The sequence below is a fragment of the Lepidochelys olivacea genome (assembly GCF_965140295.1).
Source record: "Lepidochelys olivacea isolate rLepOli2 genome assembly, chromosome: 2".
Taxonomy (NCBI): Eukaryota; Metazoa; Chordata; order Testudines; family Cheloniidae; genus Lepidochelys; species Lepidochelys olivacea.
Genome location: NC_140412.1, coordinates 195,215,134 through 195,359,312, shown reverse-complemented (window position 1 = coordinate 195,359,312; position 144,179 = coordinate 195,215,134). Strand labels below are relative to the sequence as shown.

General features: G+C 42.3%; 2 protein-coding genes across 4 annotated transcripts in view; one reads left to right on the top strand and one right to left on the bottom strand.

The window, feature by feature from the left end:
- Positions 1-38,268, top strand: part of CNOT10 (CCR4-NOT transcription complex subunit 10) — a 63,251-nt gene extending 24,983 nt beyond the window's left edge. Inside the window, exons 11-19 of one of the 3 annotated variants that reach the window (XM_084621209.1) lie at positions 3,265-3,386; positions 4,331-4,507; positions 7,245-7,322; positions 19,357-19,470; positions 22,046-22,176; positions 22,912-22,947; positions 23,052-23,179; positions 26,044-26,119; positions 32,360-38,268. In XM_084621209.1, the coding sequence (XP_084477335.1) occupies positions 3,265-3,386; positions 4,331-4,507; positions 7,245-7,322; positions 19,357-19,470; positions 22,046-22,176; positions 22,912-22,947; positions 23,052-23,179; positions 26,044-26,119; positions 32,360-32,514 (1,017 nt within the window). In that variant the 3' untranslated portion in view covers positions 32,515-38,268. Of the gene's footprint in view, positions 1-3,264; positions 3,387-4,330; positions 4,508-7,196; positions 7,323-19,356; positions 19,471-22,045; positions 22,177-22,911; positions 22,948-23,051; positions 23,180-26,043; positions 26,120-32,359 lie in introns of all 3 variants that reach the window. The other 2 variants (XM_084621208.1, XM_084621207.1) reach the window with 2 other exon arrangements.
- An 11,491-nt stretch (positions 38,269-49,759) lies between these two features.
- TRIM71 (tripartite motif containing 71) lies at positions 49,760-143,956 on the bottom strand. Its single transcript, XM_084621206.1, has 4 exons — positions 141,643-143,956; positions 73,114-73,281; positions 54,354-54,488; positions 49,760-51,286 (listed from the first exon to the last, which is right to left on the bottom strand). Exons 1-4 carry the CDS (start codon positions 142,507-142,509, stop codon positions 49,835-49,837), a joined length of 2,622 nt encoding a protein of 873 aa, XP_084477332.1. The 5' UTR covers positions 142,510-143,956; the 3' UTR covers positions 49,760-49,834.
- Between the last annotated feature and the right edge of the window lie 223 nt (positions 143,957-144,179).

Sequence of the window (144,179 nt, the reverse complement as noted above, 5' to 3'; positions counted from 1 at the left end):
TGCATCATCTCTGCTCTTCGTTCTGATCCCATCCTCCTCTCTTTGAATCCCTCCACTGGAAACTCTTCTCTCACAGTATCAAGTTGAAATTTCTTGTTCTTTTTGACTTTCAGTGGCTTACACAATTCTTCCCATCCCTGTTTTTATGTAGTTTTGTTCTCTTTATTGCATGCACTTCTGCTCATGTATTTGCTCCTACAAACACTTTCATGTTTTCACCAATGCTATCCTTGAATTGTTCTGTAAGGTTCCTCTACTCCAGTGATTTTCAAACTTTTGTACTTGTGACCCATTTTACACAGCAAGCCTCTGAATGTGACCCCCTTTATAAATTAAAAACACTACTTTTATGTTTAACATTTATTATAAATGCTGGAGGCGAAGCAGGGTTTGGGGGTGGAGTTTGACTGCTCAGGACCCCCCCATGCAATAACCTTACGACCCCCAGTTTGAGAACCCCTGCTCTACTCTCTTTCCTCCTTTAATTCCCTCTCAAGACCTGCTTGTCTCATGTTGCCTACAAGAAACCAGCCAGTACTTAATAGCGAGGCTTACAAATATAGAAAATGTTATGTATGGTGCCTCTCCCCCACATTTTATGTTTCTGCCTTTGGATTGTAAGACTTTTGGGATTGGGACCATATTTACATCAGACTGTAAAGCTCCTAGCCCAGTGGGGTCCTAATCCTGATACAGGACTTGGACATTACCATGAAAGAAATATTTAATAACAGTGATGTCACAAGAAATTCTCAGGTCCATGGCCTGCCTTAATCTGGCCCTGATTCTATGCACACCACATCATGGGACATGGCTCTGCCCCTGTGCTGTGGCCTTGCATCCCACTTGAAATGGTAGCAGCAGGGCCTTCCGTTCTCAGAGAGGCAGGGGCAGCGGATCGTCTTCTCTTCTCCTGGAGTGCACCAGCAGCCCACGGGATGGTCTCCCGCAGCTTTCTCCAAGAAAAGCAAGGGTGGCAGTAGGAGGGCCCCCAGTTCTTTCTCCAGAACCTGTAGTATTTATTTTAGTGGGTGGGCTAAGCCCACTGCATTATTCTCCTTCTGCTACACAGACCCATGTTGGGATGATGTCAAGTTTGGTGGGGGGATGTTTGCCGAGATTGGGAGTTAACACCCCATTGAGATACAGGGGCAGTTCATATCTGTTAAAGCTACTGCTTTATGCTCTCTGGAAGCTCAGGCAGATGTCATTGCGTTGGATCACGTTTTCATGCTTTTCTTCACAATTGTTGAGGGCTAGAAACGTACTTTTATTTTATCATAGATGGAGCTGGTAACTGCTGCTATAATTGGGATTTCCTGGCTCTTCTCAGTAGAAGACTTTGTTTGGCATATAACTTTGCCAGACTTAAACTGTGTAGGCTGAAATTGTCCATGCTGGGTGTCTACCTCACAATGAATCTTTTTGAAACTTTCAGCAAAAATGGTTCAGCTGTTTAAGGGAAAATGTCCTTTTGCCTATGTTAAAAATCTTACAACCATTTTGTTGAAAAGCTGTAATGCCTGCTTTGGAGCCCGGTCTTGAAATTTGGCCAGGGGAGTTGCATTCGTGTCAGGGATGTGGCTTTTGCTTTTCCCATGGAAGTCTTCCCAAATTTGGCCAAAGTATAAGACTGAAAAAAATCTGCTAGCAAATGCTCCATAAAAATATTGTTAGTATGTGGCAGCCAAATTTTCCAGATTCTGTCTGCACTGAGCATACTCCAGCCTGGGATTGCAGAGGCTGACCTCGACTTTCCCTGCAGTTGCTGCTTCTGGCTGCTGTGGCACTAGGCACTGGAATTAAGCAGGGAGACTCTCTTGTGCTCTCAATATTTCCCCTGCTGGTGACCAGGCAGTGTGAAGCAGGAGCAGCAGCTTGACTGAAATGCAGAAGGGACAAGAGCTGGAAGGGAGAAGATACTGGCACTGGCTGGGCAAGGAGACTAGGGAAAAGGAGCTTGGGAAGGAAGACTGGCACTGGGAGCCTTAGATTTTACAGGGGACATGGAGAGAAAGATTGGGATTTGGACATGGAAAGGAGGAGACTAGGACTGGAACTGGGATTAGAAACTGGGTTTGGGGAAGAAACTTGTATGCGACTGACACAGGGACAGGTCAGAGGGGACACAGGTAGAAGGAGTCTGGCTTGAGGGGATCAGGAAGTGAAGGGTCTGTACCTAGAAGAGCACACTTCTCTCCCCTCCCCCCGAACCTGGAATTGAACCCAAGGTTGCTGAGTCTTGACGTTCCTCTGCTGTCAGCAAATACTTGTGAAACGCACTGCAAAAGCATATGTCACATCTTCTTGATGACCCCTGAAACATCAAGATGCTTTCACATGATGGACTTTCTGGGTTTTGGGTTTTTTGGTTTTTTTAATACCTGGGAAATTAAACATACAAAAAACTACATAAAGTTAAGGTTGCAAAGTCAAACACTTAAAAGTTACAAAATGGTGAGGATTGAGATTGTCTGTAGAATCTTAATTCAGATCCCTTGTGCATATATGTTATAATACAGTCTTTAATTACACGATGATATCCTAAATTTTGCCCAGGATCCCTGCCTCATTCAGGGCACAGGATAGACCTGATCTGGGATACATTAGGGTTGTGTAGCGAAAGAGACGTGTCTGTAAGACCCCACCTTTGTTTGTTGCAGAAGTTGGAAAGTTTGTACTATTTGAAGTACTTGGGATGGGTGGCTGTAGGCCCACCCAAAACTAAAGGCCTGAGTTCAGGGAGAAGAACCACTGGACCCATGCATCTATTGAATATGGGGGACAACAAATGAAAAAAATAGGGTGAGGGTGAGGTCAGAATATAAATATTGGTAGTTTAGATTATTTAGCTTCATATTATGTAAAAAATTTTAATGTCCTAGCAATTCTAAATTTGACTATTTTTGAAAATGACTTGGTTCATTGTCTTTTTTTTTTTTTTTTTTTTTATATAACAGGAAAGACTAGGTCAATAGACTATTGAACAAATTATCAAAAATAATTCCTGAAGCTTCAAGTTAGTTGGGGTATAGTAAAACTGCATTGTGAGGACAAATTAAAAGTTCCTTATCCTTCATGATATTTGGATGACAGTAAAACTTTCTGGGGTGTTCTACCATCTCCAGGCGAATTCCAAATCAATGCAGGTTAGCTGGGTTCAGTAATGTACGTGTAATGTTCTGTTTTCTCAGCCCTGCAGCTTTTATGTCAAGAAGATCACCTGTTCAGCCTCACTGATATTTTCAATCCTTCTTCTTTTAGACATCAGAACAAGAAACTAAAGGTCTTCCAAGCAAAAAAGGAATTGTACAATCTATTGTAGGTCAAGGCTATCACCGTAAAATAGTCCTTGCCTCACAGTCAATACAGAATGTTGTTTATAAGTAAGTATGCAATATTTCTGTACTCTGTTACTTTCTACTCATCTCTGTAAAGGGTGTATGGCTGTTTAGAATATTTTTTTCTGGTAAACTTCCCTGTCTTTAAATGTGAATAACTTTATTCATGTGAATATTCCCATTGATTTATATGGGACTAAACATATGGTTAAAGTTACTCATGTGTTGAAATGTTTACAGGCTTGGGGTCTTAGTGGGTGTCTAGTGTTGGATGGGCAACAGAAGGCTTATTTATGTGTTTAATGAAGCTCAAATTTTGGTTGGCCATTTCCTAATTTAATCTCTGTCTAGAATTCATGTTTTCCACCTAGTTGCATGTTAAATTGTTTATAGAAAGGGAAATTATCACAAAAACCCTATCCTAGAAAGTAGCCTAGAGTAGCTTAATAGATAAGATGTACAAAGTTTTATTATTTGTTAGCTAAAGTATCTCATCTTGTAAGAGCCATAACACTTGAAGTAAGATTATATGTGAATTCCCTGTACTTCTAAGTGGTAGAATGTATTAGCTTTGTCTTCAGGCTTCACAACATAATGTGTGCACATATTCTGTTGTTCCTGCACATCTTGTTTTCTTGTATGTGCACTGATGCTGTGTTTAGTTCTCTACAAGCCGAAGTGTACAAACAAAAAAGAAAAAGTGCCCCAGGATTTTGTATCCAAAGGATCTGATTTTACCAGCACTCTATTTAGGGAGTTCCTGTTGGAATATATGGGACTTCCATGGATGGAGCTCTAAATTAGGATATAATCATTTTGTTGAGTGCATAAAGTAAATATTTAAATGTAACTTATTAAAGCATGAAATTAGTCTTCCACTGGTCCATAGGACAAAGTCGTCCTGAACTCACTTTTTCTAGAGCATTATATTTTGTGAATGAAGTAGCAATAATATTAGTATAGTTACTAGTTAACCTCCATCTTTCAAGTGATGGGCAGTCCTCGGCTATCCCTGTAGCCAGTATGGAGTTTGCAGCGATTTGTCTAAGAAATGCCTTGCTGTTGCTGCCGGAAGATCAGCAGGAGCCAAAGCAGGAAAATGGATCTAAAACTAATAACCAGTTGGGAGGAAACGCAGAGAACAATGAAAGCAGTGAAGCATGCAGGTAAATACAATAGTAGATATTTCAGTTATTTAAAAAACTTTTTTTTTTCATCCACAGCATCTGAGTGAGATTTCTGTACCTATTGCCTGTCCTGTAGTTTGACAGGCAGAAAAATAGAAAACGTAAAAGGTGATCTCAAACACATGCAAAGTCATTCTGTTACACTGGTAGCAGTTTTAAGTACTGCTAAGCAAACCTGAGTTAAAATTAGTGATTGGACTTCCACCATCAAACACTTACTTATTTTCTTTCAAAACGAAACAAAAACTACCCTTCAGCAATTTAAATTGATTTTTACGAATGTTTTCACTGTCTTTTTACTTACGTTTTACAACTACTAAATGTGTTGATGGTGGTTTTTGTTTTCCCAGTTACCTCGGGGGTGCACATACTTCTGTAATGCTCAGGACTGGTCTATGCTGAACACTCACATTAGAATAGCTACGTCTCTCGGGGGTGTGAAAAATTCACACTGGTGACAGGTGTAGCTATGCTGACCTAACCCCCAGTGTAAAGAGCACTAGGTCAATGGGAGAGTTTGTCGACCTAGCTACCACCTCTCAGGGAGGTGGACTAACTACAGTGATGACTAACTACAAACTAACAGTGCCGCTGTGGCACTGAAGTGCTTCAGTGTAGACACTCACTAGAGCAACTAACTACAGAACCCCTTCCAACACTGCAGAGACTCTCCACTGGCACACTACAGCAGCACAGCTGCAGCAGAGGCAGCTATGCTGTTGTAGCATTTTAAGTGTAGACAAGCCCTTAGTGTCTTATACTTCAGTTCTAAACAACTGCCCTGGCCTCTGATTTGGTACATAGACAAATCACTCTTGGGTGCTGTATGCGATGATATGCTTATTTCTGAGGTGGGGGATGGAGGTTGGATTTCCATATAAAATCAGGGGTGTTGGAGAAGAGCATTAACAAAATTATGTAGAGAACTTTTCTTGGTTCCTGCCTGCACTGTGCCTGGTGTAATGCCGGTGAGTCCTTCACTTTCATGGACACAGTCCTCGGAGAAAATGTTTAGAACACCAGCTTTGGGGGAAAAAAACAGGTAATACTGGAGGCCTTAGTTCGTTTAAGAAAAATAATAGAAAGTTGCATTTTGTTATACCCAAGTTCCAATATACAGTACTGAAAGTGCAGAAACCCCATTTATCCCTTTAACAGTTAAGGAATTCAGTCTATGTCGGGTATTTAAAGGAAACTTCTTTTCATTTTCTTTTTTCTTGCTATTGGGAGTATTTTTTCCCCACCATCTTTCCTTAGAAATCCTTCATGATCACAGTCCACAACTTGTGATTTTTCTTAGTGAATCGTTCCTAGTGTGTCCCTTTTCCTTAACAGGAGTGAGGAAGAGAAAATGTGCATTGTAGAAGAGGATTTCTTACTGTCATATGATTTCAAAAGCATAGGCTTCTATAACTAACATTTTCACTATACCTCCCAAGGAACATTGTTGCCCCCCAAAAGTCCAATAACTAAGTATTCTCTTCCTGAATTCATGCTGCCAAGTTCTGAAAGGATTTTCATCCATTCCTCTCAGCTAGGAACCTTGTCTGTTTGGAGGTAGGGGGTAGGGACAATAGAAGAACCAAGATGGTGACATTCTCCTGAAAATATTGTACATGCTGGCCCTTGTAACAGACATTCCCCTGGTGAAAAGGGGGTGGTTTTGTGTGTGTGTTCTACAACTTTAGGTAAGGTTTCTTTTACTTCTATACTTCTCTTGATGTTTGGTCTGAAGTTTGCACTGGAATAACGTCATTCATCTATACATGTATGAGGTAGTGCTTGTGGTAAGCAGAGATGAAGCAGTACTACTAGACTTGGGTGAAAAATTTCTCACTGTTTGTGAAGTGGGCGAAAATAAAAAAAAATCCAAACCAAAAACTTGGTCTGTCGTATCCAAATTGTGTTGTTTTTTCTGCCGAAATGCAAGTGTAGTCTTTCCCCACCTCAGAAGGAAGCTGTTTTTCAGCTTATTGTAAACTGCAGTTCCACGTTTGCCAGTGCAGAAATTAGTGTTTGCTGCCAAAGATGGAAGGAAAGCTTTCAAAATTTGTCTTCAAGAAAAAGAAATGGTGAAAATACAAGTTTTGAGAGAGAAGTACGTCTTGAATTGTCCAAATATATGTGTATATTTCAGGTTTCACATTAGAATATTACTAACTGAAAAATAAGTGGATTCTTGGTGTGGTTTGTGGGTGTGTGTGTATATATATATATATTTATGATAAAGAATTCCTCTAATTGGACCATACATTGCTAAAAATTTCAAATTATACTGGGCCTCTTCCTGTCCTTCCCCTAAGTTAGAGATAGCTTCCTTCCTTTTAATACAAACCCAACATAATCTGCATCTACCAGATTTAGTCGTTTCTCCTATAGAATTCTAAAAATAGCTTAAAGCTGCATAAGGTAGTGTTGGTGTTTTTTTTTTTTTTCTTTTGTTGGTAAAAGGTTGTCACTGCCTCCCCCCAAAATTGGAATTGTTAATGATACCAGTGCTTGAAGTATTGCCAGCCCTCACTTTTGCTTCTTTGTCCAGCTTTTTCCATTTCAACATGTAGGATTCTTGCTGTTGTTTTTTTTAAAAAAAAAAAAAAAAAGGCGGGGGAGATGGGGGGGATTAGTGTCCGTGGTTATTGCATTTACATTCCTTTTTTTTTTGTTAAAGGCTTGAAGGTCACTGCTCGCAATTAACAGGCTGTCTTCATTTCAGCAGTAAAAGTCATGAAGGAGATAAATTCATTCCAGCTCCACCTTCTTCACCTCTGAGAAAACAGGAATTAGAAAATTTAAGGTAAATACTTCTATTGCTTGGGAACTTGAAACTGACAAAAACAAGCAGAATGTCAGACTGTAGTTTAAAAGTGTTTTTAAAAAAGTCACATTGAACCCAAAAACTACATCACAGCTGCTAGGCATGGAATGAACTATCAGCAGATTACAAGGAAATTAGATTAATATTTATCTAAGAGGAAGGCACTTTCCTTCCTTAAGGCTACATTTTTAATTAAAAGAGTAAAACTCAATAAAGAGCAGGGTACAGGTAAAAAAACTGTAGCTTTGAGGTTTGTACACAAATCTAATGTCCCTTTTACTACATGGAAAAAAAAGCATGCTCACTTTACACTCAAGAATCTGTGATTTCTGCTGCCATAAATGGAAATGATTGAGATTTCATTATGTTGCCTTTTCCTTCTAGAGCACTCGTAAGGCTAGCTTTCATGCCACCCTATAATATCCCATCTTTCTCGGACAGATCGAAAATCAAAGTAATGTTAGTGCATATCACGCTTCCACATCACGACTCTCCTAACAAAGGTGACAGGGTAGTGAACTGAGGTTTTGAACCACATGTGATAGCCACCATATCGGTTTTAAGAAACTAGCATATTCCACAGAAGGATGTTAAGACAACTAAAAGCTATTAAAGTAATCTTAATGCAAATTTAGAGGTTTTTTTCATATATAAGTATAATCAAGTTTTCTAAAGACTTGTCTAGACTAGGATTTAAAGATGTGATTTGAGCATGTGTTATCTAAATTGGGCTAACTAGTACGTTTTAAAAGTCTGGCCAATACAAGGGAATGCCTTTAACATTGCTCAAGTGGTTGATTTTAAAGCTTACACCCTAGCATGTCTTCATGTTCCAGGGCTACAAGTAACTGACTAGTTTTCCATTAGCAAATTCTTCAGACCTATGGTGCTTGGACATCAAGGTGATAGGTGCTTATACGTTGAATGTTAAGCGAATAGTAGGTAGTGGCAGCTGCTGGTGATTTTCTTTTTACATGGGTGAGTATAGAATGTGGCAAATTGGCAGACCAAACTAAGTATGATTGTTTGTCATGGATTCTATAATTTTATTTTTAAAAATCATGACTTCACATTTTGAGATGTATATGAGATAGTAAGCAAGTATGCATGTTAAAGCTTTATTAATTTAATCATACTTAGCCTTTGACTGTACATAATTTTTTCAAACTCAGTTTCATATTATCTTTGTCCCATGTTGTTTTTGACCTTTTAAAAAGTACAGTTTTTCACCTCAAATTCCTCCAATCACTTCACTTTAGTTCTGCACAAGTTACTGAAATCTCAGGCTGTACCACATATGACCTTATGCTAAGTGCAAAAAAAAAAAAATCTGAAGTGCACACATCTGCTATGTGTGGCAAAACCAAGCCGTTGGTGGAAACCCCATGTCAACTAATACCATGTTCTAGTGTATTAAAACATCAGGCTGGAAGGTTCCAGAAAAAAGCCATTTCCACCAATCTGGAACCATTACATCTCCATTCCTTGGTCATCCCTGCCCATTACCTCAGAACTGGATTGGAGCAGTACCAGCCAGTGAAATCTGGCTGCATTAAAAACTGAAATGCATGTGACCTTAAAATCCAATGCTTTGTTGAACTGAATTCCTCAAGTGGATGTAGTGCTGTAATTTTGCTTTCTGTCTATATGCTGCTGCTTGTCCTTTAAGTGCTACCATTTGGTAAAGTGGAATGTGAAAATCATCAGAAGACGGTGATGATGGTGATGGTGTGTTTTGGGTTTGTGTGTGGGATTTTTTTTTAATAGAAACTGGAAGCCCAGACTAAGAGCTTAATAGTTCTGCTTGTATTTGTTGTGCTCCGTTTTAATACAGAAGCCCTGATCTCTGGTCCATGCACAAGCAAACAGTGGTTTATACTTTTTCAGTCCAGTAAAGATGTGCAAAGAAACGGTTTGACATTTCAGCCTTCCAAAACTAGAAATCACCACTCTGGCATAGAAGTAAATTGGACAAATTAAACAGATGGGCTCTGTGGGGAGAAGGGGTGCAGGTGCTTGGGCTCTGAGGAGAAGGGGTGCGGGTGTCTGGGCTTGGGGATGCTCTGGGGGGAGAGGGGGTGTGGGTGTCTTGGCTCTGGGGATGCCTTGTGGCTGGACTCTGGGGGAAGAGGGGTGCGGGTGTCTGAGCTCTGGTGCACGGGGCAGGTGTCTGGGTTGGGGGGGTTCCCTCTGGCTGGGCTCTAGGGGGAAGGGGTTGCCCTACTGCTGGGCTGGGCAGTGCCCACGGCTTGGCCCTGAGGGGAGGCGGTGCAGGTGACTAGGCTCTGGCGGCACACACAGTGGGCTCTGGGGGAAGAGGGGTGTGGGTGTCTGCACTCTGGGCGGGAGGGAGCAGGTGTCTGGGCTCTGGGGGCCCCATGCAGCCATCTTCAGTACTCCCCAACTGGAACTGGGTTGTAAGGGCTTCTTTAACTCTCTCTTCCTGGGGAATCTTTTTTGCTGTTGTCTATATTGTTGACATACTTGTTGACAGATGTTTTGAGATAAATTACCAAAATAATTGAAACTAGAGTGATTATATTGTGATATTTTGATAATAAAATATGCAGAATTTTTCAGAATTTTAAAATATTGTGTGCAGAATTTTTAATTTTTTGGTGCACAATTCCCCCAGAATTATTAAATGCAGTTTCTTGTATAACTGGTTCTTTTGGGGACAGTGATGGCGAAAGGAACAGGTGTTATTTCTAGTCTGTTCTAAAACAGTCTGCGCATTATGTAGAGTCAGATTCAACCCCTTATTGGAGTTTGGTGTTCTTAACCAAAATCAAATCTCAGCTCTAGCCTTTTATGTTCACAAGGTACTTCTTCAAGGAGTGTCCCTGTACATGCTCCCCTTTAGGTGAATCTGTGCCCCAGCGCTTGTAATCAGAGGTTTCTAGTAGCAGAGCGTGGGTGGTTCGCATATGCGCTGTCCTTGTCTCATGCCACCTATGGCGGTTACATAGTGCTGTGCGACCAACCCCCCCTCAGTGCCTTTTCTACTGCCTTCGGCTTGAGATGGAGCACTTAGAAGTGCCTCTGTACTTTGTCTTTCTCTAGTTTTAACTTTAGAATGCTAGTTAGTTAATCAATAGTTTAATTGCTCTTCCTTGTTTTTGTTTGTTGTTTTTTAAGAAAAAATAAAAAACCTTTGTTTTCACTTAGGCATTTAAGTTTCAGTTACCCCTTAGTGTAGTATAGCTACCTTCTTCACAGGAGAAACCCTACTCTGAGGGGTATGCCCGGCTCCCCGGGTTTTAAACATTACCTCACTTGCTGCTCCTCAGTCATGGTGTGTGACGGACACTTGGTGTGTCCGCTGCCTCAGTGAGACAGACATACCTCAAAAGTGCTCCCACTGCCACAGCTTGAAAGTCTGTGCCAGGAGGGCGGGAGACATACAGCTATAACTTCTCATGGTGGAGAAGTCTTTGTGCCCCGCATCCGATCTGGGATCACAGGCCCCTCCTGTGCAACAGTTTCCCACAGTGGCATCTGACAGAGATTCCCCTTCACCCTCTCAGTGGAAGGATCACAGAAGCAGGCTCTGACCTCCCTTCCTTGGGAATCAGCCAAAATGTGGAATTCCCTGACTTGGCAGACCCCATTGCTAAGGCTAAGATGATGTCACAGAGGTCGCGGAAGCCACGGAATCCATGACTTCCAGTGACCTCAGTGACATTGGGGACCCCGCAGCAGCCCAGCCTCTGTGGGTGGTGGGGGATCCTCCCGCAGCTGCCCGGCAACTGACCCCGGAACTGCTCAGAAGGTAGGGGGTCAGCTGCAGCTCTCCAGACTCTGCTGCTGGCAGAGGCCCCTCCCTGCTTCCCGGCCGCTGCAGGTGGCGGGGGATCCCCCTCCAGCTGCAGCCCCACAGGACGGTAGCGGGACACACACACCCAGCTCCAGCCATGCAGGTACCCCTCCCAACCACTGAGCAATGGGGTCCCTGCAGCTGCCAGTTGCTGCAGGGTGGGGCAGGTTGCTGGACCCTCCTCCCTCCCCATTTTGTGAGGGATGTTTTTAGTAAAAGTCAGGGACCGGTCACGGCTTCTGTGATTTTTTTTGTTTTGTTTTGTTTGTTTAGTGCCAGTGACCTGTCCCTGACTTTTACTACAAATATCCAAGACAAAAATCATAGCCTTAGCCATTGGTACCGACCACACCAAGACCTTCCACCTCTGAGTTAGTGGGATCATTCGGTATCATGGGTACTATGCGAGCAAAAGACCCTAAATGGGCTGGCTTGGAAAAAGGCACGATAGGAAGACCTACAGTCCCTCCCTCAGTACTGCTGGAGCAGCTCAAATATGCAGCACTGTGGCGCTTCCTGCTGCCTCTATAGCGCATCGCGTATGACCCCTGGCACCATCAACCGCAGCAAAGGCACCGGTACTGCTGACAACACCCTCGGTACTGATGCTCTCGATACCGCAGCAGTTTCTCTGCCACAAAGATCTTCTAGTCTCCTCAGCACCGGAATCTCCACTCCTCAGTACCGACTTCACTCCAGGACACTCGGTACTAAGCCAACTTACCACATCCCCAGATCAACTCCTCCTTTATCTAGCAATGAAGACGGTGAGGGTGAAGGGGAAATCTACTCCTCACCTATCCACGCAGCTACTAGAACCTACTCAAGACAGTAGCTCTCTTCACACATCTAGGTCTACAAATAAATGAACAAAAATCAACACTCTCACCTGTGCAGAAACTGGAGTTCGTTGGGGCCTACCTTGACTCTCTGGAGGCTACAGCCTCACTGCCCTGACAGAGGTTTAGCACTTGAGTAAATCTAATCACCACAACGCAAGCCAGTCCACAGACATCGGCCAGGACCTGCCTCCAACTGTTAGGCCACATGTCAGCAATGACATTTGTGTCAAATATGCCAGACTGCACATATGATGCCTGCAAGGCTGGCTCAGGACAGTATATATTCCACACAGACACAGCATTAACAAATGTTTTATAATGCCAACTGAAGTAAAAAAAAAAAAAAAAAAAACACCTTTACATTAGTGGACGCAACCAAACAATGTTTGTGCAGGAATTCTCTTTGCACAGAGCCTTCCATTGATGATACTTCCAACTGATGCTTCTCTGCTAGGTTGGGAGGCACACCTGCACAACCACACAATGCACGGCCTCTGGTCCCCATTGGAATCCACATTAGACATGAATAGGCTGACCTGCAGCTCTAACAGGTTTATCTCCCATCATTCTTCCCAAAACCTCACAGGAATAAACGAGAAGCAACACTGCATACTCTAGATGTCCAAAGAGCGCTAACATTTTATATTGAGAGGACAAAGACTTTCAGAAAATCACCAAAGTTATTTCTTTGCATCACCGAACAATCTAAGGGAAACACCATATCTAAACAGAGGCTATTTAAAAGGCTCTCAAACTGCATAGACCTTTGTTATCACCAACAGCTACAACCCTGCTGGGGACCTGCACATGCTCCACTTGAGCACTCTGTGCTTTGATAGCTTTCCTCAACAATATGCCCATTATGGACATCTGTAAAGCAGCAACCTGGGCATCAGCCCATACGTTCACACAGCACTATGCCACAGAGCAGCACTCATCATCAGACTCTCTATTCAGACTTATGGTTTTATCATCCGCTAAGACTGCAACTCCAAAGACCCTCCCTTCCACCAAAGGCCATTTCTCTACAGTCACCTAAAGTGGAGCACCCACAGGGACACTCCTCAAAGAAGAGGAAAAGGCTACTTCCCCCTGTGCAGCAACTGAGGTTCTTTGAGATTAGTTGCCCCTGTGTGTGCTCTCCTCCCCACTACTTTGGAGTTGATTTTTTTTCACCCTAGAGACTGCGGTAGAGAGGGAACTGAGGGGAGGTTGGTCACAAAGCGCTATGTAACCCGCAGAGGCAGCAGGAGATGGGGACTGTGCATGTGCAACCCAACCAGGCACTGCTATTAAAAATCTCCAATTACAGACACAGGGGCGCAGATTCACCTAAAGGAGAGCACCCACAGAGACCAAAATCTCGAAGAAACTCACCCTGTGCAGTAACTGAGGAACTTTGTCTTTCTTAAGACTACTTGGCACACAGTCTAGGTGCTCTTTCTACAGACCCATTCTGTCTCCCAGATATCCAGATAGGGTAACAAGCCACATGGAACCCTCATATTTTTTTCCCAGCAGGATCAACCAACACCTGCTAATGTTGTAAGTAGTTTCCGGCAGATGAAAGTTTTAGGGATTTTTTTTAAAATGGGGTAATGAATGCAGTACTTGAGTTTCTTCTCTCTGTTAGTACATGTTTATGAACAGGAATTTCTATAAAAACAAAAGGTATCTGCTCTAACTGTATTTTTATTTTCTGTTAAAGCATACAGTAATTTCTTACTTAAGTTATGAGGTATACACTGTCTTCTAGGCTAACTTCTGGCTTACCTGTTGTCATAATATCAAGCTTAACATTTGCTTTGCTCCAGTTATGTGCAGAAAATCTAGCTTTAGTCAATTAAAGAAAATTTTCGTTTGAATGAGTGAGGAGTCGTTACTGATATTTTGATTGTTTTTAAACAGTAGAGGAATATAATACTTGAGATGGAAGGTATTGGGTTAAAAAATAAACAAATAGTATGGCTCTTTTGTCTGTTGTGTAAAATATGACTATTATATGTCAAAATTATTACATGGTGTCATGTTGTAAGAAAATGAATGTATGTAATCCTTTCTTTCACAATCAACCATTGTTATCTATTGATGTAACCTGACAGCATGTCAGGAAAAGCTTGTCAGTACAAGAATTATTTTACTGCTTCTGGTAAGGAACATCATATCAGAAAAGGAAAAGAGAAGAAAAACATTGATTTAGTTCTTGTCATATTTGCTTTAACTAATAGTTAAAACCGTGGGACTTGGTATCCTTAGGGCGTGAGTCAATATAAACAATTTCTGGGCTTTTGCATGTGGCTGTGTAAAACTCCATTCTGTACAGAATCAAATGTTAACTAACTGCCTTCAGTTTTGCTGGAAGAGGAGCTGTTAAAAGAAAAACTAAAAAGATTAAAACTCTTATCTTGTTGGTCAGTTAAAATTAATAGAAAATTCCAAAAGCCAGCAAAGATTTTCTCTAAGGGGGGAAAAAAGTTGTATATCTTTAGATTTACCATGATGTCAGCTAGTTGGACTCGAAAACTTCATCTTTCCCAATTCTTGAATGTGCTTTTAAATAGCTTTGAATGTGTTTTGTACATAATTGCTTATATCATCATAGTTTTAAAACAAAACAAAAAATCTTGTGTCATTTTAGAGGGATTTGTGCGGACAGTTAGAGTTAATATGTAATTTACCATACATACTGAACTTGGTAGTTGTCTGAGTCTTTTACATTCCAGTTATTTGGCAATTGCACAAAGTAACTAAGCGGAAGGTTTGGGTTTTTTTTTTTTTTTTTTTTTTTGGGTAACATGTAAAAACCCTTACCCACACCCACATACCATGTAGGGAAGAAGAAACTTTGAGTTTCGACTTCTGGTTTTTCTATGAGTTCTTCTGTTGTAATAGTTTCTTCAGCCTCCTAGCTTCTGCATACTTAGCATACTTTGAATAGGAAGTCAATCCCTTTACCTTTCTACTGCCCAGTAGAATTCCTTACAATGTTTTAATATGCTAAAACAACCCAATTCTGTTAGGCTTCACTGAACCTGATGTATCCTCTCTGGGCCACAGATTACAAGTGAAAGTGCTGTAAAAACTATTGTAGGGATCAAGAGAATTGTTGGTGTCTCTTTTGATGGACAAACATACTTTATTTACCTAATCTTCCTCTTTTTAGGCCTAGTACAGCTAAAAAAATCTCTTATTTTACTAATCTTTTATATTGATCACTAAATCATGGTCTCAAATAATAGTGAATTTTCTGCTTTAGGAAAGCCCTTCAGAAGTTTTATTGCTCCTCTGATGGCTGGCTGTGGACATGTGTGGTGCTAAAAGTGTTACAGATTGGGAGGGAAAACAATGTAGCTATAGGTGAATGAATAAAGGGGAGAAACTATGACAAGTAGAAACACAGTTACTGGACAAAGCACTAGAAGATATACTGTAGAGAATAATCCTGTGTTGTCTTTTCTCTCTCTAATTCTGACTTGTAGTGTTAAAATACTATTTCTACTGTCTCTATTCACTGCGGTATTGTAGAAAGTTTCAGGCCTGTGTTTCAAAGGATTCCTAGATTAATCTGAGTTTAAGGCCAGAAGGGACCATTTTTATCGTATAGTCTGATCTCCTGCATAACACAAGTCATAGAAAAACATCAGACCTTGATTTTAAAATCTCCAGTGTTTGGATAATCTACCACAAGCCTAGGTAAATTGTGTCAGTGGTTAGTTACCTTCTCTGTTTAAAAACTTGCATCTAATTTCTAGCCTGAATTTGTCTGTTTTCAGCTTCCAGCGATTGAATCTTGTTATATTTTGTCTTCTAGATTGAAGGGAACAGAAATGTGATAAAGAGGGCTCTAGGTAGACTGTGATCAAGTCACCCTGTAACTTTCTCTTTTTGTTAAGCTAAATAGTTTGAGCTGAAGTATCTGGCACTGACCACTGTTGGAAGACAGGATATTGGTCTAGATGGACTATTGGTCTGACCCAGTATGGCCATTCTTATGTTTTTATGAGCTCTTTAAGTCTGTTAAGGCTTATTCTCCAATCCTTAAATCTTTCTCATGGCTCTTCTCTGCCCCTCTCTAGTTTATCTGTCTTTCTTGAAGCGTGACCACCAGATCTGGACACAGTACTGTAGTAGCAGTTGCACAAGGGCTAAATATAGAGGTATTATAATCTCTTTACTTCTGCTCAGTACTCCCCTTTCATATGATCAAGGGTTCCATTAGCCCTTCTGGCCACTGCATTGCACTAGGAGCTCAAGTTCAGCTGATTTATCCACTGTGACCCTCAAGTCTCTGTTAGGGTTAGTCTACGTTGGAAAATTAGGTTGATTTAACTGCCTTGGTTAAGAGTATGAAAAATCTACACGCCTGAGTGGTGGTGTTAAATCGACCTAAGTCTCTGTGTAGACGAAGCCTAAACTTGTTCCATCGACATAGCTACCGCCTGTTGAGGAGGTAGATTACGAGAGTACCGCACCTGTCAGCGTAGGTAGTGTCTACACTGAAGAGACACAGTAGCGCAGCTGTACCGCTGTAGCATTTAAATGTGGAAAACCTTAGAATCACTGCTTTCCAGAATAGAGTTCCCCCATCCTGCAAGTAGGCCTTGCATTCTGTGTTCCTAGATGTGACCTTGCATTTGGCCATATTGAAATGTGACTAGAGTATAGATAGGCAATGTTGTGTTTAATTTGGTATTTTATATTTATTTCAGTTTGCAGATTTTCTCCATATTATTCTGGAAATTCCATTGTTTGCTATTTGATTTGGGTATCAATTCATATCTTTAAAGAGTTGCACTGTATGTCATTGTAGTTCTCCCCTTTAATGAGTTTTGAATGACTGGATTTATCCTGGTTAGCCTTTTTACATGGATTAAACTAATTCTAGTAGCTAGTTGAGGCTCAATAACCTGAGTCTATGCGGGCTGACGTATCTTATTGTCAAGTCCTGCATAACAGGTTGTTTGACATAATCTGGCAGTTTAAAAAATCATCTTTTTTTCCAATGCAAACGAAACTTTAGGGAACAGAGAAGCAGACTAATGCTGGGACTCTCCAGTGCTTAAAGACAGCCTGTGGAGTTTTCTCAGAATCCTCATCCGGGGGGAAAAACTAGTTTGTCTTTTCCCTTGTGATGCAATTTTTCCACTCTGATTAACTGTCAGATCTCTTGACTGTTTGGTTTAACAGGTTTTGACAATGAATCCGAGTGTAAGAGGAACAATACTGCAAGCAAGAAAATTTGATATAAATGTCTTGCTCTTCTCTAGTTGCCTGTTGCTGTGCAGTGTCTTTCCTAAAATACTAATGAATATAGGGGGTTTCCAGATCGACAGCATTTTCACTGGAGGGTAACTTGTGATGGCGAATGAGTGTCCGTTTTTGTTTCTTTTTTTTTTTATTTTGGGTTTTTTTCATTGAATGTATAGAAAGATGTGGAAGGGAGAGAGCAAATTTTTTGCTTGGGACAGATGTTGTAACAACCCTGTGTCAGTACAGGCTTGGCCTTTTTATACAGATTAGTTTTATCAGCTAAATACTTTTACCATTCTCCTTGTTAAAAGTAGTGCTCCCTTGAGACAGAAGAAAACACGCCAGTTAGGACTTTCTCTCATACTGAATTCTATTTTTTTTATTTATTGGAAACCTTTCAAGAATATTTTAGGGAGCTGAGGTGGAAGCCTTCTCCCTTTCTTGAAAGCTTTTGTGAGGCTTCAGATTTCATGTGACAAATAAGCATGATAAAGAGGAATAGAGGGTGGTGGGGAAAACAGTGGAGAAGTTTCTTACAGTGTTTGTGTATAATTAAAGAGCAGGCCTCCTGGGAAACAGGAATAAAGATATAACTTACTGCTGGACCAAAAGTAGGCTTGACAGTTGCCAGAAAATTGATGCTATAATAGCCCACCTACTGGCAGGAGAATCAAATGCACTCTTCTCTCAACTCCCAACATGAGACCTGTCTGAGGATCCATTTTTCCTCCCTGCAGAAGGATAGAATCTGTTCTTGCAGCAAGGAGTTCCAAGGCAAGGAAGGTGAAGGCTCATGCCCTGAAGACAAAGCAAGCCTACATTGAACTGTGTCTTATGAAGTGGAAAATATTCCAAAGTGCTGTGTTTAAGGGGTAGAGAAGGAAAAAAATTACAAGCTATAAAAGCTTGACCTAATGCTGACATCCTAATGTGGGACTATTGTTTGAACATGGGGAATGTGTGATTCAGATTTTATTACAAGAATTTCAGGAAATCTTGTGCTTTAGAAATGCATGAAACTGTACAAGTAACATCTAAAAGACTGTGTAGTTAAATATCTCTGGCACTTTTATCTCATAGACTCTTCCGATACAGCACTGCAATTTGTGTTTAAAATCAGAGTTATCAGTTTTAAAATAGTGGAATCAGTGTAGAAAACTTCAAACTGTTACTCTTAATACTTTAAGGTTTTATGGTCACATTCATACAGTACAAATACTATAAAGTATCAATATGATAGACCCAAGTGGCTGTTAATTTTTGAATAAAAGGCTTATTACAATAAATCTGTGATGCAAGGAGATTACCTATCAAGTTACATGATGCAGTATCACTTTATTGCTTCATAAAATGGGAACATATCAACTGAAGTTCAAGGCTAAAAGAATCCAGAACACAAGTAATAAAATCAAAGTATAATTTGTGTGGATTTTCTGAATATTATAAAGTGTTGATAAAGTGAGAATTTTGAATTTGATTTTACTGGACAAATTTTATTCCATCCAGTGAATACTTCTAGACAAAATATTTTGAGCCTAAATGTGCAGAGCATTTTAACAGGTTTCCTGTTGCAGGTTCATGGACTATCGTACAGTTGCTTTTGAGAAAACAGTATAACTTAGCTCTTAAAAGCTCACATTTTCTGGAGATTAAAATAGGACTTTTCTTAGACCGCTAAATGTTCATGTACTGTTGCTACATAGGAATCCTGAATTTACACACGGTTATTCCAGCCATTCAGCCTCTTCACAGATTTGAAGTTTGGCATGCAAATCACTGTTGACAGCCAACAGGCCCTCTTGGACTGTTTAAAACTATGAAAGCCAACCCCTTGCACGATGTTACAGATTACGTTTGTTGTAATATATGCCATATAGAAGTCAGGCCTGAAATAGTGTGATCTGAAAAAAGGATTCAGGCCTTCTTATATGTATATCAAATAATCAGCTATCCCAACATCTTAGCTCTTCTTTCTGCCCAAATCCGCTTAGAAGGACCCAGCATGTCTTTGAGAATTTTCTATATGTATTTATTAATACAAGAATTGGACAATAACATTTGGATTTGAAACTACAGAATTTTTCTTTTTCTTCTCCTCTTCCAGGTGTTCAATACTTGCCTGCAGTGCTTATGTTGCTCTGGCTTTGGGTGATAACCTTATGGCTTTGAATCATGCAGATAAACTTCTTCAGCAGCCAAAGCTGTCAGGATCTCTTAAGTAAGTCTGGATTGACCATTCTTTTGCCCCTGGTATCTGGAAGAATCTGAGTTGAAGTGCCAACATTTTTAACTTGTTGCCAGTGCTGTCTTTAAGTCTAAGAACGCAAATATTAGATCTGACTCTTTTCCCCTTGAAGTCTGTGGCAAAATAATCACTGACCAGCAGGAATGGGGCCTAACTTTTTATATATGAAATCTGTATAATTGGAATGGTCAGATTCTATAACTACTTTTGGTGCTTCTTGTTAATCTTGAAAAGGCAGTTTGGTCCAGTGACTAAAGTAGCAGACTAGATATTTTAGGCCTGGGTTCTGTTCCTGGCTCTGCCATTGACTGACTTTGTGAGACATAGATTCTGTGCTTCAGTGTCTCCATCTGCAAAATGAGGATAACAATGCTTACTATTTCTGTAAAGTTTATTTAGCCCTACCGGTAAAAAGTGCTATGGAAGTGCTAGTTACTTCTTTGTATATGTATTTAATGTTAAACTGCTGTGAATGGGCAGTAACTGCTCTCCACAAAGACAAATTTCAGAGTAGCAGCCGTGTTAGTCTGTATTCGCAAAAAGAAAAGGAGTACTTGTGGCACCTTAGAGACGAACCAATTTATTTGAGCATAAGCTTTCGTGAGCTTCATCCAATGAAGTGAGCTGTATCTCATGAAAGCTTATGCTCAAATAAATTGGTTCATCTCTAAGGTGCCACAAGTACTCCTTTTCTTTTTGCTCTCCACAAAGACTGCTACTTTGAGTATTCAGTGTGTAAATTAGCTTCAAAGGGGCTTTTAACTTCCAGAAGATAAGCAAGATACTTTGAAAGAAATCCAGCTACGTTTACAGAAGAGATTGCACGTGTGTAATATTCCTGTTGGACTCAGTCATGTTGATTGTCATACAATTCTGAAGGCTTTTTGTTTAAAAAAAAAAACAAACAAACAAGTGAGCTTGAACCCTTATCCTTCACTCCCTGGCTATAAGTGGTATTTCATGGTGGGGTTCACAAATCTGTTGCCATACATACATATGAGGAAGTGAGTTAATCCATTCATGTTTGTAGTACTTTGCCGGCAATATACATGCTAAACCCACCCATGTCAAGAAATTAACTGATCTTAATTTTGTTTTTGTTACATGCCTAATGTTACTTCATTGTAGCTTTTGTGCAATCCTTTTATGACCCAAATATTCTTAAATTTGAAAGTCCGCCACAAACTGCTTTGTGATGGTATGCCCCAAATGGAGAAATAACTGATCAGAGTCATATTTGGGAGCAAAAGACAGCCATTTACATTCTTTGCCTTGCAGAATTAGCTGTTCTCTGTGTTAATTATGCGTGTTTTCTTCATGTTACTGAATGGGGTAAATTACATGGAGGGAGCTGACTGTCTGTTGCGGTGACTCTGTCTTTTTAGATTATATGCTTCAGATTAAAACGCTTCAGTTTATGGATAGTTGTTTATATAATAATTGCTTTGCCTTTTAATACAAATTGTCAATAAATTCCTTGTGCGTGCTAATCATTAACTCAAAACAAAGCAATTTTGCTGTAATTTGAGATGGATTCTATATTGTGATGTCTTATACATATGTATATCATTTTTTTTCAACTTTTGTTTTAAATTTAATATTTGCTTGTAAATTTGTATATTGTGGTAATATCTAATATGCAATCTTAATTAGAACATTTTAATTTAATTTTAAAAAATGCAGATTACCTGTGCTAAGCTAAAAATGGAGAACATCATAAACATCTCTGTGTTGTTAATTGTATCACAGTAGCTCCCAGGAGCTCCAGCTGGGAATGGTTTCAGAGTAGCAGCCGTGTTAGTCTGTATCCACAAAAAGAAAAGGAGGACCTGTGGCATCTTAAAGACCAACAAATTTATTTGAGCATAAGCTTTCGTGTGAGCTGTAGCTCACGAAAGCTTATGCTCAAATAAATTTTGTTAGTCTCTAAGGTGCCACAAGTCCTCCTTTTCTAGTTGGGAATGGGTGTCCCATTATGCTAGGTGCTGTACAGACACGTAGGACAGCGCAAGAATGTACAGCCTGTATTCCCTCACTGGGATATAAATTTATGCCTGCAATTTTGTTTGTTTTTAGTAACAGACTCTAGTAGCAGGTTGGTGTTTTTTCTTTTGGGTATGAAATCACTTAGCCTTAGTTTCTCCATCTGCCAAATGGGAATAGAGACAAATACCCAACCTCCCAAGGATGTTGTGAGAATTAAATGATGTTTTTTGTATAGCAATCTGAAAGTGTAAAGTGCTACATAAGTGCTATTTATTTATTATTATTAAATGACAACTGGATACTTTGGAGAGTAGCCGTGATCCCACAAACTTTTGTGCACGACTGATTTCCTGGGACTACTCACATGCACAAGTGTTTGTAGTATTGGAGTCTAAAATGGCAAAAAGTCAAATGACTCACTTATAAAAGTATCTCCATAATAATTTCAGTGCAGCAAACTGTCACTCAGGTAAAGAAATACATCCAGTTTCTCTTCTGAAACAGTAATATGGTAATGAAACTTGTCCAAGTGGAATTTGTATCTGAATGTTTGCTGTTGTAGGTTTCTTGGCCATTTGTATGCAGCAGAGGCTCTCATCTCTCTAGACAGAATATCTGATGCCATTACTCACTTGAACCCTGAGAACGTCACTGATGTTTCCCTGGGGATCTCTTCAAACGAACAGGATCAAGGTTAATGAGTCTACACTTGATTAGAACCGGTCGTGCTTTCAGCTGCCTTCCTTCTGTAACTTGCAACATATATAAGTTTGCAGCAGTTTTTGTGAGGTGGATGGTCTGTTCTTTAGTCCTTAGTTTTTGGTTTACCTTGTGTATATTTGTAATTTAGTTCAAAATAACTAATGTATTGCTCATCAGTTTGTCTAAACATTATTTATTGGAAGTTTGTTATTAAATATGTAATTACAGTTAATGCTTGGGCTTCTTACCTGCTAACACTTCACCCTTTTTCACCCTCCATGCTTGTTTTCAGAGTTTAATACCCTGTATATACACTGTGGGGATATGAGAGGGGAGATGGTTAAATCTATATCTTAAAACTTCCAACGCTTTTGGGGGGTGGGGTAGGGAATGTAACAAAACCAGCTACTTTTAGATCCCATCTATACAGTTCAGCCTTCAGAAGCAGTTCTGATTTGAATGGCACATTTGCAGTTTAAACTTTATTGCCCATCATTATACTGCAGATTTAAAAGATGTTTGTAGATAAGCAAAACCCTAACATGAAAATTGAAAGCTTTCTAAATGGTCCACGATTTCTAACAAGCTGATAGATTTTTCTGGTTTACCATAGTCAATCCATGAAGAGAAAGTCTAGCTTGAATCTGCTGTCATAAAACGATAGGGTTTTCTTTTAAAAGCCTTAAGAAGGCTCACAGGACATTCTGGCTTTTCTTGTCTCTACAGGGTCAGACAAAGGAGAAAATGAGGTGATGGAATCTTGTAAGTAATAGCTCCAGAATCCAGAAGTAATGCAGGCATTTGTCTTGCCACAGTGTGGAATGAAATCAAAAGTGTGAAATAATTTTGATTATTTTTTCTTTCAGCTGGCAAGCAGACACCCCAGTGTTATCCCAGTTCAGTCACTTCTGCACGAACAATGATGTTGTTTAACCTTGGCAGTGCTTACTGCTTGCGAAGTGAATATGATAAAGCTCGCAAGTGTCTCCACCAGGTGAAAAAACAAACCTCAAGACAGCTTTATGTACTGTTCCCTTATATAGGAGCCATCTTCGTCGTTATGCTGGAAATATTTATGTTCACACTTTAAAATGAAACTTCAAAATAACTTCAGGAAGGGAAATGTTTTTTAAAGAAAACATTATAACCTTTCTTCCCCCCTCATCTTTCTCCTTTATCCTTCAGAAACTTGCTCAGTTGAAACTTGCTATATGTTTTCAACCAGAAGATAAGCCTGAAAAATGTTTTCAGTAATAATATTTTAATTACATCTTTACATATTCACCTGATTTCAAAGACATTTGTCTGCTTAGGTGAATTTCTCTTGGGAGTTTTATCTAAATGAATATTGATACAATGGTCTAGAACTACTTTAAATGAGCTCTTCTGGAAATAAGAGCTGTTCTGGATTAGTTCTAATGAAGTTGTTCTCAATTATGTCAACCATCACGCCAACATCCCTTCTAGCTTCTTTGTTTTAAAAAACATTGGGGTGGCTAAAGGGAAGCCAAAGGCGTCAAACTCTCTGAAGCAGTGAATTAAGCCTGTAATTTTAGTCTTTGTCTTCATATTTGCCTTAAACTGTTGGTAGGTGGGCTTAAAATTAATCTGACACTTAATTGTTCCTAAAACCAGTGATAGTTATTGCCCTTAAAAGCAGAACTTTTGTGGTGTTTTGGTATTCCAAACACTGGACTGCTAAAACTTGATTTTAGTTTACTTTTAAGACTGTAAAGCTGCTCAACTGCCTTGGTGGGAAGTTAGGATGCTTTATAGCTGTTATCCATCATATCACAATCGAAACACAAACATCCCATTTCTGTTGCCTGAATACAAGAATTTCACTTGTGGAGTACTTACAAAAAATGTGCAAATACTTGTGCTGAAAGGTTAGGGGTTTCCTGAGGCTGAGGGAGTTGATTGTCCTTGGCGTTCAGTTTCCTCTAGTTTTTCTAGCTTTTACTCCCTCTTCCTTTCTTCCCTTGGTGTAGCAGCTCTCCGTTCTGTACAACTAAAAAGGGTTCTCTGCAGAATAACTTAGGCTGTCATAATTTAATCACTGTCCACAACAGGATACTACTCTGAAGTTGAAGCTATTCAAAGCTGTTCATTTCCTTCCTTTCAATAGAGCAGATCCATGTCACTGGGTACTACATGTAACTATCACCATGTGTGAAAGAGAGGGGACACAGAATGACTTCACTGTGCATATTTAAATGGATGGATAGGTGGTGTTCAACACTGAGTGAAACCAACTAGAAAAACAATGGGCAGGGACACCACTGGATTTTATATCTTGCAGAGAGAAATAGGGCAAATTAAATGGTGAAATAGCATTTTGGTACCAAGTTACGCAAATTACCGTTCAGTCTTTTAACTGTACTGCTTGGACCAGGGCTTTTTATACAGAATCATCTTGTCCCATATTTTTAGTGTTCACAAATATGGTCCCAGTCCTTTTCAGGAATGTTTGTATATGTGTTTGGGGCGGGCGGGGTATTAAACCAAATACACTTGTACAGGTTCAGTTAATATAATTTCAGTGTGCTCACTTCTTAGTGAAGTAATAGCTGTATTTTGGGCTGAACAAACTGTAAGGCTAAGGGGTTTATAGCAAATAAACTTGGAGGCCCCTGAGTCTACTAATTGGTGATTAGCGAGTTAATGGGAAGCATCTTCGTTGTACTGGAAATATTTAATTGTTCACACTTTAAAATGAAATTCAAAGTAACTTCAGGAAGGGAAATGATTTTTTTTAAAAAAATCATAGCCTCTCCTCCCCCATCATCGTTCTTTCATCCTTCATGTCTTCCTTCTTGCTAAGCTATGAGGAAAGGAAATAAGGCTTTTGTATGAATAGTTGCAATATATTTGTTTACATGTTTCAAAATTGACTAGGAGAAGGGCTGTTTTCTTCCAGTGTAAACAAGACTAACACAGATACGACAATGATGCTTGCTCAGCTGTAGAGGGAAGGAAGTTGAGGTTGAAGGATGAAGAGGAGGGAAATGAGTCAAATATTTAATAACATTTGCCCTTTCAGAGGCTTGACAACCCTTGCTGTTTTTCTTTGCATGTTAATCTCGAGAATTTTTCTGTTTTGACTGAAAGGAATGACGCTGTGCGTGAGCTTTCTGAGTATAGGAGCCAGTCAGAGCACAGAGATTAGAGTGACTGATCGGAGACCTGCATATTTACCACACGGTTTTGAGAAATAATTGTACTGTGATCATGAAATCCTTTTATGCTGCCTGTCAGCTGATCAGAGTATGGGGAATCAAATACTATATGATTTATTAAGAAATAAACATCTGTACAAATCATTGGCAGCCAATCTGAGCACAGGGAAGTAAGTAACTATATAGTATTCCTGCACTCTGATTGGCTGAGACAATGACATTTCACTGCATTCTCAAACTGCCGCAGGTTGGGAATAGAGAGAGAGAGAGATCCCTAGCTGGTGCACATCTGAATAGGTTCATTAGCTTTATAACGGAGGATCTGGTCATGTGACCGTAGGGAGATTTTTTGAATGAATTGCTCATCTGGGAAATCACCCCTCCAAGAAAAAAGAGACAAAACCTTCAGATTGGCTCAGGAATGACTCCTTTATATTTGTCATGTATGTATGTAAAAAGCAGATGGTGCCTCTGAGTAGAGGTGCGAAATATTCTTACAAGGCAGATCATCTGTCATCCTCTCTGCATACATGGACCTGATGGCAGGTATTGATATTTCAAAAATAGTACCTTAGTTTGTTTATTGCCCTGTCTTATAACTATCCTGTTAACTGGTATTTTCCTTCTTGTTGAATTATCTGTTGAGTTATTAACCTTTTTTCTCTTATTTTGGGGTAAGGCTGCTTCACTGATCCATCCCAAAGAAATTCCCCCGGAGGCCATTCTACTGGCTGTGTATCTTGAACTACAGAATGGTAAATAATTTTAGCATCTTTTCTAAACAATTTTAACCCCTTTTATGTTGATTGGAGCTTCCTGTGCTTCTCGTGCTGCTTGTGTTTAATTATGATTCTTGGCCTTACTGCAAACTTTACTGAGGAATCCCCCAACCTTTGAAGCTGAAGCAGTAGAATAAAGCCTTTAGTAGCATCCGAAATATATGGTCTATTTAGACTTTGAGTTCAGATGTGTTACAGCTCAGCAAGTTGTGCAATTAATTGTTCCCCACATTTCATGTCCAAAGCTTTTTTTTTGTGTGTGTGTGTGTGTGTGTACGTACGTTGGCTCCATTGGTTGCCACCTCTTTGTTTTTATGTTTTCTTTGTAACTGATAAATACTTGTTTTTACACAAGGACTCTTAGCCTAAATTACACAGCTGGCTGGCAGAGCCTGCTGTAGTTCAGACTTAAAAACAATGTCTAGCATAAACCTGTTCTTACCCACTCGAAAGCATTCATCTTCTGGGCTGAAATTTTCCATGCATTGTCTCTGTACAAAAGCAATTTGTCTTGGAAAGTTCGAGCAAAATCCTATCAGTTAGTGACAAAGAGTCCTGTGGCACCCTATAGACTAACAGACGTATTGGAGCATAAGCTTTCGTGGGTGAATACCCACTTCGTTGGATGCGTGTATTCACCCATGAAAGCTCATGCTCCAATACGTCTGTTAGTCTAAATGGTGCCACAGGACTCTTAATCTGAATCTGTAAAAGCGGCAAACGTGGCTACCCCACTGATACTTATCAGTTAGTGAGTTATGGGAGATTGAATGATGAGAGAGTTTATGCACTTTCTTGCACCTTTGTATAAAGCAGGGGTCGGCAACCTACGGTATGTGTGCCAAAGACTGCATGCGAGCCGATTTTTAATGGCACGCTGCTGCCTGCGGGGGCCCAGCCGCCGGCCCCGCTCAGCCCACTGCCAAACCCAGGCCAGCAGCAGGCTGAGTGGGGCCGGTGCCCAGGACCCCAGCAGGCAGCAGCGTGCCATTAAAACTCCTGCCCACCCCAGCCTGCTGTTCTCTCTTTTCTCTCCCCTCCTCCCCCCACCCGCCCGCCGCGTGGCGGCAGGGTGAAGAAGCTTGGTCCTGCTGGCTGCTGCTGCAGGGCAGGCAAGCTCCCCCACCTCTTTCCCCAGCGTGCTGGGTTCCTGCCCTTCCTCCTCTCCTGCCCTGCCTCCGATCAGCTGATGGCCCTTGCAAGGGATGGGGAGAAGTGGAGCCGCAGCGTGCTCGCCGCTCCGGGGAGGAGGCGGAGAAGAAGTGGGGACGGGGCCTTGGGGAAGGGGGATGGAATCAGGGCATATCCCCTCCAGCCCCCAGCCGTGAGCCACTCTGGGCAGGGAGTTGGGGGTGTGGGCTAGGGTTGTGGGGGTGCTCCCAGCCCTCTGCACCCCCCACATTCCCACCCCCACCCTGAGTACCAAACGGGAGCTCCTGCACGCCCCTCCCACCCCACATTACCGCCTGCACCCCTCGCACCAAATGGGAGCTGCCAAGGTAAGCATTCCACACCCAAACCTCCTGCCCCAACCTTGAGCCGCCCTCCCTCATTTTAGCTACTGGCCAGACCCAACCCCCAGCCTGCTCCTTCAGCCCCCATCCCTGTGCTCAGTGCACTCCCACCCTCAGCTCAGTGCAGAGAGAGAGAGGAAGAGAATGGACTAGAACCAGGGAGAAGGTAGGTACCCACCCTATGTGGGCAGGGCCAGGATCCCAGACCAGCAGCTAGCTGAGTGGGGCTGGCAGCCGGGACCCTGGCTGGCAGGAGCCGGCGAACACTCAGCCCACTGCTGGTCTGAGGTCCCAGCCACTGGCCCTGCTCAGCCCACTGCCGGTCTGGGGTTCTGGCTGCCGGCCCCTTGCCAGCCACTGTCCCAGCCACAGGCCCCACTCAGCCTGCTGCCGGCCTAGGTGAACGGAACCCCAGGCTGGCAGCGGGCTGAGCAGGCCGGTGGCGTAAGATCAGCATTTTAATTTAATTTTAAATGAAGCTTCTTAAACATTTTGAAAACCTTGTTTACTTTACGTACCACAATAGTTTCGTTATGATATATAGACCTTCTAAAAAACATTAAAATGTATTACCGGCATGCGAAACCTTAAATTAAAGTGAATAAATGAAGACTCGGCACACCACTTCTGAAAGGTTGCCGCCCCCTGGTATAAAGTATAAAGAAGGCCTAAAAGGTTTATTGGGTTTTTAAGGGACACCAACCTGAAACCTATTAAGCTTCCAAAAATAAGTTAAATAGTGCCATGTACCACACCTACCCCTGAGACGTCCTCAGTTTAGTATTCTCCTTCACTTGCTTGTCCATATGCACATTTGCATCATGCACTTGAGTCCAGAGTATTTAGTCAGCAGTACCTAGACCTCACACGTATGCCCTGAGAGTCCTCATGCTCCACATCGAGGGCATGCAAGGGCAGAACGTGCTGCACTCTTCCATTCCTCTTACTCACGTCTGGCTTGAGACTTTACACTATACCTATGCTGCAGCTTAGCCTCAAAAGTCACGCTGCCAAAATCCAGCCTGATTCCTGTCCAGAACATTGAATTCATAGGAGCAGTCTTAAGTTCCGCCAAGTCTGTGGTTTACATCCCGCAGGACAGATTAAACGACCAATTGGCCCTCATCTGTCAGTTGGAACAAAACCCAAATACCATAGCAAGGATCTGTCTGATGGCTACTAGGACATGTATCCTCTGTCACCTTTGTGACACCACATGCCAGACTTCACCTCTGCTGCTGGTAGAAGCTTATCCAACTTACCAACAATCATCATTAATAATGTATCTTTGTGTGTCCTCTCTAGTTCTGTCCTCCCTGACACACTGGAAAAATCCAGCAAGCATCTGCAAAGGGATTGATTTCCATTCTCTCTCTCTTCCCTCCCTCCCCACCCCACCCCATCACATACCATTGTGACAGATTCTTCACTAAGGGGATGGGAGGTCATATGATATTGCTCAAAGTGTAAGTCCTCTGGATGGTATGGGAAGCAAGGATGCATATTAACCTCAGAGCTTATGCAAAACATCAAGACTTTTCTCAAACTTATCAGAAGACAATTGGTACAGATAAGGACTGACAATACAATTACCATGTTCTGCATCAAAAACCAATGCGGAGCCAAGATGCTGTCAGGTTGTGGACCTGATGCATCAAACATTAGATTGTCCTGTCAGCAGTATACTTAGCAGGCATTTAAAATACATTGGCAGGCAAACTGAGCAGGCACTTCTTCCAGAATCACTACTGGGAGATAAAGAACTCTGTTCTTGGGTCACCTCCAGATAGACTTGTTTGCCACATAAGGTCACAGGAAGTGTTGAATATTTTGTTCTAGGGGAGGCATCAGCCTGGGCTCCCTGGCAAATGCATTCCAGGGTCAGGGACCTTAATATACGCCTACCCTCTGATATTGAGAGTGCTCTGTAAGGGTCAACAGGAAGATTCATACAAGCTGATTGTGATAGCCCTGGCATGGCCATGCCAGTTTGGTTCACAGACCTGCTATACCTGTGAACCTTCCAACCCAAGACCTTACCTCTGCTCCCAGACCTCATATCCGAGAACAAGGGAGAGATCCTACATCCAGAACTGAAATCCTTCCATCTCATAGTGTGGTTCCTGGGTGCATGTTGTCAGTAGAATATGCCTGTTGTTCTCCAGTGAGGAATATCCTTATGAACACCAGGAAGGAGTCTACAAGAAAAACCTACCAGCCAAAACGGACAAGGTTTTCCCACGGGTGCTGTAGAAGGCTGATTGTTCCTCACAATTCTTTGATACCTCAGATCTTAGATTATTTGCTAGAACTAAAGAACAATAATTTGTCACTGAGTTCAGTCAGGGTTCACTTTCCGCTCATCACCCCCCGGCCTGGAAAAACCCTGTATTTTCTCACCTGATTATGATGAAATGTTTAAATGGGTTGATTGACGTATTCCCACCGATCGAGTACCTCATTCCACCATGGGACCCCAATTTTGTAGTTTCATCCTTCATGAGCAGACCATTTGAACCATTTGCTACCTGTTCCTTTTTACGCTTCTGCGAAGATGGCCATCACATCAGCAAGATGGGTAAGTGAGATCCAAGTACTTCCGAGAAGATATCTCAAGGACACATTCCAAGTTCCTGCCAAAAGTGGTTACTGACTTCCACTTGCCAGTATTCTTTTCAAAGCCTCTTGCCTCAAGAGCACAAGCAATGCTACATTCCTTAAATGGCAGGAGGGTATTAGCCTTCTACCTGCATAGGACAAAACCATTCAAATAGCCTTGGAGAATATATGTCTGTTTTGCAAAAAGAATAAAGGGGATCAGCCATATCAACACACAGACCATCAAACTGGATCTCCAACTACCTCAAGACCTGCTATGAAGTAGCCAGAGCAGAGCCACTTGGTTCCTTGGGCTCATTCAACTAGAGCTCAAGCATCATCAGTAGCTTCACTGAAGAGATGTTATTCACATGCACATTCCACATAGCCTCCATCCACTCAACTTTGGTGGTCCTTATCCTTCAGATTCTGCAGCTGAGAAGAAACAGAGGAGCACTGATGCACTCTGCCCTTATATGCCCTTTATGTGGAGCACAGGGACTCTTGGGGTACTGCTCATGTCCACTGCTCCATGTCCATAGTGCAATGTGTATATGGACAGCACATTTCAAAGGATTCCAGGTACTGTAAGATGAGTAAATTTCCCCTATTGCTGTGTGAAGGGCCCACATGGAACAGGAATGACAGCCCTCATTCTGAGCTTCTCTGCATGGGCACAACCAAGCACCCACATGGAGCCCTGCTGAAGCCATCAGGACTCTGGTTGGAAGGGACCCCCAGAGCAGAACCACCTGCAGGACTGGGGCATTAGTAACTGAATAGACAGTGCTGTCGGTGCTCAATTTTTCACCGCTCTAATCTCTGTTACAATCGTGTTACACGTAAAAATAGTACATAAAACATATTCAGATAGGAGTGTGACTTAAGCTGATAGTTTTAAGATTTTTCTCTTTATTTTCAAAATAAGAAATATGAAGTTTCATATTCTCTGGTTTTTGTGGATAATTTATATGTTGAGTGAGAGAGTTCTTATCTTTGACATTGAATTCCGAACAACGACATCTTTTGAGGAAAAACTGGTGCCACCAAAAACTTTTAAATAGTCTGAATAAAAATCAGGTCCGTTCAGTTAACCAGATTTTGCTTGCCTGGTTTCTTTGACTGCACAACTACTACGTTAATGACAGCTCTGGACAAGACCTGACGTCTTTTGTTTTTAAAGCAAACTTTGGGAAACTCTTCTGGATTTACTTCAATTTACAAAGCAGAAGAGCACAATCCCTTTTTCTTTTCCTTCTCAGGTCTCCTTCTCAAAGTGGTGTAGATGTTCAGTGTGACCTAGAGCTGTTTTTATACAAACATCACTTCAGTTCACAAATTCTCATTACTCTCTTTCCCCCTCTTTTCATGATGCATGACGAGAGAAAAATCAAAAACCAATCTTTTCAGAATTCATTAAATGGAAAACAATTTGGGGTCATGTTGGCTTTTTTAAAGGCCATTTTTCAATGAAAACTTTTGTTTGAAAAATGTGGACCAGCTCTAAGCATGACTGATTTAAGTCAGAATCTTAGCTTTCATATGTTCTGATTTGTATATGTATCCTTGATGTCTCACTTGTGTTTCCATTTATTATGTACTGTGTTGTCCGTGGGGATGACTGAGAGATCAGTGATGGCAAAGGTGTATAATTGTCTAAGAACCCTTATGTTTTCAGATCTAATAGGATTGTACAAAAGTCCAAGTTGGATGTAGGGGGCAAGGTGGCTCTGGGGATTCATAGTGTCAAGTACTCTGCCAACTCTAAGATCTTAAAATCTTAAAATCAACTTACACCTTCAGGACAGAGACTTGATTTTAACTGTTAATAGCTAGGAACAGCAGCTGGAATTGAGCACTGTTGTTGCTTCAACTATCTTTTTTGTTCGATGTGCATTTATAGTAGGTGACATCCACTTATCAGTATGTTGATCATTATGAAATAGCATATGCCAGCTGCAGCATAAGATTTACCAGAGTTGCGTGGGTGGGACCTACCGCGGGCAGGGGATTGTCTAGGATGACTTTTCAAGATTTTTCTGTCCCTGACTCTCAAGAGTTTGTCATGGGTAGAAGTGAATTTTAACTAGAAACTATTTTGTAGGTAACACTCAACTGGCACTGCAGATCATCAAAAGAAACCAGCTTCTCCCTTCAGTGAAAACACACACTGATATGCGAAAGAAGCCAATATTTCAGCCAGTCCACCCTATCCAGCCCATTCAGATGCCAGCTTTCACCACTGTGCAAAGGAAGTGAAGTCTTGCTATAACCTGACAGGCCCTAAGGAAGAGGGCTTGTGAGTTTGTATATTTTTTAAACTGTCTCTTAGCCACCTGAATACCAGGCATATTGGAATGTGCTGGCTTGTGTACATTTTTAATAAAAAAAACAAAACAAAAAAACATTTCAATGAAAAAATCATGTCTGAAGATGTTTGTAAAAGGCATTTAGTGTGGAACATTTACATTTTAATTACTAACAGGCCTGATAGCCACCATCTATGCTGTTAATCGTTTTAACTCACACTCTTTGCAGTAGTCATTAGTTTTGATTCTGCTTTTTTCATACAGAGCAGTTTCTGTTTGCACCACTGCTCACTTCTATTAATTGTCAGTACAGACAATCAGACAGCGCAGCTGCCTCTTTTTGTTAACGGAGAGCCTCTGCCCAAGCTCTCTACTCTTCAGGCTTCTTAGGGACCAGGGACAAACCACCATCATCAGATCTGTACAAAAAGTAAGTCATCTGCCAACCTGAGACCATTGTGATCATCTAGTCTGGCCTGTGCTAACCAGGATGCCATAGAAACAATAGTATTGTAGCTACTGTATCGGAGACCCCTTTTCTCTGCTGTTTTTGCTATGTCACCTTGAGACATTTACTGGATTCTCTACCTGCAGACAGCTACTGTCTGCAAGTTTCTGTTTTACAAGAAGAGATTTAACTGTTATAGGTGACTTTCCTCAGCTGTCTCCAATCTTAAAGACCTTGTATAGCTGGGCCTATGGTTTTATTTCCTTAAAGCTACTCCCTGTATAGATTCTGCCATGTACGATAACACTTCTTAAAAAAAGTTTTTAGTCCATAGATAAGCCTGATTTATTATCTTGAAAGGTATAGAGTGGATTGATGATGATGGTACCTATCGGAGCATCAGAATTGTGAACTGCGGGAGCCTTGGGTTTGTTCTGTGTCCTCCCAGTAAATACAGCCCATCACTGCTAAACTGCATGGTGGGATGAATGGAAGATAGGCAGAGACTAAACGCCTCTTCACTTGTGCCTTAAACTAGGAGAGGAGCCCTGGGTGTTAGTGCATTGGGCTACCTAAGCTCCCGTGCACATGCTACTTTGCTACACGCAATGCTTCGTACGCAGTGGTGTGTCTCCCATGTCTTGCAGCCTGACCCCATTCTAGTCCGAGCTAACTTGCCAATTTTAGGGTTGCGTTAGCTTGGTGTTGAGTCAATTGATGTAAAGTTAGCTTGGAATGTTTTAAATAGTAAAGATATATTAATAGCTATTAATACATTTATGTAGACAAATGTCTGAAACACAACAAGCTGCTTTATACATATGAGGCAGAAACCTCAGACTGGCTAAGTCTCTTAGCTCCGGCCAGAAGAACTTTTACAGGAAGGTTGGACAAATGCTCACCATGAGAATAGACAAGTGTCAGACTAAGGGCTTGTCTACACTGGCACTTTAAAGCGCTGCAACTTTCTCGCTCAGGGGTGTGAAAAAACAAACCCCCCCTGAGCACAGACGTTTCAGTGGTGTAAAGTGCCAGTGTAGACAGTGCACCAGCGCTGGTGGCTACGTCTCTTGTTCAGGTGGGGTTGGGTTTATTTTTTTGGTTTTGTTTTTAAGAGCGCTGGGAGACCTGTCTCCCAGCGCTCTGCCACCGCTGCACAAGTCAGGTTAAAGCTCTGCCACGACTATATGAATAATCCATATGAAAATGGCTAAACAGTGTGCGTCAGTGCCTTGAGAGCAATCCGTTCCTCTTCTACATAGGTATAGCCCTGCGGGCTTGGTAGGTTCGCAGTGCAAACTACATGCATCTCAGTTTCCTTCATAACACAAAAAGAACAGGAGGACTTGGGGCACCTTAGAGACTAACCAATTTATTTGAGCATGAGCTTTCGTGAGCTACAGCTCACTTCATCGGCTGCATACTGTGGACTATCAACTTCATAACACAGCCTCCCCTGAGTCCTACTACTGCCCAGTGTGGGTTGTGTCTCCTTCTCCAAGAATCTCTTTTTACTGCGTAGGAGCATGCATACACACGTGTACAATGCAGGCATTCTAGTAACCAGTAAGTGTTCTTACAGGGCTTTGGTTCCTCTGAATTAGGCATAGGTGCCCTCCTCCCCTCTTTTATTTAAGAGCCAGTAAAACAGGCTCTAGTGTTGGAATTTAAACCTCATTTCTCCGCTGTTCTTGTGAGTATAAGACCATCAGTGTACCACACAGAGCAGCTTCAGCACTTAAAGAGCTGATGAGGCTGCAGCGCCCTGTGAGCATTTCAACTAACTTTTTTGGAGGGTCAAGGGGGTAGGGTGTGAACTCACGCTTGGATTAATTCAAAGGAGTAGTCTGCAAATTTCACTTTCCAGGTGTGTGGTTGTGTTACTGTTTATGGGAGCTCGCAGGTACATCTGGTACAAATACTCTTAGGCAGAGCTAAACCTTGTGATTTTACTAGCACTAATGTTTGTAGAAAGTAAAATGCAAAACAATTGCTGCACATATGTGCAAAAGCATTGCTCTAAAATAAAAACACTTGTCCAATCTTTACAGCAATCACTCAGCTCTATCAACAAGCCCCAAGCAGTCACTTCAGAAGCTGCCTGAAGCCAGCATGACCCCTATCAAAACTTAGCAGGTGCTCATCTTGACGAGTACAGTCAATGCTAAAAGGCCATAATCTAGCTGGGTCATTAGTGTCCAAGTACACCTGGAATTTACTAGCCTACATCCTTCTAGTCACTAGAATGGGAGTGGGTTGTAGGTGATCAAGACATTAGCTTGCATAGTAGTCACTTGAGCCAAGAATGTACCATAATTCAAAAGGGACTGTGTGCGTGTTTGCCAACCAACTCTGAATATCTGCAATATGAATATTTTGGAAGGGTTAGGATAATCACCATTAGGGGGATAGATCACCCTCATTTGCTTACTGTGGGATCTTTACCTTTCTCTTACTGGCTGTAGTCAGACCTTTGGTCTCAGGCAGTTTGGCCATTCCTGTGCAGTAATGAGCTGTGGGTTGGTTCAGCTGCATTTCTTCTGTACCACATAGTTGTCCATACCTGTGCATTTTTTTCTAGCCACCGGAAAGTATGCTCATAGGAATGCTGCCTCTGAGTGGCTGCAGGCCAGTGCTGTCAACACAGTGATGCAAATGAGCTCTGAGCACAGGAAAGTATGTCAGATAAATCACCTAAGCAGTGGCCAGCATCCCCTGTAGGAGGAACAGTAGCAGGCTGGCTTGCTCTAGAGGGGCTATTAGGCCAGTCCCTTTCTGCACTCATGGAAATGGTTAGTCTTGCTTGTTGCAGAGGCTAATTTAAACATTGATGTGAACACAACAGTGAGAGTACTCTTGCGTGAATGAATGGTCATTAGCATGGAATAGGTCCTTGCTGCTTGTATTTAACTCCAGCAGTGGGGAAACATTGGCAAGCCCATTAACTTAGCACTTGGTGAAAATGGAAAGCTTATAGGCCATGATACCAAGCCCTGGAGAAGTATTTGATTAATAGGGAAGCCTTCAAATGAAATGATGGGCCAGGACTGTGAACGCCCAGGAGCTGGTGCCAAAGTCACAACTCTGTTTTTGCTTAGACAGCAAATTAGCTTCTCTACCATCTCACTCCCGGGCTTTTGAAGTCAAAGCTGCCCAGGTAATATTTCAATGTGACAACATGGAAAGATGCATTAATGTTGTTTCAGGATCAGTTGTCTGCAAAGTTTATGTCCCCCTCTCCTATATACTTTAACTTCAGCACTCAGCCTGAAGTATTCTGAAATATGTTTGAAAGGTGACCTCTGCTTATTTCTATAAAAGGGGTTAGTCATATCACAGCGCATTGACTGATTCAATATAAAAAGGTTGAAAGATGCTTTCTGTGTGGTCTCCTCCTGAAGAAAGAGTTTTCCCTCCCCCTCCTAGGAATGTGGAGTATTCACATGCAGAAATGCTAATGTATCGTTTCAGCATTTCTCAGCTCCACAAGAAGACATGCAACATTACGCTCACCGGTTTGCAAAAGGATGCAGTTGTTGTTCCCCAGATACCACCTATCTAATCACACTTGAGCGGAACTATTCATTCTTAACTCTCCCTCGAATCAGAATGCTCTTCTGGCCCAAGAGAGGTTGAATGCTAATGTAGGCTTGTAGTTTGAACCAGAGACGCCTCAGTATTTTCCTGCAGCAGAAACGCTTTCAGAAATTGGCTGTATATTTAAAAAAAACAAACCAAAACCAACTCCTAATGAACTAATGCCTGAGCTCAGCTGTGAAATATTTACTAGGGCTGTGGGTTAATTCCTGTTAACTCAAAAAAATAAATTGCGATTAAAAAATAAATCATGATTAATGGCCATTTTAATCGCACTGTTAAGTGAGAGAATACCACTGGAAATGTGTTCAGTATTGTGGATTTTTTTTTACATTTTCATATTTCTCTTGTGTTCTGTGTTGTAATTGAAATCAAAGTGTAGATTTTGATGACAGTGCAAATATTGTAAAGAAAAAGTGAATGAGGTGAATTGAAAAATACAAGTACCATAGTGCAGCAGTCTTTGTCCTGAAAGTGCAACTTACAACTGTAGATTTTTTTTTTTTTTTTGGCTACAGCATGGCACTCAAAACCAAAACAATGTAAAGCTTCAGAGTCAACAAGTCCACTCAGCGGATCACTAAGACAAACAAGTTTGTTTACATTTACAGGAGATAATGCTGTCCTCTTGTTATTTACAATGTCCCCAGAAAGGGAGAACATGCATTTTGCATGGCACTTTTGTAGCCGGCATTGCAAGGTATTTACGTGCCAGATATGCTAAATATCCGTATGCCCCTTCATGCTTCAGCCACCATTCCAGAGGACATGCTTCCATACTGATGCTGCTCATTAAAAAAAATAATGCATTAATTAAATTTGTGAAAACTCCTTAGGGGAGAATTAAATGTCCTCTGCTCTGTTTTACCCGTCTTCTGCCATATATTTCATGTTAGGACAGTCTCAGCTGATGACCCAGCACATGTTTTTCATTTTAAGAAAACTTTCACTGCAGATTTGACAAAATGCAAAGCAGGTACCAATGTAAGATTTCTAAAGATAGCTACAGCACTTGATGCAAGATTTAAGAATCTGAAGTGCATTCCAAAATCTGAAGGGACGAGGTGTGGAGCATGCTTTCAGAAGTCTTAAAAGACCAACATTGTGATGTGGAAATGACAGACTCCGAACCACCAAAAAAGAAAATCAACCTTCTGCTGGTGGCATCTGACTCAGATAATGAAAATGAACATGTGTCGGTCTGCACTGCTTTGGATGGTTTTCGAGCAGAACCCGTCATCAGCATGGACGTATGTCCTCTGCAATGGTGGTTGAAGCTTGAAAGGACATATGAATCTTTAGTGCATCTGGCACAAATATTTTGCAATGCCAGCTACAACAGTGCCATGCGAACGCCTGTTCTCACTTTCAGGTGACAGTGTAAACAGGAAGTGGGCAGCATTATCTCCTGAAAATATAAACAAACTTCTTTGTCTGTGTGATTGGCTGAACAAGGAGGAGGACTGAGTGGACTTGTAGGCTCTAAAGTTTTACATTTTTATTTTTGAATGCAGGTTTTTTGTACATAATTCTATATGTGCAAGTTCAACTTTCATGATAGATTGCACTACAGTACTTAGTTTTTCAATTAATCTAATACATTTCTTTTTACAGTGCAAACACTTGTAATCAAAAATAAAGTGAGCACTTTACACTTTGTATTCTGTGTTGTTTTCTATGTTTTCAAATATATTGATTTCAATTACATCTAATGGTATTAGTGATTAATCACGATTAATTTTTTTAATCACTTGACAGCTCTAATATTTACACACATCTATTTTATAATTTTTTCCTAGCTTTACCATAACACTGACTGGTTAGCCAGTTCCAGAAAGCTGAAGATGTCCCGTTCCTCCTTAATAGTGAGATGATTATCTCATGAGCAGTATCCTTCCTCTCTAGTTTTACTTCCCAACACGTACTTTCCCCTCATTATTTAGTCTCTTTTCCAAAGTGTGTAAGTGCTTCAAGAGGCAGGCAGACAAGGAGGCTGCTGGGTGCCTTGGTCCAGCTAAAGCTCTGAAAGAATTTGGTAAGAGAATTTAATTTAACCAATTTAATAAATGGGTATTTGTAAGATTCAGTAGCAAATGCTCCAGGATTCAAGACCAAGAATGGGATGTGGGGATATCAATCACACACATCCTATAACCAACAAAGTTGTCACGCAGTAAGGGCTTGATCCTGCTCCCATTCAAGTCAGTGGAGCAGGATTCAATCTTATCATAGAATCATAGAATATCAGGGTTGGAAGGGACCCCAGAAGGTCATCTAGTCCAACCCCCTGCTCGAAGCAGGACCAATTCCCAGTTAAATCATCCCAGCCAGGGCTTTGTCAAGCCTGACCTTAAAAACCTCTAAGGAAGGAGATTCTACCACCTCCCTAGGTAGCGCATTCCAGTGTTTCACCACCCTCTTAGTGAAAAAGTTTTTCCTAATATCCAATCTAAACCTCCCCCACTGCAACTTGAGACCATTACTCCTCGTTCTGTCATCTGCTACCATTGAGAACAGTCTAGAGCCATCCTCTTTGGAACCCCCTTTCAGGTAGTTGAAAGCAGCTATCAAATCCCCCCTCATTCTTCTCTTCTGCAGGCTAAACAATCCCAGCTCCCTCAGCCTCTCCTCGTAACTCATGTGTTCCAGACCCCTAATCATTTTTGTTGCCCTTCGCTGGACTCTCTCCAATTTATCCACATCCTTCTTGTAGTGTGGGGCCCAAAACTGGACACAGTACTCCAGATGAGGCCTCACCAATGTCGAATAGAGGGGAACGATCACGTCCCTCGATCTGCTCGCTATGCCCCTACTTATACATCCCAAAATGCCATTGGCCTTCTTGGCAACAAGGGCACACTGCTGACTCATATCCAGCTTCTCGTCCACTGTCACCCCTAGGTCCTTTTCCGCAGAACTGCTGCCTAGCCATTCGGTCCCTAGTCTGTAGCTGTGCATTGGGTTCTTCCGTCCTAAGTGCAGGACCCTGCACTTATCCTTATTGAACCTCATCAGATTTCTTTTGGCCCAATCCTCCAATTTGTCTAGGTCCTTCTGTATCCTATCCCTCCCCTCCAGCGTATCTACCACTCCTCCCAGTTTAGTATCATCCGCAAATTTGCTGAGAGTGCAATCCACACCATCCTCCAGATCATTTATGAAGATAAAAGATATCACTTCTCTAACAGCAGTGAATACATGCACTAAAGAAAGGAAGCAAGTCTTTTGCCTCATCCAGCAAGCTACTCTGAAATGATCACTCCATCCCATTGCAGACCCCTGCTGGTGAAGGCCCTCTGCTTGGGTTTTGCCCTCATGTGGGGGAACAGGCAGTGATTTCAAATCAATGTACCTCAAGTGCTATGATGGCACAGAGGCCTTCCAGCATTTCAGCTCCAGCAATGTCTGGTGTAGACAGAGCTACAGTTGGCCACCAGTGTTTTTACTGTCCCATCACCTACCAGATATCTCACAGAAGTCAAAGCCACAGGGTCTTTAAAACAGCAGTGGCCATTGGCATTCTGCTCTGAACTAGTCCTTCCATAGTTGCTAACAGTAGTGGAACTAAACTGGTGGTAGCAGCCGTGGGAAGTTTTTCACAGAAGTGCCTAGAATAGACAAGGCCTTAAAGCATTAACTAATATAGTGTCACTAACAAACTAGTCACTCAGAGCTTGAGGCTCAGTCGCTAGCTAGTGTATCTCAGACCGCTAGTATCCACTCAAGTGCTTGAGCCCCTCACCGTTTCTAGTTTACTGTGAAAGCAGTGGTCTGAGTCATTGTGGGTTGCAGTCCAAGGAAAGAATTGCTGCCCTGAGGGGTCCAAGTCAAGAAAAGTCAACTTCAGAATATTTGAGGGAAGGTGGGAATTTTCAGATGTGCTCTTGAATTACTTCAATACTAGTCCCCCTGAAAGTCAAAGGGGAAAAACAGAAAATATCACAATGCCCCTATATAAATCCATGGTACGCCCACTGTGATGTTCTGTACCTCAGGAGAACACCCTACACCCCCATAGTCATCCTTATGATTGTGTGGTATCCAATGCAAAGTTTGTCATGTCAGGTGTCTTCGGAAGGCTCATGATGCACTGAGCATTGTTATTCTAATAATGTTATAGGTTGTAATTTCAAGTATATAGTTATGAGGCTGAAAACATGTCCTCATGGCTTAAAACAAGCCCAGGCAAAAACTCTCCAAGAGCAGAGAGGCAGTTCACACCTCATCAGGGCATGTATTGGACAAACCCAGCCCAGCCTCACCGGAACAAAAGACACTGGCCTAGGCAGCATAAAAGGATCTGTTGGACTCTTGAGTGAGTCATTGCCCTTCCTTTGGTCAGTTTGGGACTGCGATGAGGTAATGCTCACCTGACTCTGAAAGGGGGTGGGGGGCAAAGCCAAGAGGGAAGAAAGGGCATAATAAAAGGGTGAGACATTTGCCATGCTCTTCCTCTCTTCCAGCTCCATCTACAGACATCAACACGAAGTGACTGAAACGCTGATCAAAGGGGAGAACCTGGCTGAAGGGCAACCAGCCAACCTGTGGTGAGAAGCATCTAAGTTTGTAAGGGCACTGAAAGTGTTAAGATCAGCTTAGAATGTGTATTGCTTTTATTTCATTTGACCAAATCTGACTTGTTATGCTTTGACTTATAATCACTTAAAATCTTTGTAGTTAATACATTTGTTTATTCTACCTGAAGCAGTGTGTTTGGTTTGAAGCATGTCAGAGACTCCCCTTGGGATAACAAGCCTGATACATATCAATTTCTTTGTTAAATTGACAAACTCATATAAGCTTGTAGCGTCCAGAGGGCACAACTGGACACTGTAAGATGGAGGTTCCTAGGGTTGTGTCTGGGACTGGAGATATTGGCTAGTGTCATTCGGTTGCACAATTCAAGGAGCAGTTTACATGCCAGAGGCTGTGGCGTGAACAGCTCAGGAGTGGGGTTCTCACAGTAGAGCAGGGTAAAGCTGGCTGCCAGAGTCAAGGATTGGAGTGACCTAGCAGATCTCCCATCCAGAAAACACCAGGGGAATGTCAAACCCACATTTTGAATACTGTGTGCAGATCTGGTCACCCTGTTTCTAAAAGGATGATAGAATTGGAAAAAGTAAAGAGAAGGCCAACAAAAATGATGAGGGGTATGGAACAGCTTCCATCTGAGGAGAGATTAAAAAAGACTGGGATTGTACAGCTTGGAAAAGATACAACGAAGGGGGGATACAATAAGAGGGCTATACAATCATGAATGATTTGAAGAAAGTGAATAAAGAAGTGTTCTTTACTCCTTCACATAACACAAGAACCAGGTGTCACCCAATGAAATTAATTTGCAGCAGGTTTAAAAACAAATATAAGGAAGTACTTCTTCCCATAACGCAGTCAATCTGTGGAACTCATTACCAGGGGATTTTATGAAGGCAAGCGTATAACTCTTTACAAAGGGAGAGTATAACTGAGTTCAAAAGAGAATTAGGTAAGTTCAAGAAGGATAGGTCCATCAATGGCTATTTGCCCAGATGGTCAGGGACACAACCCCATGCTCTAGGTGTCCCTAATCCTCTGACTACCAGAAACTGGGGACTGGCTGAAATGATCACTCCTGGATCATCCAATAATTGCCCTGTTCAGTTGATTCCCTCTGAAGCATTGGGTACCGACCACTGTCAGAAGACAGGATACTGGGCTAGATGGACCTTTGGTCTGACCCAGTATGGCTGTTCTTTTGTTCTTATGCAGTAACTTCCAATGTTCCCTCTTAATTTTTTACATCCGTGTGTGGAATGAATTTTGTTATGTGCACCAATATGGAGGTGATGTGGGGTGGATCAAAGGGGTTTGGAGTGTCAGAGGGGGCTCAGAGCTGGGGCAAAGGGTTGTGGTGTGGCGAGTGAGGGCTCAGAGGTAGGGGTGAGGGCTCTGGGGTGGGGCCGGGGATGAGAGGTTTGGGGTGAAGGCTGCCAGGGGGCTTTGGCGGGGAGAGAAGACTTCCCCAGCCCTCACTCGGCGCAGCAGCCCGGAGCCAGGGGAGAGGCATCTTTCCTGGGTCGCAGCAGTTCCTTGGCCAGGGGAGAGGCACCTCTCCCTGCCTGCATGGCCCTTAATAGTCTGCTGTGTGGCTGCACAGCTTAGAGGGAACTTGGATAACTTCTGTTTACATCACCCTGGAAGCTCTAGAATTCACCCCCCATACACCATGCATTCTCTCACCCACTTAATTCTCTCATCTCCAAGTCTACTGAAGACCCCTCCCCCCATAGTTTCTTTCAACATTTGTCCAAAGCCGTGTGGGCTAAAGAGGACTGCTGCCTGCATGACCAATTTTTATGCAATCTTGAAGCTAAATTGTGCTGCCTGGCACTTGTGCCCGCCAAAGGATCCCAAATGTACTTCACAAACAGCACATTTAGCACCCTGAGAGGTAAAGGAGTTATCACCCACATTTTACTGATGAAGAAATGAAGGCACCAAAATTAATCGACGTGCCGAAGGCTATACTGGAACTCTGGAAGAACTGAGAATATATTTTGACATAAGGTCTCATATTTCCTATTCTTTATTCCTCTGGTGTTTCAGAGCCCAACTTACACATCCTCAATTTTTGTTTTAGAAACTTTATCGTTTACAGAGAACCAGTTTTACTTTCTCCAAGATGTGCTTTGTCCTTTCTTCCAGGATGCAACAGAAAGATTTTTGCTTAAATGGATAACACACATAGACAAGAGACCCAAGTTTGCCATGAAAAACTCACATTTATTTGATTAAACAAAAATAAAATAAACTGCATAGGAACATTTTAAAGTCCAGAGAGACACTGCCTTTGTTTTAAGGCTGCCAGTAGCTGATATATCATCTCCTTGCTACATCCTTCAGCCTTCTCTATGGACCACAAAGATACATTCAAAAGCCTCCATTAACACAAGAGTTCTCTAACATTGTTAGTTTGTTCTACGTAACAGTTTGCCCATAACCTGTCATGCTTTCTTCTTTGCAGTACGTAACATTTTAAGTTACAAAGTCCAGCAATTTTTGTCTAAATAGACAAGTGAACCCTTTTTTGGATGGTGGGGGTTGTGCTAATGGAAGGGTTTTTTTGACCTGACCTGTTCCATTAACAGTTTTATATGCTCTGTTTTTAATGAGCTGCTCAGAGCAAAGTCTGTCCCACTGAGAATTTTTTATTATTCGGAAAACAGCATGATCAATCAGTAAAACAGAAAAGCAGAGTGAAGCAGAACAGGAAACTACCAGAGCAACTGGCTCAAGAAGCACAACTTCCAAGAACTGACAGAATCATTCTCGATGCTCATGGCATTACTGTGCTGAACTATATCAAGATGACAGTACTTCTAATTCAGTAATTACGTTTTATAAGATGGGTTTGTATCTACAGTAAATCAAGCGAGGACTTAAACTGTCTACAGATTTTTGTTAGACTGGTCTTAATTGGACAGAGCTTCCATTTGTTTTTGAGGTTTCCAATTTCTGTGAATCTATGCTTCAACAAAGGACCAAATTAAATGGTATGTAGGGGCCCTCACTCTTTTTACTTAAAATGTATCAACCACCAACCAAGATAGGCATGACAAGTAATGCACAATAGAAACAATAGTCACATACAGTAAGAACCCTCCCCTCCCCCCACCAATTCGGGTGACTAAACACACCTTACAAACTAGTTTAAAACTTGTTAGTCATTTTAGGAGGAAAAAAAAAAGCAAAACTCAGAAACAGGACATCTCTTCCTCCGAAGGAAACTACTACATAGACTGAGAAATATTCCACAAACCTATAAAGGAGTTTACTGGTTTGGTAGTTTAAAGAAAGGTATCTACTCTACTTCGCTACATAGACACATAACATTCAGTCAGTAAGGCTCTGTAAAAAGAGCTTTAAAACAAAAATATCTACCTGAGTTTGTAAGCTGATACAATCATTAAGAGAAGGTCTAAGACCATGCAGGTACACAAATCTTTTTTAGAACCATTATTGGTTAAACCATGATGGAAAAAGATGCCAAACTGGCTTGTTAACCCGTAAGATCACTTAAAAAGACATCAAGGTACATTTTCCACCATAACATTTACCAATCCCAACACAGCATATAACCATTAGTGGTTTTCTGTACCCACTCTGCCAACTTTTGTCACTCAACAATGACTAGGGGAGAACAACAAGAGTTTTTAATACAGTAATCTGATAATGTGCTTCTCTAAACTTTACATGTAAAATAATGGGCCTGTTGAATGCCACTATTAAAGTCAAATAAAAACCCAACACAAGGGCTGCCTCTGGTAAGAACATTCAGTCTGAACTGCCCTCCAGGAACTTGGTTGCACTGTCATGGTGGAAAACATCCTGTTGCATCAAGAAAACTACATATACAATCACCAAGTCAAAAAATCAATCTCATTCCCTTCAAGCATTTGGTATAGCATTGCGTTTAAAGAAATTATACCCTTAGAGTCTTTTCTGACAGGATACATTTGTAGGCATGCAAAAATAGATAAAATATTTTTCTCTTGTAGAGAGAAGACCTAAAGGTCTTAAGGACATAAGAACTCTGCAAATAAAGACACAAAGCATGTCATGTCAACCAGTACGTGTCATAATACTGAAAAAAAATCAGTTTCCCTTTGCATAATTTCTAGTGAAGACGAGTCACACTTACAGGAGGATGATTAGAATTAGATTTGCCTGAGTGTACGAATATTTGGTTTTATTTACAGTTCTTTAGCAAGGGCAGCCTAATATTTCCACAAGGAGGCAAAAACAACAAAAAAACAGCCACTTGTACACATCTAATATTTCCACTTAAACAAAAATGCATCTCCTACAGGCAGGATGTACCCTTCCCCTGCACGCAGACTAACCCTTTCTTCTGAGACCTATCTGATACTAAATTGAGGTAGATGCTTTACTTCTCCATGGTGAAGTAGAACTTTAAGAAACAGAAACAGTTGGGTCTCTATTTGTGCATTCTGTACCACAGCAAACTGGGTTCCACTGATCTCCAAAGGACTCAAGGACCTGAGGTACAATATTTGTCTAACGCAAGTACCAGTGTTTAATTTTTTAGACAGCTCCAAACTGTTTGTCTAAACATCTCTATTTTTATTTTCTTAAATACCCTATTACCTTTTGGCACCATTTGGATTCACTCCTTTAACAAATAAAAATAAAAACACTTTGGCACATGTTTTTAAAAACCAGAACTGAACATAGAAATTTTATGATCTTCAAAAGAAATAAAACGTATGGCTGGATCAAGCCTAAAGACTGCTCTGGAAATAAATTAATTTGGCTTAACTATAACTAAACAGACTGAGTCGATCGCCAGCAATTCCCAATGGAACGCCACAACGAAGTGCCTTCTTCTGTTTCCAACTTGATTAGTTTTGGCCCTCATATACACTAAATTTTAGGTTTTTCCCTCTTTATGGTATGCACTTGTGGGCTTCCCCATATAAGTTATACTTAAAGGGTACAAATGAAAGGAGTGACTTACCGGAGGGTACTGCATCATCTAACATCATGGCTGCCTCATAAGCCCTCAACCAGGACATCACTGAAACTCTCACTAAAACAGTTCTGAAATAACAGGACTGCTTCATATGGCTGAATTAGGAGATTATGAGCGTTAACGGATAACATTTCACAAAGCAAAAGTTTACTGACAGCCAACATTGGTTTAACCTGGCACAGTTAAATTCCTTTGGGAGCATTCAGAGCACAAGTCTGTAGATCCAAATCTGTTATTCTTCTCCAAAGCTAGAGCCCGGGGGGTGGGAAGGGGTGAAAAGATAAACCAACCTTCTCCTTCCCCTAATCCACTTCTACCAATTCAGGAGATTATACTGAACAGTTTAAGAAAATGCAGGGGTTTGTAACCCAGCGTCAAACCTTTGCTTACCTTTCCTACACTCCTCTCCTGTATGTCTATTCGCCTATTTTCTACATGTATCAGGACACTGGAGGCATTATCCAACAATTGTCCATGAACATACATAGAACAAACGCTGAGCCAGATTTGAAATCCTACCAATTATATACCAAATAAACAAGCCCCTATGGGACATATGATGTTGGCATTAAACTTTTCCCTATAATATTACACTACTTACTCTCATCGTATTATAAACACTTCATTTTATAAGCTACACTAATATTTTTCAATGAGAACAAGTGTGCTTAGCACTATCTATTACAGTAACAGTATAGGAAATCGTTTGGATAGCTATACAGCCGTTTTTTAAAAACAAAAGCCTCCCAACATGTGATGTGAAACACTTCAAAGTCAAATAGTCTTCTTTGTGCTGTAAGCAGATCCAGTGAATTAAGTAAACAGCAACTGTAAAGAAAGACATTGTGCCTCCCCCAAATAAAGACAGGCTTGTGGCCTTCTCCAGTCTTGTGCAGCAACATATGACATAGTGACGGTCAATGGAAATTCCACCAGCCTTCACATCTCTATGCAATATAGGGATGGAGACAGACAAGAAGAATTTTGTTGCAATTCAACTCAAAGCATGTCAGGAGCCCCAAAACACTTTATATTTAAAAAAATAAAATAATAAAAAAAAAGCCTGGGGGCTGGGGTGGCCACAAAGGGAGAACAGAAAATACAAAAGGTCACCATCAGTAAGCATTAAGCATAATAGCTTTTCTGGCATAATCCAGTAGTGACAACCACAAAGGTCAAGGTAAAAAGGCCAAGCATTTTTAGTAAAACAGAGGTGAAATGGAAGTATTCTGCAAATTGTCAAATTAAAGCTTTCAACCGGTTATCTTTGGTATCTAGGTCTTTGAGTCTAATTTGTTTTCACAGCCAAGTTACAAATAATTCTCTCAGCAAAAAACACAGAACAAACAAACAAAAACAAACAAACAGTATCAGCTTCCACAGGCTACCACAAAAGGAAGGAAAGTGGGTTGTGAAAGCTAAAAGGGGTAATTTGCTTTCCCTTACACACAAATTCTGAAGAGTCATATACAGGTTTAATGACAAATCTCTCTAAAAGATTATCTTGGATTTTTTTTAACACTATCCCTAAAATTAAACCCAGTTTATGCCCATTGCTGAGCATTTGCTTCATGAGGTGTTAGCTGAAAATAGCACAGTTACGTTATCCTGTATAATTTAGGGTTTTTGGGGTTTTTTTTGGTTTTAAAAGGGTTCTTGTAATCTCACTGACTCCCTCTTCATTGTCCACCTCTTAAAATCCTCACTTTCCTACGTGGCTGCTGTCATAAGTCTGGACAAATTATTAGGATTTCTAAAAACAGGAAATTAATTTCTTGGAGATGTTATGGTAATACAGAAAGCAGTGGAAGCAAGTGAAAGTGCACCTTGAAATTTCTTATTAATGTGGAAAGAGTCCTTCAATATTTCAGGTTGCTTGTGTATGTGGTGGCTGGTAGAAGAGATGAACCCTTTCTTCTTCAGGCTTTTAGTTAATAACCTTGCTTCTCTTTCAGGGCTCTTCTCTTGCTGGAATTGATAACACTAATCTTACACCACTGCAGAGGAAAAAAAACCTAATTGATGCATGAACTCTTCAATTCTGCACAATGCAAAATCTCTCCATCCCCCATATTAGCCTTTATGGTTTGCCAATAACAGTCCCATCCAGAAGGCAAGGCAATTTCTCAAGAGTCCATGTCAACATCAATATCCAACATATTAAGATGCAAGCTATTGAAATGTGGACTGTAATCCACTAGGGAATAAAATTCACGTGGCTTGGTAACCAAAGCCCCTCCTCAAGATCTCAGCTTCTCAGAAAAACAAATTCCTATCCCCATTGGAGCTAAATTTTGCAGTTTATGGAGTTTAAAGAATCTGACTAATCTAGATTTTAGACACTGTCCCCATTTTAAATGCAGTTTTTCGGTGATGCCAAGGAATGATGATGCAGAGCTTTATATGGATCCATTTTTCCCTATGTTGGTTACCTTTCACCAGGTGCCATTAAGAATGCCTGTACATTAAAAAATGTTCTTCGATCCTTTCAATCCAACTTTTTTTTTTTTTTATATAAAGGGGAGGGATGAGGGAAAAAGAAAACAAAAAGTTCAGCTGATGTCACTGACTGGTTTTGTGATCTGATTTTTTAAAAAATGTGGACTTCTCTGAAATGCACCCTGAATTTCCAAAGTTGTGCTTTATGTTTATTTTTGGGAAAATTTACTTCGTCCTGACAAACCTATTAATCTTTACTCCTCTAACTAAAGCCTTTATGGGAACAACAAAACGAAACAAAAAAAACCCCACAGACATTTCACATGAAACAAATTTTAACTCCAGGGTTCAATCTTCCGTGTTTTGATGCAACAGGCATCGATACACATAACAGTGACATACATATGATGGAAGGAAGAATGGAACCTTGTTTTTAAAATGTGGCTAATAATCAGACAAAGGGCTATAAAGAAATTATAGAACAGAACACATTACAGAAAGTCCTGCTTTTTTCATTAAACTTTTTATGACAACTACATGAAGTCACCAAAAATGATTTTTTTCCCCAAGAAATTTGTGCATTTTCACAGGGGCTTCACTTTGTGCTGTAGGATTACTGCACTTTTCAAAAACACATATGCAAAAAAGCAAACTTGCTTTTCCTGACTAGCGAACCTCACCCACTTCCACAAAAAGATCAAAGTCTTCTGGGAACAAGACACTATGTTGAACAATAAATCAAACACACTGAGGTATAAAATGGAGAACAGGAAAAAGTTCTCTGCTGCAGCAGCATTTAAAAAAAAAACAAAAACAAAACAAAAAACCCCCCACAACCCCCCCCCACAAAACCACAGTATGATCAAGAACACAAATCCTCTACAAATATCTAATGCTACTGATTTCCCCCCCCCCCATTAAAAAAAATTAGAGTGCGCCTTTTTGGCTTAGTCTACAGAATTCATCATGCACCCACCTCATGTGTTCAGCAACACATGTTGGTGCATGATGCCCCATGTGGGGAAGAGGTAAAACTTACTGCGGGGGGGTGGGGGTGGGGGAGAAGAGAGGAGAACAAAAGATAATGAGGTAGATAGAATTTATAACTTCACAGGATCACTCCCTGCAGAAAGGATAAGTACATTCATCTGTAAAAAATTAAAGATGAGGTAGGTTTGAATTAACGTTGTATTTTTTCGTTCTCTTAAAAAGAATTTCCCTGAGACAGTTTCTTCCTAATTCAGATAGCACAGATTAGAAGATGAGAATTCGATTGTTTCCGAAGTCAACCACAACAATCATGCCATCAGGGGTGACAGCTATACCTGAAGGTCGGTCCATCTGACCAAAGCCACTTCCCTGAGTGCCAAATTTGCATAAAAAACTACCATTTGACTCAAATATCTGCACTCGGTGGTTCCTGGAATCAGCCACAATGATGCGCCCCTCTTGATCCACAGCCACGCCTTGTGGGCGCAGGAACTGGCCGTTGCTGGTGCCTTCTGACCCAAGGAAGCGTGCCGACTGGCAATCTGGATGGATGACCAGGAGGCGATGGTTGTTGAAATCGGTCACTACCAGATGGCCTTCATGATTGAAAGTCACACCCCTTGGAGAATCAAAGTGCTTCCAGAGTGCCCCTTCGAAGCCATATTTATTCAGAAACACACCATCAGGTCCAAACAGTTGAATCCGATGGTTCCTCGTGTCAGAGACCAGGATTTTGCCCTCGGTGTTGACTGCCACGTCCCACGGGTAATTGAATTGCCCATTCTTGGTTCCCTTTTCCCCGAATTTCAGAATGAACTGCCCATCAAATGTAAAGATCTGGATGCGATGATTATCCTTGTCAGCCACAACAATCCTACGCGAGCTATCACAGGCAACACCAGCAGGGCGATCGAACTGACCAGGCCTGGAACCCAAGGTGCCAAATTTGTGGTGAAACGTGCCACAGGGCTTAAACACCTGAATGCGGTTATTACTGCGATCAGCAACCATGATGTACCCTTCTTTGTCTACACAAACTCCCCAGGGGCGACACAGCTTGCCATCGTTGTCTCCCTCGCTGCCAAATGAAAGCCCTGGTAGTCCAATGCCAATGTAACTGCGCCCAGATTTTACCATGACTTTGAACGGACTGTTCTCTATGTGCTGGTTGCACATCATGACAGAGACTAGATGCTCTCCCTCAAGCTGTGGTCTGTAACTGACCAGGTAGGTTCCATTCTGCTGATCATTGACATCTGCACCGAACAAGTTTCCATCAGGGCCCATCACCACTGCAGAGATCATATCGCCCCCTGAAAGGCGTGGTTCACCATCATGGTCGTAGCCTATCACTGTGAAGGAGGCCGCTTTGCCCTGTAGTGCACGTTTGAGACCTTCCCCAGTGGCTTTGGTCAGAGGAGCAAAAGCCCCACTGCTGACAAACCCCATTGATTTAATGGCCATATACAGAGCCTGGTCAGGAGGAGTGAACATGACTCTGTCATCCTCCTGTGGCTGTAGAAGGCCTCTCACATTCTTCAGCTCCTGCACTTGAGCCAGCATGCGATCCCGAGCCAGGAGAATATCCATGCTACGACCCTCCTCTAGGACCTGCTGAACTGCACTAATAGTGTTGTCCAGTTTATTTAGATTCTGACGCAACTTTTCAACTTGCAGGTAAAGGGACTTGGCTTTGACTTGACGAATCTTTTCCACCTTAAAAACAAGCAAAACAAACCCATTACATTTATATTAAAAGACAGCTAATAGTTCAGAAATATTTTTCTAGTGTTGGTTTCCTACCAGTAGTGCAAGTAGAGTAGCCCTCTCCAGTACGCAGCATCGGCAAGAGATTTTTAGGGGGTACCCGAAAGACTTGGGGCTGCGGTCTGCTCCTTAAAGGAGCAGAACATGGCTAGGGAGGGCATTCATTCTTTATATGGTTTTAACAGCACAATGCATATGCTAACAAACTTAAACAAAGCCTATGCATATGCTAACAAACTTAAACAAAGGCTTTGTTTAAGTTTGTTAGCATATGCATTGTGCTGTTAAGTTGGTCGAGCCCTTAAGAAGGGAGCGGTGGGGGGAAGGAAGGTGTTTAAACAGTGTTTTTGATTCTGTTTCTCCCCATTGGTCTGAATTATCCATGACATTCATACTCCATCACATCAAGTCCAAACCATTAGAAGAATGCCTCTGCTTGCACTGACCAGAGGATGATTGGATTCTGATGTCAGCCCAGTTCTGCAGCCTGACAGGTATCAGGTGTTGTCCCTAGTGTATATAGAATTCTTCTTTGCAGCCAAACTAGTCTGACAGACTCCTGAAACTCTTACTATTTGCATGTCCATAGACCACTTTTGTGGTAAGAGGTTCAGGAGTCTGTTCTATTCCTATAAAGGAAGTTGAATCTCCCACTAAAATGCAATGTTTGGGTACAATACCATGACACAGTTTAGTTTATCTGTCCAGAGACAGTTCTCATGCATGTTCTGCCAGGCTGATTTTGATTGCCCCTCCTGTGTCATGCTGAAGAAAATAATACATGGCACACACAATTCTATGCCTCTTTTCCATCAAACCCAGATCGTGCAGCATCTTTGCTTTCCTAGTGCCTGGGGGAGAGCAATACTTAGATAAAGGCAAGCTAGCAGAAGCTTAGTTTGGACATAAGGGAAGAACTGATAGTGTGCTAAGGGAAAGTGGGGTGATTGTCTTTCCTATCCTTCTTTCATTTAAGAAGTTTTCAATTTGGGGTGCTGCTGGATCCTCAATGACACCTGGAAGTACAGGTGGCACCAGGGGCCCAAAGCATCGTTTTACAACTGCATCTGTTAAACAGATGCAGTTGTAAAATTTTAGACAGGTAAGGGGGGTATTGGAGGGGACAGGAAGAGCGTGGGGGCCCCGGGCTGGGAGGAGTCACGTGGAGGGTCACGTGGGGAGGTCACGTACCCTTCCTTGTGTCCCTCCCATGAGTGCAAGAAATGATTTTTACTTGCACCACTGTTTCCTACATAAAATTGGAGCGTAGTTGCCACAGGGATGTTAAGAGATCATGAATGGAAGGGGAAGTGGTCTGCAGGACAAACGCTCTGTGAAGATGTGGTTCATGTGAGGAAAATAATTAGGGGAAATGTGGATGCACATTGCAAACTGAACCTGCTGAGAATCACTGGCCCCTCCTCTGACAAATATAGCCTTAATTAAAAGCAACACACACTTCTGCCATGACGTTTTGCTGCATTAGTTTGCTACTTAAAAGAAAGGTCATTATTAACAACTAAAAATAGTCTTCTTTCTTTGCAATTGTCCCATCTTCCAGTCACAGGGAGCACTAAGTGTCTGGCATAATAGGATTTATAGGCAGAGTGACAATTTTTTTTCAGTTTATATATATGTTTTTCTTCAGTACTTTAGAAATCCATTCAAGATGTTAATGGCAAGAGACACATGCCTTGTAAAGTTAATGAAATGTGTAATCACTTCATTGTTGCAGAGTGTACTCCACCATCAGTAATGCAGCCAAGCAAACATTCAGAAATTTCAGCCAGTGTGTCCATACGGTCAATGTATTTGAAGCGTTTGAAGACTGCAGTTATATGTTTAACAGATGAAGGAAGAAGTTCTGCAATGGTGAAGTGTGGACATGTGTTATTACACTTACAAGACATGCAGTTTCTACCAAGTGTGTTTTCAACACGGACATTTTAAAAAGATGCTCATCCCTTCCTTAGAACAGCTCCCTAAGGCCTAATATTCAAAAGTGACTAGAAAATCACTAATTGCTTCTGAAAAGTTAGGCCTAAAATGCTACTTACATTAATAATAACAAATAATTAAAGTCTTTAATTTTATCACCCTGGAGGCTTGAACTGAGAAGAAATGCAGGCAGGAGGCGCATATTTTAAAGCCTGGAGTTTCCATATAGTCCAGTACCTGCATTGGGGGCGGGAGAAACGACTCACACTGATCAAAACTCCCAAAAAAGAACCCCAATTCTACTCCTAAAACTATAAAAAGACTATAAAAACAACAAACCACTCTAAAACTAGCTATGTACAATTGTACATTGTTAAGTGCGTCACACACAAGAGGACGCTAATAGTTCCGGGCCAGACCATGCAGCGGCGAGAAGGAACTGGAAATGCGGTTGGTCTGCCCCACCCTTGGATGAAACCATGAGGCAAGACAACGGATCAGCACGGACCAACGGACCCTACTAATTTCAAAATCTCCAGCTGCAGATGCACTGTGCACATGCGTTAATCCTCCATGGAATAGAATAGGGACCATCACTCGAAGAAGTAGTCAGAATTCGTCTGTTTAATAACTGAACAAGCCCTGTTCCCTGTGCTGCTGCAGAGCCATGCAGAAATCAGACAGAAACCAAATTTCACAATTTCTCTGCGAACCAGAAATCCTGTATTTTGGCCAGCTCTGTTTGCAGATCCAGCAAGAATCAGGGCTACTGCATTTCCTATCCATTCCTCTGTGACCGTACATTTTTGTTCTTAAAAGTACACATTTCGAATCCCATGGATATATATTTATTATGAGCCACATTCTACCATTCTCATTCAGGTTGAAAATACCTTAATCCTCAAATTGATTTTAAAATGGGACTACCTGTATTGTAAATACCACTCAAAATACAACTCAACACAAGGGTATCATAATATGGCCCTATTCTAATTTAAAGACAGATCAGATTTCCATCTTAAAGGTTAATTGTTAGTAACTAGAACAGCTAACTATACCTATATAAAAAGCTTTTTACCTTCCACAGCAGCTCACACTCCCGTTCTTCCAGGGCCTTCTTATGTCGAGATGTCATAGCTTTGACTTCAGACTGCACCACCTTTGCTTTCATCTCAACCTGCTCCGCCACAGCTTGCGCCTGTTCAATACTCAGCTGGAGAATAAACAGGACACGCATATTGCTTAGTCAAACCAATTTAAGTTGCATTAGGTGATGGCTCTTACATTTAACCCAATGCCTCCAGCACTAGAACAGAAATAGGTCAACTGTGCTCTCATAATGCTATTGTAGGACAAAGTTCAAGGCAGCTGTTTTCATGTAGTTTTCCCGAGTGCATGTCAGTTTCACATATTAGATGCTGGAATTTATACAAAATTCACTACATAGGACCAAATTCTTCCCCAGCATAGCCTGTGAAACCCCACTGATACCACTGCAGTTGCACAGGATTCAAGTTAATGTACAATTTGGTCCAGCATGCACACGTTGATTAAGTCCAATATCAAACCTACATCCTTTAGACATGTGTGTTGAGAATCCAAAATGACCTTCTGATCCCCAAGTATTTTAGACTAACAATGCATTTGCTACAGGATACAAATCTAGTCTTCTAGTAAGACTTCTGTTTTCCACTAATGCAGAGGTCTCCAAAGTTGGAGCATGCCCCCACAGAAGGGCAATAAGGAACGTCTGGGGGGGAGTGAATGCAGTGGGCCAGGCCCAGTCTCCACAAGCGTGGGGAGGGAATGCTACCCAGCCCCTCCCCAACCCCAGCTGTCCCTAGCTCCCGGCCCCACCCCCAACCTCAGCTCCATTCCTGGCCCAGAGCAGAGGCTGGGAGCAGAGCCGCACTTTGCCGCAGGCCAGCCACTGGCCCCCACCGCAGCCCAGCTGTGGCTTTGCTCCCAACCCCAACCTCAGCCCCTGGCCCCAGACCCACCCCCAGCTATGGCCCCAGCCTCAGCCCCCTTACACTTGTCTGTGTTTCTTTCCCCTGCCCCCCCACTCCCAAGCCACAACCCTGCTCCCAGTCCTGGGCTGGGTGGGGGCTTGGACAGGGATAAGGGGAGCTGTGACCCTCAGAAGTTGGGAACTACTGTACTAATGTATGCCATTTCTATGCAAGTCAATTGTATGTAGACAGCAATACTTTTTATATATGACTTAGTAAAATAAATCAACTTGGGAGAAAGGAGTGGCTGCACATGAAAATAAAATTAAGTCTATTGACACTTTAAAACTGGAGAGACATGAGCAAGTGTTTGATAGAGCCTGAAACTTCAAGTCCTCTAGACACAAGTGTAGTCAACTTTCCTGTTTTATATTTAATAAAGTGAAACTATCAGCATTTTCAGAAGCATGGAAGTTGCAATACACTAGGGTTGTACGGCTAGGACCTCATGTTTTGACAGCTGAGGCTAATAATCCTCAGAAATGCAATCTTGAGAAACAGAATAGAGAAAAAGTGTTGTAAGTAGCTGTCTATCTAGTAGGGGCTTCAAACTAAGTAGAGTGTCTTGTGGTAATGGTCATTGGATGGGCTGGTAGGGAAGTTGTTAATAGAATCTTATGACATCTGGATCAAATCTGACTTGGGTTAGGAACTTTTAAGAACATCACTTTCGATAAAAGACGGTCATGCTAGAACTCTATAATCTGATTATAAATGTGGGTAAGGAACATCTACATTTAAGACAAGGGGAGCAATATTCCTGACTGGTAGAAGATCTCCTTGATAAGAGCAGAGAGGAAGTTACTTTTAAAAGGAAACTGCAAAAAAATGGGATATTAAAGTTCCAGGCACCTAAATTCGGCCTCTCAAAGCCTGGATAACTTAGACCAGGGGTCAGCAACCTATGGCACACGTGCCAAAGACGGCACGCAAACTGATTTTTAATGGCATGCTGCTGCGTGCCGGGTCCCAGCTGCTGGCCCTGCTCAGCCCGCTGCCGAACCCAGGCCGGGACCCCGGCAGGCAGCAGTGTGCCATTAAAAATCCTGCCCGCCCCGGCCCGCTCTTCTCCGCCCCCCACAGGGGCAGGGTGAAGAAGCTTGGTCCTGCCGGCTGCTGTTGCAGAGCAGGCAAGCTCCCCCCACCTCTTCCCCCAGCATGCTGGGTACCTGCCCCTCCTCCTCTCCCTCCCTGCTGCGGATCAGCTGATGGCCCTTGCGGGGGAGGGGGAAAAGCAGAGCCGCAATGTGCTCACTGCTCTGGGGAGGAGGCGGAGAAGAGGTGGGGACGGGGCGGGAATCAGGGCATATTTCTTCCGGCAGCTCGCAGAAGCTACTAGATCGCACGCCTTGGTCTCATAGGTGACTTTAATTTTCCTGATATCTGCTGGGAGAGCAATACAGCGGTGCATAGACAATCCAGGAAGTTTTTGGAAAGCGTAGGGGACAATTTCCTGGTGCAAGTGCTAGAGGAGCCAACTAGTGGGGGAGCTTTTCTTGACCTGCTGCTCACAAACCAGGAAGAATTAGTGGGGGAAGCAAAAGTGGATGGGAATCTGGGAGGCAGTGACCATGAGTTGGTTGAGTTCAGGATCCTGACACAGGGAAGAAAGGTAAGCCGCAGGATACGGACCCTGGACTTCAGGAAAGCAGACTTCGACTCCCTCAGGGAACGGATGGGTAGGATCCCCTGGGGGACTAACATGAAGGGGAAAGGAGTCCAGGAGAGCTGGCTGTATTTCAAGGAATCCCTATTGAGGTTACAGGGACAAACCATCCCGATGTGTCGAAAGAATAGTAAATATGGCAGGCGACCAGCTTGGCTTAACGGTGAAATCCTAGCGGATCTTAAACATAAAAAAGAAGCTTACAAGAAGTGGAAGGTTGGACATATGACCAGGGAAGAGTATAAAAATATTGCTCGGGCATGTAGGAATGAAATCAGGAGGGCCAAATCGCACCTGGAGCTGCAGCTAGCAAGAGATGTCAAGAGTAACAAGAAGGGTTTCTTCAGGTATGTTGGCAACAAGAAGAAAGCCAAGGAAAGTGTGGGCCCCTTAATGAATGAGGGAGGCAACCTAGTGACAGAGGATGTGGAAAAAGCTAATGTACTCAATGCTTTTTTTGCCTCTGTCTTCACGAACAAGGTCAGCTCCCAGACTGCTGCGCTGGGCATCACAACATGGGGAATAGATGGCCAGTCCTCTGTGGAGAAAGAGGTGGTTAGGGACTATTTAGAAAAGCTGGACGTGCACAAGTCCATGGGGCCGGACGAGTTGCATCCGAGAGTGCTAAAGGAATTGGCGGCTGTGATTGCAGAGCCATTGGCCATTATCTTTGAAAACTCGTGGCGAACGGGGGAAGTCCCGGATGACTGGAAAAAGGCTAATGTAGTGCCAATCTTTAAAAAAGGGAAGAAGGAGGATCCTGGGAACTACAGGCCAGTCAGCCTCACTTCAGTCCCCGGAAAAATCATGGAGCAGGTCCTCAAAGAATCAATCCTGAAGCACTTACATGAGAGGAAAGTGCTCAGTAACAGTCAGCATGGATTCACCAAGGGAAGGTCATGCCTGACTAATCTAATCGCCTTCTATGATGAGATTACTGGTTCTGTGGATGAAGGGAAAGCAGTGGATGTATTGCTTCTTGACTTTAGCAAAGCTTTTGACACCGTCTCCCACAGTATTCTTGTCAGCAAGTTAAAGAAGTATGGGCTGGATGAATGCACTATAAGGTGGGTAGAAAGTTGGCTAAATTGTCGGGCTCAACGGGTAGTGATCAATGGCTCCATGTCTAGTTGGCAGCCGGTGTCAAGTGGAGTGCCCCAGGGGTCAGTCCTGGGGCCGGTTTTGTTCAATATCTTCATAAATGATCTGGAGGATGGTGTGGATTGCACTCTCAGCAAATTTGTGGATGATACTAAACTGGGAGGAGTGGTAGATACGCTGGAGGGCAGGGACAGGATACAGAGGGACCTAGACAAATTGGAGGATTGGGCCAAAAGAAATCTGATGAGGTTCAATAAGGATAAGTGCAGGGTCCTGCACTTAGGACAGAAGAACCCAATGCACAGCTACAGACTAGGGACCAAATGGCTAGGCAGCAGTTCTGCGGAAAAGGACCTAGGGGTGACAGTGGACGAGAAGCTGGATATGAGTCAGTGTGCGCCTTTGTTGCCAAGAAGGCCAATGGCATTTTGGGATGTTTAAGTAGGAGCATAGCGAGCAGATCGAGGGACGTGATCGTCCCCCTCTATTTGACATTGGTGAGACCTCATCTGGAGTACTGTGTCCAGTTTTGGGCCCCACACTACAAGAAGGATGTGGATAAACTGGAGAGAGTCCAGCAAAGGGCAACAAAAATGATTACGGGTCTGGAACACATGACTTATGAGGAGAGGCTGAGGGAACTGGGATTGTTTAGTCTGCAGAAGAGAAGAATGAGGGGGGATTTGATAGCTGCTTTCAACTACCTGAGAGGTGGTTCCAGAGAGGATGGTTCTAGACTATTCTCAGTGGTAGAAGGGGACAGGACAAGGAGTAATGGTCTCAAGTTGCAGTGGGAGAGGTTTAGGTTGGATATTAGGAAAAACTTTTTCACTAGGAGGGTGGTGAAACACTGGAATACGTTACCTAGGGAGGTGGTAGAATCTCCTTCCTTAGAAGTTTTTAAGGTCAGGCTTGACAAAGCCCTGGCTGGGATGATTTAATTGGGGATTGGTCCTGCTTTCAGCAGGGGGTTGGACTAGATGACCTCCTGAGGTCCCTTCCGACCCTGATATTCTATGATTCTATTCTATGATATCCCTTCCAGCCCCCTGCCGTGAGCCGCTCTGGGTAGGGGGCTGGGAGCACCCCCATGACCCTAGCCCACACACCACAGCCCTCTGCCCTGACCCCTGCACCCCTCACACACCCCAGCTTCCTGCCCTGACCCTTACACCTCCCACACACCCTCCCAGCCCTCTGCCCTGACCTCTGCACCCCCCCACTACCCCAGCCCTGACTCCAGCACCCCCCACACTCCATGCCCTGACTCCAGCACCCTCCTCACATACCCCCAGCCCCCTGCCCTAACTCCTGCACCCCTCACACATACCCAGCCCCCCCCACCCCATGCCCTGACTCTTGCACCCCCCACATTCCCACCCCTACCCTGAGCACCAAACGGGAGCTCCTGCACCCCTTGCACCAAATGGAAGCTGCCCAGGTAAGCACTCCACACCCAAAACTCCTGCCCCAACTCTGAGCCCCCTCCTTCACTCTAGCTCCTGGCCAGACCCTACACCCCAGCCCCCAGCCCTGTGCTCAGTGCTCTCCCACCCTCAGCTCAGTGCAGAGAGGAAAAGAATGGGCTAGAACCAGGGAGAAGGTAGGTACCCACTCTATGTGGGCAGGGCTGGGATCCCAGACTGGCAGCGGGCTGAGCAGGGCCGACAGCCTGGCTGGCAGGAGATGGCGGACGGAACCCCAGACCGGCAGCGGGCTGAGTAGCAACAGGCTGAGCCCACTGCCTGTCTGGGGTCCCGACTGCTGGCCCCGCTCAGCCTGCTGCCGGTCTGGGGTTCTGGCTGCCAGTCCCTTGCCAGCCGGGGTCCCGACCGCAGGCCCTGCTCAGCCCGCTGCCAGCCTAGGTGAACGGAACCCCAGGCTGGCAGCGGGCTGAGCGGGCCGGCGGTGTAAGATCAGCATTTTAAATTTAATTTTAAATGAAGCTTCTTAAACATTTTGAAAGCCTTGTTTACGTTACATACGACAATAGTTTAGTTATATAATACATAGACCTACGGAGAGAGACCTTCTAAAAAATGTTAAAATGTATTACTGGCTCGCAAAACCTTACATTAAAGTGAATAAATGAAGGCTTGGCACGCCACTTCTGAAAGGTTGCCGACACCTGACTTAGACCAAATTAACAAATAGCCTGTGTTGTAGGAAGAGTGGAGATTCTGTGGCTCAATAGATGAGGTCAAGGAACTGCAGCCTCAGCGAGAATGGAGTGATGAGAAGGATTCTGAGAAAGATGCATGGAGATGGCAGTAACCCATTTTCATTCCTGTAATCACAGTCTGCTGGTCTGTGAGGTCTTCCCCAGAAGCAAGACAGAGCTCCCCTTTAATGAAAGGGCTGGAATATGTGTGTTAGATGAGAAGCAAGTTCTATTTCCTCTTAGGAGTCTGCTTTAGACAGCCTTCCAAATGGCCTCTGAGAACTAAGAACAGGCTCAGTTGTAAGCTGCGTTGGCCAACTGAATACAGTTTAGAAGATGATGATTCCAGTTTTACATTTAAACAAACAACAAAACTAAAGAGGATCTGAAAGCAGGTGCTCAGCAGAAGGCGTCCATAACTCTCATGTGAAGCTATGGAGGCAGACCCAGATTAATTCAGTCCTAGTCTGACGTGTTCAAAATGAATTGCTCATCTTCTACCTCACCTGCGATTGGCCAAGTAATCTAAATATTTATCAGCTTCCTCTGCTACAGTGAAAAGGTGAGTGTTTCTTAAATTGATCTGGAGCTCCACCAGCTACAGCAAGAGGTAATCTCATTTTAAAACCTGTCACTTTAATACTGCTAGGAGCCTTGTGGGTTTTTTTTTTTTTATGGTGTATCATTAAGATAAATTTGGCTTTTTGTATTTTCCTCTAATAGGTTACCTTTCCTCAAGATAGTCAAAGAACAAATCCAAGACCAAATGAATCCTCCACATAAACAAGGCTGATTTTGTGGTCCAATTATCCAGTTCAAGTAGAAATCTTTTTAACTCTATCTGAATCAAACTCTCCTAGCTCTCCATAGACAAAATTCTGCTACCCAGTGTGTTGACACTTCCATCTTCTCTAGAAATCACAGTTCAGGCAGCCTCAAAGATCCATTTTTAAATCTGTCTTCTTTTCAGGGTTCAGTTTCTTTCTCAGCTTGGTTTTCAGTAAGTACCTCAGGAATACTCTACTGTTGAGGCCAACACATCTCCTCCTACAGAGAGTCCCAAAATGAAGTTTTATTGAATTGTATTGATCATTTCTGGTTATTTTGGAGTGATCTACCTAGATGATGAAAATGTAGTGCTCAAAGACAAAGACTGCTCTTTCAGGATTTGACATGCCTCAGTTTCTGTTGTCTTTTTATTCCTGTTTTCATAGCCCAAACCTTAAAATACACCACATACAAATAAAACGTGTGCGTGTGTAAAAAGCAGTCACTACAAAACCCCAGCTGACTGTGGAAGGGAGAATAGTCTCAATGAAGGATGGCTGTAGCACTGAAACACTGCCAATCACTGAGCTATTCCTGCCAGCAACCTTTCAACCCTGCCAGCTCTCTGCCACAAACCTACTTGTACAATAGCAACTGTGCAAAGCATACAGAACTCTAATATTAGAGGAAATGTCGCGCATACTGTATTGTTCATACTTTCAGATTTCAAAGCGCGTATTATTACATATACTGCAATAGCTTCTGTTGGGATAGTCTTTATTCTCCACGTACCTGGGAGCTTTTAAGAGGATATATAATTTTTCAGTTTATTATTAATAGGAATAATTACTTAGTACTTACACAGACAATATTTTACATTTTCAAAGCACTTGAGCTATACAAACACCCCGGCATATACAAACATAGTGAGAGGCAAGGTCTGGGCTAAGGAGCCCACTGGGTAATACTGGAATCAAACATTCCATTCCAAGGTGAGACAACGCATCCAGACCTGCTCAACCAGTTCCTACACTCCGTAGCCAGAGTGGAGCTCAGTGGTGCTGCCACAAAAAGGGGGAACAGCAAACTGGTATCAGAGGCATTCAAGGACACTTCAGGCTCTATCAGAGAAGTGCATCTTCTGCCTAGACTACATACACTGAGGAAGTGCATTCTGCAATTTAATATGAGACAGTCTACCACTGTGACACTCCAGAGGCCATAGGACTAGGACTTCAGAGATGTCTTGACATTAAAGGGGTGTTATCAGTTACATTCACTGTGATATAAAGGCAAGGGTGCACAGCTGGATGCCGGAAGAAACTAGAAACTGATTGACACTCAAAATAAAAGAGGTGCATTTATTTAAAGACAAAAGGAACGTTAGAGATCTGCTTATGAACTGCGTGTAGTGTACAATTAGGATCATTCAAACACATAGCTCAGAGCACATCTGTTTTCCACTCTTTAGGAGGCAAGATGAATATATGAAGAAAACCGTATCCAATCATTATAAAAAAGCTATAACAAATTATGTTGCATCAAGTTTTTACTGGTCTCCTATCAATATACTAGAAGCTAGAAACTGGGCCAAATGCTGGCATAAATTTTCAGAAACAGTTCCATCTTGATTATTTCCCATCAGACTGGTTTAATTTTTTATATCAGTAGCATAAAAATGACTGACTTTTTAGAACCATTCTTTCCCTATTGTTCCAAGATTTGACAGAAAGATATGCCATTTAAAATCTACATAAAAGGACTACTTGATAATCCCACTGACAAACTACATGAAAACAATTTGCATCTTTCAAAGACACGGATTTTCTCCAGTCCCTTTTGAATCGTATGTAACACTCAAGAGCCAGATACTCAGCTGTTGTAAATCTGCATAGCTCCACCGAAATTAATGTAGCTATACCAATTTACATAAGCCAAGGATCTGGCTAATGTAAATGTTATCTGTGAATATAAAAAATACATTAAAATAGAGTTAAGGTTGAAAGTATGTATCAGTAACTCAAGAGTAAAATCCTTACAGGGATGTCATAATTAACATCACAAAAAGCATTACAAGACCAGGAAACTTAGAAAGAATCCAAACATGTTAAGGTATAGGTGTCTTAACTGTGCATTTCCAAGTAACTTCAATTCTAGCCTATAATGACACCATGCAAAACAAAATGTACAATTATAATTAGTATATTATGGTATTTGCTAGTCTGGATTAAATTCAACTGGTTTCTAAAAAACATATTTGATTTTTCATTTTTGACTCATGAGGTCACAACAGGTGGAGTTAAGTGTTCTAAATGCCTTTACTACAGCGTTTCCAAATTTTAATATGTTTACATTTCTTTTAAATTTATGCCTTGACCCTAACTCTGAATCCTGAATTAGTAATGCTTGTTTTAGGGAGGATTACAACAGCCCCTGTGATGTGTTTATTCCGTGAACTACAGCTATATATCCTTCACCTTAAGTCCATTTAAGCAAGTTTTGTCTGGGAAGTTTCCTTTTGTAAAAGATTTAAAATGTCAGAAATGAACATCAAACAAGAATGCCAAAGAGAATGTTACACGTGGTATTTCTAATGGTTTGGAGATCAGCAGCAGCATCTTTAAGCCTTTTTACTTTAGCTTTAAGGGCTAATTTCACCAGTACACCACGTGGCTGCTTTCTCCCCCTCTGGCGCAGAGCGAAGCAATCCGCTTCCATCTCCCCATTTCCTTCTGCACATGCCCACCTCACCACAGGCTTTCCTCCTACCCACTCCTCTGAATAGATTTGGTGCAACAAGTAGTTTGAGACGTTTTTAGGATTAATGGACTTTTTTTTTTTTGCAATTCTTCATAATGGAAAGTGTCTTCTTCAGCTACTGGTTCCTACTGTTCCCCACACAAGTGAAGCCAACCTGGCTTCAACTAAGATGGTAGCTCCCCTGTGCTGTCAGGAAGCAGCAGCTTAGGGCACGTCTTCACTAGCAACGTTAAAGCGCTGCAGCGGCAGCAGTTTAACGTGGCTATGCAGAGAGCTCCCAGTGCTAAAAAAACCCACCTCCACAAGGGGAATAGCTACCAGCGTGGCTCCCACTGCTGGTGCACTGTCTACAGTGGCACGTCACAGTGCTGAAACTTGCAGCACTCAGGGGGTGTTTTTTCACACCCCTGAGCGAGAAAGTTGGAGCCCTGTAAAGTGCCAGTGTAGAGAAGCCCCTTAGTGAGTGAACTTTGGCACCATCACTATTGGCAACAATGTGAAAGAGGGCACCTTTATGAGATTAAATCTAATTTGCGAGTGGGCTAAACAGATGGGTTAAAATAGCAAAGATGCTATATATAGCAACTAGTGACAAGTTGCGTTTCTGGATTTGTTTTGGCTTTTAATACTTTGTCAAATTAAGGTAAAAATGAAAGCTCCAATTGCTTTGCTGGTATTTGGGATGTTAGTGCTGCTTCCAATGTGTCCCTACTCCAATCCCTATCCAGTGATATTCCCCAAGTAAAAACTGACTACCCAGAGCTGTATCAGTTTGTCTCTGCTCAATATTTACTGGGTTTAACTAAAAACTATTCCTAAAATCCACCTAATTAAGCTGGTTTAAGTTTTCAACATAGACTAGGGCCAGAGACCAGCCAGATGGAAATTTTTATTTGTTTGGGGGAGGGAGGGGAGATTCTTTTGAGTTGAGAGGGGAGCTGAAGGAAGGGGGACTAAAACAAAAACGCAGAGTTTTGATGGAAATAAGGCTAAAAAAGCTAGAAAACTGGCAGACTAGAAATAGTAACAAAGCTCCATTTTTAGAGCAAAAAGCAGACAACTTTGGTTTGCATTTTTTACATATAAGCTTTTCCCAGAAACTTTTAGGCATGAGCAATTTCCAGAAACGCCAGCATTAGCAACATTCATTTTTCCTGACACTCTTCCCACCCCAAGTTTTTAATTCAAGGAATTTAGCAAACACAGTGGAACAAAGAAGAATATTAAATACTTGAAGGGATTCAATCAACCTAAATATCATATGTGGTAAACAAACATTTCTACCACTTTTATAAATAAAATCTTAAATCTAAGAGTGATTTGAGTAAATCTGTTTGATCTGACACTATTTATGGTGTTTACAGTTTTACACTTCTTTTAGCTTGGGCAATAAAAAAACCAAACCAGTTTCACTGGCAAAATCAGTGTCAGTTTCAGGATCTCAGGGCATGGGGGATGGTAGTTAAAACAAGCTGTTCAAGTGGATTTATTTGTAAATTGTTGACATGTTTATTTGTCCTAGGCTTTATAGGGAGCTCCAGTTTGCCAAAAAGTTATATTTTGGACCAGATACAGGCTGACCTATAAAAGTTTATCGCTATTGTTTGCAATGCCCTTTTACAGCGCACACACACACACACAAGTCCATGACATCTTAAAACTTAGAAATAAAGACCCTTTTCTTATACAGTAACTAGCTTAATACTAGTGCAGAACCTGCACAAGGCAGGTCCTTGCAAACGAGACAGTTTAAGGAGAAGTGTAGAAACAGTGGTTAAAAAAAAAAAAGATACACCCAGCAGGCCTTGAGAATATTGGTTTTTTTTGGGTATTTACTATGCAGCTTCACTGGTGAGAGCACTAGATCTGACAGGGCACCAGCATATTTACCCCTTTGTCATTTGACAAAGCTCAGAGTAGATCTAGGCAACAATGCTGGTGAACAATGTTGTCTTGCCTACATTAGTACTCAAATCAGTTCAGCAGCAGCAGCGGTGGTGCAGACAATTCTCTATCAAACTATAATTATGTTAAATACAGTTGCTAACTTTTTTCAAAAAAAGAAAAGGAGTACTTGTGGCACCTTAGAGACTAACCAATTTATTTGAGCATGAGCTTTCGTGAGCTACAGCTCACTTCATCGGATGCATACCGTGGAAACGGCAGCAGACTTTATATACACACAGAGAATATGAAACAATACCTCCTCCCCTCATGCTCAAATAAATTGGTTAGTCTCTAAGGTGCCACAAGTACTCCTTTTCTTTTTGCGAATACAGACTAACACGGTTGTTACTCTGAAACCTAACTTTTTTCAGTTTGATATGACAATATTGTCCTGATAAATCAGTCTCATTTTATTCCATCAAGGGATTGGCAGCAGCATTTTAGAGTTTTCAGGTTTACAATTTATGTCCCCTGATCTAAGACATCAATTACAGCTAAATAATAAAAAAAAAAAAATAAAAATCCCTTTCTCCCCCAAAACCCCACCAACTAGCGTATTGTTCCACATCTCTCTAACATTAAATTCCTATCAATGGAAGCTAAGCATGGAAAGATTTCGGGTGGCCTTCCAGACTCACTGGTGAGTGGGAGAAGGGGGAAGGGGAAGATTGATATGTTTTGCTTTTGGTCTTTCTAGATTCCTTTTAATTTCTTAAGTGTTAGATGGTCAGACTCCACCCCATCTGCTTCCTAGCTGGGTGCTACTTATTACCTTGCCAACAGGCAATCCCCTCAGCAATCCTCTCAATTTATTTCAGTAAGACAAAAAGGCATTGCCCTAATGGCCCTGCCTACCACCAACTCTGAAGTCTTTGATGTTGGATGATAACAGAACCACTTCCTCTGTGTCCTGCTAACGACCCAGACCTGTTACAGTCTTCAGCTTTTAAACAACATACTGTCAAACACCACAGCAAAGGCAACTAAGGGATTGCCCAGGCTAAACAAGGTAGTGTATTCCTAAAATCTCATTATCCAACTTATTTGAATCAACATGTTTTGAAACCACTGTAGATGGCGTAAATTGTATTTTAACATATTAGTCTGGAGGCCAATGCTATGGCAGGTTAATACCCACCTCAAACATCTATTAAAAATACAATTTGCCCTGTTGAGATAGGGTTTTACAAACAAGTTCACTAACACATTTTTTTAAAACCCACACCTCTTTTATCCTAGTCTAGATATACCTTGAGATGCATGTCAGCAGGAGCGGCAGACTGAACTAACTCATTTACAACATCCTTTTCAGATTTTAACTGAGTTTCCTCCAGAACCTCAGAGAGAGTTCAAATAAATTTCCCTTTCTGCAAAACTTCCAGTTGGGGTTATCTGCATGCTTTCCAGACATCTCAACATAGGGGGCTCAATATCCTAACTCCTATCCCCACTTGAGCACAGTTTATCTTTTCTTCTCTAAGAAGTTGGAAAATTTTACATAAAGTTCATCAACATGGCAGAAACCTATCACTTCTATCTATCCTTAAGTTCCAATGTCATGGCAACATTCCTTTTAAAGCCTGTAAACACCAATCCTTCAACCAACCAGCGGGATTGCTAAAACAGGAACATGAACTGATCCTCCAAGGATTGAGCACGTCACCTCCACAGCCCTCCCTGTGCTATTTAAATACTAGACAACTCGACTAGTCTCAAAAACCAGTCATTTAAGCAGTTTGTATCAACATTTTAGAAGAGAGACTCAACCAAGCTAGTCTACAAGGTCTGGATGCAGCTTTTTCTGGACCTGTCAACATAGATTTCCTAGAGATGTGGGAAGCATTCCCTATTCCATGTGCGGAACCCATAGCTTCGATTCCCTTATGGGCTGGAAGAAAAAATCTCTCCTCCATAACTGGCTTTCCTGTGTGGCAGCATCACTAACCTTTCAGCTTGACCCTCACCCTCTGAATTTCATGTATACATTTTTTCCCTCAGTTCTGAATTATTTGTAGGATTCACATTTACAAGATCTTGTAGATCCAACACTTTTTGTGCTTCCCCAGTCCTGAACAGTCATTAACAGCTTCACTCATCATGGAATTAGGTGTCTTCTGCCAGCTGTTTTAAGTGTGGGAAAAAAATTAGAAAGGAATGGTGAGAGAAAGTAAAAGAAGCAGAGAAAGGAATGAGGCAGATTTAGGAGGAGAAAGGTGAATGTGATATAATAATTTTATTAAGATAATGTTGAAATAAGAAACGGTACCGAGTTCAAGCACAGAAGGTTTCTGGTTGTCAGGGGATAAGGTACAGATTATCAAGGGGTGCAAAATTCGATTTAGGAGCTGGTGGAGCAAGGATCACATAATAATATGCAATCTCCCCGACTGGGGGAAAAGTTTAACCGGTCCGAGTACAGACATCGAGATATGGGGTAAGTTATCCACACAACGGCTATGTTCAGTATGCTGGGTATTGTGAGTGAATACGGGGGTGGGGATGAGTCTACCCTCATTTGGTGGGGTTTAATGTTCAGTGGGTTTACGGTTCCAGTTCATACGGTCTAATACACATAACTCTTTGCAGATTGGCACTGCATGTGGCTAATTTCTGCTTTAAAAAAATTAAGAGGCACAGTCTGCTACTCAATCATCCCAACTGGTGCAAATAAAGCATCAACATCAACAGAAGTAAAAAACAATAATCTACTTACTAACAGACAGACCCTTGTGCAGGCCAGCTTGAAGACATTCAATGTTACTGTACTACTGAGGTTCTTTTAGCTACCATACCCTCCCCTTCACTCAAACTTGGGGCACATTAAATATTTCTACATGGTTTCTATGGAACAGATCTGACATCTGTCAACTCTTGCCTCAGAAACAAAGCGGACATCTTAAGCAGGACTGGAAGGAGTTGTGACATACTAGACCCTACATGAGCACAAAGCTTTAGGTGAGCCACCTCTGAGCTCCAGAAATCCCAATGATTTTTTGTGTTCTGGCTCACGTGTCTTTTAGAGGTGCTACAGTGCACAACCCCCCCAAGAATGAGCCTCCAGAAACTGGGAGAGGAAGAAATAGCCTACAATTTAATATCTATGTTGTAGTAGTACTTCTTGTGCTACTCATAGTAGGAGCATAAAAGTGACAGCTGCTGCCCAAGAGCTTAATTATCATATTTATGTTTTGTTCTTTATTTTTCTAGCTTAGGTACTTATATGGCCCACATTACTATACTGAGAGCCTCACAATCTAATGTGTTTATCTTCACTGCACCCCTAAAAGGTAGGGATGTATTAGCCCATTTCACAGTTGGGGAACTAAGGCACAGAGAAACTAAGTGACTTGCTCGAAGTCACACAAGAAGCCTATGGCACAGCAGGGAACTAGTCTCCCATCCAATTTCTCCCAACCCAACCCATAAATCCCTCCTCTCATGACCAGCAGCAGCAGCTAAGAGGCTTCAATTTGTAGCCCTTGGTAAGAGGAAGTTCTACCAGATAGAATTAGTGATTTATCACTCAAACCTCAAAATTACTGATGATATGTACTCTCAAACGTAGCTCTATCTTAGTGGTTTTTTTTTTTTTTAATTACAAAGAGTTCCCAGACAAAAACCTCACACATTGCTACCAAACAAGGAACGGAAAGAAATACTACCATGTGGTTTCTGTAATGATTTGAATATTTTTAAAAAAATTCTAACATGTCAAGTTTCACTGGTTTGCTCTGGCTACTCCACCCTACTCTAGAGTAGCACAAAGTAGTGAGAACATACTGGCCAGCAGAAGTGGCTTTATTTCAACAATTTCCATCCCTTTCCTGCCCTCCACATCCCTCCCTCTCAGGCCAAACTCACCCTTTCCCCTACCCTTTGGGTGATTTTGAAAAGAAATAGTTAAGTGTCGTGATTTCTGCATCATTTTTCATAACAAAGTTCATCTATCAGAGGCTGGAGCATAACATCTTCAGAAAAACTCAAATAATGTCTGCCCTCCTTCAAAATGGCTGCCTGTCATCTGTTTTTGTCAATGGGAGTGAAGCCAAATTCCCCTCAACTATGCGTAGGACACTGAGCATTTGGGGAATGATGTAGCAAGCATAAAAACATAAGAACAGTCATACTGGGTCAGACCAATGTTCCATCTGGCCCAGTATCATGTCTTCCAACCAGGGCCAATGCCAGGTGCTTCAGTGAGAATAAACAAAACAGGTAATCCTCAAGTGAGCCATACCCTGTTGCTTATACCCAGCTTCTGGCAAGCACTTTTGTCAAGGGTACCTTGTGGCTTCAGTAGCATTGAGAACAATAGAAAATGGCTGCCATTTTTAAAGAGGGCAGTTTGTAGCCTTCCCTGAAGATTCTATACCAGCCTCCATGGCAGGAAAAACTTTTTTTTTATGAACATGAACAGCCATAAAAAAAAAAATCATAAAAATAATTAATTGATTTTTAGCCTATACAAAGAATTCAGTGAGTTTTAATCATATGTAAAGTTTTAAGAGTCTGTTATTCAGTTAAGATCATTAAAGACTAAAGAAGTCTGATACCCAGGTGCTAAATTTCTTAAAGGCCTTAATTTAAAATTAATTTTAGCTCCTGAACAGATTTACTTATAAATCCTCAGAGAAAGAATATAGTGTTTTTCATTCAAAGTTTTGAATTCCTGTTTTAAAAGCAAAGCTCATCCTCAACTATGGAGCTGCAAACTAGTATCTCCATAACAGACGCAAGCTGCCAGGTATCTCTCATGCTCCAAATCGGTGATATTGTTTGTTCTGTAGCTCCATTTGGGGGTGTGTGTGTGTTTAATTACAAAGAGTTCCCAGACAAAAACCTCACACAATAGCTTTAAACAAGGAACAGAAAGAAATACTACCTTGAGGTCTCTATAGTGATTTGAATAAGCAATATCAACCTTTTTTAATTTTTTAAAAATTCTAACTTATGTCAAGATTCACTGGTATGCTCTGGCTGCTCCACCCTAGTCCATTTGTTGTTGGGTGGGTTTGTTTGTTAGCTTGTTTTGGGGGGTAGGGGGGAGGATTAAAGATACTTCATGCTGCTACTCAGTTTACTTAGATTCAAGATGGTAAAACATAATAGTCTATTTTAGGTTAAAAGAATTATAACAGATTTAGATCATATGGTTCTTTGGGATTGGGACAGTATTTTTGTTTTGCATTTGTACAGCATCCAGCACAATGGGCACAAGTCCATGACTAGGGCTCTTAGGTGCTACTGCGCTAAAAAAAATAATAAATCAAGAATTAATTCCACATAAACCAAACAATCTCTGATTTGTAACCTGTGTTCTTTATAACAGAAGGAATATATAAAATCGGAGTGAACATCTGAGAGTTGAACATACAGAATATATTTATTCACAGTATTACTGCAACCAGTTCTCTTCTAACCCAGGTGCTGAACCAGACATGGCTTTTCCGCACACCCAGATTTCAAAGAACCTTCCAATACCCTCAGCCACCAGCTGCATTTAGGGTGGGGTTTCTGTCCTTACTTTTAACTTACCTTTAGTTAAACTATATTCATTAATATTTAAAATAAACTGAAGAGTTTTAATTAGTTTCTAATTAAGTAGCGGTTATCCTCCTTTTGTACGTTTATTGTGAAGGCATTAAGCATTTCTCCCCTTGATATCTTAGACAAGAGCTGTGCTCTCCAGAAGGAAACGCAGCAGCTTTACTCCACAGGCCAAGCGGCTCGGAAGTAGAATACAAAATGATAATCCCAGCTCTGCTACTAATTCATGGCATTCATAAAAGTTTGTGCTTTGAGGATTTCAGATGCCCAACGGCAAAAATCCAGGGACTGATTTTCAGAAGGTCCTGAGAGCCAACAGCTCCAAATGAAGTCTCACTTACACACTGTAGGTTTTCAGCACCTCTGATAATCATGTTCTAAATGTCTAAAGTTAAGCACTCAAATTGAGAGCATCTTTGAAAATTCAACTTATCCTCAGAGCTTCGGTATTACCATCTGTAAGATGGGGACAAACAAAATAAAACTACCAAGAATTACTGAATCTCTTGATTTTATTGAGAGTCTCACAATATTTGGTGTGGTACCTAAGGTCCTAGCTACAGAAGACAAATGGTTATGTGTAAGTGTAAGCTTTCATTTAAAAGAAAAATCTTCTCTAGCCTTCAGAGTTCCAGAGGAAAACATGAAAACGTGAACCGAATATACTCTAAACAAAACAGAACAGAAAGCAAATCAAAAGCACTCAATTTTCAGGGAGGTAGGGAGGATGGTTTAAATTGCATTTTAAAGATCTGATTTAAAGTCTGATTTATGACTTTTTAAATGTTTGAGTTTGGCTATACTGCCTACAAGGGTGTTATGAAGATTAATATTTGCAGAGCTTTGAAAGTGGGCAGTGCTGTATAAGTGAGGTGTTGTTTATTACAACTTTGGAGAAGACAGTAGTTTAGGGCCTGATTCTGTCCTGCTTCTCACGCTGACCAGTACTTTACTTGGCAAGAAGTTCTACTGACATCAGCAGAATTATCTGCAGAGTCAGGTACTACTCAGTGAGAGTAAGAATGGCTGAATTGGGTCCTTACCTGTATATCTGGTCAAATTCCTTTCTGCCTACCAAAATTCTTCCTGTCGTTTGAAGGGGTATGGCAATTTTCTTCCATCCTTGTCCCGTATTTAGATTTGTTGTGCACTGTTGAACAGCTGTTGCATTCCTCCATAGAAGTGGCACTATTTAATTCTATAACACCTTGCATACAAAATGCTTTATGATCCTTGAATGCAGAAATGCCTTCACCCACTCTCTGCTTAAATTCATCCGTGTTCCTATTCTGAGAAGGTTATATTTGTAATAGATCCCCACTCACCCACACAGAGTGGAATTCTAATCATTCTAATCCAAGTAGCTGATGCTTACTACTTGTCATGTTACACTGCCCAAAACTTCCAACCATGCTTGGCGACCCACTGTGCTAGGCACTGGTCAGAGCCATACTAAGAGACAGTCCGTGTTCTGAAAAGCTGGAGATAGTTGTTGGCAGTTATACAGCAGCAATGAGGCATGTGCCACCTCCAAACCAAGAGGGCTTTACAAGATCAGAACTTTGAGCCTAGAACAAGTTACATGTCAAACTGTGCACGGTCTCATGTGGAAACAGCATGATGTCCCTATTTATGAAAGGATGATGCAACAAAGATGCATGTGCATAGTGTGTTGGCATTTCCTTTGATTTTGCTGCTGACAAGGAAGTCCCTTCCTGAATAATGAAAAGACATCACCTAGCGCAACAAGGGAGAAGGTAGGGGACACTGAAAGGAGAGGCTTTTTGCCCTTCACACACAGGGGACATTAATTAGCAGCAGCACAGCTGGTGGTAGACAAAAAGGGAAGATTTTCTTATCCAGGTGAGCAACTTACCTGAATAGCCTGGCGTCCTTGTTGAGCATCTGCTAGCAGCTGAATGGTGAGGGTTCTGGAATCCTGGAGGGCATCTTGGAGGTAGATAAAGCTATGACCCACATGTCGTCCCATGGTGCATTCCCGGCAGATAGGGACAGAACAAGTGTCACAGTAGAAATGCAGCACCTGGAAAGGACACAGAAGAAAAAATTGTATGACACACTAAACCACCCACAGAAGAAAATAAGTATCTTAACCATAAGAGAGATATTATGGGTAGTAATGATAAGCAAAGTGTTCACAATAGCTTCTATAGAGGAAAAGTGATCCCTCTTGAAAGCAGCCACTCATACGTGGACAAAAATAAAATAGAAGTGTGATTGTTTTCTTTGCAATACAATACCAGGATGTCCATCCCACCCTTCTCTCAAGAACGGAAACCATCTGCCAACACTTACCCATTTGGGTAGGTCACCTATTGCATGTTTCAGATAGCTTTTCTTGCATATACAAACACTGCATAAAGTTACTGAGCCATTTAAAATTTACTGTACTATTGTTGCACTAGGCACATCAAGCAAAAAAACAAGGACAATCCTCTCTCTAATCTTTCAGTCTATCTGCAAGACAGAACATTCAAGGCAAACTGGATGCAAAAGCTTGCCATCACCACCAAAGGTGGTGTCAAAGCCAAGAATTGTGGCAGGTCTCCTGTGCCACCCAGGACTTTCAGTGTCAGTGGAACTTTTGGGAAGAAGCTGGAAATAGGAGGAAGAAATTGTACACTGTAAGTCAGTTACAGAATTTAAAGATTAGCTTGTCCACATTTTTAAGACAAATGGAATCATGTTGGTTAATAAAACTAAACCAGATCCCAAACCCCCATTCACTCCAGAGTAAAACTCTGTATACGCCATATCATGTATTTATTCACTAGCAGTAACTGCTTGCATGTTTGCATTCCATCCAACAGAGGGAAGTGGTACACAGATGTAGCATCCTATACAGATTTGTGTTGTTAGAAGTTAAAGAAATCAGTTGAAAACAGATCTGTGGAGGAGTGTAAAAACCACCAAACAACCTAAGAACAAGAAAGTTCAGAGTGAAATCTAAAACTCTTATACCTACACACATCATTCTTGATATAGGAGATCATAAAAAGTCCTAGAAAATCCAAAACGCTGTTGAAAAGCCAAATCCACTGTACATTGCAAGTAAGGTCTTATACCATAAGTACAGGTTTTCCACCATCCTTAACTAGTAGTTTTAACCTACTCCATAGGAATGACCAAGAGCAAAACAGAAACAAGAACCAAGTAATGTTCATCTGAGCGTGGAGTGGTGGTGGGGTGGGAGGCAAGGCAATCGAATCTAACGGCAACCAACATTCTCTGTACCAACTTGATTTATTTTTTTTTTTGGAGGTGGGTGCAAGGGAAAGGAGACTACCATCCTGATTTCCTTTTCCTAAAATTTACTCCATTTATTGATCATAACAAGCCGGGCAAGCAGGCTCACTCCTCCACCTGGCGTGGACACATTTTATATTATGCAGAAACATATCTGTGGCAGCATACAAGGTTGTGTGTGTGTAGTTCATCTTTATTTCTGGATAAGTTTTTGAAGGAGGTTTTCATCAAAACCTTTTAAAAAAAATGAGTTACATTTCTGGACACCGACTGTTTTGCTAGAAAAATTAAAGCATCCTTATTAGCATCTGAACAAGACTGATACCTCAAACATTCTAAATGTTTTGGAAAATATCAAGCTGCTTTAAATTCTAAATATTAAATTTGGAACGGGTGCCTCTTCCTGTACTAGAAAATTCCTTTTGTGCATAATGTGGTAAGTCAGTTTACTGTATTATAGTTTTCTCCTGCAGTGCTGTATTTTCAATGTAAGTTTACAAAGAACATACATTAAATATTGCTGGTCCATCCAACTTTTAAACTACAGGGCGGGGGGTGGGATGAAAAGCCACGCAAGGTATCAAAGTCAAGTCGAACAAATCTGATATTATTTAAAAACATGCAACATGGATTATGCATCTCACTATCAAGGACGACAGCGGAAAAGAAAATGGCGATCATATGAGCAAGAGCCCAGCAGCAAGTTAAACCGGTCATTAGCTGTTTGAGAGAGTTAATGCCAGAAGCAAAGCTAGGGCAAAGGCCAGGGAACTGTCCTGTCACACAGATCCAGATGCTGCTGCTGCTCAGAATACAATGCCTAATGTAGGACTCACTCAGGCCACAGACAGAGAAACTAATCAAGCAGTTGCTCAATCAACCCACTCCTGCCCTCCCTCTCCTGATGGATGCAAATGAAGTAATCACATTTTTAATGAAACCAACTAACAAAGATGACAATTTTATTTTAGATATGCAGATTACATAGGGAACATGATAAAGTCTTAAGGCAGAACTGAAAAACCAACCTTCTCATTCAAGTGAGAAGGCTGTTGGCAAGTTTCTAAGGCAAAGGTCCCCAATCTGTGGGGCGCGCCCCACTAAGGGGGAAAAGAAGAAAAATTCTGGGGGGTGCGGCAGAGGCCTGACCCAGCCCCCATGGAGGGCAGGCAGGGAGAGCCACCCAGCCCCCTTCTGGCCTTGGACCAGGCCCAGATGCCGGCCCCATACTCGGGGCCCCAGCCTCGACTCTGCTCCTGCCCCCACCCACAGCCTCCAGCCCTTATCCTGTTCCCCCCTCCCAGAGCCGTGACCCCGGACAAGGGTGGAGGGAGGTAAAAAGTTTGGGGACCACTGTTCTAAGGTGATGTATGTAGAGGCTTTGCAATCTAGATTTAATTACAAGAGAAATAGAATCAGTGGGCGTGGGGGACCATCATTTAATATGACCATGCTTACTCCAGCTCCACCACCCTTTATTAAAGTTAAGCTTTTTTTTTTAAAAAAAAAAAAAGCTGTATCTATCCTTATACCCCCTCAGAGACCTCAACATATGTTCACTCTGCAATGAAGATGACTAGACATTGAAAGGCAGCTGGAGGAGGATAGAGAAGGGTAGTTAACTTCAAGGTGACCTGCTAGAATCTTCTAAGCCAGCAGTTCTCAAATTGTGGGTCAGGACCCCAAGGTGAATGGGGTCGCCAGGGCTGGCTTAGACTTGGTTCAGCCCTAGGCGGCAGGACTCAGGTTGCAGGCCCCCTGGCCTGGGGCTGAAGCCATGAGCTTCAACTTGGTCCCCCACCTGGAGCGGTGGGGGTGGGGCTTTGACCTTGGCCCCTCCTCAGGGAAGTAGGGCTTGGGTGGGCTCAGACTTCCGTCCCCCCTACTGGGGTCATGAAGTAATTTTTGTTGTCAGAAGGGGGTTGCATTGCAATGAAGTTTGAGAACCCCTGTTCTAAGCATAAGTTGAAAAAGGCAAAAAGCGCATTACTCTTTTGGAGCCAACTTCAGTTTTAATTCTTATACCTTCATACAACATAATGCAACATATTAGAGGCAGTTTAGCTGCACTGGTTTCTTTATTTATCTGAGTGTTAGAGTCTGTATACACCCCAATGTACCCACAAAGAATCAGAGGGCCAGACTGTCCCCTTCCGTACTATCTGGGTGACGGAAGGGAGTTGCGCCAGAAGGGCTCTGCGCGTAGAAGCATAGTGCCATGCCCACCCACAGCCAACTCCACAATGAATTAGTGAGTAAGAAAACTGACTGCCATCATTTATTATTCACAGTCTCCTTCTCTTAACCCAGCCCCAAAGTTCAGGGCCAGTAGCCAAGTTTCCTGTCCTTTTTTGTTTTTGGTGGTGTTCATTTTGCTTCCCCCCCCCCCACTACTAAACAGGGCCACCTGAGCCCAATAAATCTAACAAACTGTGATATCTGTAGCTCAGAATAAAGTTTTGTATTGATTCTAATCGGGAAGGATTAAGATCCAAACAAACACAGACCTTGCAGTTTTTTCTTGCAGTAGAAAGATATATATATATATATATAAGGGTTGTTTCAAGCAGGCAAATATGTACTAAATTTGTAGAGAAATCTGCTCCTCCTCCCCCCACCCAATTCCCATTTCTGGAGTAGCAGAATCAGAAGGGTTTGGCTCATGATTATTGGACATCATATATCTTTTTAAAAAATTATGGCTAGTCTTAGATTAATAAAAACAGAATCTGTAGAAGGATAGAAAGTTAATCTTCCATTACTGAAGAGCATTCTATCATGGCAAAATGTATTCATTTTTAAGAACAGAATTTAGGTTCGCCTCAGACAAGTTTCAAAAGATTTCAAGTTCTTCCCCCACTCAACCACATCCCCTAAAACCAAACGTATGTAGCTACCTTGCAAAAAGTTCTCTTTCTGGATGTATATTTAACATTTGGGGGTGCCTTCCACTTAAATTGTTATTTTCTTGTTTTTAAAAACCATAAGGGCATAAGATTGTTTTTTTCCCTTGAGACTTCATTTTTTGTCCCACTTGAAGATACACAGATAATGAAAGGGCAGGGACAGATTGCCACATTGTAATTTAAGGGATAGGATTTTGGAACGACCTCTAAGCCATGATAGCGTTATTAACTGCTGCCCACTCATCCCCAATTCCCCAATTTAAGAACAAAGATTTTGTGAATCTAGCCTCAGAAATAAACAGCCATCTTGTTTGGGGCAGGAAGTGTAGAGGAGGAAAATTGGAGCTAAAGATCCCCCTTTCCTCCTGAATTAAAAAAAAAATTAATTAGGGATCACATGAATTATGTTTACTGCATTTACTGTTTGGTTTTGTAATTATTACTAGGCTGTTCTGCTGTAGAGATAGTTAAGGAATAAGATTTTATTTTTTCTTTTTAAATATACCATTCTCCACTTTGTTAAACTCTGGGCAATTTTAGTCAGTTAACTGGAAGACTACTGGAAAGACAGAAATGAAATATGTAAAAAGGAAGAGTAACAATGTTCTTATCAATTTGAGAATTCCAGTTTGTCACACTTAATATTTTAAGACGCTCCCTCAAAAAAATACATCATCCTGAGAAGGAGAAAGAGGCAGGAAGGTGGTGATGGGAATGATTTTAAAGATGGTTAACAGTGATTTATTCCAAAATAAGTTAACCATGGGTTGATTATTTCCAAATAGAAAATATTTCCGTGAATTGGTGGCATACAATTTTAAACACAAAACAATAAAGGCAGCCTACTTCAAATTAAACAGAGTCAGTGAACCCTATCAGAGGGCTATTCATCTTTTACAGCCGCAGGAGCCCAAGAAATACGACAGCAAGACAATAAACGTGATTGCTTCAGGAAAGGCTGTACAGTGCACTGTAAAAACATTTTACAACAGCAGAATTCCTGGGTGTCGTTCTCCCCATTTTTTGGTCCATCTGTTTTCAAAGGGTATGGGGGGGATGGGCGGAGATGTTGTTAAATGTCCCCTGGGATTCCACAGCAATCAATCAGCATCTGATGAATGGCCACTAAAGTTAAACTCTGACCCGACTCTACAATTCCCACACCAGCTCTCCCTTCCTTACTGTTGACCAGCTTCCAGAATGCCCCACCCACCTACCTCCCCTCACCAAAATTTCCAAAATACCAGGCACAGACAAAAGCATTGGAATGTAATAGCCACAAGGAAAATTCAGTGAAAATAGTAGTTGAGGAGCCTTCTCTTAACTTGTGTTTAAAAAGTGTCCTCTTGGTGAAGCCAAAGTGTGCCTTTTTGCCTCACAGCTCTCATTGAAAACTGATTTGTCTCTCTGTAAAAACTGTATATTTTTAAATATGTGTTTGCATGTAGCTATATCTCTAAGAGGGAACAAATAGATTTCTTCAAGTTCTTATGCTATCCCACCATCATATGCACAAACAATATTGACACTGAATGTAACTGATTACAATAGTTTTTAAAACTACAACATTAAGAACCTACTGATGGAGGCAAAAATATTTAGAAGTTAAAGAAAGCCAGACATTAGGGCTCTAAAGATTACTGTAATGTTTACACATTATTTCTCATTCTGCCCTGGGAACAGATACAAAATATATGGTGAAAAATAGCAGCATGGAAAAAAAAAAAAGAACCTCAGTTTTACACTTTTGAAACAAGCTCAACACTACTTTTACAGAGTCCAATATCAGTTTAAAAAGGCAAAAAGCATATCTATTCCATTCAGTGCAGAATTTTGGAAGTTCATATAGCAAAAAGCATTTCACTTCTTTTAGCTGTACTGACTACTGCATCTATTACTGCCGTCGCTTGCTTGGTAGCAAGTGCAGTAGTTAGGGTTGTCAGACTATGAAAGTTTTAAAATGCTACAAACATTTTAATCACCACATTTTCCAATGAAAAACGTGTTCGGTTTCTGTTCAAGAGCAATGTTGTAGAAGAGTTTGAGAAAAGTCCTTTTGGCCGTGTGACTTCAGAAGCATATTTTTCCATCCTCCCTTGCTGGGGCTGGGGAATATATGTAAAATAAAAATCAAGCTATGTGAGAAATGAAGATTTGGGTTCCGATACTCAAATTTGTATAAATAGTCATAGCTCAATTGCAGTCAATAGAGCTATGACATTTAACTCAAAAAGCAGTTATCAATGGTTCACTGTCAAACTAGGAGGGCATATCAGTGGGTTCCCTCAGGGGGTCAGTCCTGGGTCCAGTAGTATTCAATATTTTCATTAATGACTTGGATAACGGACTGGGGAGTATGCGTCTAAAATTTGCAAAGGACACCAAGCTGAGGAGAGTTGCAAGCACTTTGGAGGGCAGAATTAGAATTCAAAATGACCCTTGCAAATGAGAGAATTAGTGTGAAATCCACAAGATGACATTCAATAAAGACAATTGCAAAGTACTACACTTAGGAAGGCGGGGGGGAGGGGAAATCAAATGTACAACTACAAAATGGGAAATAATTGGCTAGGCAGTAGTACCACTGAAAAGGAACTGGGGATACAATGGATCACAAATTGAATCTGAGTCAGCAACAACATGAAGTTGCGAAAAAGGCTAAATATAATTTTAAAGTGTACTAACAACAATATTGTATGTAAGACATGGGAGGTACACCTCTACCCAAATATAACACAGTCCTCGAGAGCCAAAAAATTTTTACCGTGTTATATTGAACCGTGTAGGGAGGGCCTGGTAGGGAAGGCCGTGCCTCCCCAAACAGCCTGGCCCCACCCCTATCCGACCCCCACCTACTTCCAGCCCCCTGACTGACCCCTCAGAATCCCCAACCCATCCAACCCCTCCCCGGCTCCCTGACCACCCCCCGAGACCCTCTACCCCTTATCAACCCCTCCCCCCCTCCAGCCCCCTTAAACTGCTCAGAGCAGCATCTCGGAGTCAGACACGCTGCCGCAATAGGCTCCGACTCCATGGGTGCTCCGGGGCTGGAGCACCCACAGAGAAAGCGTAGTGGGTACAGAGCACCCAACGGCAGCTCCCCACCCCAGCTCACCTCTGCTCTGCCTCCTCCCCAAGCATGCCACCACCGCTGCACTTCTCCCCACTCCCTCTAAAGCTTGCCGCAAATCAGCTGTTCAGCGCAGCAAGCCTCCAAGGGAGGGAGGGAGGAGCAGAGCAGCAGCATGCTCGGGGGAGGAGGTGGAGGTGAGCTGGGGCGGGGAGCGGTTCCTCTGCACCCCCTTGCCCCCCCAGTTACTTGCTGAAGCCCTCCCCGCGCCCCCACCCCACCCCAGCTCACCTCCGCCCCACCTCCTCCCCTGAGTGAGCCGCCACTCCACTTTTCCCCACTCCCTCCGAGGCTTGCACAAGCCTGGGAGGGAGGAGGGGAAATGCTTTACCACGTTATATCCTATCACATTATACGGGGGTAGAGGTGTAATTGTAAATTCTACTCCGCAGAAGTGAGGCCTCAGTTGGAGTACTGCATCCAGTTCTGGGCGCCATGCTTTAGGAAAGATGTGGACAAATGGGAGAGCCCAGAGGAGAGCAACAAAAATTATGAAAAGTTTAGAAAACCTGGCCTATGAGGAAAGGTTAAAAAACCAGGCATGTTTAGTCTTGAGAAAAGAGGACAGAGGAAACCTAACATCAGTCTTTAAATATGTTAAGGGCTGTTACAAAGAGGATGATCAGTTGTTCTCCACGTCCACTGAAGGTAGGATGAGAAGTAATGGGCTTAATCTACAGCAAAGGAGATTTAGGTTAGATGTTTGGAAAAACTAACTACTCCATAAGGATATTTAAGTTCTGGAACAGGCTTACAAAGGGAAGCTGTGGAATCTCCATCATTGGAGGTTTTTAAAAACCAGTTGGACAAACATTTGCCAGGGATGGTCTAGGTTTACTTGGTCCTGTCTCTGAACAGGGGTCAGACTTGATGATCTGTTGAAGTTCTTTCTGGCCCTAGATTTTATAATTCTATATACCCAAGGCGGGGGAGGAGAGAGAGAGAATAAGGCCCTGAAAAATTAAATTTGTGGTATATCTGGCAGTCAGTGCCACTGTTAAGTCATAAAAAAAGTGAGAAGGAGCTGAGTTTGTAGGTCTTTAACTTTTTCAGTGGAGCAACCTTCAAACTATATTAATTTTTAAAATAAATTATATGCATGTAAAATATGAGAAGGTGCTGAGCTTGTTGGTGGAGATCATTTATTTGGGTGATTTGTTTACCTTATTGGCACTACAGAAGAAAGTGTCCAGTTGTAAGCTATGTTCCAATCTGCTTTAAATACCAGTTTAGCAGAATTTATAGCTGTTAAAACACACATATCCAGAGCTCTGTGTTCAAGTACATAATTTTAATAGTCACCTATTAGCTTGTATGTATGAATGTTTTGAAATGTAAATATTTAGTTTGACAACAAAGCTCTAATGTTAAGCCAGTATTTTCCATACTGTCATTATAAGAACCATCCATCCAAAAACTAAGAACCTTGGAATTCCTTAGTGTGAGGACATAATGACTCCACAGGAAACTATATCATGAAATCCATGGCAGGACACCTGAAAATTTAAAAAACAAAACTGTCTCTGTCTTGCACCGAAGGCGAGCCGTTCCTCAATAACTGCTGAGCCCAAGACTGTGTTTAAAACTGAATATCAGATCTAGAGGGCGTTCACTCCAAAATTAGGGTTAATCTTTGTCCAATAGGATTTTTACAAGAATACTGGCAGCATCTCAAGAAATATTAAAACTCTTAAATCAGACAAGCCAATATGCGGAGAAGTTAAGCATCAGGAGGGATACCAGCTCATGATTTAGTGCTGCTCAGCAACTTGAGAGCAAAATAATGCTCTTTTAGTCTCCATTTAAAGATTCATAGAGTTTAAGTAAAGAAGGGACCATTAGATGCCCTAGTCTGAACTTCTGTCTATCACAAGCCATAGAATTTCATCTAATTACTTTTGTATGGAGTCCAACAGCTGCTGTTTGGCTAATGAAGATCTTCCAGAAAAACATCTAGTCTTGATTTAAAGATCAAAAGATGGAGCATCCACCACTTCTTTTGGTAGTTTGTTCCAGTGGTTAGTCACCTATGTTGTTAAATATTTGTGTCTGGCTTTGGAGTCCAGCAGTTGGTTCTTGTCTTTCTTTGCTAGACTAAAAAGCATGTTAGTAACACAGTATTTTCTCCCCATGAAAATACTTATACGTGGTTATCAAGTCACCTCTCAACAAGCTAACAAATTGAGCTCTTTAGATCCCTCAGGCCAGGTCAGTACTCAACAGGCTTTGCTGCTATAGCTATACTAGTGTACACACACACACAAAAAAAATACCAGCAAAGTACTCTTAGCGTGGACACAGCTTATATCAGCAAAAAGGGAAGTTACTTCCCTTTTTGAACTGGAGTTTGAGGTGTCTGGTCCCAATTTGTCCCACTGTGCTCCACACACCTGAGACAACAGAATTCTTGCAAGTAGTGTCTGTTGGTTCCCAGCTGGGTTCTTGCAGTCCTCGTGCTCTGCGCAGATGGTATAAAGGGTGGTAAAGACTAACCATATCTCCAGTTTCTTCTCTAGCTGCACATCAGACGTGATCCAAAACACAGGGGAAGGAGGGCAGGCAGTGGAATATAGATAGGGACCACACGTCTTGACAAACTCCAGCTACAGAGGGTAACTTCCCTTTCATCTTTGAGTGACAAGCAGTATTCAGATTGGTGGAGGGTGCGAGGCTGCAGATGGTATAGCTGCCTGTAGAACTCCTGTCCCAAAGGAGGCTCAGACCAACCACAGATCAAAGAGGCTGGATCCAGGTGTAACATCTTGTGAATGCATGGCTGGAACTCCATGTTGCTGACTTGCAAATACAAAGCAGGGATACCTCTTGAAGAGATGCTATTGAGGCTGCTACACTCTCATAGAAAGCCTCTGCCCTATGTAGGAGAGGAAAATGTCCCAACTGATAAAGTAGGAAATAACCATAGATCCATTTAGAGATTGTCTCAGAGGAAACAGCTTGTCCTCCGACTCATTCAGCTATGGCAACAAACAGTCTAGGTGACTTTTTCATCTTTTGTTCTCTGGAGTTAAAATGCCAATACTTGTCTTACACTAAGGAAATGAAAGTCTCTTCTCTCCACTGGAAGCCTAGGGATTCAGGCATAATACAAGTAAGTGGATAACCTGATTTATGTGACACTCTGAAACTACCTTAGGGCTGAATTTCAGGTGTAGTCATAGTGAGACTTTGTCTTTATGGAATATTGTGTATGGTGGGTCTGCCATTAGGGCTCCATGTCCACCTACCCATGTGGCTGAGGGGTTGGTAATGAGGACAGGTGAAACATTGAACATGTAACTACATGTTTGAAAAGGCTGTGTTGCCCCCACTTGGATAGAGTCAGGGAGGGATCCAACCTCTGGAGTGGATGTAGAGGAGGATCTGCTCTTGTGCCTATGAGATTGACCTTTGTTTTCCTGGTGAAACTGCAACAAAAAGTCCCTGAAGTTTGCTGTTTCCTCCTTCTGCAGCAGACCTTGTGCTAGGAGGAGTGCTCCTCGCTCAAGCTGGCCCATGTACAGGGCCTAGGTGCAACTGGAGCCTCATTGCTTTCTCCATGCGGTGCTTCTTTAGTCAAAGTTCTTGCTCCTTTCTGACTCCTGCATTCCTCATTCTAAGATATATAACTTTTCATATGGCTGTATTAAAAGGCACTTTGTTTGACTGGGCCAGCTTACCCAGAGATCCAGCTCACTTAATATAACTGCCCTATCTCATTTTTACCATTATGCCAATCGCCGTCACCTACAAATTTTATCAGCAGCAATTTTATATTTACTTTCACATCATTGATAAAAATGTTGAACAATATTGGGCCTAGCATCCCTAGGATCCCAGTGGAACCCCACTAGAAATATCCCCAGGTAGCGATTTCCCATTGGCAACTACTTTAAAAGTATGTTACATATACACAGTTACCCTTATCAATCAAAATATTTTTATAATCCCAAAGAATGAAATCCGTATTGTTTGGAAAGATGTATTTTCCATGAAACACATGTTGATTCATTAATTATTCTTATTCTCTAATTCTTTATCACTTTAATCCTGTATCAGCTTTTCCATTATCTTGCAAGGGGTTGATATCAGGCTAACTGGCCTATAGTTACCTGGGTCATCTGACTTGCCATGTTTGAACACTGGCAAATTTTAAAACTCTTCCAGTCTTCTGGAATTGCCCCAGTATTTCATTATTAAAAGTTATCAGCAGGCTACAGATCTCCTCAGCCAATTCTTCTAAGACTCTTGGGAACAAGTTATCTGGGCCTGCTGATTTAAATTTTTTTATCCCTAGTAGATGTTGTCTAACATCCTCCTTCGTTTCTAGTGGACTGGAAGGTACTTCATCATCCTCCAGTTATGTGACTGCATCATCCTGATTCTTTTCAAATATAGTACAGAAATATTTAACACTTCTGCCTTTTCTGCAGCATTAACAATAATTTTACCATCTCCACGTAGTAATGGGCCTGTACCATTGATAGGATCTCTTTTGTTCCTAGTGTACTTAAAAATACTCATTGCCCTTAACCCTGACATAGATTTTTCCCCAAGGTCTTCAGCTTCCCTTATCAGTTTTCTAACTTCATAATTTCTAATTTATATTGATAGCTATACATTTCCCCCTTTTCCTATTGGTTATATATAGCTTCCCTCCTACCCCCCAATTTCTGCCTTCAGTTTGCCACTGGACCAGGATGGGCTTAGCCAAAGTTGTCCTCTTTCTTGATAGTGGAATCATGGCTTTTTGGGCATCTAATCTCTTTCTAAAATTCCAAATATTCATTTGCGTTTTTCTATCCAAGTTTTCCCCTCTGTTAATTTCATCCAATTTTCCTCAGCTTTGGGAAGTGAGACCTTTTGAAGCCCCAAGTATATATACACACTACTGGTTAGAACTGCCTTCCATTTGTCTGTACTGAATGAAATCAGGTCATGAGCACTGGTCCCTAGGCAACCAACATTTTAGTGGCACTATTACTATTTCTACCCATTTTATTTAAAGTATTTTAGTTCCGCATCACTGTCAGCTATTTTATTTCTGGTTATGCTTTTAGTACTATGCATTGTGGGACTTTGTTTTTTGAGATAGGAAACTTGCAAATCTCATGAATATCTTTTCTAGCTCCTTTCAGTAATTTCTCTCTATTCCTACACTGCTTAGGAATGAGCATAGAGAAAAAAGTTAGCAGAAAACATATTCAAGGAAAAAAATGGGTTAAGTTCTACACTTGAAGTGAGTAGTGCTGGCAAAATTTACCCTGCTCTGTCCCGCCACCAGGGAAGGATATACCAACCCTCTGCAGTTATGCAAAAACTGGGGCCTAGGTTTTAAAAAGTGACAGCAATTTTGGGTGCCCAACTTGAGTCACTTGATTTTCAGAAAATCCTGAGCACCCTCTGAAAGTCAGGCACTTTAAGGTGTTTTAATTTGGGCACACAAAATCACTAGTCATTTTTTAAAGTTTCTGTTTCAGTAACTCTCGTTCCTCTTATCAGTTCATCATCAACAGGAAATCAAGAGGACACACTGCAGATTTCTGAATTCTGTCTAGTCACAGACCAGAGAGCAACAACACAAGCTTCTCCTCACATCACTACACGTCAACCCTGTTCTGTCCTTACATCATTACCAGTGAAACAGTCTATTCATGCTCATTTGTTTTTTGTACGGTAAAATGTTGCCAGGAGGTGAAGATTAACAGAAAGCAGTGTCCTTGTTGGTAATTGTGACTAACCTTAAATAAATACACAAATTTGGAACTGTGCCTTTTTTACTTCTCTGATATACAGAAAGTGACTAAGGAATGCTCTCTTTTAAAAAACTTAGAAATATCAGAAATGTGCATTCTGGTATTCCTGAACTTGTTTGAGTACCACTGGAGCACTCTGAGGATGTATAGTGCTAGTCCGTACACCTTAGCTGGAGATGTGTGTTTGGAGCGGGGGGCTTAATCTTTATCAAAGAGGCCCTCTTTCCAAAATGTTGCTTAGTTGATATTAAATAGGTATTTTTAAAATGACTAAAAGATTCTTGTCCCCTTTTGACTCTTCTGATGTAAGTTCACTAGATGTCTAGTCACTATAAAGTCTTCCTAGTAAAACAGATCCCGTGGTCCTAAATGTACAAAGAGTATCCTGGGGTGGGGATGGGGCAGAGGGTGGAGCGTACAAGTGAAAGAATCACAGGATTTTCCAGCCTTCATTGTACATCAAAGAAGCACAAAAGGGCACATACCCGATTTTGTTTTTCGTCACAAGTCTCCTTTGATTCGAGGTGTGTTTAGTGCTTATATATTCTGATACTATAGTTCCTATAGAGAGACTGGGACTTTGTTGAATGTTATGGAATTTAATATTTAATCTCTTTCTGTGACAGTTTTCCTCTGTATTTTTTTTCTTCAATTGAGGATACAGGTTTAACACATTCTGGAAATAAAATTTTTTCTCCTTTCACATTTTTAGTGCATAAATAAAATGCTTTCCCTCTATGAAAGATGATAAAATAATGAGCAAGTACAGATTATACATTTTCAGTTCAGGATGTAAAAAGTATTAGAAAATTGTACATATTATAGATAAACTATAGCAGTGGATGCTACAGAGTCTTGAATGCTTTTGTTTGTTAAAGTTTCTTTGCTGGATTATAGCAGTTCATATACAAAAATGATAACTGCACTCTAAATTTGTATAAGATCCGCATTCCCTCCCCCCTTTAAAAGTAACTGTTTGAATTTATCCAACAATTCAGACAAGTAATACTTAAATGGATTAGAGAATATTTTTTTCCAATTTCTTTACTTTAGAACCTCAGAACAAAACGTTATGGTGGTTCTTTCAAAAGTTTACAACTGAACATTGACTTAATACAGCTCTGAAACTTTACTATGCAGAAGAAAAATGCTGCTTTCCTTTTTTTTTTTTTTTTTTTTAAATTAAAGTAGTTTACATTTAACACAGTACTGTATGTATTTGCTTGGGGGGTAGAGGGAGGTCATCTCCGCTGCTGCCCGATTGTGTACTTCTGGTTCCAAATGAGGTGTGTGGTTGACTGGTCATTTAGTAACTCTGATGTTTGTAACATGGAGATTCTACTGTATTTTGTCAATTTGGCAGCTTTTTGGTATAGCTGTCTCCCTCTGTTTGTATAGTTCTTTCCCACTAACACAGGAGAGGAAAGAAACTAGGAAGGGAAATTGTAAAGAACAAAACAAAAGTGACTTTGGGGCAGGTGTAGTACCTAAAAGTACTTTCAATTCATTTTTAAAAAATTGATTAGATGTCAAGTTGACACTGTCCCTTTAAATCAGGATGCGAATCATAGAATATCAGGGTTGGAAGAGACCTGAGGAGGTCATCTAGTCCAACCCCCTGCTCAAAGCAGGGCCAATCCCCAATTTTTAGCCCAGATCCCTAAATGGTCCCCTCAAGGTTTGAACTCGCCACCCTGGGTTTAGCAGGCCAATGCTCAAATCACTGAGCTATCCCTCCACTCTCCCCCCCCCCCGAAGAAAAAAAAATAATATAACTGCATCTAGCTGGTTTTCTAATATTTAAAGTTTTGTACACCAATTTCTGCCTTTAAGATGCACACACTATTGGCTTTCGAGAGAATACTGAACAAAGGCGGCCAAATTTGGCCCTATGTTAGTCTCTTAATTTGAGAAATGTTAATTTGTTTTTAAAAATTTTATAAAAATGTTTTTGCAAATATTACAGTCTTTATGGGAAAGCGAAGAAAATAGTGATGACTCTCTGACTTTAACAGAATTAACTCCAAAGCCCCTACAAGAAATGTAACAGTTTATTTTGCTAAGTGGACATTAATAGGTTGGGATTTAAACAAGTCTCATTTTTACACTGGTGTTCGAACAGTTACTATTTATTTTGACTTCCATTTGAGAAAAAAATGGTATGTTGGGCAAATGAGGCTGCATGTTTCTTTTTAAGCATTCCCACCTACTGGGAATGTCAATGTTACGAGTGGGAGCTGCATGATTTAGTGATGAACAGCAAACCCATGACATTGTTCAGAGCAGGGACTTTGTCTGGTGCCATGCACATTGAGGGCATTGTAGATCTAGAGGTCACTAAAGTAAATAGGGTCTCTATGCAGTGACTGTCTTGAGGCAAGGTTTACTTACATACGATATATATAGCATATGTGAGGTCAGACTGCTGCATGGTTTTTGGTTTATGCTTCAGATCCTATTGCAAGCAAAGAAAGTGCTATTTTGTTCAACTTTTTGGAGAAGGTCAGAAATATTACAGCTAAATTTAAAAAAGGTATAAATGATTCTATAGCTATTAACAGTTGCAGTCCAAGACAAAAAGAGAAGAGTAATATAATCTTATGCTTTAGGGTGTAAACTGATCACCTGGGATATTAGGAATTCCACCCTCCCATCACCCACTTTCTTGGTGCAATATTGCGCAACTGACCAGGTGTACTCAGGGAGGAAGAAGACTCCTCCTTTAAGGCAGGAGTCTAAGGCCCGGCCTACACTATGGGTTTAGGTCAAATTTAGCCGCATTAGATCGATTTTAAAATGAATGCATCCACACAACCAACCCCTTTCTGGCGACTTAAAGGGCTTTTAAAATCTATTTATGTACTCCTCCCTGGCGAGGGGAGTCGCGCTAAAATCAACCTTGCTGGGTTGAATTTGGGGTAGTGCAGACACAAATCAATGGCATTGGCCTCCGGGAGCGGTCATAGAATATCAGCGTTGGAAGGGACCAAAGTGCTCCATTGTGACCGCTCTGGACAGCACTTTGAACTCCGATGCACTAGCCAGGTACACAGGAAAAGCCCCAGGAACTTTTGAGTTTCATTTCCTGTTTGGTCAGCATGGCAAACTCAGCAGCATAGGTGACCATGCAGTCCCCCCCAGAATCGCAAACGAGCTGGAGGTATTCTGAAAGTATTCTGGAATCATTGCAGCACAAAGCATGGCAGCGAATGGTCCTGGGTTTTGGTTGCATTCAAGCAACATTCAGTCTATAGCTTTCTGTGTTAGCCTCAGAAGAATGATGTCATTCATGGTCACCTAGTTGAAATAGGGGAATTTTTGTAAGGGAACACTAAAAGGACCCCATTCATGCTGGGCTGTTTGCGCTTGGCTAAAAGGGATCATCCTGGAGAATAGCCACGCGGTGGGGTGGGGAGAGGTGTGTGCTGGACATCCACCCGAAAACCGCAGTCCCTCCTTTTAAATGTGACACCCAACCCATTGCTTGCTATGGGAAAGGATGGTGCTGCAGTTTGAAACCATTCCCACATGTTATGTGTAAGAAGCCAACCCCGCGTACCCTTTGCCTTACCATGGCTGCATGGAAACCGAAAAAAACCACACTTGCGATGACATGTTTTCCGAGCTCATGCAGTCCTCCTGCACTGATAGGGCACAGCTGAATGCATGGAGGCATTCAGTGTTAGAGGTTAGGAAAGCATTAAGTGAGCACGAAGGGAAGAGGCAGGAGGCAATGCTGAGGCTAATGGGGGAGCAAACGGACATGATGAAGCATCTGGTGCAGCTGCAGTAAACCCAACAAGAGCACAGACCCCTGCTGCATCCATTGTACAACCGGCTGACCTCCTCCCCAAGTTCCATATCCTCCTCACCGAGAAGCCCAAGAACGTGGGGGTGAGGAGAGAGAAGAGGCTCCGGGCACCCAGCCACTCCACTTCAGAGGATGGCCGAAGCAACAGAAGGCTGTCATTCAAACAGTCTGATTTGTAGCGTGGCTACAATAAGCAATGTGGTCTTGTCCTTCCGTCCTCCCACACCCCACCCCACCCCAGCTATCTTGTCAGTTATCTCCCTTTTTAAACAAAAATTAAGAAAGAAAGAATACATGGCCTCAAAACAATAGTTACTTTATTTCGAAGGGGGGAGGGTGGTTGGCTTACAGGGAATTAAAAACAAAGGGGGCGGGTTTGTGTCAAGGAGATATACACACAACTGTCACATCGAAGCCTGGCCAGTCATGAAACTGGTTTTCAAAGCCTCTCTGATGCGCAGCGCACCTTGCTGCGCTCTTCTAATCGCCCTGGTGTCTGGCTACTCAAAATCGGATGCCAGGCGATTTGCCTCAACCTCCTTCTCCACCATAACGTATAAACATCTCCCCCTTACTCTCACAGATATTATGGAGCACACAGCAAGCAGCAATAACAATGGGAACGTTGGTTGTGCTGAGGTCTGACTCAGTCAGCAAACAGCACCAGCGAGCTTTTAAACATCCAAAGGCACATTCTACCACCATTCTGCACTTGCTCAGCCTATAGTTGAACTGCTCCTTACTATTGTCCAGGCTGCCTGTGTACGGCTTCATGAGCCATGGGAGCAAGGGGTAGGTTGGGTCCCCAAGGATAACTATTGGCATTTCAACATCCACAATGGTAATTTTCTGGTCTGGGAAGGAAGTCCCTTTTTGCAGCTGCTCAAACAGCCCAGAGTTCCTAAATATGCGAGCATTATACACCTTTCCCAGCCATCCCACGTTGATGTCAGTGAAATGTCCCTTGTGATCCACCAGTGCTGGCAGCACCATTGAGAAGTACCCCTTGCGGTTTACATACTGGTTGGCAAGGTGGTCCGATGCCAAGATAGGGCTATGCGTTCTGTCTATCGCTCCACCACAGTTAGGGAAACCCATTGCAGCAAAGCCATCCACTATGACCTGCGCATTTCCCAGAATCACTACCCTTGATAACAGAACGTCAATGATTGCATTGGCTACTTGGATCACAGCAGCCCCCACAGTAGATTTGCCCACTCCAAATTGATTCCTGACTGACCAGTAGCAGTCACGCATTGCAAGCTTCCACAGGGCTATCGCCACTCACTTCTCAACTGTCAGGGCAGCTCTCATCTTGGTATTCCTGCACTTCAGGGTGGGGGAAAGCAACTCACAGAGTTCCAGGAAGGTGGCCTTACGCATGCAAAAGTTTTGCGGCCACTGGGAATCATCCCATACCTGCAACACTATGCGGTCCCACCAGTCTGTGCTTGTTTGCCAGGCCCAGAATCGGCATTCCACTGTATCAGCCAGCCCTACTGCCGCCATGATGTCCCAATTGCCACAGCCTGTGCTTTCAGGAACATCTGTGTCCATGTCCTCAGGAATATCATCCTCATGCTCTTAGCTCAGTTCTGCATATACTCCAGGATAATGTGCAAGGTGTTTACAATGCCCACAACAGCAGCGGTGAGCTGAGCGGGCTCCATGCTTGCCATGGTATGGCATCTGCAAGAGAGCAGAGTTGCAGCGAAAGCGGCGGATGACGGATGCCATGAGAATAGATATTTATACAGAACGACGAGAGGACCTGCGAGGTGGAATCATGGAACCAGGAGAGCAGAGTTGCAGCAGAAGCGGTGGATAATGACAGTTAGCAGTCGTACTGCACTGTCTGCTGACAGCAGCACCCAAGACACAACAGCAGTGGTGACGGTGAGCTGAGCGGGCTCCGTGGTATGGCGTCTGCATGGAAAAAAGGCGCAAAACCATTGTCTGCTGTTGCTTTCATGGAGGGAGGGGCAACTGACGACATGTACCCCAAACCACCCGTGACAATGTTTTTGCCCCTTCAGGCATTAGGAGTTTAACCCAGAATTCCAATGGGCATCAGAGACTGCGGGAACTGTGGGATAGCTACCCACAGTCACCACTCTGTAAGTTGATGCTAGCCACAGTAGTGAGGACACACTCCGCCGACTTAATGTGCTTAGGGTGGACATACGCAATCGACTGTATAAAATCAATTTCTAAAAATTGACTTCTATAAGATCACTACGAAATTGGGTCGTTGCTATACCCTTAGTCTATTCCAATAGGCAGACCAGGGGCCAAATCCAGACCACCAGACACTTTTGAACGGACTGCAAAATCTTTTTATTTACTTGTAATTATCATTAGTTATTATTTTTGTATTATTTTCTGTGGAGTCTGGACAAGTCTTGACCAAGAAATTTGGACCTTGACAAAAAATAATTGATTACCCCTGCATTAAGGCATTAGCTATTGGTGACTATTACAAGCAGGATAGCTGGCTGGAATGCTGCTCTGATGAGGTATGGTACTAGTGTTACATTGCTTTCTCCCTTGCCCTCTTTTTAAAGAAATCATTTGCATTCCTGATAATTGAGAACTTGATGGGATTATGGTATCGTTATTGTACTGCATATTCAGCACTTGTAGATAAATGTCTAACGAATAAAAATGTATGGCCATGAACTCTGGGAATACAATTGGTTATTACAGCAAACCAACTTTTTATTGAGAATTGATGGTAAGTTCTTTTGTGTCTGAAAATTGATTTCTATTCACAGTATTCAAAAGCAGATTATGACTACTCCTGGTGGGAATTCTACACCACTGCACATGCACAGAATTGATGTCCCCCACAGATTTCTTTGCTTCAGCGCAGAGAAATGACTTTCTGACAGGGAAGCCACAAGAGCAGCCATGCAACCTTCCCCAGTAGTATGTTCAGGGTGCTCAGGACAGCTAGCAGAGAGGTAAATCGCTGTGGGACAGGAAGCAGGACTGGGGAAGACCTGGCTGGTGGCTCCTATCCTGTGCTGGGCTCAGCTGCTAGTCTCGGCTGGGCTCGGGAGGACAGGACTTCCTCCTCCCCTGCACGGCATCTGGGGCCAGGTCAGACCCACCCCCAGATTTCTCTCCCATCTGCAAGCAGCTCTGAAACTCCTCCCACCCTGCACTTCCTGTACCCATCGCTCCTCAGCTGCAGGGGGAGGGATTCCTGTGCAGGGAGCTGCTCCCCCATCCGTCCAACCCCAGTGCATCCAGACCCCCTCAGACCCAGACCCTCCAGCACTCAGATCCCCCCCACAATGAGCCCGACTTCCATTGCACCTGGACCACCCAGATGAGCCCCACGAACCCAGATCCCCTCCCCAGTGAGCACCAACCAACTAGACCTGGATCCCCACACCACTGAGCCCCACTCCCCCAGCACATGAACCCCCCCACTGAACTCCCCACACCCAGACCCCCACTGCTGAGCTCTATCCCCCCCAAACCAGACACCTTACCCCCCCGCCACTGAGCCCCAACCTCCTTCACCTGGACCCCCCTGCAGACCCATTACCATTGCACCCAGAACCGCCCCCCCCAGAAAACTCCTGTGCATCCAGATTCCCACACTCTCACCTGGATCCCCCACTGAGCCACCTGTGCCGAGATTGGCCCACACAGAACCCTCTCAACCCACACCTGGAACCCTCCACATTAAGCCCCTCCACACTTGGATTCTGCCTTGCTGAGCCTACCTGCACAGACCTCGTCACCAGGCATGGAGGGGCAGAGCCATAGGGTGTTTCTGGGGCAGGCTGGATCCTTGCACTGTGTCAGGATTGGGTGCAGGCTCACCGCTGAGTCTGTGTCCCAAGGGATGGGGGGAGCTGCACAGTGATCTCCCACCTCTGTGCAGCCCAGTGGCCTGTGGTCCCCAGTGCCATGCTGAAGCCTCCATATTTATTTGACAAATAAAATTTGCAGAATTTTAAAATATTGTATGCAGAATTTTAAATTTTTTGGCACAGAATGTCCTCAGGAGTATTATTATACAGTAAGGTTTTGGTTACTACTTATGTACAGTAGGTTTTGTTGAAAGCAACTTTAACAAGGTCTGCTTTTTAATGTTTTAAGCAGATTGCATCTCCTCTCGCAGATGTGTAGTTCTTCTATTCCTTGCACTTTCTTAACCATGCTTTGAGCCATCCCTTATTATACAAGTTAGTTATATAGCTCCCACTTACAGGCTCATGATGAACAAAATCTTTGCAGCAACTTTAAAAGTTTAACATTTACTTTGTAGAAATTCAAAGAGATTTTAACTGACTTTCAGAAGAATGGTGTCACAAAATTTAAAATTAGAGGCTTCTTGTCACTCAGTTCTGCAATGCCAGTATAAAGATCTAGCATGTTAAAAAAACAAATTCAGAAGGAGGCAAAGAAACTCTTGCATTTTCATCCTGTATTACTATTTGCATTTAGTGCAGCATTATGGAGGTTTTTCTTGCAATTCCATAGTTCAAGTTTGGGAATCACTTAAGCAAAGCAATTATATCCTCAAACAAAATATTTGTGATGACTTCACGTGCACCAGAGAAAAGCAGCAGTTTATACAAAAGTGTACAGTCATACAGTATAAAGGTATTACATCACAATTGCTTGCTTAGATCAATGCTGAATTATACCATCCATGTAAAATAATTATTATTGGGTTTTAATTTATCACAGAGCATCTTATTCCCAGAAGAGAAATTAAGATATTCTCCTTTGAGAACAAGAGGCTTTGGTGTTTGTAAAAAAGAGATCCAAGACCACACTTATTTAATCTGATTAATATGCTTGTTACTCTTCATTTTTAGGAGAATTATACTCGTGTGTTGTATGGAGGATGCCTCGTGAAAGCATTTTCTGGTGATGAGCAACTGTGCTCCACTCCCTCGAAGCGAGCTCTTATACTTAATGTTTGTTTTGGAAGACTTAGCTGTCTCAGCAGCCAGAAGGGCATTTCAATAATCATACAACAAGCATTACTGCAGGTTATTCTTTAATCCCCTGCGTATGACCAATGAGTGAATTCTTGTCCATCTATCATTTTATGGTACAACACGCAGTTATTGCCAAGAAGGTACTGTAAATCAAAAGAAAAACAGATCTAAGAATAAAAAGATCTAATCACAGAAATCACCAATTGTTTATTCAAACATTTTCATCCCCATCACCATGTAGCAATTATACTGAATAAATATTGGCGTTGTTTGACTACAAATATTGGATCAAAAGGCCTTTTGGTGGAAAAACCACTAATAGTTTCTAAAAAAGACAAATATTAAAGATGAATAGGTACATGCTGAAGAGCTCAATTTCCTGAACTATCCAGCTTTTGATCATAAAAATCACAGGCTGGGAGTCTGGAGATGTCAGTTTCAGAAATGCCAAAACCAAACAAGTCACTTTATCCTTTCCTTGTGACTGCTTCCAAATTTGTGAAGTGAAATTCTATGGTTTGTATTCTGATCATCTAGGTAGACTTTTCTGGCCTGAATCTATGCAAATTAATACATCTACTCCACAGGGTGGAGCTGTAAATCTTAATTCATTAATCTTAAAAGTACTTTGGAGATATTCTGATAAAATGGACTGTAAAATATACACTAGCAGCAATAATCTACCCTCTCTTGGCCAAATAGTAGGCAGTTAGATTTAAACAAGGTGAGGTCAAAGTTTCTCAGAACAAAAACATTTCTTTGAGTATCAGTTTTGCTACTTTCCTCTAGTACAGTCATGTAATTTTACACATCTCCTCCCTCCCCAAACTTTTTAAGTCAGACATTTATTGCAAGCATTCCCTGTCAAGGAGAATAAGTTAGCAATACCGCGGTGCCTGGATATTGGCACTTTTGTTCATAATGCTATTGTGAAGGCGGTTTGGGCTCGGGGGGAGGTACTATAGATTTTCCCCCACCCACCTCAATACACCACCATAAAAATTTAGTGCATGTTGAAACTAGTCATTCTACAGATAGCTCTGGTGCCTTCCCTCTGTCATTCATAGGCAGTAAATTGAAAAACCCATTCAATTATTTTTTTAAAAAAGTGTTCCTAAAATATATCCCACACATACACCAATCAAGAAGTTGGCTGCGTGGGGGAATGGAATTCCTACATGTATTTTGAATCAGTAAGGAAGAGAAAATCCCTGGTGAACAAATGTTTTTAGAAACAGTAATAATGCATGATTCAAGAATATCTTCTTTGGCTCCCTTGATTTTAAAAGTGTTTTTTCTTCCCCAAATGGCCTTTATATCACCCCAGATCTTACTACTATAGATTTTTTGTTGATTTTAAGCCTTGTCTAGTGTACAAAAAATACCTTTTGCTTACAACAGGATCAGCAACAAGTGCAGCTAAACTGGTGCTGAGCACTGCTCATCTACAACAGTAGCCAAGGGCGATTTAGTCATAGCTGTTAAAGGCTAGAAGGACCATTATATCTAGCCAGGCTAGAGAATTTCACTCGGTAATTCCTACATCAGATGTGTGTCCAACACAGTTCAAGCACACCCATTGTTGACACTCTTGTCATCAATAGGAATCTTCTTCAGTAGCACAGATAAGGTTGGAGAACAATTCCACCCTAGAAACAGTTGGAGACTAATCTGAGTGAGCCAGGAGTTAGTTTGTTTAGAAAAGGGAAAGAGGCAGTGCTCAACTTAACTGGAATCATTTGCATTTAGGAGTTTTATTGTGTCCTCAGATTAATACAAAGAAAATGCAAATGTGGTTTTAACTTCAATCTGTTACTGAAAGCAGTCTCAACAGTAAAGTGTTAACTTGTTTAAAGTGGTTCTATTGTTATAATATTCAAGAGTATTAACATTTTTAACAAGAAAACAGCATACACCTTTCAGCGCTGAGAGATTTAGAGGTCCAGCTATTTTGTCAAATGTCTATATTTGCATACGAGGTAAGGTGTGCCAGAAGCCCAATCCTAAACAATATTTTAATTAAAATAAATACTATTAGTGCAGTGTTGATGTTCTCTATTTAACTTCCACACCCCAAAAGGGAGAAGTTATCAGAAAATGCTAAATGCTTCCACAGCAACTTATTTCTGCCACATTGCACATATTTGCATTTACTAATTTAGATACTTTATGTGTATTTTACTGTGCATGGACACAGTTTGTGTAAATTAATGAGAACACTAACTGTAAGCTTTATGGGGTTAAATATGTAAATATAAAATGCTTTCTTAGCAGTTTACTTTCAAAGGAAAAGGAAAAACAAACGGTTTTTGTGGTGTGGACAGGGGATAGCCACACATGTAACCAGGCTCCCCAGCATGGTAGAATTAAGCGACTGAGTCAAGTCCCCTCATTGAAGGCCCTTTAAGTATGCAACCTGCCTTGCCGCAAACCCTCTTCAAACCACTCTTGCATATGGCATAAAAAAAGTCTCTGAACAGGATTTGCAAATAGCAGCTATCCTCTTACCCATATCTTGGCAGTTCCTATCCTGCAGTCCTTTCAGCCGCCTAGTTCTTAATTGAAAAGGTCTAAAAACTGAGTATCACAATCATATGTATTTAAACACCTGCATCGTTTTGCCCCACTTTACAGTGCAACAACAGTACACACTTGAGGTAAGGAAAGTTATTAAATTCAAACTACATTAAGCCCCATTTAAATCCTGCCAGCAGTTTCCCAAGGCAGGCATTCTAGCCAAATCAAGACCTTTAAAGAAAAAAGTAAGGTGACGAAGGGGAGGAAGAGGATTTTGAGCCATGTCTCACTTAAAAAACAACCAACACAAACCAAAAAAAACCCCACCCCCACCCTCAGGCTCCTGTGGCTCGCTGCTCTCTAAAACCATAATAGGGCACTAGTTTGCTATTATTTCATCAGAAAGAACATCTACTGAATTAGCAACATCACTTTATGCAACTCCCCTTTCCCAGTAATAATCAGACCCAATCCTGATTCACTTAAGACTTAACAAGATCACAGCTTGAGGTGATATAGCCACAGGCCATAAAAAAGACTAATAAAAATTTTAGAAGCCCATCTGTTCTGCAAGATTAGCATCCTATGCTTATTTAAAGGATCAAGTTTGAACCCAGCTTTCAGAGTCACACTGTGGGTCTTCAAGGAGCCATGTAACCTGGGTCCCTTGACCAAGCACAATCTGTCAATTTATTTTGGCAAATTTACTTAGTTGTGTTACTAAAAACAAGAAAAAGATTTCACGTGCTCAGGGAGAAGGACTGTATCTAATCCCTCAGTGGGTCTCTTCATAGCAAGTATAAAGGCTGGTCATGTTAGGCTGCTTTCCCTCTTCCATTATCATCACCCCTTTAATAGCAGGCTCAAGTTATAGATTTTATGATCATTAGAGATCAACTTGATGTAACGTTCACCTCACATTTAGCACATGCAGTGTGTGTATGGTTCTAATCCTAAGAGGAAAAACCATTACATGCAACTCTGGTCCTTTACTAACCTAGCAATAGAAAAAAGGTTACAACATGAACTGAAGTGAGCTGTAGCTCACGAAAGCTTATGCTCAAATAAACTGGTTAGTCTCTAAGGTGCCACAAGTACTCCTTTTCTTTTTGCGAATACAGACTAACACGGCTGTTACTCTGAAACCTGCCTGCTCACCCTGCAAGTTCCCACAGTGATCACTTTTCTGCCACCTCACCCTTCCTTTACCCTCTACAGAATCACACAAACTTGCACTCTCCACAATGAGAGATCACCTCTCTTTGGTTATGTCTACACTGCATTTTAAAAACCAAAGCAGTGAGTCTCAGCACCCATGGCTACAGAATCTGTCAACACAGCCTTGTTGCTAAAAGTCAGCATGTGTAAACGTTCTGCCGACAAAATACTTCCAGCCCTGCGAGCAGAGTTAGCAGAGTTAGCTTTGTCGGCAGGAGCCACCCTTCCCAGGCTTCAGAGTCCATGTTCCAGCCATTGGGCGGGCCCCAGCCTGCAGCCATGGGCTGTGAGAATTGCTGTCCTGGGTTTTAAAACGTTGTGCAGACATACCCTTTACACCCATCAGTACAGACTTTCATCCACAAGTTTATACACAGAAGAGGAGTTTAAAAGCGACAACTATTTTTAAATAAAATGGCTAGGAAAAACTAAGAGAATGGAAGGTAGGCTTTTACATTCAGTTATGTTTTGTTTTTAAACAGACCTAGAAGAAATGGTGCTTTAAAGAGATATTAGGATTAAAACACAGACTTAACAATGCATCTTAATGCAAGGCAAGTGTTCAAATCCTACCATCATATACCAGGAATTACAGTTAGGTGGTAGAATAATCTGTAGTCTCACTGGAAACATGCAATCTGTGGCTCCAAAAAAAATGAGTCAACATTCTGTATTGCTCCTCCCCCTTTTTTTTACTTAAGAGGATTTTGTTGTTTTGTCCTCAATTCAGAAACAGGCCTCAAAATGCAAGTTACATCTGGAAACAGACAAAAGCCAAATGCCCAGCAGTTTTGGAAAATTAAAACATTGGGTCAGATTCAAATGAACTAGAAAGCCAAAAGGTCAAAGCAGCTTTAAATCATTAGTTTCCCAGCTGCCACCAAGGCATATAGATGACCTTTGATTTTGTAAGAAGTGGCCCAAGCAATTTTCTGATGGCAGTATGGACAATCTGGCAGAGTGGAAAAATATGTTTAAAAAAAAAAAAAGCCTTAAAGGCACAAATTAAACTATAACCTTTCCACTCAAGCACCAATCTTTTGTGTGACTCATATTAAGGTGTGTTACTATCTTTATATTCATGGGGTAAGTTACATGTAAAAATAAGTCACCACTCTTGTGGGACTGTGTTTTTCAGCATAGTTGAAACACGGGGCAGAATGTAAATTTAGTAATTATGCTTTTTAGATTTCATGTGCAGTTAATTTTTTTGTGGTGGGCATTTTTTTTTAATCTTTCAAAAAGAGTATAAAAAATGACAGTTAACAGTCTCTTCCATTTTTTTTAAAAACCTACTATTGTTACAAGTATCACCTAATTCTAATATAAATGCAGGAAACTGAGGGGGAAACCCAACACATTGTATCTAATCCCTCTGTACAGGCAGTTTTTCATATACTTGGGACACGGTGAAGTCAGAGAAAGGAAGGGTAGTTTATTATTCTACCCTTCTCCTGGCTTCCATTGTTTTGGATCCCCCCCTCCTGGGAATAGCTCCAACGCCTGTCTTTGCTGTTGTTCATAGTTCTGTCAACCATCAGCCGAGAGATACTGACTTAGTAGTTCAAGTGTCGTAGCTGTGTCGGTCCCAGGATATTAGAGACAGGGTGGATGAGGTAATATCTTTTATTGGACCAACTTCCGTTGGTGAAAGAGAAATGCTTTTGAGCTACACAGAGCCTTCAGGTCTGGAAAAGGTATTCAAGCCTAGTCTACATTAAGATTTTATTTCAATGTAGCTAGGTCTCTTAGCGGTGTGAAAAATCCACACCCGAGAGACTTAGTTATACCAACCTAACCCCTGGTGTAGACTAGCACTAGGTGGCTGGAAGAATTCTTCCATCGATCTAGCTACTGCCTCTCGGTGAAGTAGATTACCTACACCAACGGCACTCCTGTCAGTCGGTGTATGTAGCATCTATGCTGATGCACTACAGCCTTCAGTACACTGCTGTCTACACTTAAAATGCTGCAAGTCCTCAGGGAGTGTCACAGCTAAATACAACCTATTCCAGGTTGTATTATTTAGCATAAGTAGTTAACATATTCTAAGAGACCATTCAATGTGAAGTGGCTTGTTAACATAGGACAAAAAAGGAGGGTTAGTGGGTTTCTGAGTGTTGTAATAAGCCACAAATCCAGTGCCTTTATTAAAATAATGATTTTTAGTGTCTAGCAAAGTTATGACTAAGCTCCCAGGCTCTTTTGAAGGTGTTGTGCAGATATAATTCAGGATAAAGACTGAAGGCATGTCAACACTGCAATTAAAAACCCGTGGCTGGCCTGTGCCAGCTGACTCAGGCTCACAGGGCTCGGGCAATGTAGACATTCAGGCTCTGACTGCAGCCCAATTAAATAGGCACTTAGCTCGAGTGCAAGTCTGCTGCAACTAGCTAGCCGTGGTTGTCTCATTGTAGTATAGACATATCTAGAGAGGTCAGATATGGAGTGATCGTTTTGTGAAAAGTGTTCACCCATAGGTTATATGGTGTTTTTGTCTTTTTTTAGGTGAACGTTCATTTGAGAGCCTAATGATTGTCTGGTTTCACACGCATAGTTGTTATTGGGGCATTTAGTGAACTGGATGAGGTACACCACATATTGAAATAGGTATGCATATATAGGACCCATGGACCTTGAAAGGTGCGTAGTGAGGAGCACTGATCATTGTAGCAGTGGAAATACGTCTGCAGGTTTTGCATCTGTTGTTTTGGCAAGGTCAGATAATGCTTTGAGTTGGCGGGTTCTGGTCTGCAAAGAGACTGCTTCTGATGATTAGCTGGGGGGGGTTGTTTGAAGGCCGGAAGAGGAATCTGGGAAAAAGATTTTTCAAGACCCATCAAGGATGGATTGTAATTGTTTAATGAGGCCCTGTATGGGTTATGTGTGAGCTGTGAGGAGAAGGAAGAGGAGTTTTTTTTTTAACTCCTGTATTGAAGCAGGTTCTTTAAGGGTATTTGGGTGGCTTATTCCATGATGCAATCTGCTTCTCTGGTGGAGTGTCCTTGTGTACTAAAGGCTGTTTTAAGTGTGTTAAAATGCGTATCCTGGACTTTCCCCTCGGAGCACATTCTGTGATATCTGCGTATTCGGCTGTAGATAACAGATTTCTTGGGGCATCTGGCATGGTTACTGCACCTGTGGAGGTAATGGTGGTGATCTGTGCATTTCCTGTACATCACTGTCTGCAGGGTTCCCTTGTTGAGGCTGATTGCAGTGACCAGGAATTTGATGCTGGTGTGGAAGTGTACTAGAGAGAGTTTCCTGGATGGGTGGCGGTGGTTGAAGGTGTGGTAGAAATCCATGAGGGAGTTTAGACCACCTGTCCGAGAATGACAGTATCATTGATAGGTTTCAGAGTAGCAGCCGTGTTAGTCTGTATTCGCAAAAAGAAAAGGAGAACTTGTGGCACCTTAGAGACTAACCAATTTATTAGAGCATAAGCTTTCGTGAGCTACAGCTCACTTCCTCAGATGCATATCGTGGAAACTGCAGCAGGCTTTATATATACACAGAGAAAATGAATGTATTCATTGATGTATCTCAGGTATATCATTGGTTTCATAGTGCAGTTGTCCAGAAATTCTTCCTCAAAGTGGCCCATGAAGAGTTGGCATATTGGGGTCCTGTGCCCCCTTGGGGCTACCAACTGATGCGCCAAGACTACTTCTGCTCCTGCTTTTCTGCCCTGGCAGCTTGGGACTTCAGTGCTCTGTCTGGTTTGAGCCAGACCTGCTAGCCTGCTGCAAACCCAGACCCAGGTCTGAACCACGTCCCTTAACAGCTTTAGGCATAAACTGAAAGCAGCTTAAGAAGTGTTCCTGTCTTTAATACTCAGCTGCCCAACTCCCAATGGGGTCCAAACCTCAAATAAATCCGTTTTACCCTGTATAAAGCTTATACAGGGTAAACTCAAATTATTTGCCCTCTATAACACTGACAGAGAGATATGCACAGCTGTTCCCCGCCCCCAGGTATTAATACATAATCTGGGTTAATTAATAAATAAAAAGTGATTTTATTAAATACAGAAAGTAGGATTTAAGTGGTTGCAAGTAATAGCAGACAGACCAAAGTGAATTACCAATAAAATAAAACATGCAAGTCTAAGCCTAATACAGTAATAAAACTGCATACAGATAAAAATCTCACCCTCAGAGATGTTTCAATAAGTTTCTTTCACAGACTGGTTGCCTTCCTAGTCTGGGCACACTCCTTTCCCCTCGTACAGCCCTTGTTCCAGCTCAGGTGGTAGGTAGGGGATTTCTCATGATTGCAGCCCCCTTTGTTCTGTTCCACCCACTTTATATATATATTTTATATAAAATCTTTTGCATAAGTCGGGAATTCTTTGTCCCTCTCTGGGTTCCCACCCCTCCTTCTAAATGGAAAAGCACCAGGTTAGAGATGGATTCCAGTTCAGGTGACATGATCAAGTCACCGTACGACTTCATTACCCATATGCCAGCACACAGATATACAGGAAGACTTACAAGTAAAACAGGGCCATCTACAGACATCTGTCCTGGTTAATGGGAGCCATCAAGATTCCAAACCACCATTAATGGCCCATACTTTACATAATTACAATAGGCCCTCAGAGTTATATTTCATATTTCTAGTTTCAGATACAAGAGTGATACATTTATACAAATAGGATGATGACCACACTCAGTAGATTATAAGCTTTGTAATGATACCTTACAAGAGACCTTTTGCATGAAGCATATTTTAGTTACATTATATTCACACTCATCAGCATATTTTCATAAAAATCATATAGAGCGCAACGTCACAGGTCCCATCCCAGGACCTATGGCTGTTCCCATGGTATTGACAAAGCATTTGTTGAGGAATGTAATATTGTTATCGCAAAGATGAAATGGATGAGTTTGGCAGCACGTTTGGGATGGATATCTGAGGGTTGTCTCTTGTCTTGTAGATATTTCAGGCAGGCAGCGATGCCATCATCGTGAGGGATTTTGGCGTATAGGCAGGTGACAGCCAAGGTGAGAAGGATGGTGCTCAGATTGGGGTTATTAATGTTGAGGAGTTTCAGGAAGAAATCTGCTGTGTCCTGAAGGTAGCTGGCCCTTTGTGTGATGAATGGTTTGGGGATGGTTTCTAGGAGTTCTGATATTCCTTCAGTAAGAGTGGCCTGGCCAGATTTGATGGGTCTGCCTAGGTTCCCTTGTTCATGTATCTTGGAAAGCGTGCAGAAGGTCCCTGAGGCGAGTTCATTCGGAATGAGGTGGTAGAGTTTCTCTGGGGAAAATAAGGATATCAGATCTTCCCCAGACAACTCAAATTCTTGGGTGAACTATGGTATGGGGTCTTCGAGTTCTTTATAGCAGGTTGAATCAGAGTTGTTTGTTGGCCTCATTGATGTAGTCATTGAGGTTGAGAACTACGATGGCACTCCTTTGTCTGCTAGTTTGATCACTATCTGGTTGTTGGGTTTCAGGGACTGTACAGCTGTCTTCTCAATGGAGGAGAAACTGTGATGGACGTGATGTTTGTTCAGGAGAAATATTAACTGTGAAATCCTTAAGCAATCAAAAGGAATGATAAAGCGTGGGGCTTTGTCCACTGTGGAACGTCCAGTCAGAGGATTCTTTTTTCTTTTGACTGTCACTAGGGACGTGGTAATTGTAGGTGATGTCCTCATTGCTGTGAAATAATTCTTTGAGGCAGAGATGGCGAAAAAATTATTTTAGTTCTTCAAATGTTAGTATGGCATCAGCTCCTGTGGTGGGGCAGAAATTCAGTCCCTTGGAGAGTATAGATAATTCACTTCTTGTTGGGGTAGTCTAGATAAAGTGATGATGTTGGGCTGTCATGTAACATCCATGTGGTGGGTCCTGATGTCATGGTTTCTCCCAGATGTGATGCTCTGTGGGTTGTGGAGTTGTTGTAGTTGGTTCCACTTTTTGTTTTTGTGCTGGACGGCTCTCAGTTCCACTACCACAGACCAGGTTCTAGGTAGTAGTCAGTTTCACTGCAGCTAAGTTTTAGAATACTGCTGCTTGACAGAGCTACGAGCTGCAGCAGAGGCACTGAAGCAGTCTTTGAGAGCAAAGTGAATATGGCATTGTCAAAAAAAGCTTAAATGCTGCTTTAACAACCAGCTTCAAAAAGATTTTCCATATTTACAACCAGAAAAGAAACACCTGTATTATGTTCAATATGCCAGTTAGTATATTCCATTTTGAGTGAAGGGAGGATATCTACAAAAGAACCCGAAGGTACCACTAAACAAAGTTGCTTGTACAGCACATGGTAGTTCAAATTCTGTTACTGATTTTTTTCGCAAGGTTGAACCAACAGCGTGAGTATGACCTTGCTTTGCAAGAAGAAATACATACCTATCATACCATTAGACAAAAATCACAGTTCATAGGTCAATGGACTTTACTTCCAATTTAAATAAAATTCAGCAACCCAAAATTCTCATGTAGGCGGACAAAGTGTGAAGCAACTGCTGTAAATGTTTTTGCTCCATGGGCAAAAGATGAACAAATGGATGCCTGGAAAGATACTGCTGATGCATTGAATCACAGACATGTAAAGTTACTTCCTGTCTTGCTTTGCTATTTCAAGGCTTTTGAAGGCTGTGTATGCGTGCAAACTAAACTGCAGATTTTACCAAACTAGCTATATTATCAATAAGGAACTGAAAATAAGGTTGCAGCATTCTCAGCAGACAATACAAACACAACCTTTGGTGGCCTATGCAGACATGGAAGAGAAAATTTGCACACCAAATAAAGACAAGTTTAAAAAGCGAAGTGATTGGCCTTGAATTCCCTGCTCACATTGTGCACAACTGTGCCCGAACTGCAAAGGATACAATCCCGGTAAACATTGAGAGGATTCTAATTAAGAGTTGGAATATTTTCATATATTCACGGTTTGTGTGGAAAGACTGAAAAGTTTTTGAGAGTACATGGGACAAGAATATTGGAATACTCTGGCATACCGTAATGCCAGATTGCTGATGATGTTACCTGCTTTGGAGACAATCCTTCAACTTTGAGACACTGAAGTCATTTTTTTTTTGTCAGAGGAAAAGTGCTCACAAAGTATTTGAAGAATCATGTACCAAACTCTGGCTTGCTTTTAACCATGCGAATGAGACACTTTTTCATTACACAATCAAATCACTTGAGGGAGATGATTGCTATGCTGCAGGGTTAGCCAATATCTTAATCTCAAAAAGAAGTTGGTTACAAGGTATGAATACTTTGTGCCTGTTTTAGTGAGCAAATTATTTAGAGACCTAGAAGGAGTGGGGGTTGTGACACATCAGTGCTATCTTAATGTGTCAAAATCTTTCTTTGATACAGCCATAAAATACATATGTGCATGGGGAAAGCATACTGACGATTTGAGAGATTTGAAGTGTCTGCTTTTAAAGAAATGTTCTTTAAGATCTAAGATTGAAACAATAGTCTAGTTACTGCAGAAGCAGCACCCGAATGTGACAATTAATGAGGATGCACTGTTTGATGAAAAAACTGTGTTAAATGAGTTTGTGACAGGGAAACCACGTGAATTAAATGACACAACTACAATGATCACAGTATGTGGCAGATGGGATGAAGTATTCTTTTTCCTGAACAATGTTTGTGTATTATTTGTAACCAATGTCTGAAAGCATATCTTTAGTGAATGCGTCACATCCGTGGGGGATTATATGCATATTTGTTTTATATTTATAGTGCATATGTGCAACTGTTAAAATAGTAGCTGCTAAAAACCATTTAGCCTCACTATGCTCCACAACTTACATGTTCAGTGTTGTCAACTTTGTTGTGCTCCCATCCTGTGTCTCCCCGGATTTGGTTTACAAAAATATGGTCACCTAACCTAAAGGGAAGCACATCCTAAGACGTGAAGTTAGGCCATCATCTGGCATAGCACTTAAATACGTGCATAAAATTCAGCACCTGAGTATCCACATTGAAACTAGTGCTTTGTCACACGGGGGCCTTAGTGAATGGCATGACTAAGTACTTAGTATGTCACGGTACAGTCACTGGACTAGAACTAAAATTGTTACAGACAAGCAATTAGAAAGGAAATTGGAGTGGAGGCTCTAGCAGAGCAATGGGGAGTGCAGGTCACCCGGCAGTCCCCTCTCCCCCACCCTCCCAGGACAGAGACTCAGCAGCCAGGCACAGCACAAAGACCGGGTCCGCCCCAGGAACGCTCCAGGGCCCCACCCCTCCAAGAGTCTTGCTTGCATGCCAGTCCTTCCCCCCCCAATCCAGATGTGGGCAGGCAGACTCGGCCCAGCAGGATCCAAGTGTGAAGGTGCTTAGCGGGGAGGGGATCCAGGTGTGGGGTGAAAGGGTTCTATGGGAGGCAATCTGGGTGTGGGTGACTCAGTAGGGGGTCCAGGGTCAGGGGGGATTTGGATGCACACAGGCTTATTGGGGGGTTCCAGGTGCAGGACAAATGGGCCTCTGTGGGGAGTCCAGGTGAAGGTGGTCAGTGCTCAGCAGAGGGTGGTTTGGGTGCAGATCCAGATGCAGGGGAATGGGGCGGGGATCTGGGTGTGTGGGGCTTGGTGGGGGGAGTCTGGGCTCAGTGGGTGGGAGTTCCAGATTCTCCCACCGAGTCCCCCATACTTGATGCACAAAGGTGGGTAGATGTGGGGTGAGCGGGGGAAGGAAAGAGATGCTCTTTGTACAGCTGGGGAGCAATGGAGACAGGAAGCAGTGTTGGGTAGGGTGTAGGGCCTTCCTGCAGCTGGGAGGAGGTCCCCGGGGGTGGCTCTGACCAGTCTCCATGAGCAGCCTGTGCAGGGAAAGAGGAAGTCCCATCTCTTCTCCCCCTCCTGGGACTAGCAGATGGAGCCCAGCATGGTAGGAGCCACCAGCCCTGTCCATCCCCAGGCACACCATGACAGTGGACAAGAGGGACAGAGTCTTGCATGCACACCCAGCCCTGCTCCCCGGGGCGATGATTTACAGCTCCCCCTGGCTGTTCCCGAAGCCCAGACCAGACACGCCTGCTCAAAACCGCTGCCCAGCAGGGGCATGTGAATCAATTATTCTGCAGGGAAAGGCATTAATTCTGTGCTTGCACAGTGGTGCAGAATTCCCCCAAGAGTACAATCTGCAGAATCTTGGTGAATTTATGTATTGGCCCAGGAGCCACCTAATCGATCTCAGTACAGGAGACATTATTTCTCTGCCCTGGAATTAATCATCAGTGCTCCCAAATACTGGACTTTTGATGCTTAACAGAAGGAAGGATATTTATTGAAGTTTCTTTGGGAATCAATGCAAGGACAGCGTAAGGGCTACTTCTCTGAATTAAAAGTAAAATGCTGTGTCTCATCTAAAAAATGCCCAGCTTCTAATTGGAGATAGTAAGGGAGGTCTACTTTAATGAATAAGTAACATAAGGGCACTTCCCGAAGTGGTTCCATGCGAGTAGAACTGCTAGCATCAGAATGAGGTGGTGTTCTATGGCGTTGTGGAGATGGAATAAGGATTATTCCTTTAAGGAAATATTTATGTTGGTGTATACAAGCTTCATTTGCTTGGACATAAAACATTATACTACAGCGACTTGAGCTTTTCTCTTGGGCACTCAGACACACGCACTCAGGCCTTTCCTGAGGAGCTCAAGGCAATGGTTCACTTGTTTAACATGGTAGTTAAACTACAGCAGAATAAGTTCTGTTTGACTTCTCTCTAGGGATAATCACTTCATCCAATTTTCCTTTTCAAACCAGTCTAGTCCTGGATGGAGAATTGGTTTTGCAATAGCAGACCTCTGAGACAGAGAACATCAGAAGGTCCAATGCTAGGTTAATCAGACATGAAAGCCACAGCCTCTTCAGACCAGAAGTCATCTCTTTCCCGATCTTTTGTATGGTCCTGGGGTGCAAAGGAAAAGCTGGGAAGGCATACAGCAGAGACATTGCCCAGCTTTGTAGGACCATTTGCCACCTCATGTTCCATGTCCTGGCACATGAAGAGGCCACTGGACACTTCATTGCAGTTTCAAGATGCCGCTAAGTCAATCACCGGCCCACCAAATTGACTTACGATGGAAGATATTTCTGGGTGCAGGTTCTATTCTGCTTAATCCAACATCTACCATGTAAATCTTAGCATTTATCACCCCTTATATGGGCAGTGCAGCGAAATAGGAAACTTTGCTCCCCCAAGGGCAGGAGAAGTTGATTTTCACTCTGGGATCAGGCTGATCATGTTCTCTCATTTTATTTATTAAAAACCTCAAAGATGACAACTGTTACAACCAAAACAAATCTACTATATCCATGATAGCACTGTTCCTATGAGACCTTAATGAATCACTGTGTTCCAGCTGGTGGATGCGGTGTTCTCTTTCTGGTACATATTCCCTAATTAGGACTGAGATTTGAATAACCCACCTCCATTATCCCTACATGGTATCGGACAGAAGAATCACTCTGCCTGGTTCACCAGCACGTAGATTTCTTCAAAGAGAGTATGACTTTGTGCACACACTTGAGAGAGCAAAGAATATACAATGGGACCTTTTTTCCCCACCACATTTAACTCTGTCAGCCCTATAGGTAGAGACAACATAAATTACTGGGTAGGTAGCTTATGAGCCATCTGGTTCATTGAAGTATGTCTGTGTATAAGATCAGCATTCCCAACAGACTCCAGTAGGAACTGGATTTTTATTTCTGTGACACTACTTATTTTTCTTGAGGCCATTGTCCATGAACATTCTTCTGAGATGAAACCTTGTATCTTGATGACATTCATCCTCAGCCCAGGCCAACGACTGACTACCTTTGTGCCATTTGTCTGTTTATCATGAATCCAAGGTACTCAAGGAACAATACAACTGTGCATTTCCTTAAGGGTTTTGAAAACCCTTATCAGAAAAATGGTCCAGCAAGAGAGAAATGAATTTCTTAGTGTCAATATTAATTCTACCAAGACCTTGGAAGAGACTCTGGGATAACCTGTCAGATCAAGTGACAACAATTACAACTGGAAAAACAGAAAGCTGCCATCCATATTCAAAATGGAAGAACTGTTTGTAGAAGATGGATAGTATCATGACCCGACATTTCCATGGGTTGGTTGAGCTGGGAATAGGACAAATCTGTATCTGAGATTCTTACACAGTTCCATATAGAGTACTCTACCAACCAGGTAATGTCTAGTTGCCTCATTTTGTCCAGATCTCACAAACTGACAGTCTAGCACCAATCAGGATAGCTAGGATTATCTGGAGGACTCCCTATCAGCCCTGAGGCAGCCAATGACTTTACCTCAGCACATGGCCCTTGTTCTAGCTACCAGCTGCAGAGTGATATTTTCTCCTGTTGTACTTCATGGTCTGCTTCAATGTGCCATATAACCATTAGTCCTTTCTATCTGGTAGGAGCCAGGATTTCAAGTTGATTTTCCAGATGACTGAATAGCCTCCTCATTCCACAAAGTTTTTCACTGAATCACTAATATCTGGGAATTGATTTGCCTGAGCATTTATCTCAAAGGACCAAAGCCACCCCCCCATGCATGCGCATAAAAGATTCATATCCCACTGTCTGTTCCTAGGAGAAGCTCATAGGCCATGTGCTATTTAGGTTGTGAGAGACCATACTTTCAATGCTGTCCACCCATGTTTGCATGCTTTCACAAGCAATGCTAAGACACTTAGGGTGTCAGATGACCGTTCATTTTGGGGGATGGCGAGGGGGGTTGCTCTAATGCCAATTAATAGCATGGGGAAACTTATGGCCTTCTAAAATGCAAGCTGAGGGGCTATAAATAAATGGTGCTTTACTGCCTACTTGTTCTTCCACAGCTGAGTATTGCTCCTTTCCTCCCTCACGTGCTAGCTGTTGAAGGGAGATGGGGTCAATGAATGGCAACCTGCAGCAGAAGCTGGAACAATAACCTAGACATTCAGGCATGGTGACCCACAGCAGCAGCTGGGAACAAAAGCCCAATACTTTCACAGCCTTACATGTAGCAGGAAATTCCCATCCTTCTACTACATTTTCCCAGAGGGTATCGGAAGTGATATAGAGCTACCTAGCTTGTGTAAGGCAAATGCAGATCTCCCAAGCAGTGTTTCTCAGGCAGAGTACTCAGTACTGTAAGAGTCTATCCTCTCATGGGGGTTGTTTTTTAAACTATGTATTTTATTATCTGATCCCCCTAATCAGTCAGGTCTTAATTGATTCAGACAGCTAGCTTTGCTCACCCAGGAAGGAAGGAAGGATGCAGCTATGCCCACGCCCAGAGCTTCAGCAAGTTCATGGCTTTGTCTTTTTTGAACTGATCTGCCTTGCTGCAATCTGCAGATGAAACAATGCTATTTTATTTATTTCCCTTTTGGGAGTTTGTCCCTATAATTCTGCTTCGGGGGGTGGGGGTGTGAAATGTGGCTCAGATTCCTCCATGTATATTTCAAGCAACTAACAAACTATTTCCCTATTAAGGCTGCACTTGTGCCCCCCTCACCCACGGGGGTCCTTTCTGGGCCTCAATGATGGGCTCCCCAGAAGCTCCACCTCTCTGTACTTCTTTGGATCTACCTGAGCCAGATGGTCTGTTCCCCCCCACACACTCCGAGGCCCCACCCTGGGATCAGAAGGGGTCCCCAGGAGGCTTGTTATACAAGTGGCAGAAGTGGGAGTGAGCTGAGACTGAAGCCCCTTAACCACACACACACACACCCCAGCAGTGTCTAGTCTCCTCCCTGTTAATAGCGTGAGGGAGGTGGGGAGGAGGCAGCAAAGCTCCCTAGCCCAGAACATGGCTGCTGATGCTGGCTTTAGGGAGGTAGGCACATCTTCCATTTGGCATGATACCCTTTGTCCTACTTCTCCTTATGGAAATGGGGAAAGGGGAGCTGCTAGCCCCTGGAACCAGCCTATTCCCAATCTTGTCTGGCTCCTTATCGGCCTGAGACATGGGGCCCAAGGCGACCTCATCCAGCCTGGTCTGATAGAGGAAGGGGTTGGGGCTACCTCTGCCCAAAGCCAGCTGAGCTCCCCAAAGAGAGGCTCAACAAGGAATGAAGCAGGAGACACCGACCCATCCTTTTGCCTCACCTCCACCAAATTTTGCAGGGAGCAAGTGCCTCAGACAGGGAACAGAGCTGAGAAGACAAACCTGCCCAAAGGAGAATACAGCCCTAGAACACAGCCAGGAATTAGACAAATTATTGAGCCAAAAATGTTCTGAAATCTGAAGCAAGGCTTGGAATCTCCCTCAGAAGAGCTCTGTTGCAGGGAGGACTGGCTGAGCTGTCAGCCACTAGAGAGGCAGATAAAAATTAGAGGTGTGCCAGTGACAAATAGGTCTGGTTCTTCCCCCTTATGGCATGATAAAGAAATAGCAAGGAGGTTACTAGCGAGAATAACTTGCAAGTCTTTTGTAATTGAAGGCACTATCCATCCTTCTGTATAGGTGCAAAGAGCTACCGGGACTGAAGTAAAGAATTCCAGACAATGGTTTAATTTTTGGCATACACAGTTGCATGGGATGAAGTGGGTTTTAGCCCACGGAAGCTTATGCCCAAATAAATTTGTTAGTCTCTAAAGTGCCACAAGTACTCCTCCTTGTTTTTGCTGATACAGACTAACACAGCTACCCCTCTCAAACAGTTATTACTATTAAGTGTTGGCAGTGTGTGTAAAATGCAATATGAAGACAGTCCCTATGCAGCTACACAGATGGATTAAAAACCCCAGTGTACACAAAGCCTTAAAATGCTGCTATTCTGAGCATACAGATTCCTTCAAACTGAGCTTACTTAAAGGAGCCATCCAGTGAGACAACAGCTCCCAAATGCTTCTTGATCAAAAACTGATACAGACAGGGAAGGCGGAGAGAATGAGTGTCTAAAGGAACATTACTAAGAATGTTAATAGCAGGAAACTTTTATTAGATGATTTCTTGGCATTCTTTTTAAAAAAAGCAGCAAGCTTGAGAGTGAAGGATTCTGATCAATGCAGCTTGCTATTAAAAAAAAGGGGGGGGGGGAGAAGGTCAAGAGGAAATGATTAATTGTGTGCAGAAGCCTTGCGGGATGGGTCCTGGACTGACTTACCAAACAATGCCCTCACTAATAAGTAGGTCAAAAGACCCTTAGTGTGAACAGAAGCCTTCTCATCCCCAACAGTTACATTTATTCACTACTTCCAATACAACACACTTGTTTTATTTGAATCCAGCTATCATCAGAAGATAGGTATTTTGAAAGGCAAAATTATAACTTGCTGTCAAATGCAACCAGCAAGTTAGAAGAGTTAAGGTATGTTTGCAAGAATTTTGTCAGCATTGTATCATTATTGATCTTAAACTATAAAGCTTTGAAATCAGGCAGAAAACTCAGGAGAGAAGGAAATCCCTAAAATAATTGCATGGAACTGAGAAAGTACAGATGAATTGTTACCATGTTTCTATATATTGAAGAGTAGCAAGAGACTGCAAACTATGGAAATAGGAATTCTTCCCTATTTAGGTAAAATAATTTATATAGTCTTTATGCAAAAAGAAAAGGAGTACTTGTGGCACCTTAGAGACTAACCAATTTATTTGAGCATAAGCTTTCGTGAGCTACAGCTCACTTCACGAAAGCTTATGCTCAAATAAATTGGTTAGTCTCTAAGGTGCCACAAGTACTCCTTTTCTTTTTGCGAATACAGACTAACACGGCTGTTACTCTGAAAATAGTCTTTATGGTGTCTAACAAACTCCTTTGCAAACAGTGTAAAGAACACTCAATGCAGACAATATTTAAAAGCGGACTAGCAAAAGAGTGTGCTTTTAAAAACTACACACTTTAAAACTTCAGAAATGTCAAGTCTGGTCTGTCTAGGTGTCACTGGAAACTTATAGGTCTCAACTTTGTAGGCTTAGTCCATTTAATGCTTCCACACAAGCGTGCATGCTGGTAGGGTTTAATGGTGCTAGAGCGAAGGCGAGATCATTTCAGAAAATTCTCAGTTTTCACAAGCACTAGGAATGCTTACATCTTTTTGTTTCACTCCTTCCCCAGCCTGAATATCATATCATATACTACCTACTACCCAAACAACAACAGGAGTCAACACTGTTTTTAACTACTTAAACATGAAGACGACGACCACCTTAGAAAGCTGGAGCTAAATTTCACAGGAAAGCCCTGGTTTCTGTTTTTGTATTTGGGGTGGGGGGGTAGACAACATTATAGGGAAAATTGTGGCAGCTTCAAAAGCACCCAAGTTTTTACCTTATTCTTCATTTTCCTGTTTAATTAACAGTAGAGTAATCCTCAAGTTAATTTATTGTGATATGCATTCATTTTATGGTGCCCCAACATTTTCAGCATTCCACATTTGTGCATTCCCAATACAAGCTCACTGGAGCAGTTGTCAGTGGGCAAGGCGAAGCTGGAGGCTTTGGCAGGTGGGTATGGGGCTGCTTCAGAATTAATAGCCTATTTTAGTTGGGGAAGTTCACATCTCTTTGGAACTGTCTGCAGATTTTCTGGTTCAAGACTACAACATTGCATCCTATTTATGTTTGGAAGGGTCAACAGCTTTTATGGTTCTGAAGGGAAACTTATGGCTTGTATACATTTAGGTTAAAATGGCAAAACCCTTATGTCACCATTATTAAAGCAGTTAAAAACAAAAAAAAACACCTAATGTGGGCACAGTTATACCAGTATAACATTCTAATTTGGGACTTCTGTGGGGGCTCAGCATACCTAAAAAAACAGTCAAGCCACGGATGTTTAATTCATTATGAATCAATTTAACTCAAGCCACCTGATAAAACATTTAAGTATTTATAATTCAGTAATTTTATAACAAAAATTATTCCCTCTAGTTTTCAATGGTTACCTTTAAAACTTAAGTTTGCTCACACAAGACAGGGAAGAGCATTGGTTTTGCTAGTGACAACACAAAAACTACAACCTCCTTTTTAGCCTTAGGCCTGAACAGCTCTTTCACCGCTAACTGGGTCACATACACAGGTGAACAATTGAAGAGAGAGTCTGTGTAAAGGAATATAGGCAGTTTAAGGGTTTTTCTATATGTACGACGACACAGTTGTGCCGCAGTAGCGTGTCTGGTGAAGATGCTCTATGCCGACGGGAGAAAAAAACCAAAAAACCCCCACACCACAGACCCTCTGCAAGTGTCTCCCGCTGACATAGCACTGTGCACAGGAACTCTTATGTTGGTGCAACTTATGTCGCTTGGGAGTGGAATATTCATGCCCCTGAGCGACATACATTTTGCCAACACAGGCTGCAGTGTAGACAGCTTTAGTAAATGCAACACAGATCTCTTGCATACCAAATCCCAGAATCTATCGTATATTCAGACATTGAAACATTTGTTTTTTATTCTTGTGAAGCTTCTTGGAGCTAGTTCTCCATCTCTGCAGTGTCAAGAAGAAGAGTTTCCAGCAGCAGGGGGTTAATGAAAGCTAAAGCATCTGTAAACTGAACTAGAATTCCCTACCCCCTCCTGTGTCTCAATTTGCTGATGCACAGGACTGGTCTGGCATTGTGACCCGACATGCCAAATACAGGGACATTAGAAACCCAGAAATCCTTGACTCCAACACACATGCTCAAGTGCATAAAACTCATTTTGCTCCACATTGGTGAGGGAAGCAGATTTCAGCCAAGAATAAGCAGCACTACTATTGAAGAGAATCAAAATCTGACTTATAAATCCCCCCCCCCTTTTTTTTTTTTTTATAAAAAGAGGACCCAAGCTAGCAAGCCTTAGACTAGACACACAGCACTGAAATTTCCAGACAGCTGAGTCACCACAACTGAGGCTTAACCCGCAGGCCCCACATACTCAATAATTCCATGTTCATTCCATCAAGCTTTTTTTTTTTTTTTTTAAATTAACTTCCAACTGTGTCAGTATTTGTAATAGTTATGGAGGTCTTATCTTGCTTTGAATAGGTTACAGTGTTAACTTTGCAAGTTGACAGATGCATTCTGAAAGATCTAAGCTGTACTTTCCAAGTGACCACTTTAAAATGACAAAACTCTGGCCAGAAATGGAAAGAATGTGCTTACAACAACACAGAATGGTGGGGCATCGACTTGCGTTCATGGAGAGATGGACAAGCCGGACAAAGGTGACTTTAAAATGAAGGTGGCAGGGCAACATGTGATTTTCTTGCACAAAATAAAGTGTTCCATTCTTCTCTCATTACCTTTTGATATTCTCCAGTTTGTTCCTTGTAGTTCACCTATCACTCTGAGCATTCGTTGGAGGAAAAGTACTCTGGTTTAACAAGCAAGTTCTAGTAGTTCTGCTGTCCCGTTCTGTGGCTGGGGTTCACAACAGGCCAAGGTCCACTGTTGGTCACATGCTTTATGAGATATGCAAAGTACTTTTGGGCTCACAACAGAGGCTGCTCATTAAAGGTAAGGAGAGAAGGGGCAAGCAGCAACAAGTGCCAGGTCACAGAACACCATGCTTTGCACTTCTGCAGTGCCAAAAACTCTTTTAGAACAGCAAACTAGTCCTCACTCCTGTAACTGTACAGATGGTGCAAACTCAGGCAGGTTAATTGAGTAATTTAACTCTCCAAGGTCACACAGCAAGTCTGCGGCAGTCAGAAATGGAATCCCAATAACTTCTCATCCCCATACTTTAGTAAACAGGAAATCAATCCCCAGAAGTACCAGGGCCTGGGACCCATTCCCCAATATCCGGTCACACCCTTTCCCTCGCTGCAGTAGATGGCTGCCAGGCAAGCCTCTCCTCACCCCTAAGTCCTCACTGGATCAGAAAAAACCAGATTTATGGAAAAACAAATTTTAATTTCAGCCCCCTAAATGATGGTGTTAAAAAGACCTAGCTTGCTTTCATAAATGCAAGTGTGACTAAATAAAACTCACCACCAACAATAGAGAAAAGCCATCCATAACAAAGACCTGAACAAATTTTGTTTGAAGCTTTTTTTTTTTTTTTTTAAATCAAAACAGAAGTTTCTGTGGAAAAGTTCAACTGCATTTTTGTCAAAAAGAAAAGCTTTTCAGTTTATAAAATTTTTGGCTTCCTGATAAAACCCTTTCATTGAGGTTTTTCTGAACAAAAGGTTTTGAATTTTTTGCAGTAACAAATGGGAAATGTTTCCCAACCAGCTCTATACATGACTACTACATTTAGTACTTCACACAATTTGAAACGGGGGAGGAGAGTAGGAGAGGCAAGAGAACTTTGTTTTGGACTACATGAAACATTTGTTGTTATTCTTTCAGCCATATTCCGTACAGTTAAGTTTTCCTTAGGACCATTTAAGCATCAACGTAAGAGATACAACAACCATGCAACCAGGCAGCAACAACCAAAGGCTGAGCATTGCAAATACACTGAGCAGGGGCTGGGGGAGGGGAAGAGAGGAGGAAGCCATTTGGCTACTAAAAAGGATCTTTCTTTCAAAGTCGTAGGGAATGAATGTCAAAATGGCTTTGGGGTGGGAGGTCAGGCATGTTTGAAGTGTTAAACTCCTGTCCTTCTATTTGTCAAGAAGTTAGGTTTTTTTTCCCCTTGCCCCATCAAAATAGTTTTAAAGCAACTGAAAGTAGTTTTGAACAGATTTAAGAAGATTTTGCATTTTTAAATCCATCACAGATAGATACTTAAGAGAATTTGAGACAATAATCCATTTATAAAGCTACTGAACAAATGTTCCATTATGGAAACATCTTTTGGGAGACTATGGATATTTTGAGTGATTTGTTTGAGAGATTTAACATTGGCCTTAAAATCCTTCATCCCCCACCAAAGCCCATTTTGAAAGTGAAGTTTATAATGCTTGCACTATGTAAAAGCCTCAGCAACATTCTTTTAATAATATTAATACAGACATTGAGAAGTAGTGATAAGGTTAGAGACAAATATCAGCAAGACCAATACAGCACTCCAATACTCCACTCATTTTTTAAAAACAGATTCTTAAAAGAACACTACTATTTTCTCTTGGTTTTGTGGGAGAAAACATGCAATACTGGAGTACTTGTGCATTGTTGGTTGAAGAGAATTGTGGTTATTAAGATCAGGAATATAGCTACTTGCTTACATCTCTGTTTTAAATACTTGCACTCTCACAGCACTTGGAGATTAAAAGTGCTTCAAATGGTGGATAAGTGTTTGAGCTGGTCAAAAATCTGTCAAAATTGAGGGAAAAGTAGAGCAAAGTTGTTGGGATTTTTTGTTTTTTGGGGTTTTGTTTTGTTTTTTAAAGAATAGTATCATCTCCATTCCTCTATTCCCCCTCCCGCATCTCCATCTGTAACAAGAGAGCTGTAAGGATGTTAAGCAAAGATATAGTGGTGTTAAGCAACTTTCCCAAGTTCACACAACACCTTGTCTTCACTGCAATAAAAGGCATATTTTTGTTTTGTTTACGTCAATGTAACTGAGGCGCGTAAGCTATCCCAAGGTAAAAACCACAGTGAAGACAAAGCACTTTAGTTTTACTCATGAAGTAAAGTAGGCAAAAAGTCAGTGCTATACACCAGCCTGGGGTTGACCTCACTTAGTTTTACTCTAGTTTGCCTCATGAGTGCCTTTTTTGTGTTTACCACCTCAGGACAGCTCATGTGTATTAGTAAGCTTTTTTTTTTTTTTTTTTTAAATTAAAACAGTGAATCAGTGAGAAAAAGATAATAACAGAACCTAGAATTCTATGGCTGGTATCCATGCTAATTATTTTTGATTCACAGGCATGGGGAATCTTACACCACTCTCCCCAAGATTTCTGCAGCTCCAAAGTTAATAACTGGTGGATTCTAACTGTGCGCTGTCCTTGCTAGAGGCCTATTGTAGCACACTGTTTAGTTCTTCTATGTGGCTATATTCACAACTCCATTTGCTATGTGGACATCCTTAACCATCCCACTCTATCCTGTTCTCCTTCCTACTGTAAAATTAGGGCTGTCAAACAATTTAAAAATCAATCACAGTTTTAATATCACTGTTAAACAATAACAGAATACCATAGGTTTAAATGTTTTTTAATGTTTTCCACATTAAAAATACTATGAAGTGAGTAGTATATACTTTGTATACTGTTATAATTGAAAACAGTATATTTTAATTCCATATATTTTCACTGTAAAAAAGATAAAACAGTATTTTTCAATTCACCTCATACAAGTACTGTAATCTCTTTCACAATAAAGTGCAACTTACAAATGTAAAATTATTTTTCCTTAACTGCACTCGAAAGTAAAACTGTAAAACCTTGCAAAGCCAGCTACAAAAGGGCCAGGTGAATGCCTGTTCTCACTTTCAGGTGACATTGTAAATCAGAAGCAGGCAGCTTTATCTCCTGTAAATGTAAACAAACTTGTTGAGCAAATTGCTAAGACAAACAAGAAGTAGGACTGAGTGGACTTGTAGGCACTAAAGTTTTATATGGTTTTGTTTTTGAATGCAGTTATGTAACAAAAAAATCCACATTTGTAGATTGCACTACAGTACTTGTATGAGGTGAACTGAAAAATACTATTTATTTTTTAAACAGTGAAAATATTTGTGATAAAAATATAAAACGAGCAGCAGACACTTTGTATTCTGTGTTATAACTGAAATCAATATATTTTAAAAAGCAGAAAAACATCCAAAATATTTACAATAAATGTAAATGATCTATTATTGTTTAACTGCAGTTTTAATTTTTTAAATCAAGTTAAGTGATTAACTCAAAACAAATTGAGTTAACTGTGATTAATTGACAGCCCAAGGTAAAATATATGGTTAGGCATCCCACAGCGCCCTTTCCCACATGCAGTGGATACCACTTTATAAGCCTGACCTCTGCGGACTATCCCCTGCGCCCAAAGTATTCCATGGAGCTTAAACAGCTACATCAACTAAAAGCCACAGGTAGATTTAAAAGAGGAACATCAGGTTGTTTTGCTGAACATATTGCTCACACCACTGTCTGGATACATGCTACTGTGCAACATTAGTGACCAGCTGATGAACTTGGAGAAGCAGAGAAAATATATCTGGCTCAAGGAGGAGATAGGTCCTTCTGGCTATATGGAGCAAGGAGAAAAAAAACAGACAAATTTGAATTCAGTCAATGGACAAAACGATCAGTAAATCCCTAGAAGCACCTTGCTGGGAATGGGAACCTGTGAACAGATGTGCAAGATAAATTACAACAAAGTCCATGAAAGGTTCAATATGATCTGGGTAAAAGCTTCAAATAAAGGCCTCCAAGCAACTGTTTGTGGACAGTGGGAAACCTAAACCCAAGGTCTCAGGAGGAGATGGGAACAGTAGGCTGAGAAACCCATATAGCAACAGGGGGAAGGAAACCCCCAATTCAGATATTTAAGCTATATCTGTTGAAGTGTATAGTTTGAGGCATGGACGGTGCTAGGGATAGGAACGAGATGGAGCCAACCTACCCAGATGTTCCTGACGGGATTAGATCATCATGGTCAGTGTTAATATTTTTTCCAGCCCAACCACCAACCCTTACTGAATGATGGAGTGGTCATAGTTCCCCACGCATGTGATCGTGGAAGTAGCATTTGCTAACAGCATAAAGTTAAGACAGATTAAATCACGTGGCTCAATATTGACGCCTCAGTGCCCCAGGTTCCCTGTGATGGATTCAATCCCTTCAGTAAAGACATCCAATTTGATCCCAATTCCCCATATTGAATTATGTGAGAGGAACGTTCAGGAGTCACAGTGGGTAACAAACAAAGGCATCAGGGTTGCTAGCCTGTAAACAAGGAGCTAAATCCTTCACAAGCCCTGCCACAGTGTTACTGAATTCTACATGTTTTATAGCAGAACAAACAAGAATACATACCACTATCTAATCTAATGTAGCTGGATGCAAGGTGAGAGATGAGACAGTTTTCAACCCTTAGAGCGTCTAGTAAATATGAATATCACATGAATGATGTCATCTGAACTTCAGTCTGACAGACAAGGCAAATTCTCAATTAACCTTATTAAAACAAAAAAAAAAAGCCACCATCTCTCTCAAGTAAAGCTTCCCTTAATTCTCTTCATTGTGGCTTAGGGTGGCGATGGCAAACAGAAGGAAAGGGCAGCAGTGTAAACAGATATTAACAACCCAACATTTAATAGCTAGCCTAGGGAAAGCCCAAGACTGCCCTACCACTAAATTTTTTTTATGTGGCTACCATATATTGGAAGATGCAGCTTCAATCCACATGTTCAGGCGGGGCCAGACATAGGTGTCAAGGTCACAAGCTCTGCCACACCATGATCAGAAACATTTCAGGGAAGAGTTAATTTATGGCAGCAGGGGTATTTAACAAAGAAGAGCCCCAGACCTCAAGGAATGGGGTCCTTCTGGAACACCACGTGGGAAAAAGAACATGACAGGCAGGACAGCTTACTCTGAAAAGCAGTTTCTTGGACTGGGAGGAGCTTTTAAAAAGTGTTTAAAATGGGTAAGCTCCCATACAATAAGTTCTACCTTACTTGCTCAGAAAAAGGGAAAAAAAGATCCACAAAGGCTTGCTATAGTAACTCAGAGCTACACTGCTCATGTTCAGCAAGAACTTAAAACAAACAACCCCCTTCTTCCTCCCCCTCCCCACACACACGTGAGTTCTCTCACTCATGTTCCCAACTGAAAACTATGCAACACTTTAGTAGGCAAAAAACAGCCTTCCTGTTGTCTAGCCAAGTGGCAGCAGGAAGCACTGTCAGGCAAGTGCTAAGAACATCAGATATGGATTATTCTCTTTTCTTAGTCCTCAATTCATTTAAGAAAGGTAGTATTCTTCTTTCCCTGCCCCCACCCTTAAGGGTCGTGCATCCATTTTTTGCCTAAAGGGCTTACATTTTTAATGTAATAATTTGAATAAACTTTTTAAAAACTGGTTTTTGGACCCATACCTTAGAAGTAACCATGACATTTCTTCTACCTCCTCCAGCGAGAACTAGTATAGGTGCTGCTATCAGACCATTAACACCCACAGCACAGCCAGCTACACAATTAACTGGAAAATTGCTAATCGGTTTCCAAAAAGAGAAGGTTACTTACTTACTTCATACTAACTGGAGTTCTTTGAGCTGTATGATTCCCCCGGGTGCTCACTGTGGGTGTGCACACACTTAAGACTGGAAACTCTTCAACAGCAGTGTCAGTTGTTGGTCCATGCCTGCACTCTTTTTGCATCCTTATGCTCCCAACCAATGGCATAAGAGGCAGTGGGGAAGAATGACTTCCTTAAGTTCATTGCAGAAGAGGATGTAGTTAGAAATCCATTTTGAAAGTCTTTGGGAAGAGACTGCTTCCCCTTTCATTCTCTCAGCGACAGAGATAAATCGCCTCAGAGATCTTTGGAAGGGCTTTGTCCTGGTCAGACAGAAGGCTAGAGCTCTGCATACATCCAGGGAATGGAGGCTGCTGTCTTCACTACTACTATGAGGATTTTCTGTGAAAGAAAAACGTAAGCCAGGTCTGTCACGAGGATCCCAAGCTCACCTGGTGATAGGGGTTAGGAAGGTGATCTTAAAAAACACGCTTATCGTTGTTTTGTTTGTTTAAAAGGGATCAGGAGGCCAAGGGCTCAAATGGAGGGGTCATAAGTGTCAACTGCACCAGGTTCAGGTCCCAGACAGGCGTAATGCCAACAAGAATGTTCTGATGATGCCTTTTAAGAACCTTACAGTTGTGGAATGGGTGAAAACTGACTAGTTTTCCCACTGGCAGATAAAAGGGATTAATATTAATAGCTGATAAATGTACCTGCAGTGACCTGATGGATAGGCCCAGTGACTTCAAGGAGAGAAGACATTCTAGAATAGGAGGTTAGTGATGCTGCGGATGCCTATAGGGAGAACCTCTTCCACAAGGCATAGCACTTCCTTGTAGAGTATTTCCCCCAATTGAGAAGATGGATTGAACCTCCTCTGAACAAGACAATTCCTTTGCCCATCCAAAAAAAACTAGGCCTACCAGATGGAGGGACACCAGGTTGGGGTGGTTTGTTCTGCCTCCGTTCTGGGACAGTAGCCTCAGAAAGGGCTGTAAGTGTATGCATGGGTAAGAAGCCATCTAGAGGATAGTGAAGAACCAGAACTGCTTCTGCCACCATGGAAGCAGTAATCCTGATAGCACCATGACCTGCTTGACCTTCTGAAGGATACGAGGTAGCAGGGGAGTGGGAGGGAAGACGTACATGGACAAGTCCGGCCACTGCACTAGGAAGAAATCTCCTCTGGAATTGTGCCCAAGGTGTCCCAAGAGCAATAGGCCAGGCATTTCCTATTTCCCTGGGTTGCAAAGACGTCCCATAATTGTAATGCCCACTGCCCAAAAATTCTGCTGGACCACCACAAGAACAGAGCTCTCATTTGAGCGCCTCATGAAAGTGTCTGCAGAGGTGGTCTGTTACGGAGTTCACTGCAGAAAAGGGTTCTCTGATGCTGGACATGGAATTACAGAATTTCATTGCGTCTCTGCAGAGAGGGGTGGATCTTGCTGCCCCTTATTTGTTTATATAATCAGAACGGCCATACTGGGTCAGACCAAAAGGTCCATCTAGCCCAGTATCCTGTCTTCTGACAGTAGCCAATGTCAGGTGCTTCAGAGGGAATGAACAGAACAGGTAATCAAATGATCCCCTGTTACCCAGTCACAGTTTTCCACAAACAGAGGCTAGGGACACTTCAGAGCATGGTTTTGCATCCCTACCCATCCTGGTTATAACAAGCAAACAGTGGTCGAAATGTCTGACACTACCTGGACATGAGAGGACCTGATGAAGGGCAGAAATCTTGCTGTGCAAACTCTTGTGCAGCCAGGAACCCTGAGCTGTATGGTTGTCCAGGTGCACTCCCCAACCCAGTAAGGAGGCATCCGTCATGACAGTCTTTATAGGTGGAATAGGAACAAAAGGAACCCCTATGCAGACATTGTCCTTTATTTCCCCTCAGATGAATGATTGACAGATGTTACAAGACCTGTTTATCCAGAGGGGTCTCTGCTTGGAGCCCAGACCTTTCTCAGCCATGCCTAGAGGCACTGGAGACAGTGCCTTGCAAAGGGGGTCAGTGCATCAGGCCATGTGGCTCAGTAGGACCAAACTCTCATTGAGGGCTGAGTTCAAGTTGAGTAGTGAGGTCACTCATGGGGAGGAATCTGTTGAGGCTGGTATGCCGTGGCTCAATTGAGAACAGATTCACACCAAATAAATTCTATAAAACTCTTGGGTTAAAGTGGACTTTTCTGGATTTATCTGGAGTCCCAAGGAGTGAAACAGGTCAAGAAAGGAGGAGACTTCTGATAGGACCACCCCCTGAAGAGCCAGTCATCTAAGGAAATATTGGTTTGCATTGTCAGAGCTGGTGCTTCGCTACCAGAGCAAGAACCTTTGGCAAGACGCTTGGGGCAGTTGATAGGCTGAAGGGCAACACTGTATTGGAAGGGCGCTAGGCCTATCATAAAACAGAAGAATCTCCTGTGTACTGGGCGAGTATCCTCCAAACCAAGGACTGCATACCAATTGCCTTCATTCAGGGAAGGGATTATAGCAGCCAGGGTAAGCATCCTGAATCTTGGTGATGGATGAAGATATCCAGCTGCTAGGTCCAGGATAGGTCTCCAGACCCCCTTCCTTTTGGGGATTAGGATGTATTTGAATTAAGGGTCCTTCTACCTGTGTTGAGGCTATATGTGGTCTATTGCTCACAACTGTATTAGGGAGCCCACCTCCTGTTTGGGAATCCTCTCATGAGTGGGGTCCCTGAAGAGGGACAGGCAAGGGAGTTTTGGAGAAAGGGAAGACAGGAATTTGATTGTGTAGCCAATTGAAATAAATGTACAAGACCTCTCTATCTGAAGTTATATGCTGCCACACTGGAAGAAAACGGATCAAGCAGACACCAAAGGTGACGGGGGAAGACTGGTTGTGCAAGGACTGGTTGATGGCTCAAGTGCCCTGTCAAAATGCCTTCTTGATAGGTGCCTGGGGTCTGAAGAGGAGATTGTGATGGTGTGAGATGTCTGTCATATCCTTGGGGGCTGGTCAATACCTACGAGGTGGCAGCTTAGAATGTTTCCTGCAAGGTGCCAGGGTGCATGTTCCCAAGGAGCAGAGCATGGCATCGGAGTCCTTGAGGGAGTGAAGCTACGCAGTCTTTTCACTAAACAGGCTGTTACTCTCTAAGGGGAGATCTTCAACTGTCGCATGGACCAAGGGAGCGGACCTGGACTGGTACAGCCTGTGTCATTCCATTACAGCCTGGACCATGAGGTAGCTCAGGCTAGAGTGAGAGAACAAGAATTCAGTCCCTTTGGAGGGCACAGAGTACTTCTCAGCCCTCTTTAGTGACAGGGCACAGGTAGCTGATGTGTGCCAAACAGCTTTAGCAAGCTCCCATATGGGCTCATTGACTGTGAGCACCACTTTAGAAGAGCCAGAGTGTGGAGAATGTCTAGAAGCTTATCCGTGGGAGGATCCTGAACCTTTCCCAATGGGATCTGGAGGGTTTCTATAACCCTCCTCAGGAGTTCCTGGCCTATCATCTGTGGGAGAAGTGAGACGGATGCCACCGCCTCACCCGAAAATGAAGATGCCGTCAGTGAATTGGACAATACCAACTGTTCCTGTTAAGCAACAGGTGGCTGAGACTCCTCCCTTGGAGGTGATCTCTGGATGACAGTGCCCAGGGTCCTCATAGTCTGGGTTCCACATGTATGGATTCCATGGTCCCACAAATGGCCAGGGGGTAGGTATATAAGGGAACAGATACTGACCCCAGCAGGGTACCATTGATCCCTAACCCCATAGTATGGGTCATAGTAGGACTTCCAGACCCTCCTGGAGTTCTCTGTCTGGGCTGATGATGTCTTGTGTTTGGGCTGCAGGGGAAGCCACTGGCACTGTGTTAGTAGGGCACACTGGGGGTGAGGAGGGAAGAATTTACTGCCAGATAGCTGGGGTAAGTCCGAGAGGAAATATGTACGGTTTGTGTACATGCAGCCTAGTGCAATTAAAACCTGGTCCATGATTGAAGCTTTTAAGTACAGTAAATACAAACAAGGGGCAGGGGGGTTAATATACTCAGCAAATCTTTTCAGTCATTCGCTCATGCAAGGAGATGACACAGAAGTAACTTAAAGTACTCAGTAAAGATCAAGTAGACTTTCTGCTGATTTCTGATCCCATAAAGAAATATGCTTCCCCAATAAATTAAAAAAAAAAAAATGCTGACACAAAAATGGAAGCTGTGGCTCCTTTGTCCAAAAATTTCAGTATAGTTGAGTCATTTAATCCCTTCTCCTGGCCTACGGGACTAGGTTTCAATGTGGGGGATGGGGAGAAGAGGTGAACGAGAGGAAGGAAACTATAGTTTGGTACCTTTAAGTTTTATTTTAGATAAGCAATCGCAGCAAGAAAAATGTTTTCTTGCTCAGAGACATTGGTCAGTTAATTTCAGTTTGCTGTCCGAATCCTACACTTTATCTTTTTTCCCCACCCTGTCTTCCAACTTTGCATGTTTAGCAGGGATTCCCCCAGCCTTAGTTCTGCAGTTGCTCCCTTTGCTCCCCAATGAGTAAATGTAACAGGGGAGAACTGGCTAGGAAAATTAGGCCAGTCCAGAAGAAAGCAAACTAACAGTGGTTCTCAAACTTTTGTACTGGTGACCCCTTTCACACAGCAAGCCTTTGAGTGTGACCCCCCCCCCCAATAAATTAAAAACACTTTTTAATGTATTTAACACCATTATAAATGCTGGAGGCAAAGTGGGGTTTGGGGTGGAGGCTGACAGCTCACGATCCCCCAGGTAATAACCTTGCGACCCCCTGTTTGAGAACCCCAGGATTACACCATAGATTTAAGCATTGACACTAGTTTTTACAAAATGAAGCTTTTTGTGAGTCACTATATTTGACTTGGAGATGCCAGAGCTAAATGTAGGTTCTCAAGAAATTTATTGTTTACTAATGTCTTAGGTCTTGGTTCTAGCTGTGTTGCTCTGTATAAGTATGGGCTTGAAGCAACAGCTGGAATCACATTTGTAATGAAATAAAGCTAGAAAGCAGTTTTGACACCGTGAATGACCTCCAAATCAAACAGACTATAACAAACAGAAGGGTCCATTTAATACAATGCAGTATGCAATTACCCTGCCACATGCATGATTAATGAACAGAATTGTGATATGAAAACAAGGATATTCATTAGTCTAATTGTTTAAGCCTAGTTCAAAGTGTAATACATTTTTCATTTTGATGGCAACATTAAGCTTATTATATACACACACACACACACACACACACGTATATGGTTCCCCCTTTCTTACCCCAAAAAGGTATACAGCTCTTAAGTGGGGCTTCATCAAGGAACATAAAGTCAGAATACCAGTATATATTGTGAGCAATCTCTGACACATCTCACATCACTGGCCATCATGGACATGACACAATGATGAAAGAAGAGTCTTTGGAACCAGTCCAAACCCTTGTGTACAGCATGTCGCTGCAAACTAAGTATTATTTAGGTTGTACATGTTGAACTCACCAATATGCAGCCAATGCCACAAGGCCCATATCAAGATGAACAACAGGGTCTATGTTCCTTATACTTATCCTGCCACAGAACAGTGAGCAGAATCTATCTCATCAGAAGCTCTCATTTACAAAATTAAACTTTCTAGCCCAAGAACATAACTTTCAGACTGTGACTGCTGCTATCCCATCTGCTCATGTCTATAAATTACCTCTTGGAATATTGTTTTAGTCTTAGCCTACTCCCATTCAGTTTAACTCTGAAGTCTAATGATGACAATATAAAATATCAGCACTGAATTATCTGACTGCTAAGCATTTTATCAGACACACAGCCATTATTCTTAATCTTTTTCAGACTGACAGAGAATCCATGAGAGACCGTGATGGGTGGCCGATTGTTGCCAATGATTGCTAGAATAGGGAACTAGGAGTTCAACCTCCAAAAGATCTCAAGTCACCTCTGCCCACAAGGAAGGAAGGTAGATGAATTCCTTCTCCAGTGAGATTAATAGTTTTTCCTGGTTAAGCCTCATCTAAAGATTCTCAATTCAAGAATTTTTGACTCATCTTCTTTTACATATTCTGCTGACTGAACTTTCTCTGAAGCAGTCTATTTTGTTTCAGACTACTTACAATTCAGGGAACAAATGACCAGATTTTCAAAGGCATTTTAGGTGTCTAAAGAGGCAGATGGGATTTTCAGAAGCACATACAAGTGTAACTCACATTGGCTTTAGGCACTTTTTAAAGTCCCACTTATCCATATCTTTAGGCACCTGTCATAAATATAAAGGGAAGGGTAAACACCTTTAAATCCCTCCTGGCCAGAGGAAAAATCCTTTCACCTGTAAAGGGTTAAGAAGCTAGGATAACCTCGCTGCCACCTGACCAAAATGACCAATGAGCAGACAAGATACTTTCAAAGCTGGAGGGAGGGGAGAAACAAAGGCTGTCTCTGTCGGTGTTGCTTTTGCCAGGACCAGAGCAGGAATGCAGGTCAGAACTTCTGTAAAGGGCTAATAAGCAATCTAGTTAGATATGCATTAGATTCTGTTTTGTTTAAATGGCTGATAAAATAAGTTGTGCTGAATGGAATATATATTCCTGTTTTTGTGTCTTTTCGTAACTTAAGGTTTTGCCTAGAGGGATTCTCTATGTTTTGAATCGGATTATCCTGTAAGGTATTTACCATCCTGATTTTTACAGAGGTGATTCTTTTACTTTTTCTTCAATTAAAATTCTTCTTTTAAGAATCTGATTGCTTTTTCATTGTTCTTAAGATCCAAGGATTTGGGTCTGTGTTCACCTATGCAAATTGGTGAGGATTTTTATCAAGCCTTCCCCAGGAAAGGGGGTGAAGGCTTTGGGAGGATTTTGGGGGGGGAAAGAGGTTTCCAAGTTGGCTCTTCCCCCATTATATATTTGTTAGATGCTTGGTGGTGGCAGCGATGAAGTCCAAGGTCAAAAGGTAAAATAGTTTGTACCTTGGGGAAGTTTTAACCTAAGCTGGTAAAAATAAGCTTTAAGCGGGTTTTCATTCAGGTCCCCACATCTGTACCCTAGAGTTCAGAGTGGGGGGGAAGGAACCTTGACAGCACCTAAATACCTTTGAAAAATCTAACTTGGTCACTACATCCTGCTGTTTGGTATGGTTGGTCTCACTACTATAGTAAGCCCTGTAATGGATACAGTTTGAAGATGAAATATTGCTCATTTTCGTAGATAATGACAATTAGCACCTATGAGACCTGTGTGAAGCCTTCCCCAAGCAAATGAGCTTGCCTGCAGCCATTCATCAGCACCTCTCTACACTGAGGGTATTCTACACTGCAATAAAAAAAACAAAAAAAAAAAACAAACCACACATAACCCTGTGGCTGGCCCATACCAGCTGACTCAGGCTGCCTGTTTGCACTGTAGGCTTCGGGTCTCAGGCTGCAGCCCGAGCTCAGGGACCCTCCCAGTTTGCAATTTTCTAGAACCTGGGCTCCAGCCTGAACCCAGAAGTCTACACTGCAATTAAAGAACCCAACTTCCACAAGCCTCAGTCAGCTGGCAAGGGCCAGCTGCAGGTGTCTAACTGCAGTGTAGAAATACCCTAAGAATCTCTGTATAGTCCCTGAAAAGGAAACCAGTAGCTAATGAGTCAGGAAAAAGAAAAGCCACCACAAACTAAATATGGCCAACTCACATAAATCCACATAGGGACATATAAGATGGAGATTAGAATAGATGATCTGAAGGTCTAACAAAGGAGATACATTGTGCTGCTTCTTAGTGAAGGTTTGTCAATAGCTACCACCTTTGAATTTTAATGGCTCTGTCACATAGGCAAACACTTACTACAAAGGAAAGCAAAAATAGTCAAGTATTAGGACACTTGTAATCATTCCTATTTAAAATTAGATTGGTGCCAACCTTGGACTAAGGCAGTTTCAAGGCTCTCATGGTTCAGTAGTTATTTTGCATAGTTTCTTGTAGTTACTGCTGTTTTCAGACTGATTCCTTACTATCAGGGGCAGCATCCATGCCTAGCTCCAACAGAACTTCTCTGCCTCTACTCAATGGTTTATGTTACATGGCCTCCCAAGGGTTTACAGTCTCAGAGACGTTGTTTTTAATTGCATTTGTGACGCCAAACCCCTTGCGCTTTTGTCATGTTGCAGTTTGTTTCCAATAAATGTGTCAACAAATCTGGTATCTTCTATTTGTTTGCCTTTGTATTCAGTCTTTGTGCTTTGGTATTTTTTAAGTTAGGTGCACTTCAGTTTTCATTGCTTGCCAACGCTCTAATTTGAGAGGCACAATTTTTATCAGCACTACAATGCCCATCGCTCTCTTGAGTTGCATCGGGGTCGCATCCATTTGTGGTTTAAATTTTGGCCCGGTTATCCATTGTAACGAATAATTTAGCTTCCACTTTGTTCATCTACTCCCACAACTTAGCTCGATTACATAGATCTGTAGCATAAGGCTCAATGATCTAACTTGCCAGACAGTTTCTTGTAAAAAGCTGTGCCATTCCCGAGTGACATCCTTGATTCTGCTCTAATTTCTCTGCAGTAACATTTGCTCTTCAGAAACGCTTGGAAGCACTGGCCTTGGGGGAAAAGGAAGCAACCCCACCTATCCAACAAGACACTCCACTGCGCATGCTTTCCCCTCTGGGGAGATGATGAGAGAACACATACACACGACAAATGTAGAGTCATGTTCCTTAATTCACTACTGGAAGCTCAGAGGCTACAGTGATGAGTAGGGCTCTACCATATTCATGGTCCACTTTGGTCAATTTAATGGTCATAGGATTTTAAAATTAGTAAATGTCATTATTTCAGGTTTCAGAGTAGCAGCCATGTTAGTCTGTATTTGCAAAAAGAAAAGGAGGACTTGTGGCACCTTAGAGACTAACCAATTTATGATGCTCAAATAAATTTGTTAGTCTCTAAGGTGCCACAAGAACTCCTTGTCATTATTTCAGATATTTAAATCTGAAATTTCATGGTGCTGTAGTTGTAGGGAGCCTGACCCAAAAAGTTGTTGTGGCAGGGTTTCTTAGGTTATTGTAAAGAGGGGTAGGGGTGTGTTGCGGTACTACTACGCTTACTTCTGCACTGCTGCTGGAAGTGGCGCTGCATTCAGAGCTAGGCAGCCGGAGAGAGGCAGCTGCTGGTCGGGAGCCCAGCTCTGAATGCAGTACCAGCAGCAGCACAGAAGTAAGGACGGTATTGTATGGTGTTGCCACCCTTACTTCTGCACTGCTGCTGGCATGGCACTGCCTTCAAGGCTGGGGACCCGGCCAACAGCCGCCACTCTCCAGCCACCCAGCTCTGAAGGCAGTGCAGAAGCAAAGGTCACAATACCGTGATCCCCCTAAAGTAACTTTGCAACGCCCCTGCAACTCCCTTTTGGGTCAGGACCACCAATTTAAGAAACGCTGGTCTCCCCTATTAAATCTGTATAGTATAGTGTTAAAGCACACAAACGACCAGATTCACGATCCGGGACACGTTTTTCATGGCCGTGAATTTGGTAGGGCCCTATCAATGAGCATATTAAAAGTCAATATAGAATAGTTCTAACAAGTTCCCTTCCACAGTGAGGGATTCAGGTGGTTTCATTTGCTCGATTATTTGCAAGCATATAGTTTACTTCCAGTACCATGTAAAAGTTGCAACACAGAAGTGCTAGAAAATCTTTATCTTAACACCCTGCACCCAGTTACCTGACATGACATGGGTCAAGATCACAAAAATATTAAGCTTGTCCCATGACAGACCAATACTGACTAGTCCAGTGGCTACTCATAATCCATCCATACTACTAAACAGAATCATATTGTACGAAAACAATGTTAGTAGGTTCCTTGACATGATAGTAGGTTGTATTATGTAGTCATAATTTACTTTACAGCACCAAACAAATGGTTCTCTAGTGCAGCATATTCTAAAGATTCCTAGGGTGATGGAGTGTTCTGTCTTTTTTTTTTTAAAATAAATATTTATTTTCAGGAATTTTAAAGCTACTTTTGGGGGAGGGGGAAGAATGTGAAGCTTTGTAGCTATAATTAACCTGCATAATGTTAGATAGTAAAAAACTAAACATAAAGGGGTAAAAGTCTACTTGCATTAGCCAGTCATCCTAGTCAAAAATCCTAAAACTTTGCACATTCAAGAGCAGGGGGAAAAAACCCTGTAACAGTTCCTGCAGTTCATCAGCATGTGTGGGCACTGTATTTGAAAAGAGATAAGCAATGGATCTGGTAGAAAAGCAGTAACAGTAGGCTTGGAAGGATTACATATTTTTTAATTGGTACACATCAATCTCACTGTACACACAAACTGACAACAACAACCTTCCAACAATAATAAAACAGAAATTTAGGCAAAGTAAGAAAAACGCTGCTTCAGAACTTAGTCAAAATCCAGTGATGTAGACTTTTGAATTAGGCTGGTTAGAAATGGACTAGTGAATTAATCGTAAAATAGGTATGATTTGTTGAGTTTAGGATATTTACTTTGTATATTTTGTCATGTGGACAATTTGCATTATGATGTATGAAGTTTTAAGTTTTGGAATCTCAATGTCTATCATTAAATTGTCTGTCCCCTGCATAATTTCCTGCAACTGTGAATTTAAGAAAAATGTTTTAAAAATTGCTTAATAAGAAGCCTCTATTATCCATCAAATAATAAAAATATATATAGAATATTGCCAGGCCTACATAACAGCAACATAGAAAGCCATTTGAATATCATATACTCTTGACATTATGTAGGCTAGGAAAAAAGTGTTTTTTAAATTTATTTTAACTCAAGTAAAATTTGAAACAACTTAGCACCTAGTATAGGCATAGTTTAACATAAGCTAGCTGGTTGTAGTATGTCCTAGGGGGAGCCCAAGTTACATGACAACCAGCTAGCATAAGTTTAAAAAGGCATTAAGCTGTTAATGTAGCAGATGCAGGTACATTTGAATTTTCTAGTTTGATATATATAATATCAATCAGCCTTTAGAAAGGAAAACTGTAATGCAATACAAGATCTAACTGCTACAGCCAAAAAAAAAAACAAAAAAAAACACACCCCTACCCCCCACAAAATCCACAGTTCTGACACCTCTTCATTTCTCTTTTGAAGAGAAGAAAAACAATTGTAAAGGCATTTGAACTCACAGGTTTTAATGTTAAATAGTACTGAAGCAGACAGGAGTTCTCAGTGTTGATATTACTGTTGCCAACTCCTTGCAAATTAACTGTGAGTCACACAGTTTTGGAGCCCGTAGCAGCAGCTCTTGAGAAAATGCAAAAATCTCCTTTGTTCCACTGATTTTCAGAGTTGGTTTGAAAACAGGGGTGCCGAGCTGTGGGCAAGAGACCCTCTGGAGGACCAGACCTGTCCTTGCCACTGCCCTGCTTTCATCCCTATGAAAGGAGCAGAAGGTCATGGTAGCAGGAGAAAGGGAGGCGTGGAAGAGCCCAGGGAAACAAATTACACCTAGCTACTTGCAGTTATGATTGTTTAAATCAGAATACATTAATTTTATTGTCATTGTATAACTGATCAAAATATTTAAAAGACGTTTTACAAATACATTGGAGATTTTTTAAAACAAAGATTCTAAATAATTATTGTGTTAAAAACAGTCATGGCACACTGAGGCCCAGACAGTAGATGACCCCTTAAATCTTACCCATGTACGCATCAGTTATGATGTAACCTGGCATTGTCCATCTAGCATAGGATATGTACTGCTAGCCATCACAAGCAACAGGATTTCTGAGAGTGCAGGAGTTGGTCTCCCCATGACAAGAGAAGCTCCAACCCCATGCGAAATTCAGCCCTGCTGGAAGCTGGCAGTCTCTCCCCTTTGCTTCCCCTTGGGAGAACAAACCAGCAGCTCAGCAGAGCTCCACTCCCTCTTCCCCTCCTTGGAGGGATGTGAACAGGACAGTGCCGCCTCCTCCTCCTCCCCTTCTGCACCCGAAGAACCCTTAAGAGGAGCAGTGATCAGGCTGGGGACTGAACTGAGAAAGAATGGGGGACAGGATTAATTGCTGGGCAGGCAATGGGGGTGAGAGCTCCTTTAGCAGGGCCAAAAAATCACCTTTCCCAATACACTTGTGAGAAGAGCAACACTAACTCTCTCGCATACACCCAACAGAATTTTTAAAAAATTCAAGAGACTAAAAAGCCCACAATATAATTTTAACAAAAGAAAATAAAAGCATGATTTTGGGGGTCTGACTCATGATTTTTGATCTCTTGAGATCTGCATAATTTCAGTATTGCCAGAGAAGCAAAATTTCAATATACACCAACGAGCAGCTTGTACATGCACACAATATGCATGTCTTCACTGTGTTTTTCGTGTAATCTATTACATACTCAGCAATTTATAGTTTAGTCTGCATATAATTTCTAGCCAGTGTTGCCAACTTCTAAAAAAGAGACAGACTAGGCTTTTTTTTTTAATTAAAGAAAAACAAAAAACACACAACCACCAACACACAAAAAAGCACTTATCTAAACAGTTTCAGGGACTTTGAGTTTCTTCAAGTTTTGTTTCAGTGGAAACTGTCTGAAGTCATGCTTAATTAGGCAAATAAAGTAGTGATGTCAGAATTTACTGACACCAGAATAATAAGATTTCTAGTTTGTTTAGCCAAAAATGCTGTAGGAATGTTTGGGCAAAGATTGTATGGTGCTTGCTACCATAACAAGGAATGCAAACTGGTCACGTTAAACACCAAAAAACACTATTAGTAAAAAGTAAGAATCTCTGTGTGATGAAGCATAAAAGAGGAAAAACTACATGTTTAAAACAAAAACAATGAGGAGCATGCATCTGAAGAAGTGGGTTTTTTACCCATGAAACCTTATGCCCAAATAAATCTGTTAGTCTTTAAGGTGCCACCAGACTCCTTGTTGTTTTTGTGGATACAGACTAACACAGCTACCCCTCTGATGTTTAAAACACAAGATACATTTGAAGTCACTGTATGTTAGATATGAAAAGTTCGGGACCAGAGAAACTTCTGGAAGAATCAGCAAGCAATACACCAGTCCAATACATATCCATATAATCCTCAGAAACAGAGGATTCTTTCACTGTAATATCAGAGCACTATTTTGCATCAAACAAGTAAAATTTGTGCATTGTTACAAAAGCTAGATGGCTGAAGATATTTACTTCTACACTCCTAAAATGAAAAGGGTTTGCACTGCTCTAAACATGTGCACTGGGAGGACAGAGAATAGGCTACATAGTGTCCTGGTTTAATACTCTTCTAAATTAAAGTACGTATTGAGCAACAAAAACAATTCACCCCTAGTGGACTATAATCGTGTTATATAGACTATTTCTGTTCAGGACTAAGGGCATGTCTACACAGGAAGACAAGCCAAATTAACTCCAGGTGTGAATTTAAAAAACAACAAAACACTTGTGTGGATGCCCTCATTCAAAAGTAAGGTGGCCTTTGTGAATTATGCTGAAGTGAACTAAAATAACTTTCTTCTGAAAGAAAGTGTTCACACAGGAGTTTAAATGCGCTTAAAAGTCACATCTTTAGTAAATTTGGAGTAACTTCCTATGTAGAAAAGTCTAGGAAGAGAAAGTCTTAAAATAAAAAAAAAACATGATTGTTAGACTACAGAAAGTAAAGTGTTCAACTGCAAATTTAAAATAGGATCTTACTCAAAAAATCCATTTTTCTTTTATCAGAATCATATTGCTAAATTTGTTTTATTGCTTAAGGCACCTCTGATCATCGAAGAGTCAACATTGCAAAGACCTTGACTAAACTAGGCTTCCCCATCTCTCCCCCTGCCCCCTGGTCCCATTTTCAAATGGAGCTGAGCCAGTGACAGCAACAAAGTCAGTAATAATGGGGACACTAATGTAGATGGCTCCTGGCAATTGATGATATTCTGTCTACACTAACGCGCCTATCATTACCAGCAACACAACTGAATTGGTGGTAGCAGGCATTGAAAATTTTGTGCATGAAAAAAAAACCCTGGTGTAGACACCCTTTAAGAGGGAGATGTGGTTACCATTTCATTCTGTGTTTCATGAGAATTGTTTAAGTGACAGTTAGCTAGCCCTCTGCAAATCCTAGGAGACAACGGAGAGCTCAAACATAACCAAGATCCTCATCTGAGGTGCAGAACTTTAACAACTGTCAATTATGTGAAAGAAAAATTAAAAGATCACTTAAATACCAGGCGAACTAAGGAATATCAGCTGGGCTCACTTGATACAGTTATCATTGGGACCCAAACTCTGAATCCCACAATGCCTTTTTAAAAGTTAGTTCTTGGAGTAGAGCCATGTTTAATAAAGATGCATCTGTGTGCAGCATTTACCATTACAGTAATGCTCAAAACTACTATTGCTAAGAAATTCTTCAAATTTCATATTGTAGATATGGTCAACAAACCCAGACACTAAATTTTGCTTAATATTAGGTTTTTACATAGCATCTTTCAGCCACAAATCTCAAGGCACTTTACAGAGCAAAGCACATTAAACCCCTACATGAACACTTTATTGTGAGAGAAAGTGGTTTTAGTTCACTTGTTTAGCTTAATTCACAAAGGCCACTTTACTTTTGAAAGAAGGCATCCACACAGGGATTTGATGCACTTTAAATTCACATCTGCAGTTAATTTGGCTTAACTTCCCATCTAGACAAGCCCTTAGTCCTGAACAGAAATAGTCTACATAAACAAGATTAAAGCCCAGTTTGCTTCATTTTTCTTAAGTGCAACATTATCATATTAAAACATTAAAGAAAATGGGGCTCTATGCAATTTTCAGTGTTGCCATAAAGTCTCACTGAATTGTCAATAACTAGAGCACTACCAAATTCAGGGTCCATTTTGGTCAATTTCACGATCATAGGATTTTTAAAATAATAAATTTCACGATTTCAGCTATTTAAACCTGAAATTTCAGTGTTGTAACTCCTGACCCAAAAAGGAGTTGTGTGGGGGTCACAAGGATATTGTAGGGGGAGGCTGGTACTGCTACCCTTACTTCTGCACTGGAGCAGTGGTTGCTGGCCGGGAGTCCAGCTCTGAAGGCAGCACTACTGCCAGCAGCAGCACATAAGTAAGGGTACGGCTACGCTACCCACCAGATTGGCGGGTAGTGATCGATCTATCGGGGATCAATTTATCGCATCTAGTGTAGACTCGATAAATCCCCGATCGCTCTGCCTTCGACTCCTGTACTCCACCGTGGCAAGAGGTGGAAGCGGAGTCAACGGGGGAGCGGTGGCAGTCGACCCTGCGCCATGAGGATGCGAGGTAAGTTGACCTAAGATACGCTGACTTCAGCTACGAGAATAGCATAGCTGAAGTCAACGTATCTTAGGCCGATTCCCCCCCACCGCAAAAAAAGGGTAGACCAGGCCTAAGAATGGCATGATACAGTATTGCCACCCTTACTTTTATGCTACTGCCTGCAGTGCTGGGCCCTCAGTCAGCAGCCACTGCCCAACTGCCTTGCAATACCACGACACCCCTTCCTTTCCCACCCACCCCAAAGTAACCTTGCAATGCCCTTTTGGGGCAGGTCCCCCAATTTGAGAAACACTGGACTCCACCTTGAAATCTGTATAGCATATGGTAAAAACACACAAGACCAGATTTCACAGTCCATGATGTGTTTTTCATGGCCATAAATTTGGTAGCGCCCTATCAATAACTTTGTATAGAAATAGTCATAGTATGCAACACAGCTGTGTAGTCTGAGCATCAACAGTATACAGCAGAACAAAACCCAACTTATCTAAAGAGACCCTCCCAAACAGACTACAAGAAACTTCATGTATCTACAGTAAAAGGCTGAATGACTATGTTGATCCTGTTGTAACTAACTTCCAGTCCCAAGGAACCTGGGTACTTCAATTCTGAAGCTGTGAACAACTAACTATCCATAACACTCACCTCTATCCTCTCCTAACATTAATGCACATGTACTTATGTTTTAAACTACTGTTAGAGCAAGAAGATTCCAAGCTGAAGCTGCCACTCCAGCCTTCCTTTGGAGTTTCTTGGCTTTTGTTAGTTACATTATTAGCTATTTGAATGAATATTTTCTTTTTAGTGGAGTGTTTAAATAGTGGCTCAGGGAAGGCTGTTTTTCCATTAGAGGCTCCTAAAAGTAAAAACCCCTCATTTAACAATGCATTTTGTTAACAAGATGACAATTCTCACCATTTCTCATCCACTCTTCCCCATGCAGTATAGTTTTGCTACCACAGATCTTTACTTCTTGGTCAGTTATGTTTCTGTAGAACAATTAGGAGGTTTCTTCCAGAGGATGGTCTTAGTATTTTCAAAGTACTTATTATTCATTTATCAGACACCAGATGTACATCAGTTAATATACCACCACCACTACGTGGCCATCAATTAGTACTTCAATAATGAAATGCTACAAATATATTACTAAATTTCATAGATCTATATTTCTATATTTGAAGCTGTAATGTAAATGAAACATTTGCCATTTTACAAAGAAGTCAGAGTGAAGTTTTATAGAAGAGGATGACCATCACAGGAGGAGCTCCATTGCTCATGTAATAAACTTTAAAAAGTACCCCAGAAAACGTTGTTATGTAGAAAACACATACATCTAAAATAAAAAGAAGAAGAATGTAAGATGGCTTACTCCTCCCTTGGAATTTAACCTGTATTAAGTGGGAGCTCCAGCTCCTGAACTGCCCTTAGCTGGTTGCTGGAGAGTACGGAGCACACACTTTGAAAACTGTAACACCACTCTTGTCATAGTCTTACTGCATGTGGTTGTGCTTTGGTAGGAAATTGTGACAAAGAACTTTAAGAACACTTAAAAGAGTGAATGAATTTCACTACAGTTATCACCAGACATCCAATAAGTCTGTTCTAAACTAAAGCACTATGGGCCAAATTTCCTTCCTTTAAAAATATCTGGCCCTTCATGCTGAACAAGTATTGTTTCAAAGGGTAATCGTCTACCCCATTCTGGATTTTACACTGATAGTTACATTTGTTATTTAGGACATCCACTAGTAGACAGAGGAATTTTGCAAGCACTACAGGAGGTCCAAGTGCTAATGAGGAGATTTTTGCATTTCCGCTCATTGTCCCTCCCCCTTCTCCAGAACATGCCTTTCTAAAACACTCATTCTATTAAATTTAAATATTCTGTTCTTTGCTCCTCTAACAACCTTATCAAAAAGCTGAACTAGAAAACAAATCAATCAGAATTACATTGGCATAAAACTCTAGTAGCCTAGTTGTCGCTACAAAATAGAACTAACACTTCCTAATGCATCCAGTTTTTCAACCAATTGAAAAGATATTTATTCAGCAGCGTCCATGGAATTTTTCTGCACTCATTCAGTCTTCAGGCAGGGATCTTATCTCCAAAAGTAGTACAGAATCAACAAAAAAAAAATAACTAGAAGGGAGTAAATCATCCTGAACAATGAAGTTAATGGAAAATTCCACTGAGGCATCATGCTAAGCTCTAAAGAGGAAAGGGAAAGAGAGGAGTGCCATTTTCCAATTTTAAGTTAAGTCAGTCCAAACTGACACATTGTCACTATTTTAGGACAGACAGACATTTCAGCTATATGTTGAAAAATGTGTGTCTTCACAACTAACGTCTTTAAGAAACTATAGTCAAAAATAACTATATTATTTTAAAAAAAAATAGTTTGGTAATATCAAAACTCCTTTGTAATACAAATATATAGCTATAATCTTAACCAGGAGTATGTAGACAAGTATGAACACATTTGCCAAAACTGATTACTTCCTTTGAAAGTTTATTTTTCCCGCTACATCATATTGTCTTCTTCCAACACCTTTTAATGGTTTTCTACTTCTACAATGGAGTATTCAGAGCATTGCTAATGCTACCAATATCTTGTAGACAAGTCTGTCCTCTTTACTGTTAACACCATCAAAATGAATACTTAACTCCAGAAGTAAGATTCCTTACTGTCAGGACTTAAGTACAGTAAACTTGACTATCTAAATATTCTCTGGTTTCAGAATAGTCTGTATTCGCAAAAAGAAAAGGAGGACTTGTGGCACCTTAGAGACTAACAAATTTATTTGAGCATAAGCTTTCGTGAGCTACAGCTCACATTGCATCCGATGAAGTGAGCTGTAGCTCATGAAAGCTTATGTTCAAATAAATTTGTTAGTCTCTAAGGTGCCACAAGTCCTCCTTTTCTTTTTGTAATTGTTCTCTGCATTCCAACAAACCTCTTCAAATCTTTAAAAATACAGTTCTACATGTTATTTGGTTTTTAAACTTTTGAAAAAAGTATATAACGATTCCCCATCCCCTCAAGCCAGTTTACCATGTATTCCAAAATTTTGATCAGCTATAAACTTGAGATTCAGGGACTCTTTAAGACTGTTTCTAATTTCACTATATGTGCATTCAAGTTTTAGGGGAAATCCGTTACCCAAACTATTTAAGTCTATAAAAGTATAGTTTGTGCTGTGGAAAGCATACATCTCTCCCCCCACAACGACCCCTCTCCTCCACAAAAAAGTAAATGAGACAAGGTGGGTGAGAGAGACCAACAGAAGTTGGCCCAATAAAACACTCTCACTCACCTTGTGTCTCTAATATCCTGGGACAGACAGGGCTACATATGCATATTTAACACACACACACACACACACACACACACACACAAAAGCTATACACATTCCCTATCTCACAGGTCTGACCAGAAGGCAGATTCACAATCATACTCTTTGTCTAGGTGTACTAATTTCTCCACCACAGAAAAACAAGAATTTAAAAAATGCACAACCATCTTTTGAAGTAAGCAATGAAACCCAATGACAATTTTTCCACCTACAGTACTTTTTGGTTAGCAAAAATAGGTGTTAGATCTCTGAAGTCAATACTTCTTCCTCTGAAATATTTATATTTACAATACCAAGTGAACTGTTAAGAACACTGGTGGGTCTTCTAGCAGTGCAGAGCCAATGAAACAGTAAGTTTATAGATTAGTGCTCTTAATCAAGAAAAAAAAGAAACCACATTCATGGGGACAAGAAACAATCTCCAACTGAAACCAAATGGAAGTGGAAAAAGGTTTAGAACTCCTCTCTTCCTCCCTCCCTCCCCCCTTTGATTAAGGCAGGAGAGTGCAGTTGAGATGGGAAGCCTCCCAAACAGGACAGTCTGAAGCAAACCAGCACATTCTCCCTGCCAACCACTAAACCGGTTTCTGGGAAAGAACTTTTAAAAGCTTATCCGGCTTTCAGGCCCATTCGGAAGTGCTTGTTCTGAACGCAAATATCCTCTCCCAGGTTACCACAGCCAGCGTTACACAAAAGACACTCTGATGTTACACTTCTGTTTCTGACAGGAACATTAAGACACGCTAACCAGCTCCCTCCCACCCCCTCGAATATTTCCGACTCGGTTTCCCAGGGCTATCAGCGATCGCTAGCCGAAGGGAGAGGACTCAAGAGGAGCCGCCGGCTGGTGCGAACAGAATCCAGGCACGGGCAGAGTAGCCGCCGCCAGCCTGGAGCCCCAGAAGGGCGAAGGGACTCCATGGCACCCGACGGGAACGGCTGGGAGAAGGGGCCCGAGGCAGAAGGGCGAGCGGGCGTCAGCCCGGGGGGAGGCTTCTCAGGCGGGGGAGCGCGGACAGCTCCGGGAGCGGAGGGAGGTGGGGGACGGGGCGCGCGGGAAGGGGCAGCCCCGAGGGGAGTGAAATCCCGGCCGGCCGACGCCGGGGGGCGGAACTGGCGCGGGCGGGTTGCTCACCTCGTCGTCGTGGTGCTGGCAGTAGCTGGCCCGGTCCGGGAAGACGGAGGCGAGGATGCTGTAGGGCGTGGCGGGGTACGGCTGGCCCAGGGCGAGCGGGGCGGCCGGCCCGGGGGCGGCGGCGGCGGCGGCGCCGGGCGCCCCGCCGAAGCGCTCGATGAAGTGGTCCTTGGTGAGGCGGACGCGCTGGTGCGCCCGCACGCAGTTGTCGCACAGGTGCTCCTGGCAGTCCAGGCAGCGGGAGCTGGCCGCGTTGCCCTCGTCGCAGGAGCTGCAGCGGGGCTCGCCCTGCCGGCTGTGCGGCCGCCGGAGCAGCAGCGAGGACGAGCCGCCCCCGCCGGAGGCGGACGGGGACGGGGCGGCCGCAGAGGCGGCGGCTGAGGAGCCGCTGCCGGCCGGGCGGTGCTGCTGCTGCTGCTGCTGCCGGGGGTGGTGGTGCCGGTTGTTGCCGCCGCCGCCGCCTCCCCCCCGGCCGTTGTTCTTCTGCTCCTCGGCGGCGGCGGCCGCCACCACCACCACGTCCAGCAGGTTGCTGAGGAGGAAGTTGGAGGAGGGCAGCGCGTCCATGCCCGAGGGCTCCGAGATCACCACCTTCTGGTCGCAGATGGGGCAGCGCAGCTTGAGCGCGTCCCCCGCGCCCGGGTGCTGGCGCTGCGCCTCCAGGCACTGGCGGCAGAAGGCGTGCAGGCAGGGCAGGACGTGCAGGCGGCGGGACGGGGCGCAGGACGAGCCGCCCGCCGAGGAGGAGTTGGAGGTCTGCGAGGAGGAGGAGGAGGTGGAGGAGTTGGAGGAGATGGGAGCCGGCGAGCCGCACATCTCCTTGCACAGCGGGCATAGCTGGAAGTCCGCCTCGGGAAACGAAGCCATTTGCAAGCGGCCTGGCTGCCGGGGGCGGGGGCACGAGCCGCGGGGTGCAAGCGCCTCAGCAGCAGGGACTCATGGACGAGCCGGGTTGCAAATCGCCTGGCATCGATTATTAGTCGGTGTCTGCAGGAAGCCGGGTCCTCGGAGCGCCTCGCCCCCGGGGAAGGTGGGGGGCGCTGGGTGCGGTTGTCCCGTTCGCTGCTTGCCAGTGGAGTCCGCCTTCCCTACCCGTACTTAGCTTCCAATCCCGGTTCGCATTGGACAAATTGTATCGATTCCCCAAAACTAGTCACTGGCTGACACAGAGTCTCTGCGAGTCTCTGCCTGTTTCCCCCGGGATGGGCAGTTCGACAACGTGGTTGGTGACTATGTTCTTCTTCAAGTGCATGGGCGCCACTCCTGTAATCTCCCTCCCCCCCAATCCAGTGTGAACTGGACCGGGCGCTGCGGGAGGTTCGGCTCCGATTTCCGCAGCAGCGGGAGAATAGCGTCGGGGGGTCTGCGGGGCAAGCCCCCCCCGACCCTGAGGGGCTGCTGGGCGGCGAGGCAAAGGGCTTACAATTTAGCTCCTCTCGTTGGGGAGGGGAGGGAAGAGGAAGGAGAGAAATATTTTGTTTCGGTTTTCCCCCTTTTGCGGCTCAGTCCAGCTCTAGGAGAGGCAGAGACACTGAAACACAGTGGACAAGCAGACTCCTCCGGCTCCAGTCCTCCCCCGCCGACGCCTGCTCCACCACCGCATGACTGGGGGATGGGGATGGAGGGCGGTGTTGGTGCCGGACCCCCCCGCCCCGGGAGACACTCAGGCTGGCGGGATGCAATAAAGAGAGGCACCCAACACTGCAGCGAGATCGCTTCGATGCTCCGCGGCCCCGCTAAGCGCGTTCTCCCCAGCCCTGGATCGCTCCGAGCCGCTGCCCGCACGCCCCCCTGGGCTGGCTCCGCTCCCGCTCCGGGTCAGCCCCAGACCGGCTCGCTCCAGCACGCGGTCTCCCCTCTAGACTCGCAGCCCGGGCAGGCTCGGGGTGGCTTGCACACGCTGTAGCAGCAGCGGTAGCCGCCGGGTAGAGTAGCAGCGGCAGGTCCCCGCCGGCCGCCCTGAATTATTCATGGGGGGTGTATTATATTCGCTTGCACAAATTGGAGCCGCTGTGCAATGCTATCCGAGAGTCCCACGCTCGCCCCCCTCCTCTCCGGTGCTCGCTCGCTCGCCTGCCTGAGCCTCTGCAACGACTGGGATCACATTTCCTTTGTCATCTCGCCTCTTCGTGTGGTGTTTTATTAGGAAACAAAAGTAAAAAAAAAAAAAAAACAGCTTCCCCCGCAATTTGCACGACCAAATCCACGAGCAATTGGCACCGGGTTTGAATTAGCAACAGCGGCAGCAAAGGCAATTACTCACTCAGCAGCAGCAGAATCCCAAGTGATACAGATAATGTTGGATTCCAGCAGAGCCATCGCACGGGGGGGGGGGGGGGGAATGGGTGGCTTCTCCCCTTCCCCTCTTTGTCGCGGTGGGGGTTTGGAGTGGTTGCTTTCCCCTCAGGTTGAGTTTGAGAGCATGGCTTTTGCAGGGGCTCCGGGCAGCTCGTGCTTTGGGTACGCGCCCTCTCCTTTTCCCTCTCTCTGGACGCCTGTTATTGAAACTGATCAGAGTTCGGAATCCTTTTAATCTC

Excerpts from the sequence above, each read along its gene's own strand:
- TRIM71 (XM_084621206.1), bottom strand. The coding sequence starts at position 142,509 with ATGGCTTCGTTTCCCGAGGCGGACTTCCAGCTATGCCCGCTGTGCAAG. Across the intron at positions 54,489-73,113 it reads AAGGACGCCAGGCTATTCAG|CTGAGTATTGAACAGGCGCA; the intron begins GTAAGTTGCTCA and ends TTTATTCTCCAG. Across the intron at positions 51,287-54,353 it reads AGTGTGAGCTGCTGTGGAAG|GTGGAAAAGATTCGTCAAGT; the intron begins GTAAAAAGCTTT and ends CTTGTTTTTAAG.